Source organism: Notamacropus eugenii, chromosome 1 (assembly GCF_028372415.1).
Source record: "Notamacropus eugenii isolate mMacEug1 chromosome 1, mMacEug1.pri_v2, whole genome shotgun sequence".
Lineage (NCBI taxonomy): Eukaryota > Metazoa > Chordata > Mammalia > Diprotodontia > Macropodidae > Notamacropus > Notamacropus eugenii.
This window is the reverse complement of record NC_092872.1, coordinates 443,721,093-443,865,271: the sequence shown is the minus strand read 5'-3', so window position 1 is coordinate 443,865,271 and position 144,179 is coordinate 443,721,093. Positions and strand designations below refer to the sequence as shown.

Below are 144,179 nucleotides of genomic sequence, written 5' to 3'. Positions count from 1 at the left end.
GAAAGAATTGGAACCCAATATTCCGTAAGGCAAAGGAGTTGGGACTTCAACCAAGGATCAACTACCCAGCAAAGTTCAGCATAACATTTCAGGCAAGGAGAAAGTCATTCAACGAAATAAGGGATTTCCAGAGCTTCCTGACCAAAACACCAGAACTCAATAGACAATCTGATCTTCAAATGCAGGTGTCCAGAGAATCATAAAAAGGTAAACAGAGGGGAAAAAACAAAAACAAAAACTTGCTACTCAATTAGGGCAAACTGTTTACCTCCCTATAAGGGAAGATGATACCTGTTAATCTTGAGAACTGTGCAGCTATTATGATAAAAGGGATATATGTAGAGGGAACAGGCATAAAGTAAATGATGTCATGTCAAAAATATGATTTAAGTGTGAGAAGGGAATGTAATAGGAGGTGTGGAAAGGGGGAAGCAGAAAATGGCAAATTATATCACAGGAAGAAGTACAAAACTATAGTAGAGGGAAGGAGGGGAGGGAGATGAGCATTGTTTGAGAGGTACTCTCATCTGATTTGTTCAAAGGAGGGAACAATAATCTTAAGTAGATAATCCTAACTAGCTCTATAGGTAGTAGGAGGGGAAGGGGGAAGAAAGGGGAGGGTGGCTAAAAGGGAGGAAAGAAGCAATAAGAGTAAAGGGGAGTAAAAGGGAGGGGGGCTAAAAGAAGGAGGGGAAGGCTGCAGGAGGAGGGGGAGAAAAGTGAATACTATTGAGGAGGGGAAGGGAGACGGGAGAGCTAAAAGCACAAATGGTGGGAAAGAGGTTGGAGGGAAATACACAGATTGTAATCATAACTGTGAATGTGAATGGAATGAACTCTCCCATAAAACGGAGACGGAGAGCAGAATGGATTAAAAGCCATAATCCAACAATATGCTGCTTACATGAAACACATTTGAAACGGGGGGATACACATAGGATAAAGGTCAAAGGATGGAGCAGATTATATTGTGCTTCAGCTCATGTAAGAAAGGCAGGAGTAGCAATCCTAATCTCAGACAAAGCGAAAGCAGAAATAGATCTAATCAAAAGGGATAAGGATGGAAACTATATCCTGCTAAAAGGCACCATAGACAATGAAGCAATATCATTACTAAACATGTATGCTCCAAGTGGTATAGCATCCAGATTCTTAGAGGAGAGGTTGGGGGAGTTGAAGGAAGAAATTGATAGCAAAACTATACTAGTGGGGGACCTCAACCTCCCCCTCTCTGAACTCGATAAATCCAACCTCAAAATAAACAAGAAAGAGGTTAAGGAGGTAAATAAAACTCTGGATAAGGTAGATATGATAGATCTTTGGAGAAAATTAAATGGGAATAGAAAGGAATATACCTTTTTCTCAGCGGTACATGGAACATTTACAAAAATTGACCATGTACTAGGACATAAAAATCTCACAATCCAGTGCAGAAAGGTAGAGATAATCAATGCATCCTTTTCAGATCATAATGCATTAAAAATTACATGTAATAAAAGGCCATGGAAAGAGAAACCAAAAATCAATTGGAAACTAAATAATCTAATTCTAAAGAAGGGTTGGGTTAAAGAAGAAATCATAGAAACAATCAACAATTTCATTCAAGAGAATGACAATAGTGAGACAACATACCAAAACTTATGGGATACTGCAAAAGCAGTTATTAGGGGAAGTTTTATATCTTTGAATGCTTACATAAATGAAATAGAGAAAGAGGAGATCAATGACTTAGGCTTGCAGTTGAAAAAGCTAGAAAAAGAACAAATTGAAAATCCCCAAGTAAATACCAAATTAGAAATACTGAAAACCAAAGGAGAGATTAATAAAATTGAAATTAAGAAAACTATTGAATTAATAAATAAAACCAATAGTTGGTTTTATGAAAAAACTAATAAAATTGATAAACCCTTGGTCAATCTGATTTAAAAAAAGAAAGAAGAAAACCAAATTACTAATATTAAAAATGAAAGGGGTGAACTCACCTCCAATGAGGAGGAAATTAAAACAATAATTAGAAACTACTTTGCCCAACTTTATGCCCACAAATTCGATAATCTAAATGAGATGGATGAATATTTTAAAAAATACAAATTGCCCAGATTAACAGAAGAGGAAGTTGAATACTTAAACAACCCCATCTCAGAAAAAGAAATTGAACAAGCCATCAATGAACTCCCTAGGAAAAAATCTCCAGGGCCAGATGGATTCACAAGTGAATTCTATCAAACATTTAAAGAACAGTGAATTCCAATACTACATACACTATTTTTGAAAATTGGGGAAGAAGGAGTCCTCCCAAATTCTTTCTATGATGCAAATATGGTTTTGATACCCAAACCAGGAAGAGACAAAACAGAGAAAGAAAATTATAGACCAATTTCCCTAATGAATATAGATGCAAAAATTTTAAATAAGATTTTAGCAAAACGAATACAGCATCTTATCACGAGATTAATACATTATGATCAGGTAGGATTCATACCAGGACTACAGGGCTGGTTCAATATTAGGAAAACTATTAGCATTATCAATCTCATCAACAACAAAGCTAACAAAAACCACATGATTATCTCAATAGATGCAGAAAAAGCTTTTGACAAAATACAACATCCATTCCTACTAAAAACATTGGAGAACGTAGGAATAAAGGGAACTTTCCATAAAATAATAAGCAGTATCTATCTAAAACCTTCAGCAAGCATTATATGCAATGGGGATAAGCTAGATGCATTCCCAATAAGATCAGGGGTGAAACAAGGTTGTCCATTATCACCACTATTATTCAATATGGTACTAGAAATGTTAGCTGTAGCAATTAGACAAGATAAAGATATTCAAGGAATAAAACAGTGGGGCAAAGCTCCTTCTTATATCTCTTTTTTGGGAAGGGAGGGGGCATGCTTAATCTTCATAAATTTATTACATTTATTTTCAATTTTTTGTTGTTCTTTTCACTTACATTGTTTTAATCATTGTGCATGCTGTTTTTTTGGTTCTCCATGTTTCACTTTTTAGCATTTCATTTCAATAGATCATATGGGAGTGGGAGCCAAGATGTCTTAAGTGGCCACAAGAAGTTCAGTGTGCAACCTTCTTCTTAAATGGGTTATTGTTTATCCTTCATTCTCAAAGAGGACTATGACATCAGGAAGATGATGCCATGACTTGCAAGTGAGTTGGATTTACTGGGCAAAGTCACCAGCCTCACTCCTCCAGAGTCATCTAGACTCAGTGGGAAGATGTAGATCAGGATGACTGGAGATGCCCCATCCCCTGAATACAGTGGGAGACCTTGGTCTTTTTAAATTAAAGTCTTTCCTAGGTCTCAATTTGATTGAGTCAAAGTCTATGATTAAGACTAGGTAAGAAATTAGGCTAAGAATGGCATCTTTTACCTAGTAATAAAAAGATCAATATAGGAAGAGAAGACCCTCAGAATTTCTAGCCAAAACAGAAACAATTCAATTGCTATTTACACTCACTCTGAACCATGGGGCAGGGTGGGGGGAGAAAATGACCAAGTGAGGCTTGGCCTAGATGTATTGTTGGAAATCAATGAGAGCTAGAGTGATTTAGGTTTAAGGCATGGTCCTTAAGAAAAAAATGTAGCCCATAAACCCCAAGGTCCCTTGAGAGATTTTAGTGATCAAAAATTTACATTCCTTTGGGCAGAGCACCTTCAGGTAAGGATATGACATCCTATGTGGATAGAGGGAGATGAAGGAAGGAAGGAAGGAAGGAAGGAAGGAAGGAAGGAAGGAAGGAAGGAAGGAAGGAAGGAAGGATGGAAGGAAGGAAGGAAGGAAGGAAGGAAGGAAGGAAGGAAGGAAGGAAGGAAGGAAGGAAGGAAGGAAGGAAGGAAGGGAGAGAAGAATCTGCATTCCTCAACTGGAACTGGCCAGTTAGGTCCCCAGTGGGGCAGCTCCTACTACTCACAGGTTATTGTTTGTCCTTCATTCTTGAAGATGACCATGACATCAGGAAGGTAATGCCATGACTTGCAAGTGAATTGGATTTAAGTGAAGGAGGACTGTGCAAAGTTACCAGCCTCACTCTCTCCTCTGGATCTGTGTGGGCCCAGTGGGAAGACACAGATTAGGACAAATGGGAATGCTCTCTACATCAAGGCTTTGCTTTATGTTCTCTAGGAATTGGGATTTCAGTTTTCACCTAGGCAGCCCACTGCTTTGGTATAGCTGTGATTGTTAGAAAGTACTATATTATATTAATTCAGAATCTACTTCCTTTCAACATCTACCCATTTATCCTAGTTTTACCTTGTGTGGGTCATACAAAAGAAGTCCAATCCCCCTTCACCATAACAGTTTGAAAAGAGTTGTTTTGCTCTCCCACTTCAATATTCTCTTATAGGAGCTGAATATCCCTGATCCTTAACTCTTCAAGTAGAATTATCTTCCATGCCCTTAGTACTTAATTAGATTCATTTAAACTGAAATACATCACAGTGTGCTGAAAATTAATGAGCAAGTGAGGTCACCATTGTAAACCACTCCATGTTGTATGATTCACACACCTCTCAAATTAATCCATATAACACATATAATAATTCACTGTCATGTAAATTAAGGGAGGGTGCTGATGTTGATCTACATATTAAATAATAACACATGAATTTCTTATTTGAGATTAGAAATACATGTAAATAAAAAGCTTTATATTTTCTTTCCACACTACAAACAACAAATCGTCTTTTGTAGCACTCCCTCCTTAGAAATAAGTTTTATTTTTATTGCTGCTACTATAGAAACTGTCCTCTTGTGTTTTGTTCACTTCATTTCCTATCAATTCATACAAATCTTCCTAGGTTTTTATGAAACTATCCCTTCCATCATTTCTTACAGCACATAAGTATTCTGCTACATTTACATGCTGTGTCTTGTTCAGTCATTCTCCAATTGATAATCATTCCCACAGTTTCAAATTCTTTGCTACCACAGAAAGAAATGTTACAAATATTTTTGTATATATGGATGCTTTTTTTCTTTTCTTTGTTGTATAGACACAGTAATAACTCTAAGTCAAAAGATATAAACAGTTCATTGTTTTTTATATAAATCCAATCCAGAAGGGTTGGATTAGTTCATAGCTCCACTAAAAGTAAATCAGTATATGTTTTCAAATTCTATCTAGCATTTGTCATTTTCCTTTTTATGATTTCAGTCAATTTAATCAATGTGAGGTAGTACTTCAGACTTGTTTTTATGTAAATTTCTCTAATTATTAGTGATTTAGAGCATTGTTTCATGTAGCTATTGATAGTTGTTATTTCTTCCTCTGAAAAATTCCTTTTCATGTCCTTTGAACATTTATCATTTGGGTAATGGTTCTTATTCTTTGAAATATGATCCACTTGCCTAAACTTTTAAGAACTGAGACTTTATCTGAGAAACTTACTGCAATTTACACTCCTCTGCCATTTTCTTGCTTTTCTTCTAATTTTAGCTGCATTGGTTTAGTTTGTACAAAATCTTTTTAATTTTTCAGATTCAAAATTATCCATTTTTGCCAAGCCTAGAGGCCTGTATTGGGCTACCCGAGTCTTTCCTACCTCACCTCCGAGGTCTTCGGCTGGCCACGCCAGATGCACGTATGAGAGAAAGGACGTTCCAGAGTCGAACAGGGGTTGAGCTTTATTACAGGGTCCAGGTTACAAGTGCAGGGAGAGGTCTTCCTTAGGAAGAAGAGGGGGAGATTTCCTAAGGAGGCTAAGCTTAAGGGATTGGAAGTAGAAGTACAAGTGGGGAGAGAGGGGGAGGGGAGAGAGGAAAGAAAAGAAGCAGAGCCCTACTGTCCTCTTTGGTTCCACACGTGCTAAGAGAGCTTTCCAGCTTCCTCAATCCTACTTAATCTTCAGCCACACAGTTTGCATCTCAATACCGTGCTGTTAGGTAACTAGGTGTGCTCCAATCCGGGACGACCTCGAGGGCAGGGAGACTCCACCCATCACGTATCTCCAGGGGAGAGGCGGAAATATCCGAGCTAGCCGAGCTAGCTCAGTCTGACCTTCTCGAACCCCCACTGTTCATGGAGGGCCTCGTAAGACTCTAAGATTTAGAAGTCCCACTTTTACCCGCCCGAGACCGTCCACACGGAATTGAGCTTCCAATCCCAACATATCCCCTTCTTTGTTATGCGCGGAGCGCACCTGGCTCTGGAGCAAACAGTGGCTGGAGGCTGAGTGGATTAGGAAGGCCTTTAGCATATGAGTACCTTACAACAAGACTTCATTCACACAGAAATCTGCAGCTAGCACAACTGACAAAGGGAGGCATCAAATAAAACAAAGATGAAACTAAATGGCTGAGTTACAACAGGGGAAGTGCAATCAACTAATCCCAAAGCATATTTTAAGAGGAGCAGCTGGTGTAGGCGCCTTACATCACCACTCCCTTAATCTTGCAAATGGATCTCAACGGCCAAGCCTGAATGGCCAAGTCTGTGGTATTCAGGTGAAAAGTTGGTCACCTCCTCCCCACCCAAGTGTCCTGGGTTTGTGATATCAAAGTCCTCATTCAGCTGGCGAAAAAAGGATGCCTAGATTGAAGCTGTTAGCAGCAGTGTCTGCGGTTGTGATGAGGGCTGCTTCCTCTCTGGGCAGCAAGGTTAAAGCTGTCAGCAGCAGGCTCAGGTGGTGTATGATCCTTCTCCGGGGTCTCTGGGCTCTCCGGGGTCTCTGCCTCCTGCGTCTCCGCCATCTCCGACCTCGGTTCCCACCTACGGATCCTTCTAATGGGAATCCACGCATCACCTTTTCCTGTGGAGACACAAACATACCCTGGACCCCATATTAGTATCTTATACGGACCTTTCCATTTCCCTGAGGCCATATCCTTTACCATGGCCCATGTGTCTTTATATCCAGCCTGGGTATTACTTTCCTTGCGGGGTTGTCTTGGAAAAGTCACAAAATGTCTCATAGCTGGAGTAGTATGTGAGTTTCTTGAGATATGCAAAAAATTGTGTGTATACACAGCTGTATCAAGCTCTGATTGTGTTAGGCGACCTTTTCCCCTTCTTTGTTTAGCGAGGATCGCCTTCAAGGTGAGATTGGCCCTTTCCACTATGGCCTGGCCTTGTGGATTGTAGGGGATTCCTGTAACATGTCGAATCCCTAGATCGCGGAGGAAGTGTGTAAGGGTTTGAGAAGTATAGGCAGGGCCATTATCTGTCTTTATTTCTAAAGGTAAGCCTGAAACAGAAAAACAGTGCCAAAGATGTTGAATTACTTTAGCACTTGATTCACCTGGCTGTAAAGTCACCATAAGGAATCCGGACCATGTGTCAACTGTCACATGTATGCACTGGCCCTTAAGATGGGTGACATCCATTTGCCAAATTTCATTGGGTGCCAAGCCACGAGGATTGACACCCTGGTCTAGAGATGGGTGGAATGGGATACATTGGAGACAGCTCTTAACAATTTTTCTGGCCTGTTCCTGAGTTATCCCATATAATTTGCAGAGGGCTTCTGTGGCTAGGTGGAACCTATCATGAGCCTTTTGGGCCCTTTCTTGTGGTTCCACAGTGTGCCCTACCAGGTATAGTGAATTGTCTGCTATTTGATTTCCTTCAAAAATTGGTCCTGTGCCATTTGTATGTGAGCACACATGTAAAACATAAAAAGGGTGTGTTCTGTTATTAATGGTGGTCAATAGCTGCTCACACTGTGAAAAAATATTGGACCGATAATCTACAATAGAGTCCTCAATCCGTGAAATTAATAAAGATGCATACTGACTATCAGTGATAATATTAATGGGTATGTCACTATATATTTGGAGAGCTTGGATTATAGCTTCCAATTCGTTCTGTTGAGTAGAGGTGTAGGGTGTGTTAACTATATATATCTCTTGGGAGGCCGAATTATAAATAGATGCCTTGTGATGTTTCGTGGCATCTGTAAAAATGTTAGGCCCTTCTACTGGGTTTGGTGAGTACCTTTTCACTGGTGCTGGGGCCCACTGTAATAATTCTTTGAATAGGAAAGTCGAATTTGGTTTCATCTGGGCCCAGTGGAGTATAGTGGCCCAAGAAACATGATTCTGAGCTAACTCTTCTACATCCTTAGTGGTGAGTGTAGCATAAAGAATTGGCTGTTTTTGGTATATGTGGGTGGCTCTTCTTACTGCCTCTAGTGCTAACCGTCCTAGAAATTCCCACTTGTTTAGTAAACTGCTTCCTGTTTTACTTAAATATACCCACTCTAGGGGCTTCTCTTTTTGGTGTATGACGGCATAGGGAGGTGTGGTGGAGATAATAGATACCTCCAGATCTCCTCCTGGATCCCACCGAAATGTGGTGGACTCTAAAAATTGTTTTTTTATTGCCTCTATGGCCTTGGCTGCTTCAGGAGTCAATGTTCGTGGGGAGTTTAAAGCAGAGTCCCCTGTCAATAGTGAATATAAAGGTTGCATGAGAGGTAAAGGTATAGGCACCTTTGATCTTATCCATTGGATAGCTCCTACTAGTTTCTGAGCATCATTGAGTGTTTGGATCTTTATATCCCATTTTGTGGGTTCCGGCCGAATGATGGTGCCCTGTATCTGATATCCCAAATATTTGTAATTGGGTCCTCTCTGTATCTTTTCAGGAGCAATAACTAATCCTTGTCCTAAAAGGTTCTTTTCTACTGCTTGGAAACACTTCTCCAGTTCCTTGAGCTGAGGTGCAGCTATAAGGATGTCATCCATATAATGGATGATTTTGCATTGGTATTGCTGTCTGGGGCTTTCTAAGGCTTGATTAACATACCACTGGCAGATGGTGGGGCTGCAACTCATACCTTGGGGCAATACCTTCCACTGATACCTCTTTGCAGGTCCTTCGTTATTGGGGTGAGGTATTGTAAAAGCAAACCGAGGACAATCTACTTTGTTTAAAGGAATGGAAAAAAAACAATCCTGAATATCAATGATTATAAGTGACCAACCCTCCGGGATGGCATTAGGAGAAGGGAGACCTGGTTGCAGGGCTCCCATAGGCATGAGAGACTGATTTACCTTCCTTAGATCTGTAAGGAACCTGAATTTCCCGGATTTTTTCTTTATAACAAACACAGGAGCATTCCAGGGTGACTTTGATGGTTCTATATTTCCTTTTTCTAATTGCTCCTTAACCAATAGTTGTAGTGCCTGGAGTTTTTCTGGAGTCAGGGGCCATTGCTCCACCCAAATCGGGGTGTCTGACTTCCAATTCAAGGGTGGGGACTCCAGTGCAACTGCAATGGCCCTTACTAAAAATTTGATAGCTTCATCCCGAGGCGGCTCATAATGTCCCTGCCCCAGATGTTAAAACTAAGTCCTGGAATCACCAACGGCCATACGGTCCCTTGGCGATCCTCTGCCTCCCACTTTACTGGGTGCATTGTCTCTAAGGTATTTTGGCACCCTCCTATTCCCCACACTGGTCTTTGGCTTTCTTTGAGCTTCCAGTGCCGGGGTACTGAGCAACCGCTAAGGCAGGTCCTATCCGCTCCAGTATGGAGCGTGCTATAAGGAGGCACAGAGGGAAGACACGGTACATTCTCCCCTGCCTCGCCTTTCCCATCCGCTAGATGGAGCTCTAAACCTATTTTTTCTTTACGCTCCTTAACTTTCTGCTCGCCTTTCTGCTCGCCAAGGTCCTCCCCTCCCCTCTCTCCGCTTCCACTCTTATTCCAATCCCGCCCTGGCCTCTCCGGCCCTTCCTTACAAAATTCTTGGAGGTCGTTTAACTCTATTGTGACCCCCGCCTCCTTGCCTTCCCTGTGAAGTGTCTCAGCCAAGACCTCCTGTTCCTCTGGCTTTATTACTGGCAATTGATTCCTCATCCCTGCCCTTTTCCCAGGGGTTTGGGAAGCTTCTCTCCACTTTCTCTCCTTCCGAATCTAGGATTCGGGACTCGCTTCTTTCACAGCCCCTTCCGGGTGTACCCCAAAAGCACCCAGGATTATCTACGCTCCCAATCCCTGTTGGGGCGCCAACTGCCAAGCCTAGAGGCCTGTATTGGGCTACCCGAGTCTTTCTTACCTCACCTCCGAGGTCTTCGGTTGGCCGAACCAGATAAACGTATGAGAGAAAGGACGTTCCAGAGTCGAACAGGGGTTGAGCTTTATTACAGGGTTTCGGTTACAAGTGCAGGGGAGTCTTCCTTAGGAGGAAGAGGGGGAGATTTCCTAAGGAGGCTAAGCTTAAGGGATTGGAAGTAGAAGTACAAGCAGGGAGAGAGGGGGAGGGGAGAGAGGAAAGAAAAGAAGCAGAGCCCTACTGTCCTCTTTGGTTCCACACGTGCTAAGAGAGCTTTCCGGCTTCCTCAATCCTACTTAATCTTCAGCCACACAGTTTGCATCTCAATACCGTGCTGTTAGGTAACTAGGTGTGCTCCAATCCGGGACGACCTCGAGGGCAGGGAGACTCCACCCATCACGTATCTCTAGGGGAGAGGTGGAAATACCCGAGCTAGCCGAGCTAGCTCATTCTGACCTTCTTGAACCCCCACTGTTCATGGAGGGCCTCGTAAGACTCTAAGATTTAGAAGTCCCACTTTTACCCCCCCGAGACCGTCCACACGGAATTGAGCTTCCAATCCCAACACATTTTATTCCCTGTGAACCTTTCTATTTCTTATTTAGTATTGAACTCTTCCCCTATCCATAAAACTGACAAGGAATTTCTTCCAGGTTCCACTAATATACTTATATCACTCCTTAGGTCTAATTCAGAGGATGCAGGCAGTTGGTTCAGTGGATATAGTACTGAGCCTGGGGACAAGAAGATCTGAGTCCAAATCTAACCTCAGACACGTATTAGCTGTATGATCCTGGACAAGTCACTTAACCTCAGTTTTCCTTAATCCATTGGAGAAGGGAATGGCAAAAAAAACTCCAGTGTCACTGTAAAACACACACACACACACACACACACACACACACACACACACACACACACAACATGGCCATTATTGGCATGTTATGGTCCATTCAGTAAAGAAGAGTCAGATATGGTTGAACAACAAGACAAAAAGTTCTAATTCATGAACCCATTTTGAATTTAGACCTATTTTATACCTTCATTTATTTATTCCTAATTCTGAATTTATACATACCAAGGTATGTGGTGTAAAAATTTGGTTCATGCCTAGATTCTGCCAGAAAGAAGTTCAGGAAGTGAATAGGATTTTAGACAAGCAAGATATGATAAATGTCTAAAGAGAACTGAATGGAAATAGAAAGGAATACACCTTTTTCTCACAGTGCATGGTATCTTGACAAAGACTGACCACGTATTAGGGCACAAAAATTTCATAGCTAAAAACAGAAATGTTAAGTGCTTCCATTATAGACCACAATTCAATTAAAAAATATATATTTAATGAAGTACCATGAAAAAAACTAATTGGAGACTAAACCACCTAATCTTAAAAAATATATAGGTTAAAGAACAATTAATAGAAATAATCAGTAATTTCATGGAATAAAATGACAGTAATGAAACAATATATCACAAGCTATGGAATATAGCAAAAGCAATAATCAGAGAAAAATTTGTATCTGTAGCTGCTTATGTCAATAAAAAAAAGAGAAAGAGCAGATCAATGAACTGGATATGCAACTTAAAAAAACTAGAAAAAGAACTCCAATTAAATACTAAATTGGAAATTCTAAAAACTAAAGGTGAAATAAGTGAAATTGAGTATAAAAGAACATTGAATTAATAAATAAAACTAGGAGTAGATATTATGAAAAAACCAATAAATAAAAAATCAATAGATAAACTGTTGGTTAATATGATTTTTAAAAGAGAATAAAATCATATTACTAGTTTCAAAAATGAAAAGGGTGAATATATCACTAAAAATGAAATCAAAGCAATTATAGGGAGTTAACTTGCCAAATTATATGTCAATAAATTTAACAACTTAAGTGAAACGGAAGAATATTTATTAGCAGAAGAGGAAATAGAATAGGTAAATAGATCTATTTTACAAAACTAAAGAAACTCAATAGGCTATAATTGAGTTTGTTAAGAAAAAAACACCAGAACTAAATGGATTTCCAAGTGAATTCTTTTTTAAAGACTTTATTTATTTATTTTTAGATTATGACATTCATTTCCACAAAATTTTGAGTTCCAATTTTTCTCCCCATCTCTCCCCTCCCCTCACCCCATAACACCTTGCATTCTGATCACCTCTTCCCTCAATGTGCCCTCTCTTCTATCACACCCCTCTCTTCCCTTATCCCTATCTATTCTCTTTTCTTGTAGGGCAAGATGGATTTCTATACCTCATTACCTGTATTTCTTATTGCCCAATTATATAAAATAACAATGCTCAATATTCATTTCTAATACTTTGAATTCCAACTTCTCTCCCTTCCTCCCTCCCCACCCATCCCCACTGAGAAGGCAAGCAATTCAATACAGGCTATATATGTATCATTTTGCAAAAGACTTCCATAATAGTCATGTTGCATAAGACTAACTATGTTGCCCTCCATCCTACCCTGTCCCCTCTTTATTCTATCCTCTCATTTGATCTTGTCCCTTCCCAAAAGTGTTTACTTCTAGTTACTCCCTTCCCCCATTTGCCCTCCCTTCTATCATTCCCCCCAACCCACTTGTCCCCATTTCCCTTACTTTCCTGTAGTGTAAGATAGATTTTCATACCAAATTTAGTGAGCATGTTATTCTCTCCTTAAGCCATATGTGAAGAGAGTAAGTTTCACTTTTCCCCTCTCACCTCCTCCCTTTTCTCCTCTATTGAAAAAGATTTTTCTTATCTCTTTTATGAGTGATAATTTGCCCTATTCCATTTCTCTCTTTCTCCTCCCAATATATTCCTTTCACTCCTTAATTTTATTTTCTTATAGATATCATCCCTTCTGATTCAACTCAGCCTGTGGTCTCTCTATGTACATATATGTGTGTGTGCATGTATAATCCTCCACCTATCCAAATACTGAGAAAAGTCTCAAGAGTTATAAATATTATCTTTCCATGTAGGAATGTAAACAGCTCAACTTTAGAAAGTCCTTTATGATTTCTCTTTCCTGTTTACCTTTTCATGCTTCTCTTGATTCTTGTGTTTGAAAGTCAGATTTTCTATTCAGTTTTGGTATTTTCATCAAGAATTCTTGAAAGCCCGCTATATCCCTGAATGACCATTTTTTCTCTTGAAGTATTATACTCAGTTTTGCTGGTTAGGTGATTCTTAGTTTTAATCCTCGTTCCTTTGACTTCTGGAATATCCTATTCCAAGCCCTTTGATCCCTTAATGTAGAAGCTGCCAGATCCTGTGTTGATTGTATTTCCACAATATTCTGATTCTAGGTGCTTGAAATATTTTCTCCTTGACCTGGGAACTCTGAAATTTGGCCACAATATTCTTAGGAGTTTCTCTTTTTGGGTCTCTAAGATGATGTCTAGACTCCTTTTTTGATCATGGCTTTCAGGTAGTCCCAAAATTTTTAAATTGTCTCTCCTGGATCTATTTTCCAGGTCAACTGTTTTTCCAATGAGATATTTCACATTATCTTCTTTTTTTCATTCTTTTGGTTTTGTTTTATAATTTCTTGGTTTATCATATAATCATTAGCTTCCCTCAGCTCCACTCTCATTTTTAAAGAACAATTTTCTTCAATGAGCTTTTGAATCTCCTTTTCCAATTGGCTGATTCTACTTTTTAAAGCGTTCTTCTCCTCATTGACTTTTTAGACCTCTTTTGCCAATTGAGTTAGCCTATTTTTAAAGGTATTATTTTCTTTAGCATTTTTTGGGTCTCCTTTAGCAAGCTGTTGACTCACTTTTCAAGCTCTTCCATGGCCTCAGCCCAATACATATTCATTTTGGAGGTACTGGATGAAGAAGCCTTGACTTCCTCTGACAGTATGCATTGTTCTTCCTCATCTGAAAGGATGAAAGGAAATAGCTGTTCACTAAGAAAGTAACCTTCTATGGTCTTATTTTTTTTCCCCTTTTTTGGGCATTTCCCCAGTCAGTTACTTGACTTCTAAATCTTTTGTCAAGAGAAGGGTCCTAGTGCTCCTCCTCACCCCAGGATCATGCTCAAGGCTGAGATTCAGATCAGCTGTTCATTTCACCTAGGGTCTTTAAGCTGAGCCACTCCCACAATGGAAGCTGCTGCCCTACTTGGCCACTGCCACATAGTGCTGCCACCCCTGCTGCCACTGCTGCCTGGGGCCCATGCTGGGGGTAACCCTGCTCCCCTGTCACCCAAATGGGAAAGCCCTCTCACTGACCTTTGAAGCTTTCTTTGGCACTTGTGGGTTGAGGCATCTGAGAGCCTCCCTGCTGGAGATTCTGCCCCAGAGGCCTATTCCAGTCCTGTTCCTCCTGGTGCCATGCGGCCAGGACTGGGCTCTGCTCTGCTCAAATTCCTGTGGGATAGACCTTTCCTGTCAGCCTTCCAGGTTACCTTTGGCTGGAAATCTCTTTCACTCTGTTGTTCTGTGGCTTCTGCTGCTCTAGAATTTGTTGAGAGTCATTTTTTACATTTTTTACATTACATTATATTTTATGGGTTGTAAGGGAAGAGCTATACTATGTGTGTCTTTCTACTCCACCATTTTGGCTCCACCCCTACAAATGAATTCTGTCAAACATTTCAAGACCAACTAATTCCAATAATGAATAAATTATTTGGATCTGAAATTAATAGAAAATTTGACATAAAATATCCAAGATAAACATAAGGTAAACATCAAAGACTACTCAGTAAGGACAGACTGTTTACTTTTAAAATGAGGAAATATAAACTATATATCTAAGATTGTAAGTAATAACTGAGTAGTTCAGAAGAAAGATTAGGGTAAAGCAGAGTAGAGTGTGATGTGATTCTAAAAAGTAATACTGTCTAGGAAAAGTTAAAAAGAGCAATTATCTTATACAAATGCAGTGTGAGAGGAAAAAGTGACACAGAATTATTAGATGAGGAGAAAGGCTGGTAGTTCTTGAACACAACTCTCATTGAGGATGGGTTAAAGATGGAACAATACATGCATACATACATACATTATATATGTCTATATGTATATGTATATATCTACATATCTGTCTAGTCTTCTAAATTCAGAAAGAAACAAAAGATTAAAGGGCTAGGGAAAGGGGAGAAGATAAGGGAGGAATTTTTAGAGGGAATCCTCATATCAAATCTGGATAAGTCTTCTAAATTTATAGAGAAATAAGAGGGTGAGGGAAGAGGATAAGGGGGTATAAGAGGGTGCCTAGATTAATGGGAATGGGATAAAGAGGAAAAACATTTGGAAGGCTATAAAAAGTCTTCTACACTGAAATAGAAACAAAAAGGTAAGGGAAAGGGGGCAGAGGATAAGGAGGAGGTCTTTGGAGAGGGGTAGGTTAAGTAATAGGAGGGCAAGGTAGTGGGTAGAAATAAAGTAGAAGAGTCAGGAGCGATAAGAAATAAAAGAAAAACACAAACAAAATAAAGAGTAGCAGTATTTATTAGGGGAAAAAGCAGGGATAGTAATCACGATCTCAGACAAATTTCAAAGTAAAATAGATTTAATCAAAAGAGAAGAATAGGGCAACAATAGGGCAACTACACTATATATCAGTCAAATTAGTCAATATTGTTTAAAACTATTTAAAATAGCTAGACACTATAAGGTTGTAATATTGCTATGGTGGAGGAAAGGATGAGTTGGTAGATTTAGAAAAATATGGAAAGACCTGGACTTATGAAGGAAAACATTATCCACCCTCAGAGAAACTGAGGACAAACAAGTATAGTATGGTCTTACATAGTTGCATATAAACATATATGTTTATGTATGATTATGATTATAGATATCTAAGTATACAAGATATATAAGTACATATGCATGTTTATGTGTAAATGTGTGTGTATATCCATGCTTAATTGTAGCCTTCTTTGGGAATGGGGAAGGAAGGGGGTAAAAAGAACAGAGTAAAAAGTTGAAAGCTGAGAACAAAAGAAAACTTAGAAGGAGATAAAGAAAAAAATGAATAGTTCTGAACACAATGTGTAGTATTTGTTACATAGACTTTCTTGAAATGGAAATTTATTGCTGTACATATTCAATCTCTTCTTATGTTCTGCTTTGCACATAGCAATGCTTTTTCTCTTTTTCTGTATTTTAGTTTTAGTTTTTAAGTTTATAATATATTTCTTTTTATTTTCTTATTGTGTATTTAATTAGTTGATTGTATTGCTTCACAATGTATCAAATTACTGATAATTCTAGATTCTTGATCATTTGAACTATCAGTCTTCAGAAGTGGCTGTCTAGATGAATGATAAGAAATGGATCTTATAATGATTTTAGAGGACACCTAGTTCAACCATCTAATTTTCATAGGTAAAAAGACTCATGAGGAAAAGATTAGGTGAAGGAAATTCCCTAAGTAACTAGAAAATGTAAGGCATGTAGTTGGGGTTAAGTGTCAGCTTAAAGGGACATTGATACATTTAGAGTAGTATGAAATGTGGGGAGCTAAGAAGGCTAAAGACCAAGCCTATAAAAGCATGGGGAGAGTAAAACAGGAAATTTAATCTGGGGAAAATCAGATAGACATATTGTAATATGGAAATAGAATCAAGTTTGTTCTGTTTGGTCTAACGCAATAAAGATAGTCTTAATTTGATATATTTATTAATCAATGTAATAGGAAATTGAAATAAAAGCTATATTAACCATAAGTACTGCTTTGTACAACTTGTATGTAAGAGGAAGCTTAAAAATTGCTTGGAGAATGAAAGGGATATGGGGCCTTTTGCTAGAATGGACATCTAATCCAACCCAATGTGAAGCAATATCCCCCTTATCCCCAATATCCCCACCAATATCACAAATAGCCATTGAACTTCTTTTTTAAAACATACACTAACCCTTGAGGAGATACCTCATCCCACTCTTAGACACTTGGATTTCTATGAAAATCCTCTTTACCTTGAGAAAGCTTGAGGTACAGTCCAGTTCTAACTCTAGCTTGGTTTGTGACATTTTTCAGTTTCCTCATCTGCAACGTGGGAATAAAAATGCTAAAGGTACTTAACTAACAGAATTGTTGGAAGAATCAAATATGATCATTCACATAAAGCACCCTTTAAGTGTGAGCTATTAAAAAGAAAAATAAATAAATATGAGATGTTATTATTATTCTTCCACCAAAACATTTCTCTGATGCCTCATTATGATCCTGGGTTTTCAAAGGCACACAAGAACAGAAGATCTGAGAAATGTCACCAGAAGAGAAAGTTAAGTCCAGAATTATGTGTAGGTTAACTGAAGACCAGGCTAGTTCGTGTCAGATGGGCTCATGGTCAGATGATTGCCACAATGTGATAAATGTGAACTACTAGTAGAAGTTCATGAAGACCATGTACTAAGAATATAGGGATGAACTGTTCTTCCTCAGTAGAAGGATAAAATACATAGCAAATATTAGATTCTTTATGCATTAAAGTTTCTTTATCTCTAAAAAAAATAAAGCTCTCTCCCCTATCCCTCCCACCTAGTTGCCTAAAATGTATGTATTTGTTTCCTATAATGGATAAAGTGGCCAAAGCAGAGTTGACTGCATGTTTACTGGAAAATCTTTCTCAGAGTTCTCTGGAGAGCACCTTTCACTTCCTGGTTCCTTAGGCTATAGATGATAGGGTTCAGCATAGGGGTAACCACTGTATAGAAGACTGCCACCTGCCGATCCCGGTCCAAAGTGTAGCTACTTACTGGTTGGAAGTAGAGCCGGATAACAGTCCCATAGAATAATGTCACCACCACAATGTGAGAACCACACGTGGAGACAGCCTTCCGTAAGCCTGAAGTTGAACGTAGACCAAGCACAGTGACAGCAATGCACACATAGGAGACCAGAATAAAGACAAATGGGGAGAGGGTTGCTGTGACTCCTTCTGTTAAAAGCACTAGCTCATTAATGAAAGGGCGTGAGCAGGAGAGTTGCATTAGGGGAGGGAGATCACAGAAGAAGTGCAATATGCGATTGCTGCAAAAATGAAGTCTTGAGACAAGGATGGTTTGTAAAAGGGAATTCAAGAACGTGAGAAGCCAAAACACCAGGACTATACAAATACACAATTTTTGGGTCATGATGGCCCCATAACGCAAAGGATTACAAATAGCCATGTAGCGATCATAGGCCATAGCTGCTAATAGGTAGCCTTCCATGTTACCCACAGCTACAAAGAAAAAGATCTGAGTCATACACTGAGTGAAAGAGATAGTCTTGCTCCTGGAGAAGGTATGAATCAGCAACTGGGGAACAGTGATGGTGGTAAAGCAGATGTCAGTGGTGGAGAGTTGACTCAACAGGAAGTACATGGGAGTCTTGAGCTTGGGGTCTATCCAGGTTACAGTAATAATCAAGGAATTCCCCACTATAGTAATTAAGTACATGGTGAAGATGACCCCAAAGATGACTGGCTGTATGTCCAACCGGCTAGTCAAACCCAAGAAAACAAACTCAGTCACTAAAGTGTAATTATGGGCCTCCATCAGAGATAAGAACATTGACATTTACCTGAAAGAAGAAGAAGGAGGTAAGATGCCATATGAGACCCTGAGAGAATAATAAGAGAAAACTCTTTGCTTTATACATATCTCAAGATCCAACAGAAGTGACTGTAAGGCCTTTGAAAATTGACCTCTTTGGTGTTTTTATATGGTCAACAATGATGTAGACTTGAGGCCAAATACAAAACTCAAGGAAAATATTGACACCATATTATAAAATCATGAAACATTGCCTTGAGGGTAGAAGGATTTTGCCTCTGAGACAGAAGCAGATATTGCAGTATGCAGGGTACTCTTGGAATCAGAAAATGTTGATTTACAGTTTGAGTCTGTTACTTCTTGCCTGTGTGATTTTGAAAAAAATATTTTTTAATAAAAATATTTTTATAAAATAAGTCAGTTCTCTGGGTCTCAGTTTCCTTCTTTGTAAAATTAAGATATTGAACTAAATGATCTCTAAAGCTCCTTCTTGCTTTAAATCCTATGATTTCATCTCTGGAAGAAAGCAGAGTTCTGTGAAAAGAGCATTGAACTTGCATTCTGAAGACTAGGGGTCAAATATTGGCTTATCATTTTACTAACTGTATGGTCATAAACAAGTAATTTCCCCTCTATGAGATTTGCATTCTTCATCTCTGTCATGAGGTTAACAATACATCCTTTCCTTACTCTAGAGAGAACTCACGAGGTAATGCAAGCTATTTTTATTCTATCCAAAGGTTCTGTTCCTGGTTCTGGAGCCTACTAGCTATTTTTCCCTGGGTAAATCATATAACTTCTCTGATACTTGTTTGCCTCATCTGTGAAATGGGAGATAGAATCGTTTCACTATCTTCATCTCAACAATGGTGTAGGGAAAGCATTTTGCAAAGATTAAAATGCTAGCAAAAAGTTAGTTAGTATTATCTATATCTCTCCTCATTTTTAGCCATTAATCATAATGTTCTTCAGTAATAGTATTCCTATGGCACAAATCCTGTACTGCAATAGAGATGTTTGAGTGGCAGGAGAGTATTCCACAAGGAAGAAAAAACAAGGATCCTACTTCGTTCTACTAGGGGCCAATCTCTTCCATGCACTTTGGCCCTGAAAGCTAAAGAGTGTCTGCCCCAGGGCCTAAGGCTGACTGAAATGATTGCTTTATCTAATTAGGTTCCCCTGTTTTTATTCATAGTCAATCATAGTGCTTCCCCCAACTTCTCTAGAATAAGACATAAAATCCCTAAGCTGGAAGGGACTTCAGAGATCATGTAGCTGGACTCCAATCTAAGTAAGCATCTGATTTACAAGAGCATTAAGAAACAATAATTAGGTGCTGCATGAAGTTCTCCAATAATGGGTAACCCACTTCCCACTGAGGTAGACACTAACTTTGGGATAGTTGTGCTTCCTGGCACTGGATTAAAATGTGATTCCCTTGAATTTCTACCATTGGTCCTAATTCTGCCTTCTGAGATTAAGCAGAACAAGTTTACATCCGCATGTCAAATTGAAGACATTGATCATGTTTGCTTGAAGTCTTTTCTTTTCCAAACTGAACTTTCCTTCAAAATAATATGGTTGGTAATCCCCTCATTACCCCCAAATTCTCCTCTAACAGACTCCAACATATCAATAGCCATGTTAAAATATGGTGCTTAAACTGAAGATAACCACCAAAATGTGGTCTAAACAAGAGGACTATCACTGCAACTCTAGTGGGCAGGGATTTTCTAACATATCTTAAGATCATTTAAGGTGCACCTCAGAGTGGGCACAAGGAATCAATACCTCTGGTTTATTTCTTCTTTCAGACCCTCACCTCATACTGAATATGTTCTCCATTCCCTTAAAAATCTCCATAACCATCTCAGCCTTCCCCAGTTCCCTCCCCTTGGTCTAATTCCCCAGTCACAAAGCTTCTACAAAACTCTACTGTCCAGTATTCACTCACTCCTCTGTTTACGAAGAGAACTGTGATGTGATAAGCAGCATGGCATAGGAGATAGAGAGCTGTTCTCCAAGCCAGGAAAACCTAGGTTAAAGCTCTACCTTTGACACATACTGCCTACATGTAAGTCACTTAAACTTGCAGTGCTTCAGGCAACTCTCTAACTCCTTAAGCTGTAGAGAAGGTGGCAATTTGAATTAGAGGGAATCTGTCCATTACAGAGTTCCCTGTATTAATGAAATCATATGTCTAGTCCCTATCCCTTAACTATAATATTACATATTAATTATTATATTAACATTCTTTTAATCAATATTTAATATAACATTACATAGCATGGATATAAAGTAATAACATGAAATTAGTGTTATATAACATATTATTGATATTATATCAATGTTTATATAATTATATAAAGGACACTGGATTTGGAATTGGATGGCCTGAGTTCAAATCCTAGTTCCACCCTGTTTACTAAGTTATATGACCTTGGGAAAGTCATTTCTTCTAGGACTCTTAGCAGTAAAATGGAGTTAATAATCTTTGTCCTCTCTTTTCAAAGAATTGTTGAAATGCATCAAAAATGATAATATACAGGTGGTTCCAAAAGTCTTGGTGCAGTTTTGAGCTAATAAAACTTTCATCTGAGTTATTAAAGCTCAAAACTGCATTTTTGGGACAGCCTGTGTAATTAGCATGTATATATGTGCATATGTACATGTGTGTGTATATTATATATATAATGGTTCAAAACTACACTAAGATCCTTGGGGCACTCCATATATTAAAACATTCTATAATAGTAAACATATATACCTACTCTACAATTGCTTATCTCCCATTAGAGTGATTTGGTTCCCTTTCCTTTAATTAACTATTCTGCTTGCTCCTCTGTACTCTTTAGTCTTATCTCTCCACTTAGCTCTGACCACAGAGATATTTCATATAGCATAGGTAATGGGAGCTTTCTTTCTTATACATACACCCAATTACCAGTAAATTCATAGCCTACAAATACTTCATTGAGATGTAACTCAACAATTCCACAATACCACTATTACTAGCAAGTCATTATGGTTTACTAAAGAGTCATTGAAATATAGAGGATCTCAAAGATCACTCATTCTAAATCATACTTGAAAGAACATACCCTCTCCAGCATCTGTGACATCCAACTTCTTTCTTGAAGAATTCTCATGATAAGGAACCTATTACCTGTTGAGGTAAGATTGGACAAGCTACCCTCTATTACCTTTACTTGAGCATAACGTGAAGAAGGGATAGAATGTAATTTTCATAGCTATCTTCTACTCTCCCTTGGCTTCCTGTACCTGGCCCCATCCACCATCCAAGATTCTCATTTCCTAGTTGTCTAATCCTCCAGATCATACCAGCTTTCCCTCATTCCCTACCACTGGTGTAACTTTTCTTGGTAGGATATCATATACCCAGGAATATTGGTGGTGGTGTTTGGGTTCACACCACTGTTCCATAATTTCTGATATGAGGTACTAAGGGACCATGTGGATGAGATAATGATTTTCCTCCCTTGGTGTCAACTCAGAGATGGATACAAAATATATCACTCTTTACTCTCCCCCTCCCATAATTATAACATGTCTACAATTCAAACTGGCAAGGGAACCAGGTGTGATGTACTGTTAAGCACAGCTGGGGTCATTTTGGGGTGGCTGATCCATTGAACAGAAGGCATAGAAGCAGTTTGAAGTGAGAGAGAGAGAGAGAACATTAAATTTACTAGAAAGGACTTGAATCTCATCTTGTCCAACCCACTTTGTGTATAGATAAAGATAATGATTCTCAGAGAAGCTATGTGACTTGTCAAAAAGAATAAGTGCTTGCCATTAGTGATAAGTAATGGTGCCAGGAGTTGATCTCAGATCTTATGACTCAAACTACAGTGTTTCTTCCCCCATTAAACAATGAACTGGAAGACAAAACTATGGAGGAATGAATAGATTTTTTTTTGCATGGCTGCAGAGGGGCAAACCAGGAGAACCAGGAGTGAATCATTGGGCATGAATGTGGGGATCAGGTCTGAGTTCCAGTGAAACAGTTTTTAGTACAAAATAAGGAAGATATTAGAACTACTCAGCAATGGAATGTGCTGCAACTGTGTGAGAGTCCTCTGAACTGGTCAGTGCCAAACTATAAACAGTTCCTGCTGTCAGAAGTTCCTTTCCAACTGTTAAAATTCCTCACTACTATAAATTCATCAAAGTTCACATTGAAAACATTCCTATTTTTAGCCAGTATCACATTGGGGAGATATTAGGTACAGATATTTATTGCTTACAGTGAATAGCAAGAAAATTTATGTCCTTTATTGAAAGAAGTTTGAAAGAAGAATGCATATGCAAAGAACTCTATAGGCAAACACACAAACAAATATGAGCACATATAAACAGGCACATAAGAGAAAGGGGAACAGAAATATCAATTAAGCTGAAATTGAAGCTCACTCTATCATATTAAAGATACTACCAGATTTTTCCAAATGTAATGTTAGATGAGGAAGAGAAAGAGGACCATTCCTGAAAGCCTTGTTGTCACTGCCCAAATCTTAAATAAAAAATTTTTATTACTTTGAGGCTGACTTTGAACAGAATCCATGATGCTAGATACTTACAGATAGATCATGTTGTCCAACATCATTTTCCAGGCAGGACTGTCCTCTTAAACAGAATATTTCCTTGTGTGGGGGTGGGGGCAGAAAGAGTAGGAATTTGGATGTTGCAAAATTGGTGGAGGGAGGGGGGAGTCCACTGTATTCAGGAGATCTTTATTCTACTCCTGAAGGAGCCACTTTAGATAACTTAACCTCAATTTCATCATATGTAAAACAGGAGGTAGGATGGAGTTTGAAACTAAATGGAGTTGAGGCTCCCTTCCACTTCTGAAATGCTATGGTCTGTGTCCAAAAATGCAATGTTCTAAGATTTCTTCTAACTTCTAACTTCTTTCTGGCATAAACTTTCTATATTCTATATACTTTATTTTCCACTATCTCTTCCTGATCTGGCACTCTATGTGCTATATTCTAATATTATCAGTTCTAAGTCATCTTTCTACTTTGCCATTCCTTCTTAATGTTCTAGCATTCTCTCTTCTAAAGTTCCTTTCATATCTCTATTACAATATATTATGTTGTGTCAAAAATTCCTCTCATTTCTAACGTTCTGATTTTCACAAGGTACCCGCTCCCAGCCTCCTAGTATCTCAAAAATTCAGGTTATGCCATTTCCCTCAGACTTATACATAATCAATCCTTTGATTCCTGCACATAGAGCAGGCAGAAAAATAGGAAGAAGAAGAAGACATGCAGAAAAGCATATTGAAATTCTTCTCACAAACCCTGCTTCTGAACGTTGTAAGTGAGGAAATGATCCCAATGTCTTTACCCTTGTCCAGTTCAGATTCTGCTTAGCAATGCCAAAATCCACCACACAGCACAGAAAATTCTCCCTGTGGGGAAGAGAGGAAGGATAAGCTCATTACTTCAGGCCCCCACAGAACCCAGGTCTGAGTTCTGGATATTTCTTCCCCATCCCCTTTTGTAACTACAAGGGCTTTGGTGTCACTCCTACTCTGATTCCCCATCTAGTGATATCAGCTCCCATCTCTATTGATCTTCTCCTGGGACCTGAGATTTTCAACAATTCTCTTGGAGAATTTTGTTCAGAATCAGATGAGAAAAATTATTCTTAGAGTTATAGAGAATCTCCATAACTCCCATCCACCCTCATCCAATTTAAGGGGAGAAGTGGGAATTGAAGGTAACTTAGTGCCTTTAGAAACATGTTTATCTCCCCTTATCCCTAGGGACAAAGCAGAGAGTAGAAGAGGAAGAGAGAGTCATGAACAAGAATTTCTAACTCTTTATATGAACACTGGATATAGAGCCTGAGAATATGCAAAGATTAATTAATCTTTCTTAAGCACATTTCCTCACATCTTCCCTTGAGGTTGATAATGTAAATATTCTCAACATTTTATAAATCAGGGAATATGCTCTTAATCTTAATGATATTAATGATTTTAAGTCCATTTTTTAAGTTCACTCAACTCATACATAGCAAAACTGGCACTTAAACTGTTTTCTTAGGTCCAAGTCCAATGTTCTTACCACTGTAACATATGAGGATCAGAATGGATATTACATTCACACAAAATATCACTCAGCCATCAGAATACATATCCTTTAATGAGAGTGTCCATTAACTTGGAACATTACTCCCTTCCCATAGAGATGATTAAAGATAACATGATGGATTCCACCAAGGATTCCAGAAAGACATGTGCCTCTTGCTCAACTAAAATGGGGCTTGCAGAGGATATTTTAAGAGAGAAGTCAAAATTTTTCATGTTATGCTCCAAAATGATATGACCAAGCTCAGGGAGGATACTAAGGACTTACAGCCTGGAAAAATAAGAAACAAATACTGGTTTTTTCACAATGCCAACCCCCAAAAAAATAAATTAAGAATTTAATGAGCATCTTTGACTGTGATCATAGTGAAGAAATTTGTTGTTCTATCATTTCAGTCATGTCCAACTTGTTGTAACTCCATTTGGGAGGTTTTCTTGGCAAAGATACTTTAGTGATTTGCAATTTGTTTCTCCAGTTCATTTCACAGATGAGGAAACCAAGGCAAACAGGGGTAAGTGACTTACCTAGGGTCACATAGCTAGTAAATGTCTGAGGGCAGATTTGAACTCATGAAGATGAATTTTTGTGATTCTAAGTCCAGTGCTCTAGCCATTGCACTATGTAGCTGTCCATGAAGTGAAGAAATACTTCCTGGGTATCACCAGATGCCAGTGTTCCTCTGCTCCATCATCACAGTATGAAGATAACATTAGAATAACAAACTCTGCACCAGTGGAGCATAAGCACTGATAGAATCTACAAAACTGAAAAGCATTCAAGGATGGGAAAAACTGTGAACTATATGCCTATTACCTGAGGCTCAGTCAAGTTTAATGTGGAGTATAGCATTGCTAGAAAGGTGGTCATGAGGTGATGATATTTTTTCAGTTACAACAACTCATGAAACTGTCTGCAAAGAAATGAATGACAATAAACTATGTTATTGGAAGGAATAACTATACTGTATGAATAACAGTTCCTTCAGAGTATTGAAGTGTAGTTGTTTATGTGCTGCACGTAGGGTATTGTTAACAAAAAATATTATGGCCAGAGCAATTCATGAAACTGTTAAAATGTGAATGTGTTGGAAATCTGAATCAAAATAGAAAATTCCCACACCAATAATATCAGAGTTGCATTTTTTTAAAAAAATATTTTAACAATGTTACAATTCATTGTAATGGGAAAATGTATATTATCTGATTTTTTTTGTTTACAATTCACTTCAATTTAAAAATTTATGCTTTAGAATTAAACAAAAGTGACATTAATATAACTATACTATCAATAGAACACAAGGACTTATAAACTAGTCAAAGAAAAAATGTAATTCAGAAAATGCAGTCTCAGAGACTCTTGGAGTTCAAAAAGATTTCAGAGGGCATCTTGTCAAGCTCTTACATGAAGCAGGAATTCCTTCCTGAAAAGCCCTAACAAGTGACCATTCAACTTCAAGAATATTTCCACAGGTAGGGAGTTCAATTTTTAGATAACTTGGATTTTTCAGAAGTTTTCCCTTCTACTGAGTGAAAAATCTGCTTCAGTCTTGTCAGCACCATGGCCAGAGACAGCAGTAAAGCAGAGAGCTGGTGAGCTGAATCAGCACAACACTAAGGAATATCAAACCAATAGTAGCAATGTATCACCCTTATGGGAATGAAAGAACAATAGTAGTGGGGAATTTAAGAAGAAGAAGATGTTGGGGCGGAGCCAAGATGGCAGAGTAGAAAGACACACATAGGCTAGCTCCGAACCCACAGCCCATAAAATATCTGTAAAAAAGAACTCCCAACAAATTCTGGAGCAGCAGAAGCCACAGAACAATGGAGCGTAAGAGATTTCTGTTCCAGAGAGCCCTGAAAACCTCTCACAAAAGGTCCCTCATGCTGCGGACCCGGAGCTGAGCCCAACCCTGTCTTGGCCACGCGGCACCAAGAGGAGCGAATCCAAGCAGGCTTCAGGGATGGAATCTCCAGCAGCCGTGCGGGTCCCTCCACCCACGGGCCCCAAAGGTTGGTGAGAGGGTCTTCTCAGATTGCTGAGAGGGGAGTGGGGTGCCCCCATAACTCAGGCCCCCTCGGGAGGCAGCAGCAGAGGCGGGAGCAGACCAGGGTTCCCCAAGCAGGCAGGAGCCCAGATCCATTGTTGAAGGTCTCTGCATAAACCCCCTGAGGGAACTGAGCCAGTGAGGTGGCCCTGCCCCCACCTGAGCACCTGTACTTGATCTCACACTGAATAGCAGCCCCGCCCCCGCCAAAGCCCTGAGGCTGGGAAGCAGCATTTGAATCTCAGACCCCAAACACTGGCTGGGAGGATCAGGAGGTGAGGTGGGTGTGAGGAAAATATTCAGAGGTCAAGTCACTGGCTGGGAAAATGCCCAGAAAAGGGAAAAAAAATAAGACTATAGAAGGTTACTTTCCTGGTGAACAGGTATTTCCTCCCTTCCTTCCTGATGAGGAAGAACAATGCTTACCATCAGGGAAAGACACAGAAGTCAAGGCTTCTGTATCCCAGCCTACTCGATGGGCTCAGGCCATGGAAGAGCTCAAAAAAGATTTTGAAAATCAAGTTAGAGAGGTGGAGGAAAAACTGGGAAGAGCAATAAAAGACCTGCAAGCAAAGTATGAACAGCAGATCATCACCCTGCTAAAGGAGACCCAAAAAAATGCTGAAGAAAATAACATCCTGAAAAATAGGCTAACTCAATTGGCAAAGGAGGTTCAAGAAGCCAATGAGGAGAAGAATGCTTTCAAAAGCAGAATTAGCCAAATGGAAAAGGAGATTCAAAAGCTCACTGAACAAAATAGTTCTTTCAAAATTAGAATGGAACAGATGGAGGCTAATGACTTGAAGAGAAACCAAGAAATCACAAAACAAAACCAAAAGAATGAAAAAATGGAAGGTAATGTGAAATATCTCATTGGAAAAACAACTGACCTGGAAAATAGGTCCAGGAGAGACAAATTAAAATTTATGGGCCTACCTGAAAGCCATGATCAAAAAAAGAGCCTAGACATCATCTTTCATGAAATTATCAAGGAAAACTGACCTGAGATTCTAGAACCAGAGGGCAAAATAAGTATTCAAGGAATCCACAGATCACCACCTGAAAGAGCTCCAAATAGAGAAACTCCTAGGAACATTGTGGCCAAATTCCAGAGTTCCCAGGTCAAGGAGAAAAAATTGCAATCAGCTAGAAAGAAACAATTCAAGTATTGTGGAAATATAATCAGGATAACACAAGATCTAGCAGCTTCTACATTAAGGGAAGGAAGGGCGTGGAATATCATATTCCAGAAGTCAAAGGAACTAGGACTAAAACCAAGAATCACCTACCCAGCAAAACTGAGTATAATGCTTCAGGGGAAAAATTGGTCTTTCAATGAAATAGAGGACTTTCAAGCATTCTTGATGAAAAGACCAGAGCTGAAAAGAAAATTTGACTTTCAAACACAAGAATGAAGAGAAGCATGAAAAGGTAAACAGCAAAGAGAAGTCATAAGGGACTTACTAAAGTTGAACTGTTTACATTCCTACATGGAAAGACAATATTTGTAACTCTTGAAACTTTTCAGTATCTGGGTACTGGGTGGGACTACACACACACACATGCACACACAGAGAGACAGAGAGACAGAGCACAGGGTGAATTGAAGAGGATGGGATCATATCTTTAAAAAATGAAATCAAGCAGTGAGAGAGAAATATATTGGGAGGAGAAAGGGAGAAATGGAATGGGGCAAATTATCTCTCATAAAAGAGGCAAGCAAAAGACTTATTAGTGGAGGGATAAAGAGGGGAGGTGAGAGAAAAACATGAAGCTTACTCTCATCACATTGCACTAAAGGAAGGAATAAAATGCACACTCATTTTGGTATGAAAACTGATCTTACAATACAGGAAAGTCGGGGATAAGGGGATAAGCAGGGTGGGGGGGATGATGGAAGGGAGGGCATGGGGAGCAGGGAGCAATTTGAGGTCAACACTCATGGGGAGGGACAGGATCAAAAGAGAGAATAGAAGTAATGGGGGACAGGATAGGATGGAGGGAAATATAGTTAGTCTTATACAACACGACCATTATGGAAGTCATTTGCAAAACTACACAGATTTGGCCTATATTGAATTGCTTGCCTTCCAAAGGGAAGGGGTGGGGAGGGAGGGAGGAAAAGAAGTTGGAACTCAAAGTTTTAGGAACAACTGTTGAGTACTGTTCTTGCCACTAGGAAATAAGAAATACAGGTAAAGGGGTATAGAAAGTTATCTGGCCCTACAGGACAAAAGAGAAGATGGAGACAAGGGCAGAGAGGGATGATAGAAGAGAGAGCAGATTGGTGATGGGGCAATTAGAATGCTCGGTGTTTTGGGGTGGGGGGAGGGGACAAAAGGGGAGAAAATTTGTAACCCAAAATTTTGTGAAAATGAATGTTAAAAGTTAAATAAATAAATAAAAAGAAGAAGAAGATGTTTAAGTCAATAGTACTAAATAAGAAGTTATTTTGGACCAACTAGACATTTGTATTTCGAGGGGGAGATCAACTCTGTGAAGGGCATTCCTAGTCAAGATTCCTGGGAATTTTCCATGACTTAGATATTTCACTTTGTTTTCTCACAACACACCAATCCCCGGGAAAGTGACCAGGGGAAGCACGTGTGTGCACATGTGTCTATTTTTTTTCCAAACTCACATATATTTTCTCTACTGCAGCCACCCTCCCACATTGGATAAGCATTGGCTTTTGTTGAGTCTGTGATAAAAATTCTCCTGAGATAACGTAAAGGCATCACTGATAACATAATTATCTAAGGCTCTACCCTCAACAGCTTTAGGGTAGTTGCAAGAGACCAAACACAAAACCTGTAACTTATAGCCATTGATCCTAGTCCTACCCTCTCAGGTTAAGAATAGCAAGATGTAAAGTGAAGAAATCCATAAAAAATAAAAAATCACATAAAAAGAATTTCATAAAAACCAACCATTAGCTTTTTAAATCTTGTTTTTAAATCTGAAAAAAATACATTTTTCCTAGGGTAGATAGAAATTAGTTTTATTTCTTAATAACTAAACTACTCCCACCAAGTTCACAGTTTATGAAAGTAGAGCAGAAAGACCTGTGGAAGTGATAATGGATTGGGGCTCAAGGGTAGTGAGAAAAACTGTGAAGGTCACAGTCAACAAAGTTGCTTACCTCCCAGAGATTATTCCACACACAAGAGCTCTAAGACTGCTGCAGGTGTATGATGGATAAAGAGAGGGGGACCTAGGTTCAGCTCAAAGCATTGATCTCCTTCTTTAGTGAAGACTTATCCCTTATATAGAAACCAGCAGTGAAAGTAGTGATTTCCATCTCTCACCTCAGAGATCTCCAGTGAGAAGGATCACTGGGGCAATTAGTATAACTGGTGCCAATCACTGGATAGGAAGGTGGAAAATGTATTGTCAAAAGAAAAGAGAGCACAAGTGCTGATATGAATTCAAAAAGATACGGTGGGAGACACTAGGAGATCAGGAGGCAAACTGTCAAAAATCCTAGGGGAGAGGGGTAATTTAGATTTCTTTACCATTACCTTACTGATGATAGATAATATCATATTTGAGTGATCTGAGATCTCTACAGTGCCTGAGACCCTTTGCATAGAGAATAACATGATGGAAAATAGGCAAAACTGCAGAAAGTCTTAAATAATCTAGAACCATTCTGATCCTGGGTATGCTTGAAAGAGCTAGAGAGTTTCTAAGAGCCAAGAAGCATGTTTTCCCTGCAAACTTCATTCTGAAAGAGATGTAACATTTTTTCTGATCAGAAACAACATTGTTAGACTGGAATAGCAGTGTGCAACTGAGGACAAGGGTAAGCAGAACTGTGATTTTCCGCTGATCATTTCCACTGAGGATCAAGAAGGAGCCAAGCAGAGATGAAGCATGGAGGGAAACAAGCTCCTTCAAGATGTTACCTGAAAACCTGGACTGAATAGATTCCTGAAAAGATTGTGTGATGACTGTCTTTGATAGATTTAGTTCTTCTCAGCAATGCAAGGATACAAGACAACTCTAAAAGACTCATGATGGAAATGCCATCCAGAGAAAGAATTCTGCTGATAGAAGCATACATACTATCTGCTCTCTTATTCCTTTATTGTTTTGTTTCTTCTTTCTTGTGGTTCCTCCCATTAGTTCCAATTTTTCTTTACAACATGACTATTGTGAAAATATATTTAATATAAATGAATAAGTAGATCCTGTATCAGATTGCACATCGTCTTGGGGAGGGGGTAGGAGAAGTAGGGAGAAAATTTGAAACTCAATCTTATGGAAATGGATGTTGAAAACTAAAAATAAATAAATAAAAGAATGAATTTAAAAAGAAGTAAATGAGCTTTTACTTAATTTTTTTTAAAGTATGCTAACAGAAGAGGACAGTTTAGTGGATTTGTTGATTACTCAGGTGAAGAAGTCAGTTTTAATGGTGGGAGCAGTTAATAAGCAACAACAGGAAAGAATGCTTTCTGGTCCAGAGGTTTCTCTGGAAAATGCCTTGAATCCCATGGAACTGAGGACTACAAAACAGGATAATAGGTATAGTCATGATTGGGAATAAAAAAAGGTGATAAAGGAATCCTATTACTAATCCCACCCCTAACCCATATTATGTCCAGGATAGAGTCTTTTAGTATGGGAGAGTTAGAGAATGGGTTGATTTTTAATATTAAAGAACTCAAACAGCTGCAAAAAATAGTCATGTTGAACAGTCAGTGACATCTTAGAACAATGATTAAGGGGGAAGTGGTCTAATAGGAGTGATTAAGAACATGTTATTTGCAGAACTCTTTCAACTGATAGAACTTAAGAATTATTAACTTTTTTTAAAAAATCAGTTGAATCAATTGGAGGCCCAATATGGAGATTGTCTTTTAGTCCTTTTTAAGAGGAGAAAATGGGACATTCTGCACACATGGTCCCATAAAGATGATTCCATGTATAACCATTTTCATAATGAAGCCCAGTGAGGTTGGAGGCAAAATTGGGTGGAGTTTAGATGAACGTGATTATACATGCCTGTAATTGTTGCTACTGGAAAAGATTGAAACTAGTGGATTGTTTGAGCTCAGGAGTTCTGAGCTTCAGTAGAGTTAAAGTTAATTAACTTCAATAGACTTCAATTAACTTCAGTAGTGTTAAAGTCAATTAAAGTCTGCACAGTCTGGCACTAATATACTGAGTTTCCCAGGCTTGGATGCCCACCAGACTTTCTAAGGAGGGGTGAAAAAGGTCAGAAAAACAGAACAGATTAAAGCTTCCATACCAATCCATCAGTCTTAATAAACATTTATTAACCACCTATTATATGCCAGGCCCTGTGCTAATACTGTGAATACAAAGATAGAAATTAATCATCTCACTGGGGAAGATAATACATAAAAAGAAGCTGAAAACCAGGGGAAGGGGGAAGGGAAAGGAGAAGGTTTCTGGCATGGAGAGTATGATGAAGTCTTGAGTTCTTCCTGTTTACCTTTCAGTCTCTCAAGTCAAAAGTAAGGAAGAGGTCCAAAGGCCAGCGAATACTGAGGAGATATATGGAGAATATTGAATTTCAGAATTGATATGATATTTCAGGAAGATAAGTTGTTGGATACTATGACAAAGTTCAAGTGAACAGCCACATGAGAAATGATGAAGTGGCTAGGCTTGTTTTGGGTTTTGTAGTTTGGTATTCCCTTTACTTAGCATAGACTATAGCACATAGCATACTCAATAAATCTCTCACCTGCTGCTTCAAGAAACTGTAGCAGATGTAGTAGCCACAGTGGCCAGCAAACCTTTCTCAGCAGATGGACTGAAGCAAGGTCAAGAGTAACCACCAAGCCTCTAACCTATTGGTGAGTTAGAGGGATATCTATCCCAAGCATGTGAAGATTTCCCAGGCACAATGGGTAGATAAGAAAATTTTGTTCCAGTGGTAATAAAGGCAGCTGGAGTAGGCATTGTGGAGTACTTGGAGCTTGGTCAGACATTGAAAATGCCAAAGTCATCCACTTCACTTGAGTCATCACCAGTCATCTTGATTTTCATCTTGCCCCTGGACTTCAATGAGTCTGGAAGAGAGAGTGAGTCTGAAGACTTTTATAACTTTGCCTCACTTGAATCCAATTCACGCACAAGGGAAGACACCCTGTGAAGTCACTGGTCCTCTTCAAAAACAAAGAATGAATGATAACACCACCAACAAAAACTTGGTAAATACTTTCAGATTGATAAAAGTGGATATAAACATCCAAAATATGATTTGGGGTTGACTACATATACTGCTTACTGAAAATATTTACCCTAAAAATAGGGTAAAACTGCAAAGAAATAGGGTAAAACTGTCTCTAGCAGACAGTTCCTCACAATCATTATTGTTGCCACCATCCAAAGGACTTTTCCACCTTATACTAACTTCAGGGCTCCAATTTTGTTCTTTGCTCCTTCTCAGGGTCTTCTCTCCTGTCCTAAAACATGAAGCCCCTTCTATTGCCTCTCCACTTACACCAGTGAAATCATGGAGATGATGAAGGCTATCTGAAGGCCCTTTTTCTGGGCATTGTCTCCACCAACAAAGCATTATCACCATCCTAAGGGTCCCCTCAGTCATAGAAAAACACAGAACCTTTCCCATCTATGGCTCCCACATGATGACCCTGTTTTATGAGAGCATCATCTATATCTATTTCCAATTTCTGTTCAGATACACAATCAAGGACAAGGTAGTGATGGTCATCTATACTGAGACTATTTCTATGCTTCATCCTTTCATGTACAGTGTGAAGAATAATGATCTGAAGCAAGAACTGTGATGGCTCCTAGGCAGGATGAAGTCCTAGATCTCATTAGATTATTCCTTCCATTCTTAGAGAATTCTTTGTTTCCTCTCAAACCTAATGTTTTTTTGGATGTTACTCTTCAAAGTTAAATGCCAAAGATTGACATTATCAGTGCATGCATATCTTGACTAAGCATGTTCATTGAACATGCTAAGTCTCACATGCAGCAGGCAGACCAGAGGGTTTGTAATCCCATGTCATATGGTCTTTAGTTGTTGGCCCTGGTAGAGCCACTTTTTGACTCTAATGTTATTCCTTTTCTCCAATCTATGTCTCACTTTCTTTTCCCTTTTTCTACCAGAACTGATGCTTTTCATTCCTTCTAAGCTTTTATAAAAATTACTGTTCCTTTTATCAAACTGAAGCTTCCCTGAGCAGGGACCATGTCTCCTCCTAAAAACAAGAATTCCCCTTGGGTGAAGGCTAAGAGAGGTATCATTGTGTGGTGAAAAGAACAATCAATTGAGATCCAAAGATCATATGATCATGGAATTTTAAGTTGAAGGAATCTTAGAGGTTATCTGATCGAACAATCTCAATTTACATATATTAAAACTGAGACCTATAGGAGTAAATTGACTTGCCCAGAGCCACATAGGAGCAAGTGAGAAAGATGGAATTTGAACTTAGGACTTCTGACTTCAAAGCCCTCACTCTATACTTCACCATAGCTGTGTTTAAACCCCACTTGGGTTACTTAACTACCTGTGTGATCCTAATTTTTCTGGGACTCAGTCCCTTGATTTATTAAATGAGGAGGTTGGACTCTGTGATCCCAAGTGTTCTGATTCAAATTGATAAACAGCCTTTGTATAGGGATCATTGGCTATCTTCCTCTGTATTTTCCATCAAGACCATTGAACTAGATACTGTAAACAACAGCTAGTTAAGACAGTTATCACTTCCACATCACAACTTTCCCCATCATGGCTTCAATATAATGAGGGCCAGCAGAAGAAATTAAATGAGAATTTGGAGGGAGTTTTGTGGAAGCCACCAACAACATGAAAAGGCCAACAGACAACACAAAAAAGTTCAGAAACACATAAATGCATTAAATATATGTATAGTATTATATAATATTATATTTTATCCTTTAATGTCACAACAATTCAGACTTCTTATCTGGTATGAAGGGAAATCCAAAAATTTTTACATGGATTTTCCAGACCATAGAAAATTATTTAATCCGCATAATGTGGAAGAGATCATTGTACATGTGGCCCATCAGCTCCTAACTCTGCCCATTCTATTCCTTTTTGGATTAGAACCCAAGTCCTCTCTTAACCATGAGACTTTTTCTGTTCCTTTTTAACTATGTACTTTGTATTTACTTTGCAGATACTTATCTGAGGAAATATTGTGTGCCCTTATCTCATATAATGTAAGCTCCTTGAGGCCAAGAATGGTTTCATTTTTTTTTTCTTTTGTATTCTTAGCACCAAGCTCAATGTCTGGCACATACTAGGTGCTTGCTAAATGTTTGTTGTCTGAATAATTGCATCTATCTCTCCGATTTTCCCCCTAAACCCAGCCCATCTCTGACTCCTCTTTAGCATTTTCATTGGTGAATTTTATACCCATGGTGTCCCTTCTTCCACCATATACTCTAGCCATCCATTTATGTCTCTTGAAGAATAACAGAGGAGCACTTGAGTTTACAGGCTGATACAAACTAAACCAGTACAACCCCCTTTTCACCAGGTAAACAGAAGGATCTGCAAAGTAGGTTCCGGTAGCTTCTATTCACATGGAGACTGATAACTTTCTTCTAAGTCTTTGAATGAGTATCATATGGAAGAAGAATTAAATTGGCCCTGCTTGTTTACAATGGGCAGATCTAGGAGCAATTGGGGGAGGGAAGTTCCAGAGAAGCAGATTTAGGTTCAAAGTGAGTAAAAATTAGTAATTGGAGTTGCTCAAAAGTAAAATGGAATTCCTCCAGAGATAGTGGTTTCCATATCATTGGAGATCTTCAGCTGAATCCTGGTGTGATAACTCTCAATGATGCTGTAGAGAGGATTCTTGCACAACTCAGAGTTGGACTAGAAGGCCTTTAAGCTCCCCTCCAAGTCAAATTCTGCGAAGGAGAGGAATCCCTTCTTCTAGATGGTCCTAACCCTGGGTCCTCTCCCTTTCCCATTCTCTATAGCAAAGCATCATCACATCATTTGCTTAAATAGCTACTCATAGTACCCCATCTCCTCTTTGCGGGGTAATAATCAATTCAATAAATGTTTATTAAGTCCCTTCCTTGCAGCTTCTTCTTGGCCCTTCTAAGCAGCTGGATGGAGAAGTGAATAGATTCAGGAGTCAGACAGACCTGAATTTTAATCTAGACTCAGACAATTACTAGCTATGTGACTCTGGGGTAGTCATGTCACCTCTCCCTGCATCAGTTTCCTCAAGAGTAAAATAGGAATAATACCTCCCAGGATTATTTTAAGGAGCAAATGAAATATTTACAAAGTGTTTATTTAGTACAGTGTCTGTCACATAATAGGTGTTTAATAAATGCTTGTTCTCTTCTGCCCTTCCTTTCTATATACTAGTCATTGTAAATTAAAAAATAAGTTAAAAATGAAATCAGTCTTGGTCTCAAGAAACTTACATTCTGTTATAAAATATACAGAGTTTGACCCCAGCTGATAATTCATCATCCATTTCTTAGGCAATACCCCGTACAAGGTCCATAAATTTCCAAAATTTTCACATAGAACACACTGTCTCTTAGAACAGGGTTATCAATTATAGCCAGGCTCCCAGTCAAACCACCAAAAACCCACTATGCTCAAAATGTGACTGAAACACAGCATGTTTGCAAAGATCAGTGATAAGAAACAATGACCAAAAAATCATAAAACTAAACAAAAAATTATATTCTATTTCTTATCAGTTCTAGAATTTCAAGGAATAAAATTTAACAAATTAGGCACTTTTGTAATTATTCTATGGGACAATATATTACCTGGTAGCCCTGTATTTATATTATGTTGTGTTTCTGAGGTCAGACAAAAGAAGAAAAGATGCAAATAGCAGAGAAGCATGTGTCGGGGGGGAGAGGATTGGGAGGAGAGGAAACAAGAACGTAGTATAGTGTTGAGTTGGGTAGGGAGAAACCAAAAGTGAAAAGCCCTGAAGGCAGTCTATGGGGACTAATAATTTACCCAAAGACCAAATACTGAATATATGCATGAATACGTGTATGGATAGGATGAAGCCACATTTGGATGTTATATCTTAGAAAGGATATTAAAAAGGTGGAGAGTTTCCAGAGTAGGGCACAGAGGATGGGGAAGGGCCTTAAGGCCAAACTGTGTGAGAGTCTAGAACTGAGGGTGTGGGGGTGTTTAGCCTGGAAAAGAGAAGGCTTAGGGGAGAACATGAAAGCTATCATTAAATATGTGAAGGCATATTAGACTTGTTCTCCTTGGCTCATAAGACTAAAGTAAGAATAAAAGGGAGGGAAGTGGCCAAGAGACAAGCATAGGCTTGGTTTAGAGAAAAGTTCCATAACAATCAGAGCTGTCCAAAAGTGGAATGGATTATCGCAGTGTCCATGCGTTTCCCCCTCATTGCAAGTGTTCAGACAGAAGCCAGATGACTGCTTGTAAGGTCTGCTAGGGAAGAAGATTCCTGTTCAGGCATGAGTTAGAATAGATGGCCTCGGAAGTCCTTGATGACTCTGGGGACAAGTCAAGAGTAAACGTTTGGGCAAAAAGATGAATCCTATATGCCCCAGGCCTGGTACCAACATTAGCCCCCAGTGCCAGACTGGACTGCATTTAGCCTCCCACACCTCAGGGGCTTTAGTGCTGACCTTCACCATGCTAGCTAAGTGGTGTTGCTCGGTTAGCCCTTGGCAACATCTTTTGTGTTTGTCAGCCCTTCCTCTCCTTAGTAACTATTCTCTTCCCCAGAAAGAGTTGTCCAAGAGGTCTTCTCTTCATCTCCAAGTCATTTGATTTACCTGGGCCTCAGTTTCCTCAGATACAAAATGGAAGGGTGGGACTAGATGGTGTCAGAGGTCCCTTGAAGCTCTAGATCTAAAATCCTGTAATGAACATAGGATTTCAGAAGTGAAAGAGAGTTAGACATCACCCAGTCCAGCCCTTTAATTTGCTAATGATGAAACTGATACCAAAGAGGATGCAAGAGAAATGTCTTCAAATCGCACAGCAAATTAAGGGCAGAGCCAGGTATTGGAACTCAAGCAGACCAGGTAAAACAGTGTGATAAATTCTTACATTTACATAGTGTTTTAATTTATAAACTTCATCTCATTTGATCTTCACAGCAACCCTGTAAGGTGAGTAGTTTAAGAAGTATTTTACAAAGGAGAAACCAAGACTTAGAAAAAGGAAATGACTTGATTAAAGTCACATTAAGAAGGAACAAAGGGCTAGAATCCAGCTGGGATATATGCACCTAGGGTGGCCATTCTATTTCCCAGGATAAGATGGGTCTGCATGGTGTAAAACAATGGTTATTGAGAAGAATCTCTCCAGCATTGAGGACTTTGTGGAAGCTTCAGGGAAATAGATGAGCAGAGAGACTGGCTCAGTGGGTTCCCAATTAGCCACTTGTTCAGGAGAAGTCAAACTTTCACCCAATGGGTTCAATTAGTTGGGTGACAGAGATCTACCTCCCAAGTGATTCATTAGTGTCAGAGTCAGAGAAACAGACATCTCCAGAGTGACCTCTCCAGGGCCTTGTTAGCTAGGCCACACTGGGGACCTCACCATGAAGAGAAAACTTTCTTGATACCATTTCACACTAGGAGTGGTTCAATTTCCCCAATAGGCCATCTCCTTTCATCCTGACTCCTTCTCCGAGCTTGGAGACAGAAACATTTCTTCTGAGAGAACAGATAGAAGAGAACAGTCATTCACTTCCCTCATGGAGACCACACTTTCCCTCCTCCCAATTAAGTGACTTATGCTTTGCCCCACCCACTCTGATCTTCATTGTAAAGACCAGGTCCTTTCATTCCCTGCCAAAGAAACAGAAAAGGCTGAGATCATAATGTCTTGGCAAGAGCCATAAACTCAGAGTTAGAGACCTGAGTTCAATTACTAACTTAGGCAAGTCCTTTCCATTCACTGGACTTCAGTTTCCTCAATTAGAAAACAGAAAGATTAGTTAAATAATCTCTAAGATGTTATGCAAATCTGACAATCTGCATTCCAACATCTTTCCATTTCAAATCTCCTATGTACATGGTTCCTTTCAGCTCTGAGATTATATAATTCCGCAATTTATTGTGTCTCTAGAGCTTAATCTAAGGCTAGTTTTAGAAGCCAAGGATACCTAAGATGAAAGGAACTTCAGAGGTCATCTACACCAACTTGCAACTAAACCAGAATACCCTTCTCCCTGAATAGGAGCATCCAGCTTCTCTTCTGCAGATTTCAGAGACAGTAACTGGTTCCACTTTGGACCAACTTTAAATGTTAGGAAATCTGCATTCAATTAAACTCAAGTCTGTGTCTCTGGAACTTCCATTTAGTTATTCATTCCTACCTGATGAAAGGTACTTGGCAAATTCTTAACATTTTTTCAAGACTCTATCATGTCAGAATTAGGCCTATTGTCCACCACTCACCTCCCCAGAGATGAGCCAGGCTTCAGTGCCTTAGACTACCTCTTTTCTAGGTAGCATCTGTGTAGTGGGATGAATGATAGTCAAAGGGCCAGAGACTCAAATACTGCCAGGGTGACTCAGAGCAAGCCATTTAACTTCTCTTCACCTTAATTTCCTTACCTTTAAAATCAGATAATACTTGTGCTTCCTATATCATAAATTGTTGTGAGAAAAGTGCTTTTGAGCAATTATTTATTATTAATCCTTGTTTCACGTCTTCCAAACTGTGAAACCTTTGCAGACCTCAACTTCCCAAACTAGAAAATGGGGAGGACAATTCTCTGCTTTGCGTAGCTCATCCATAGTGTTTAAGGACCAAATGAGATAACATGTGAAATTCTCTTGAAAACTCATTACTCTACATTGAATATTGAATATTCTACATTGAAAATTGAATCTGAAAACTACATTATTCAAAGGATTTTTAATATTTCACCTGCACTAACACACAAACACACACATACACACACACACACACACACGTGCGCACAAATTTCATAATTCTTCTCCGGGAGAAAAACATCTAATAAATTTCTTAACAACAAGATATTAGTGACATTGAGAAAATCACTTAACTCTCTTGGTCTCAGTTTCTTTATCTGTAAAATGGTTCTAACTTATACTACTTAGAAAATTTTAAAGAGGAAAGTGATTTGTAAAATGAAAAGTGCTATCAAAATATTGTTGTTGTTGTTATCAATAAGATCCCTTAAGAAAACCTAGAAAGGGAAGAGCTTAGTGAAATGGCATAAAGACAAAAATCAATGCAGTTAAAAACAAAAAGGAAACAGGTAAATTGGGAGGGAGATCTTTGTAGTAAACTTCTCTAAGAAAGGTCTAATTTCCATGATATATAAAGAAACTGATTGAAGTTTATAAGAATAAGAGTCATTTCCCAAGTAACAAATCGTCAAAGGACATCAAAAAAGTCACTTTCTAAGGAAGAAATCCAAGCTATGAATAGCCATATTAAAAAAAATGATCCACATCACTAATACTTAGAGAAATACAAATAAAAGCAAGTTCTGCACTAGTTATCAGAGTAAAGTTGACCAAAAAAAGAAATGATAAATGTTGAAGGGATTGTGGGGAAACAGGCTTATTAATGCACTATCAGTGGAGCTATGCAAATGGTTCAGCCATTCTAGATAACAATTTGGAATTGCACTCCAAATGTCACTAAACAATATATACTCTTTGAATTACCCTTGCCAGGCATAAATTGCAAAAAGATAAAGGCAAAAATTAAAGGATCATATGTATGAAAATATTTATTGCTGCACTTATTTTGTAACATGGAACTAGAAACAAAGGGGTTATTCATTCATCAATTAGGAAATAGCTAAGCCAATTATGGCATATGAAAGTAACAGAATACTGCCATGTTGTAAGAAATAATGAAACATTTTCAGAGAAACATGGGAAAACTTGTATGAACTCTTCCCTCCAAAAATTTTAAAATAAAGACTTAAATCGAATGCCAGAATGGTAGAACCAACAAAAAGTTGGACTGAGCCATTTTTCCAGCCCAACACAATTTAAGATGGCACTAGGAAAGGTCTGTGACTTTGGGGTGGCAGTAGACTTGGAGCACAGTGCAAGCTTCCAAAACACTAGTGTCAGGCCTTAAAGGCAGCTGTGATAGTGGCAGCAGCAGCTTTGAGAGCTATTGGCCCACGGAAGGTAAGGGTGGAGTCAGATAACTGGTCAGAACAAAATTATAGGGGGTCAACCTTTTGCAAGCACTAGGTGCAGGACTTTATTTCATTGCCTAGAGACAGTTCTATATCGCAGCTCCAGGGTGAAAAGGAGTACCAGCACTTGAAGTTCTAGGAGTGTAAGGGCCTTGTTCATAATTCAAAGATAGAAAATAGTGCTTGCAGTCATTCACAGGGGAACCAGGGCCATGGACTTAGTTCCAAGGGAAAAAGCAGCAAGATCACTTCCTGGACAAAGATCAGAGCACAGTTCAGGAAAGCAGTGGCTACATCTTTCCTTGGACCACTTTAAAAGCACCAAAAACTTATGGAAAACCAGAACTAGCTCTGAAAACAGCAGCACAAAAAACCTGGAGTTTAGAACAGTGTTTCCTCTACTCCAGGAGCACAGCACAACTTTAACATAAAGTTCCAAATCAAGAAATATGGTGGAAAAATGAGCAAATAACAACAACAACAGAAGAACTTGAACATAAAAAGCTACCATGGTGACAGGGAAGATCATGACACAAATGGTTGGTTGTTGTCCTTCATCTTCAAAGAGGACCAAAATGACATCACCATGATAAAGGGAAATTTTAGTGTGGCCGACTGTGGCTGATTAGACCAATAAGAGCTCGAATGCTGTACCACCAGTTGGGCACAGGTACTGCATTTGAATATTTGGGGTGGATATCCCAAATTTACACATCCTGCATTTACTTTGTGCTGTCTCAATTCTGCACCCTTTCTGATGTGGGCAAGCCATGCTGAGCAGTCCTGTGACAGTGTCTCTCATGTTGCAGTCAAATCCAAAGTTCTGGAGAGAGACCTTGAGAGTGTCCTTGTATCACTTCTTCTGGCCACCATGTGATCACCTACCCCATGCAAGTTCTCCATAAAATAGTCTTTTCAGCAAGCATACATTTTGCATTTGAACAACATGACCAGCCCATCGGAGTTGCGCTCTCTGAAGCATAATTTGAATACTTGGCAGTTCAACTCGAGCAAGGACTTCAGTGTCTGGTACCTTATCCTGCCAGGTGACCCTCAGAATCTTTCTAAGACAGTTCAAATGGAAGTGATTCAGTTTCCTGACATGGTACTGGTAGACTGCCCATGTTTCACAAGCATATAACAATGAGATCAGCACAACAGCTCTGTAGACCTTCAGTTTGGTAGTCAGTCTAACACCTCTTCTCTCTCAAACTTTTCTTCAGAGCCTCCCAAACAATGAGCTAGCTCTGGCAATGTGTGCATCAACCTCATTGTCAATGTGTACATCCCTCAAAAGTACACTACCAAGGTAAGTGAACTTATTCACAGCATTCAAAACTTCTCCATTTGTTGTAACTGATGGTTCCACGTATGGATGGTGTGATATTGGCTGATGGAGCACCTGTGTTTTCTTGGTGTTAATTATTAGGCCAAAATAGACACAGGCAGCAGACAATTGATCCATACTTTGTTGCATCTCAGCTGCAGAGGCTTCATTGGGTGCACAATTATCTGCAAACAGAAAATCATGCACCAACACTCCCTCCATTTTGGTCTTGGCTTCTAGACTTTTCAAATTGAAGAACTTACCATCAGTACGTAGTTGACCTTGATACCAGGTTCATTCTCATTGAAAGCATTTGTCAACATGGCTGAAATCATCGTGCTAAAAAGCATGGGAATAAGCACATAGCCCTGTTTCACTCCATTGGTGACTGACAAGGCACAAAAGCCTTGTCCATTATCCAGAACCCAGGCAAACATACCATCATAAAACTGACATACAATATTGATGAACTTCTCTGGGCAACCAAATTTTGACATAATTTTCCATAAGCCTTCATGACTAACAGTGTCAAAGACCTTGGTCAGATCTCCAAATGTTGTGTACAGACCTCTGTTGTGCTCCTGGTATTTCTCCTGGAGTTGTTGGGCAGCAAACACCATATCGACTGTTCCTCAGCCCTCTCTGAAGCCACACTGTCTCTCAGATATATGGCCATCTTTCAGGTGATAGATCAGCCTATTAAAGAGGACTATAGCAAGAATTTTGCCAGCAATGACTTACAGAGAGATCCCCCTGTGATTGTTGCAGGACAATCTATTCCTTTTTCCTTTATAGAGATGGATACTAGAGGCATCCTTGAACTCCTGGGGGATAACCTCCTCTTGCCATATAACCTGGAAAATTTCAGCCAGCTTTTTTATGGGCAATTGTTCCCCTATTTTGTAAATCTCAGCTGGAATAGAATTAGCACCAGGTGCTTTGCCACATGAAAGGAGTCTAATGGTCCTCAAAACCTCTTCTTCTGTTGGAAGTTCAGCTAAGGAGGAATTGACTTCAACCTGAGGTCAACAGTCAATGGCCTCAGCATTGATTGATGATGGTCTATTGAGAACACTATGGAAGTGTTCAGCCCACCTCTTTAGGATCATGTCTTTATCACTAATCAATGTGGTTCCATCAGCACTGAGTAGTTGTGATACAACACAGGTTTTTGATCCATAAATATCTTTCAGGGAATCATAAAAGTGCTTTGGATTGTTACTATCAGCATAAAACTGAATTTCATCTGCCTTTTTACTGAGCCAGGAATCCTGCATCTCTCTAAGCTTTGCTTATACTTTGCTTTTGATGGAATTAAATGCTGCCTTCTTAGAGGTAAATCCTGTGGAGTTCTTGTTTTCATTTAGGAGCTTCTGAATTTCCCCATCATTTTCATCAAACCAGTCTTTGTGTTTGTGAGTGTTCTGACCCAGATGAGCAAATGCAGTGCTGTACACCAGATCTCTGAAAGCTGCCCACTCCTTTTCTGTTGTCAACTGTTGCCAACTGTGTGTTGCCTCAACTTTCCCTCCAAGTTAGCAACAAATCGTTATGCTCAGAGAAGAGCTCTAATTTGTTGACATTAATTCTTCTGGTAGTCATTTTGCCTTGAGGATGATGCTTTTAATGAATGTGAATGTTTAGCTTGGAAAGGATAAGTCTATGATCAGTCCAGCACTCTGCACCGCACATTACCTTTGTCACTCTCACATCTTGTCCATCTCTTCTCCTTACAATTGCGTAGTCTATCAGATGCCAATGCTTGCTGCTAGGGTTCATCCATAAAGTTTTATTGCATTTAGGTAAACAGAAGACAGTGTTGGTAATGAGAAGGTAATGCAGTAATTCAATAATTCAATCCAGCAGATCCAGTTGACCTGAAATAAGAATGACACAAATACAGAAGAAGACAATTGTGTCAAAACTCAGAGGAGGAAAAACATTGTGAACTGGACACAACCCCAACAGGAATTCCTGTAAAAGTTCAAATCTTTTTTTAAATCAGATAAGGAAGGTAGAGGAAAATTGGGAAAATAAATGGGAATGATGGCAAGAAAATCATGAAAAGAGAGTCACCAATTTAGTAAAAGACACATAAAAAAATTCAAGAAAAAATACCTTAAAAAACAGAATTGGACAAATTGCAAAAAGAGGCACAGAAATCCACAGAAGAGAAGAACACCTTGAAAAGCAGAATTGGCCAAATTGAAAAGGAGATACAAAAGTTCACTGGAGAAAAGGACTCCTTAAAAAGTAGAATTGGCTGAGTGAAAAAGAGGTAACAAAATCTCACTGAAGAAAATAATTTCTTTTTTTATTTTGTTTTTATCCAAATATATTCATTTATTTTTTTCAGTTTTTAACAATCACTTCCATAAGTTCCAAATTTTCTCTCCCTCCTTCCCCAAGATGGCATGCAATCTTATATGGGATCTACACATGCATTGCTATTAAACACATTTTTACATTAGTCATGTTGCATAGAAGAATTAAAATGAATGGGAGAAACCAGGACAAAAACAAAACAGAACAAAGGAGAAAATAGTCTACTTCATTCCATGTTCCAATTCCATAGTTCTTTTCCTGAATGTGGATGGCATTTTACATCATGAATCCTGAAGTTCACTTGTTCATCATAAGGAAATAATTTCTTAAGCATTACAACTGAGCAAGTGGAATCTAATGATGCAATGAGATATCAAGAAACAATCAAAGTCTAATGAATGAAAATGGAAGAAAATATGAAAAATCTCATTGTAAAAACAACTGAACTGGAAAATAGGTGGAGGAAAGACAATTTATTGAACTACCTGAAAGTTATAATAAAAAAGAGCATAGATGTAATATCTTAAGAAATTATCATAGAAAACTTCTCTGATATGTAGATAAGTAGATAAGTAGAAATTGAAAAAATCCACCAATCTCTTGCTGAAAAAGATATCAAAATGAAAATCAAAACTCTCAGGAATATTATAGCAAAATTCCAGAGCTCCAATTTGGAACTATAGCCAAAGTGCTATAAAATTGCATACTCTTTGATTCAGTAATACCACTACTTGGTCTGTATCCCAAAGAAATCATAAGAATGGGTAAAGGACCCACATGTACAAAAATATTTATAGCAGTTCTTTTTGTGGTGGCAAAGAACGGGAAATTGAGGGGATGTCCATCAATTGGGGAATGGTTGAACAAATTGTGGTATGTGAGTGTAATGGAATACTATTGTATTGTAAGAAATGATGACTAGGTGGATTTCAAAAGAAAAAACCTAGAAAGATTGAAATGAACTGATTCTGAGCAAAGTAAATGCAACCAGGAGAACATTGTGCACAATAACAGCAACACTGTGTGATGATCAACTATGATCGTCTCAGCAATGCAATGATCCAAGACAATTCCAAAAGATTCATGATGCTAAATGCTGTCCACATCTGGAGAAAGAACTATGGAGTCTGAATACAGATTTAAGCATACTATTTTAACTTTTCTGTTTTTTCCTTTCTCGTGGTTTTCCCATTTTGCTCTGATTCTTCTTTCACAACATGACTAATCTAGAAATGTTTAATATGTTCATCCATGCGTAACCTATGTCAGACTGTTTGCTTTTTTGGAAAGGGGGAGGGAAGGAAGGAAGAAAAATTTGGAACTCAAAATCTTACAAAAATTAATGTTGAAAACTATCTTTACATCTAATTGGAAAAAATAAAATTCTATTAGATGCAAAAAGAAATAGGAAATTCCAGAGATCCCATATCAAGAAGATAATATTGCAAGCAGATGAAATGAAACCATTTAGGATCATACAAGATTTAAGAGCTTCCACATTAAAGAAGTAGAAGGCTTAGAATATGATATTCTGGAAGTCAAAGGAGTTAAGATTACAACTAAGAATAAACTACTCAACAAAACTAAGCATAATTTTTAGGAGGGAAATGAACATTTAGTGAAAAAGAGAACTTTCAAGCATTCCTAATGAAAAGATGAGAGTTAAATAGAAAATTTGACATTCAAACACAAGACTCAAGAGAAGCATAAAAAATAAATGCAAAAGAGAAATCATAAGGAACTCAATAATGTTAAACTGTTTGCATTCCTATATGGGAAGATGATACATGTAACTCCTAAGAACTGTATCATTATTAGGACAATTAAATATAGACAGAGGGGACATGAATGATTATGTTGGGATGACATGAAAAAAATTAAGGGAGGAAATTATCTTATATAAAAGAGGCACACGGGAAGGAAATTTCACAGTTGAGACAGAAAGGGAGGAGCAGTGGAGGGCAATGCTTGAAACTTATTCTCATTGGAATTGGCTCAAAGAGGGAATAACATACACACTCAGCTGGGTAGAGAAATCTATTTTACCCAGCAGGGAAGTAGGAGGGGAAAGGGATAAGAGCAGGAAGGGCATATTAAGGGAGACAGTGTCAGATGTAAAATAGACTTTTGAGAAATGACAGAATGAGAGAGAGAGAGAGAGAGAGAGAGAGAGAAGGATAAACAGGATAAAATAGATGGAGGGAAATATACAAATAGTAATTACAACTATGGCAGGGAGGCAACTAGAGGGTGCAGTGGAAAGTGTCAGGCTTGAAGTGAAGAAGGTGAGTCTTCTTGAATTCAAATCTCACCTCAGACACTTGCTAGCCATGTGACCCTGGGTAAGTCACTTGACCCTGTTTGCCTCAGTTTCTTCCTCTGTAAAATGAACTTAAGAAGAAAATGACAAACCACTTCAGTATCTTTCCCAAGAAAACCCCAAATGGGGTCATAAAAGTCAGACATGACTGAAACAGCTAAACAACAACAAATCATAACTAGAGGAGCTAGGTGATGCAGTGGATAGAATGCCAGACCCAGAATCAAGAAGACCTGAGGGGCGGCAATCATGAACTCAGACAAAGCAAAAGCAAAAATAAATATAATTAAAAGAGATAAGCATGGAAATTGTATTTTGCTAAAAAGTGTGATAACAATGAAATAATATCGATATGAAACATAGATGCACCAAATGGCATAGCATCCAAATTCTTAAAGGAAAAGTTAAATGGGTCACAGTAGTAAATAGACTATAAAACTATCCTAGTGGGGGATGTCAACATTCCCATCTCAGAACCAGATAGATCTAACCATAAAATAAATAAGAAAGAAGCTAAGGATAAGAATAGAAGATTAGAAAAGTTTGATATGATAGACCAGAAGTGGGGAACCTGCAAGTATGGCCCTTTGACTGAATACAAACTACTCAGAACAAATCCCCTCATCTAAAGGATTTGTTCTATAAAAGTTGGACTCAGTCAAAAGACCACACCCGAACCACACCCAAAGATCTAGAGGTCCACATGGGGCTTCAAGGCCACAGGTTCCCTACTCTGTATAGACCATTGGAGAAAATTGAAGGGAAGATGGCACCTTCAAAAAAATTAACCATGTGACAAAGATATAAGAGAAGCAGAAAACTGGGAAACAATATTCACAACCAGTATCTCTGATATAGGCTTCATTTCTAAATATATAGAAAATTCAGTCAAATTTATAAGAATACAAGTCATTCCTCAATTGATAAATGGTCAAACGATATGAACAGGCAGCTTTCAGATGAAGAAATTAAAGCTGTTTATAGTCATAAGAAAAAATGCTCTAAATTCCTATTGGCTAGAGAAATGCAAATCCAAACAACTCAGAGGCACCACATCACATCCATCAGATTGGTTAACAAAACAGGAAAAATGATAAATGCTGAAGAAGATGTGGACAAATTGGAACACTAATGCACTGTTGGTGGAGTTGTGAACTGATCCAACTATTTTGGACAGCAGTTTGGAACTAGGCATAAAGGACTATAAAACTGCATACCCTTTGACTCAGCAATAGCACTTCTAGATCTGTTTCCCCAAAAGATTATAAAAGCAGGAAAAGGAATAACATGTACAAAGATATTTAGAGTAGCTGTTTTTGTTGTGACCAAGAATTAGAAATTGAGAAGATGCCCATCAGTTGGGGAATGGCTGAACAAGTTATGGTATATGAATGTAACAGAATACTATTTTTCCATAAGAAATGATGAACACATAGACTTCAGAAAAACCTGGGAAAATTTACATGAACTGATGCTGAGTGAAATGAACAGAACCAGAGGAATATTTTACACAGTAACAGCAACACTGTGCAATGGCTAACTTTTACAGGCTTATCTCTGCTTAGTAATGCCAGGATCTAAGACAACACCAGAGGACTCATGATGCAAAATGCTATCAACATCCAGAAAAAAACAATGGAGTCTAAATGCAGACCAAAGAATATTAATTGCTCTCTCTCTCTCTCTCTCTCTCTCTCTCTCTCTCTCTCTCTCTCTCTCTCCATTCTTTTTTTTATTTCACACTGTCTTGGGATGGGGGGACAAATGGGGAGAAAATCTGGAATTCAGAATCTTATGGAAGTGAATGGTGAAAACTAAAATTAAACATTTTTTAAAGTTAACCATGTATTAGGGCATAAAAACCTCACAAACAAATGCAGGAAAGCAGAAATATTACACACATCCCTTTTAGACCATAATGTTATAAAAATTATATTTAATAAAGGACTTCTGATGAAAAATTTATCCACCTTCAGTGAAAGAACTGATGGAATTTGAATGAAAATTGAAATATAACTTCATTTTATTTTTCTTATTTTTTTTCTTTTTGGCAACATGGCTAACATGGAAATATGATTTGCATGATTTCACATTTTTTACATTCAACAATGAATGTGAGAAGGGAAGAGAGGAAGGAAATTCAGGAACTCAAACATTTAAAAATGAATGTTAAGAATAAATAACGAATTTTTAAAAGATCATTTTTATTACCCTCATCTGAGGACTCAGGACCTCTTGGGAAGTCTATGGCCAGGAAAGAGGGGGTATGTCAGGGAAGTACAGGTCATTTGTTCCCTCTGCCCATCCATGGCAAATATCACCAACACACAGTCCCCCAGAAAAGCACAATGCAAACACACTAGGCTAGACCTGAATGTCATGAAGAGATACTGTCTCCCCCATTTTCTCTAGCAACCCCACCCCCCACATCTGAGGCCAATGGATCTGGACCCTGAGTTCATGGAAGAATCCCTCCCTAGGTGAAAAAAGTTCTCTTAGTGACTTATTTAGAGAGGACAGAGGAAATCAGTGCCCTGAATTAGAATCTGGGGGTTCCAGAAAGCCAGTCAATATTTAGGAATGTCTATCAGAAACCAAAGCTCTAGAGGACTAACCGAGAAATTCAACACTCTGGAATGCTACCTAAGAGTGCAGTGCTCCAGAACATTTGGGACAACTAGGAACCCAACACTCTGGAACATGAAACCAAGAACCCAAATTCCGGATCACAAAGCAGGAAACACAGATAGCCTTCTGGAAAACCAGCGCTCCTCTCACAACTCAGTAGATGGCCTCTTTACCTTCTGCTTGTACAATTGATCTGGATCACCCACACAGAATGAGACATAGGGATATGTTTTGACATTGAGTCAAACCAGTCTCTGCAACATGGTTGTCTTAACAATGTTGAAGCCAGTCTCATCACCAAATGTGCTTGACTTCCAGTACTCAGGAGAATATATGGGGTTCCCCAAGAGTCCCTTGAGGGAGTAGGAAGACCTAATCTCCACCATGCTCTCCCCAAAGATATAATTGGGCAGAGATTTCTCCATAAGTAAGCCTGGGTAGAACTCCAAGATGTCAATGTCTCCATACAGCTCTTCCAACTCTACTGAATTCTGTTTCTCTCCTGCAAAGAGGAAAGGAGGAAATGAATCAGACCAGCCCTTCCTCCTACCCTGGAAATAAATAGGTAAATGCCCAGGATAATACTAGGTAGCAACCTTCCCTATTCATCCTTTGAAACAGTGTGATACATCAGAAAGAGCAACAGACTTGGGATCAGACAACTTAGTGAAGTTGTAAATAGAGTGTCAGACCTGGAGTTAAAATTCTGAATTCAAATTCTACCTCAGATTTAGGAATCTGAGAAAGTCACTTAACAACTCTCAGCCTGTTTCCTCATCTGTGTAATGAGAATAATCATAGTACTTACCTCACAGAATTGTTTCAGGGATCAACTGAGATGATCATTATAAAGCATTTTGTAAACCTTAAAGTGCTAAATAAGTGTAAAATACTATCATCATTGTCATCATATTACTATTGTCACTTCTGGGCCATGTGATAATATTGGACAGGACACTTAATATGGAGGCACCATGCCATAATAGCTACAGCATAGGCTTTGGAGTCAGAAAGACCTGGGTTCACATTCTGCTTTAGACATTCACTAACTGTGACTCCGGACAAGTCATTTAACATCTGTGTCTTAGTTCCCTCATCTGTAAAGTAAGAGGATTGGACTCAATGCCATCTAAGGACCCCTCCAGCTCCAAACCTATGATTCTATGAGCCTATGATCCATGTATGAAACTCAAATTCTTTTTTTGGAAAATAGAAAAAAATCAGCACTTCCTTTAACACAAGAATATTAGATAGGCCCAAATGGGGCATGGGATTTGGGGGGGAAACACACTATAGACAACAGATAACACCAACAAAGAAATGCTTGTTTTCAGGAAAGATTAAAATGAACGTTATATAGGAAGTTCTTGAAATCTATCATCTAACAAATGTATCAAAAGTTAGAAATTAAATCTCTACAAATGAATTTGATTTTAAAGCTACAGCAAAGAGAACTGGAGCTAATCAGGAGCTAAGGAGATAAAGGAGAAAGGATAAAGAAAAGGATGACAAGGACAGTAGCCATCTGTGGTTCATGATACCCCAGTTTATTCAAGGGCCAACAGAGTTGAATTGGACTCAGAGTCCACACTGGTCAGCTCCAATACTAGACCATGCATTAAATGATAAAATATGAGTGTACAAAATGCTTACATTATTAAACATATAAGCTGCTTTGGATTCCCAAGGCAATGGCTCAAGGAGAGGACAAGAGCTAAAAACTAAATATGTCAACACAAGTGAAATGTAACATGGCTAATTAGAAATCTTTTAAAAACTGTTCTACATCCCAATGAGGCTCGAATGCTAATCTCCCACATAAGCTTCAGAATTCTATTCTGGTCATTCTACAGGGTTCACTTATGATTCTCTTGTGCTTATCATGGTTTTCTTCAAATAGGAATAGATTATCACTCCTATTCTCAATTCATGTTAGTACTTTTAGTTCCTCTTGGGAGAGGAGCCCTAGATTATAGCCCAAAACAGATATCTCCCAGAAGTAGCCAGGGTAATGATGATGGGTCACTGAAGATGAGAGTGAGGAGCCTACCCTGAGGAGCATCCAGGCTTTTTTAGCAATTAATCTGGCATACAAGCGGAACAGGGAAAGCCAGGTACCCTGAGCTTCAGGAGTCCTAGTAGCAGTTACCTGTAGCCCCCATGCTATACAAATGGAGCAGATTATTGATGCTAGTAGTAGCAATAGTAGAAGTAGTTGCAGCAGCAGCAGCAGAAGCAGTAGTAGTAGAAGAAGAAGAAAAAGAAGATGAAGAAGAAGTAGTAATAGTAACATACCCCTCCCAAAGTCTTTCTTTTGAGGCTTCATTGTATTTGAAGGTGACCTGGGGACTCAAAGGTCAAGCCCCTAAGATACAATTATTTGTAGGTCCTAAAACAAGTTGAAAAGGCTTCGATTATGTTCCCAGGAATAAGACCATCCAAATAAACAAATTATATATATATATTTTTTAATAAGATAATCCATCTATTGTCCAAAAACCAGCCCACCTAAGTACAGGTGATCAAAATTTTGCCATAGAAGCTCAGGAAGACCATTTACTATATACCGCTAGCCCCTCTCCATATTCCTCCCAAACAAGGAAGGATCATTGAAGTATTACTATTATTAGTATTATTACTGTTATAATTCAGCCTTATTCCCACAGTCTCCTTCTCCCTCAATTTATTCTAATGCCCAGCCCACAACATGAGGTCCCTTTCCTCCCAAACAAGAGCCATGGAGCCAGAGGCTGGGGGAAGCCAGGGTGGGTGCCACTGACCTGTGAGCTCCTCGAAAGAGGTGTAGGGTTTCAAGCCAAACCATTTACGGTATTCACTGAAGGACTGCATCCTCAGTTTCTGCGACTCCTTAATGGTGCTCACAGTCATAGCTAACAAATTTTGGTTGATGTTCCTTACCCCACCAATCTGGGAAGGAAGAGGCACAGCTGTGCCACCACCAGAGAGAAGGAGCCATCTCCAAACTTAAAAAAAAACAATGATATATAATTTTGGTTCATTAAAATTAAGGGTTAGTGAGTAAGATACTCAATTGTATTTTGGGTACTTATTCCTATGTGTAGGAGTGCTTATAAGTTCTAAAACTGGAAGGAACCATAGGGATCATCTAGTCTGATTTTGGCAGGTAAGTGGCACAGTAGACAGAGTGCTGGACCTAAAGTCAAGAAGATTCCTCTTCCTGAATTCCAATCCAGGCTCAGATACTTACTACTTGAGTGACCCTGGGCAAGTCACTTAACCTTGTTTGCCTCAATTCCTCGTCTGTAAAATGAGCTGGAGCAAACTGCTCTACTATCTATGCCAAGGAAACACCAAATGGGGTCATGAAAAGTCAGAAATGACTGAAAAAACTGAACAACCAGAACAGCAGTGGTCTGACTTCCTCCTCTCCTTTCTACGTATCGAGAAACTGAAACCCAGAAAGGTTAAGGAATTTGTCTAATATCAGCTGAAAATGGTAGTGCTAGGATGTGAAAACCTGAATCTTTTGACTCTGGTTCCAGACTCTTTTGCCATGTCACATTGTCTATAAGAAATAAATTCATCAGTTAAAAAGTTTCAGTAGTTTTCCTACAGAAAACTATTTTTCCCTATTCTTTTTAAAGCAGAGGTGAATGGGAGAGCATCTTCTTTTTAAGTTACCTGTGCTTTTGGAGAACTTTGCTATTGGGACTACAAAGCCAGAAGCCAGAAACCATAATCTACATTCACCTGGTGGCAGCATATTAATTGCAGGGTAAAGAGCCAGGAACCAATAAACACCATGAGACTAGAGTTGAAAAGTCAAGCCTTTCAGAAGATACGGATTTTGATCTGTAAGGGACATAAACGGTCATTTTACAGATGACTAAACGGAGCCTCAGGGGGAAGTGGTTTGCCCAGAATCATACAAGTAATAAGTGGTAAGGTTGGAAATTGAATCTAGGTAATAATAATATCAATAATATAATAAATAGCAGGCATTTATGTAGTACCTTAAGGTTTACAAAAACATTTTACATATATGATCTCATTTGATCCACATAACTCTGGGAGGTTAGGTGCTATCATGATCCCATTTTACAGTTGGGAAAACTGAGGCAAAGAGAAGATAAGTGACTTGCCTAGGGTTACACAGCTAGTCAATATCTGAGGCCATATTTGAACTCAAGTTTTCCTGATTCCCAAGCCCAGCAATCTATCCACTGCATTATCAAATCCATTATACATTCTCTTCTAGTAATGTTGTAATTTGGAGAATTTCTGAGGAAAAATAGTAGAATTTCTATTTGGACCAATATACCTCTTGGGCCTGAAGTATACAAAACACTTCACACCCAAGAGGTATGTTGGTCCAAATATAAATTCTACTATTTTCCTCAGAAACAGAAAAAGATAACGTATATTATCTCCAATTCTCTCATAGGATTGTTACAAAAAAATAAACTGGTAAACCTTTGAGTCATTAAAATCTGGTCTATTATTACTTCACTTAACCTTCAACTTTGTTATTCTTGCCTTTTTCACAATGATGGAACTGAGGTTCAGAGGGAAGCCCAAGGACTCTAACCCAAGTTTTATAGGATGATAGTATTTAAGAGTTAGAAGGTATTTAAGAGGTCACCTCACCCAAAGGTCTTCCTTTCTAAGACAAGACTCTGGGCCCCCTGAGAGTGACCTGCCCAAGGACACATCAGTAGTAAGCTGGGATTTGACTCATGGCCTCTCACACCAAATTCAGCACCTTTTCTACACTACCATTTTCAGGGTATATCTACATGTTTTCATTTGTTTTCACAGGATTTCATTTTAGGAGTATCTCGCTTATTTGAAACAATAGCATGATACCATTGTACTACAGACTAATGAGTATCATGGTTGGTGGCATTATAATCCCTACAGAGCAATCCTCTCTGTCCTCCTTCCCATGTACCTTATTTTTTTTTTTGTGCTAGATCTGTAACTGTATTGGTATAAAGAACTCCCAGTGGGAAAATTCCCTCTGCCAATGCAGATCAGCCTGTGCTGTAGATTCTGAATTTTCTGACTTCTAGGTATTACATCTGTGGTTGGCATCTGCTGCCACCTGGTGGTTGAGGCTGGCAGCACCTGGTTGAGGGTTTTACATAACAGCTAGTTTTCCCCACACTTAGTAAATCAACCAAACAACAATAATTACATGGATCATCTATATAGTACTTTGAGGTTTGCAATCCATTTTAGCTGCACAGCAGTTCTGTGACATAAGTGCTGTGAATCACCTCCACTTACAGAGGGGAAAGCCGAAGCTGATCCCGACTAAGTAACTTGCCTAGGATCACACAGTTAGAAGAATCTGAGTGGGATTTGAACTAGGGGCTTCTTGATTCCAAATCCAGAACTTTGTCCCTGAACTACCCAGCTTCCACTAACAAGTTTTAGTAGAGTAGTGAATAGATTGCTAGACTCCTCTTACCACCGGAGTGACCTCAGTAAGTCACATAACAGCTCTCAGGCTCAATTTTCTCATCAGTAAAATTAGAGTGATAAATATCACCCACCTAACAAGGCTATTGCAAGGGTCAAATGAGACAATATGAGTAACTTTAAAATGTTATGTGATTGAGAAATGTTATTATTATCATTATTACAAGTACAAAAAGTGAGATAATTCCTACTCCTGAGGTGCTAACTGAATAAATGACTGCTTTCTCAATCACCTGAAAAAAGTTCAAAAAAAAATGAGTTTCCTTGTTGCAACAACTGGCACTTATATCCTGAACTGTAGCTTGTTGTGACAGGACCAGACTTCAAAGCCAAGTCCTCTGAACCCCCTGCCAATGCTTTTTCCATTGCTGCCTCATTTGGGGTATAGCAGAGTTGGGGCAGGAGAATGGGAATGTGGAGGGTCAAGGAAGAGGCTTTATATAATAACTAATATTTACATAGCATTTTAAGGTTTTTCTAAGCACTTATTTAATTCTCATAATAATAACCCTATGAGGTAGGTGCTATTATGATCCCCATTTTGCAAATGAGGAAAGTGAGGCAGACAGAGATTAAGTGACTTGTCCAGGGTCACACAACCAGTAAATATCTGAGGCCAGTTTTGAGCTCAGGTCGTCCTGACCCCAGGTCTAGTCATCTAGCTACTCCACCTCCTACCTAGAAGGGAGCTCCACACAAAATGTCAGAAAACAGAACCTAGAATGTCAGCTTTAGGGATCTAGGTAAGTGAGATCTAGTTGCTTGCCAAAGATCACATAGTTAGTGCTTGGTATATAGCCAAAACTCCTCCTCAAGTCTAGTGCCTTTTGTTTCATCATGTGCCCCAATACTCCCCAATTTGCTCCCAAATGCAGGCTTTGGGGAGAGGAGTCTAAGATATTGCCTTGAGGAATCTGGACTTAGGGACAGATCTTCCCCTCACCTATGAGGATGAGTCTGGTCGTTTGAAAGAGCTGCTCATCATTCCAGGTGGGGTGCTCAGTTCTCAAGATGTCACAGACACGATTATGTTCCCTAAGCCAGATTGTAGCATACATCATGAGGCCTGGGAGCAGCCCAAACACCTCTTGGCCCACAGCCATCTGGTTAGCTTCAGGAACATTGGCAGGGTACTTCATGGAAACTTGAGTCTCAGCCACTGATGGTGGATACATCTCCCCATCCACCATCTAAAACAGGATCAGAGGACTTCATCACCCATGGAAGGTCAGAGCTCATCTCCTCTAGCATCCTACCCAGAACAGGAATCTCAGGAGCAATGCTGACAAATGGCCTTCCAGCCCTCTCCAGTGGCAGGAAATTCACTGTCTTGTAAGGCAGCCAGTCCTATTGCTGAACAAGTTCTGATGATTAAGAAACTTTATGCAGTGCTCAAATCTGTTAACTATTTAAATGCCTGTCCCATGTGACAGACTGGCTGGCCTTGAAGAGATTTGAAGTCAGTTATAATATAGCCTCTTCACCCACCAGGCCACCCTGCCCCTGTTCCTGCCCCTGAACCCACTCTTCATTCTGCATAGTGGACTCTCAGGGGTAATGCTTCATGTAGTATGGAGAGGGGAAGGGGACCACAAGATCATCAGCCATCTCCACCTCCCAACTGAATGCATCTTACCCAAGATACACCCAAAGGAATGGAAGCCCTTTGTGCCTTGGCAGACTGATCCCACCCCTACCCTATGCCAAACCTTCTGCACCTCCTTCTGGCCATTCTAGGGCAAGCAAGTGCTCAGACTTTACTTCTCAGAACCCTAAGACTACCTGAAACTTGAGCTTCCCATCCTTAAAGAGGCAGAGTTGGTGCTGGCACTCCAGGTTGTCTCCATAAATATGGTCGGGGTCCACCTGAGGAGACAAGAGGACTCACTTAATTCATTTAACTTCTCCCTAAATTAGGACTTTGGAGGGAGGTAAGAACAAAATATAGACACTGGGGCCAAGGCAAGGTATAGAGTAGAAGACCCCATGGAGATTCTTCTAACCTGAGAGATCTGATAGAAAGTAAATCATGTGAGGGAAAGTACCAGGTAGTTTGGCTTGAGTTTTTGGTATTGTACCTACAGTACCTAATGTGCCTGGCACATTACTAAATGCTTTTTGATTGATTGGAGTGATTGAAATTCTTGGATCCATGAGATTGTACATGGGCAAGCACGCACCCACAAAGGCATGCATCCACATAAACATGAACACAAGCATGCACACATGCACCTGAACACATGCGGACATGGGCAAATACACATAGTGTACACACGTATGCATGTAGTACACTCATATGAACACATGCACACACACATACACAGAAATAGAATTTGGGGAGGATGAAGTCACTTGTTTGTATTTAGAACCATTAGCCTCATCATCATTGCCAAGACACATTTCTATAAAACTTCGAAGTCTACAAAGTGCCCTTTCTACAACTGCCTGAAGTAAATAAGCACTTTGTAAGGATAATTAGCCCATATCATGGATAAAGCAACTCCTCAGACAGAAGAAGTGATTTCCCTAGGGTCATATAACTTAGAGAACTGAATCTGGAGTCAGAGTCTGTTACTTCCCACCTGTGTGGCCTGGAACAAGTGATTTGCCCTCTCTAATCCTCAATTTCCCTGTTCGTAAAATAAAAAAACTAATAACTCTTCCAACTCTAAATATTATGATGACACGTCAGAGCCACAACTCAAAAACAGGTTGCAGCATCATAGATTGATTTGAAAGGAACCTAAAAGCTCTCCTAGTTTTAACTACTTTATTTTGCACACAGGGAAACTGAGGATTGGAGAGGGGAACTTAGGTCACTTCGATAGAAAGAAGAAGAGCCAGGACTCAGCCCTGGGATTTCTGACTCCAAATTCCACACTTTTCTGACGGCATCACGCTGTCTTCTTAACTTTCAACTCCAAAGATCATTCCCATTCCAAAAAGGACCTTGATGATAAAGTTCACTCCCTTCATTTTTCAACTAAAGAAACTCAGGCCCCAAGAAGAGAAAGCACTGCTCAAGATGACAAAGTCAGACCCTTTGACTAACAACATAGAGCTGTTTACACTAATTACTGCTATTTTTAATAAGAGATTTAAAAAAAGGAAAAAGGTCTATTTGTACATAAATACTTACAGCAGGTCTTTATGTGGTGGCTAAGAATGGGAAATCCAGAGGATGCCTATTAATGGGGGAATGACTGAACAGGCTGCAGTATATGAGAATTATGGAATATTATTATGCTTTAAGAAATGACAAGCAGGCTGATTTCTGAAATACCTGGAAAGACTTACATGAACTAATGCAGAATGAAGTGAGCAGAACCAGTATACTTTGATCCCCATTTGACCCCCTATAAACTGTGGTGTGGTGGAAAGAACTCTGGATTTGGGGGCAAAGCACCTGAGTCTGGACTCAGGCGGGGCTAGTTCTTGGCCATGTGACCTTGAGAAAGTCACTTAAGTTCAGTTTCTTCATATATATATAAATAAATATAGGAATTGGACTAGATGACCACTGAGGTTCTGTCCAACTCTAAATTCTATGACTCAATAGTGGCCTCCAGGTTGTTATCATTACCACCACCCCTAAGCCAAGGAATTACCTTTGACCCCCATGGGGGTGGGACAATCTTCAGGTACAGGAGCTAGTACCCAAGTATAGAAGCTCAAATTGGAATGGGACTCGCAGCTGGTGTAGAAAGTTCTGAGTTGTAGGTAGGTGGGCTGGAAATCAGGTTTGCTTGAACTTTAGAAGAGGGATAGGACAATCACTTGGGCATATAGGCCTTCAGGATACTGACCTCAGGGGTTCTCCATAGGAGAAAGAGACAGGACCCTTGTGATCAGAGCACAACCAGTGGGAAGGGGAAGGGGGACAGAGACAACCCTTGACCTCAAGAAGCTGCAAAGGCTGATAAGGTAGACAGGCCCTCCCCTCTGGGAAGAACACTGCCCCAGTCTGAAAGGGAAGATAGGGGACGTAAGGTCAATGGAACCACAAGGTTCCAGCCTAGCGGGTAAAGGCTTTATCTGACATCAAACTACCTCCAGTATTCATGTCTACTGAGCCTTATCACATGCTGCAAATAATTCTAACTTAGTGAAGCAGAACATCTTGGTTTGATACTCCACAGATTAACTGGAACCCAAGGTCCAGACACACCTCAAATTTGTAGTTCCTTTTGAAGCTGCTGCCCCCTTCATCAGTATAGTCACTCCAGACCCAGTACATACCCACTGGCCTCCCTGGATTAGATGGAGTTGACAGTCCATTGGGGTCGAGAATTCAGACATTCTGGCTCTATTTTCTGGTAGTCTATGTCTTAAGGCTCCTTCCAGTTTTAACATTCTAGTTTCTTCAGCTTTAGCTTTCTAATTTCTAACATTGTTTTTTCTAAGGTACCTTTCCAATTAAATACTATGATCCATATGCTAACACTCTATGTTGGAAGCTCCCTTCCAGATTCTTTTAGGTATGAGGAGTAGATACTCATGGATACTCATTGATGGAGATCCCTCCAAGGTGTGATAGGGGTTGGAGCAGAGACATACCTGTAAGCATAAGCCTCATGAGAATATCTCGTAAGAAGGTAGAGTTGACAATATCCCAGATCCAGAGACCATGGGCCAGGATGTAATGGTAGAAGGAAGGGCTGGGGAGCAAGGCTTCCTGGATTCTAGCCCATTGCTCCGCTGGTGTGGGAGAGGGTAGGAGGTAGAAATCTCCCTCCCCAGGTTCCAAGGGATGTGGAGATGCAAGAGTGCAAGAAGGATAGGGAGTCAAGGAAGGAAGGGTAGGTGAGGTAAGGATGATAAAGAATGGGGGCAAAGGAAGCAAAACTCACAGGTGGTGCAGTTGGGACCATAGTAGCCAGTTCATGTACGATCACACTGGTAGTGGTCTAGGCCAAAGCGCACACAGACATCTTTATGTTGACATGGGAAGTAGCAACAGGGGTTCACTGTGGGGAGATAGAATACATAATTGTAAAAAAAAAAAAAGTCTCTAAGTACTCCATAAAAGAGTCCCCAAACACTCACCAGTGACCAACACCCAGAAGACTCAAAGTGCCCATGTTCTCTCCACTGACAAGTGCCACAGTGGCACTCACCCCTCCCTAACACATGTACATAGGATCATGTCAATTAGAGCTGAGACCTTGTCCACTTTTTGTAAATAAAAAAACCCTAAGGCCCAGAGAAGTTACATAATTTCCCAAGTGTCACAAAAATAATTAGCAGCAGGGTCTAACTTTAAACTCAGGTCCTCTGTTTCCAAATCCATTACACCAGATTTCCCTCTGACCTCCTCCCATTAAGTGCTGGACTTCTCTGAGAGGAATCTTTCAGGGCCCCAACCTTCCTTCTTCTCACCTCGTAAATCATTCTGATGCCACCTGATTGCCATGTACCTCCCCACACACACATATGTTTGCACATCCAAACTATCTGAAAAGGATCCTGGTGGAACCAATCCTGAATAAGACCATTAATGCTTTCATCTAAGTTTTTGTGACATTAGTGTTTTATGGATCTGTTACCTGCCTGACCAATCTTTTTTATTTTTCTTTACAGGATCCTTACACCCTTATATATAAAGATATGTCAATTCCTTACTTATGACTTTATCCAAGGGTTCTCTCATGGACCCCTATTCTTTCTCTATCCATCTTCTCTTGGTGATCATATCTGCTTCCATGGCAACAACTTGTCTTTATGCAAACGACTTTCACGTCTACATGTCAAAATCTCCTTTTTCTCTTGAGTGAGAAAGTCTGGTTGCAGTTTTGCATCTCCAACTCCCTGTTGGACAGTTCCAGCTTGTTGCCCCATAGACATCTCCAATTCAACATGTTGAAGAACAGTGCAGACCTCATCAAGATGACTGCCTGAATGGAGGCATGTGATTCCCACATGATCAATCCCACAGAAAGCTAGAAATACCATACCAGAAAACAAAAAATGTAGGAGGGCATGTGGGAAAATTTGGATACTAATGTACTGTTGATGAGTTGTGAACTGATCCAACAATTCTGGGGAACAATTAGGAACAATGCCTAAAATTGTGCCTACCCTTTTACCCTACAATACCTCTATTGGATCTGTATCCCAAAGAGCGTCAAAAAAAAAAGTGGGGGGAGGACCTATACGTACAAAAATATTTATAGCAGATGTTTTTGTGGTTATAGAGAAATGGAAATTGGGAGTGATCTTGGACAAATTACTTCACCTCTAGGCTTCAGTTTCTTCATCCATAAAAATTAAAGGATTAAACTACATTTGCCTAAGATCATAGCTCATTACCTGAGATCACTGCTCTAGTACTGGAAAGAACCTTATTGGACATTTCACCTAAATTCCTTATTTTACATTTTAGGGAACTGAGACCCAAAGAGCTATGAAATTATTTGGCTAAGGTCATAAAACAACTTAGCAGGAGAGTTGGACTTATCATTAGACTTAGACTTCCTTCCTATTATGGCAGGCTTGGGCAGATATTACATTACAGTGATCACATCTGACCCATAAAGGATAGAGATAGCCTGAAGTGTGGTTTGGGTAAGGAAATACTGGGGGATTAAGTATGAATCCACTGACTTCTGGTTAATGGTGGCAGAAGAGATTAGCTCACTGCTGTACTCTAGCAAAGAGGTGAAAAGAATATAAGATTAAATAATTACCAATAAATTTTTTTAAAACTGTAGTAAATGCTTTAATCCAATCAGAACCCTGTGGGCATTGGGAAAGAGGTCCTGACCGGAAAAAAAAAGGCAGTGAAAGTGAAGATAAGCCAAAAGCCTTCAGCACAGACTGAAGATGCTCCCAGTGACTGCTGAAGCCTGCAGCATTCTGTCCTTTGGCTAGGGATGACTTGGAGTGTACATATGAGGAAGCTCTAGGGTGGTAGGAAGCATTCTAATACTAAACAACTGTCAGACCAGGACACCCCAAGAATGCTGGGAGTTCACAGTCCTGTGACCTGAGATGTTCCAAAGAGCCCTGAAGATCTCAGTGCTCTGAACTTAGTTGATCTAGGATGGGATTACATGAAACCTACCAGGTCTCTGAATGCATAGGAATCCAAGTCAGAACCAAGCAGGATTCCACTACTCCATCTAAGAGTGAAGATTGAGGCAGAACATGGACCCAATACAAAGTCTTACATTAGAAACTGAAGCTGCAGACAAGAGTAAACAAAAGAAGATACTGAATGCTATGATGAGATAGTATGGATTCTGAGATTGTTGCGTTCATCCTTTGTTGTCAAAGAAGACCATGCCATTAGAGAAATGATGACATGACTTGCACTTGACTTTGTTTTGAGGGAGGGAAAGAGGGCTGTACAAGGTCACCAGTCTCATATTCTCCTTGTAAGCCATCTGGATCCAGTAACCAGATATTCATCGGGATGACTGGAGATGGTCCAGGATGCAATGGGAGACTTGGGCTCCTTAGGTCAAGGCCTATTCAGGTATTCACTTGGGGTGAGGTAACACCCATTCAGTGAATAGGCCTGTTTAAGAAGTAGTCAGGGGATGGCCCCTTTAATGAGTCAAAGGAAAAATAACTAAATCAGTTTGAGAGGGAAACAGCAGCAGTTACTATTAATAATCACTCTTAAGCCAAGAGCATCCAGAAAACAGCCATTAAGTGAAGCTTGGGCAGGGGCCTAGTGTTGTCCATTCTATGGGCTTCAGAGTACAGTAGGTTTAAGGTTTCGGGAAAGACAAGGCAAGGCAAGGTAAGGAAAGGCAAGGCAAGGCAAGGTAAGGAAAGGCAAGCAAAGCAAAGGAAAGGAAGAAATCTAGCCAGTAAACCCCAAATTAACTGGGCATCCTCAGAACTTCCTAATTTACCATCCTGTGAATAGGAGAAGGAAAGAGAGGGGGAGACAAACAGGAGAGGAGGAGCTGAGTTACCCAGCTAGCTGGGTCCCCATTCAGGCAGCTGGATTCTGAGATGGTCAAAAAACAAATCTACAAGGAGAGAGTATTTCTACCACAACTACAAACAAAGTCACAGTGTATGGGGGGGAGGAGGCATGTCTTAGCCTCAAGGACTTAAAAAATACCTGAAAGAATTGAAGTAGCAAAAAATATGAAATTACAAATGAAATACGAGTCCTGGGGGAAAGAAATAGAAAAAATAAAAAGCTTAAAAGAGAAGATAGAAAGCCTCGCCAAAATAAGAAAGTCTTTAAATATTACAATAGATCTAACAGAAATAATATAAATAACAAGAAATATGTTTTTAATAAATTTGTTATAGTTTTAATAAAATTTTCACAAAACAAGAAGAAATACAAAGCATCTGAAAATTTTAGTGCAGTTTTAGGCTATTAATGTTTAATATGTGACCATGTCACAGCTATTAATGCATTAAACTACACTCATATTTTTAAAGTTATTTTTAATATTGTTAAGCTAATAGTTTTAAGGGATGAAAACAATGTGTGACCCCATTGTCATTATAGCTTAAAACTTCACTAAAATTTTTGGGACACCCTATATAAGAACAAAATGCAAATATTGAAAAAACATAAAGAAAATGTTAGGCATTTACTATCAAAAATAACAGATCTAGTAAATAGGTCAAAGAAGGATGATTAAAGAATCATCTGACTCCTTGAAGATCATGATTTTAAAAAAATAAAATCTGTACACTTTATTTCAAGAAATTATACATGAAAACTGATAAAAATCAACTAGACTGAAGTACAAAGTGAAAATAGAATCTACTTGCCATCTCTTTAAATTAGCCTCAAAATGATAATAATACTAAAAAATGTTATAACCAAAACTTAGAGCTTCCAGGTTAAATTTTAAAATACTGCTGGAAGCCATAAAGAAGGTGTTCAAGTACCAAGGAACTACAGTCAGGGACATATAACACGTGGCAGCTCTTACCTTAAAGAAGAAATCTTGACCTGTTCCATAAGGGTTTACAATCAAGAATAACTTCACGTGAAAAACAGAATCTAGTTCTAAAAAGAGGAAAATAGATTTTTGGTTTTCGTTTTTAAAGTCAATTTCAAGCATACCAAAGGAAAAGACCAGATATGAGTAGAAACTTTGTAATGCAAATGAGTAAGTCAAAAGTTACTTTGAAAAGTAATTTTATTTAGGAGAGGATTCTGGGAAGATGGCAGAATAGGTCAGAAAATTCCAAGCTCTCAAGATTTTCCCCCACAAAAGAGTTCAAATAGAACCTTAGGGCAAACAAAGTGTGCGTGGAAATAAGTAAGAATAGGGCACAACCAGGGTCTTCCTGGTTCAATTTGAGAAGATCAGAAGAAAAATCCCAGGAAGAGGTTTGATCTCTATGAAGAGTAAAAACCTCCAGGCTAGGTTGTTTTAACAACAAGCTGCAAGCAGCTTAAACAACACGTGGCAACCTGAGGTTAGTTGGTTTGAGAGGCTACATCAGCCCCTGCTACAGGAACATTTACCCCCAGATAATGAGGGGAGTTGGGCATTTAAGCCCAGGAAGATGAAAGAACCTCTGTTGACAAGGAGCGGCAGAGGAGAGAAGAAACCAGCACACACCAGGTGAGTGCAGAAGCACTGGGGCAGAAAGCTTCTGACTGCAGGCACTTGGAGCAGGTTGGAGGTTTGGTTTTGGCTAAACCAGAGCTAAAGGTGATTACAAAAATTAAGGTATTATCACAAAAACATGCAAAGGCAAAGGAGAAAGAATCCAACCATAGAAAGCTGTTAAGGGAACAGAGATGACTGGGGATCATCTTCAGCAGAGGATATTGAAGCAAAGAAACCTCCAAAGAGTAATGCCAAATGATCACCTGCCCAAAAAAGAATTTATAGAAGATCTTAAAAAATACTTTAAAATCAAATGACAGAGATGGAGGAAAGCTCAAAAAAATAAGAATAATCCAAGAAAAACAAGAAAGTTATGAAAGGAAAGTCAATCAATTAGAAAAGGAGATCCAGAATCTTAAGGAAGAAAATGGCACCTTGAAAATTAGAATTGGGCAAAGTTAAGTCAGAGAAATTATAAGAGATCAAGAAATAATTAAACAAAATATGAATAGTGAAAAAATAGAAGAGAAAGTGAAACATAAGAAAAACAGCAAATTTGGAAAATAGATCTAGAAAAGAAACAATAAAAATAATCAGACTAACTGAAAGTTATGATCAAAAAAAGAATCTTGATACAATAATACAAGAAATATTGTCCAGAAGCATTAGAACAAGGAGGGAGGGGAGTAGAAATAGAAAAATATCCATCAATCACCACTTAAAAGAGATTCCATGAGGAAAACTTGTAGGAATATCATAGTCAAACTCTGAAACCTCTTCTCAAAGACAAAATATTGAAAGTGTCAAGATTAAAATAATTTAAATATAATGATGCCACAATTAGAATTACACAAGACCTGTCAGCAGAGACATTAAAGGACTGCAGGTCTTAAAGAGCAAAAGAATTGTATCCTGCAAGGTTAAGTATTATCCTGAAAGAAAAAAAAAAAATGGACATTTGATAAACTCTCAGACTTTCAAGACATTGTTAAAAAAAAAAAATCCTGAACTTAATATAAGATTCAACATACAAGAACCAAGAGAAATACAAGGTACATATCACAAACTGGTTATAAGGGATTCATAATGACAAACTGTTTACTTTTTATATATGTAAAATATATGTCTAAGGTTCATATTAATAATTGGGTAGCTCATAAGAAAGATTGGGGTAAACCTGAGTATGATATGAATTTAAAAAATAAAACCATTTAGGAACAGCTAAAAAAAGTAATTATTTTATACAAATCAGGTGCAAGAGGAAGAATTGATACAGAGGAATTAGATGGGGGAGGAAGGCTGGTAAGTACTGGCAACCTACTTTCATCAGAATGGGTTTAAGAGGGAACAATACGTATATTTAGAAGAATACAATGGTCTTCTAAATTCAGAAGAAATAAAAGGGTAGAGGCATAGACAGAAAGTGAAGGGACAAGGGAGGGATCTTTAGAGGGGAAAACGACGGAATAGGTAAAAGGGGGGTATGGAAAGATATTTAGATTTATGGGAATGGGAGGATGGGGGAGGGATCCTTGGAGGGAGGGAGGCAAGTAGTAGGAGGGCAAGGTAGTGAGTGGAAGTAAAGTAGAGGAGGCAGGAGAGATAGGAAACAAAAGATATGCACAAACACAAAAACAGACATCAGGAGTAGAATGTGTTTAGGAAAGTAGATGTCTGTATATGTTTGTATATATGCTTAAGTATATGTATATATTCATAGCTAGAGAGAAACATATCTAAACTTTATTGCAGCCTTCTGGGGGGTGGGGAAGGAGAAAAAAGAACAAAGTAAAAAAGTGCACAGAAGAAAACAAAAGAAAACTCACAAGGAAGCAAAGAAAAGGTGGACAATTCTCAACATAATATGTATTACTTATCATACATCCAGGCTTTCTCGAAATGAAAATTTATTGTTACATATTTTGAATCTTCTCTTACATTCTGTTATACACACAACGTGCTTTTTTTTCTTTTTTACTTTGTATTTAAGCTTATGATATGTTTTTGTTTCTTTTCTCTATTCTGTATTTGTGTTCTGGCCCTTGAGTCTAAAATAATTTTTTTTTAAATAAATTTATTTGAGCAGTCTGAAAGAGCTAAATAATGATGACGTTCTTACATTACAATCAGGAGAGAAGAAATGGGTGTCACTTTGGAACCCTAAAGTCTCTAAGTTTAACTCACAGAAGTGAGTTAAACACAGAGGGCCTAGGGATGACTTTGTTCTGTTTTGATGATCTTAGGAGAAGAAAGAAAAGGCAGGGGAAAGAAATATGTTTGGAAGGAAGGTGGAAGAAGGGGGTGGAACTTAATATTTTCATGATCAAGGTGTTTGAGAAGAAAAGCACAAAAAGATGGAAAAGAGGATATGAGGAGGGAGCTTCACATGAAGACCATTTTTATCTGGACTATACACAGGAAGGTTGGACACACACAGTGTTTGGTGGGAAAATATATTAAACTCAACAAGGAGATAGGCAGGGACAGGGACAGAAAAGATGAAATCTTACAAGGAAGATTGTATACAAGAAAGAATACTCATCAACTGCTCGGGGTCAGGGCCTGAGCCCCCTGGATCCCCCTGACCCACGGGCCTCTAATCTGTGGGCCCTGAAGGAAGGAGACCGGAGACAAGATGATCCAAGCAACAACCCTTTATTCAGCTGAGGGTTAGGGTTTATAAAGGCTATATCCACCAATCACATACATGCTGAGCTCATCCCATTACTTCACCATCTCATGACTATTCCACATCCTTACACCCACAGTAAGGAAGGAAGCTTATCTTGTTCCTGCAGCTAGTTCCTGGGTTCCCAGGCTCACTTGTAACTTTACTGTACAGAGCACCAGTATCTGCAGGAACATCAGGTTCCAGGGTCACACAGAGCTTCTGCCAGGGTGTGCATCAGCACCGTTCCCACGGGAACAGGCTTTGCCTCTGACTTGCACCCCCTGGGACCCTTTGGGCCTCTTACAATCAACAAAACAAAGCTCAATTTCAAAGTATGGATAATTAAGGGAAAATTAAATTTTTTTTAAAAGAATAAAAACTAGTGATTGGTATCTAGGCAAAGAAAAGAGGAGAGGGGCAAGAGCATTAAAGAAAATCACTCCAGTTATAGATCAGTACTGCTGCTCGCACCCCTTTTTTCACCACCTTCTTTATAAAGGATATAAGGATCAAGAAAAGGAAAATATAAGAGTATTTGATATAGGGAAAAACACAATTAACAATCATAACTGAGAATGTGAATGGCATGAACTCACCCACAGGAAAAAAAAGACAGCAGTATAGATTACAAAGCAGAAATTAATGGTATGTAGCTTAGAAGAAACACAATCGAAGTATGAAGATTCATCCAGATATAAAATAAGGGATTGTAAGAGAATTAATCATGCTTCAAGTGACCTCAAAAAATAAGGGAGAGCATTCATAATCCCAGAGAAGGGAACTGTAAAAATAGACATGGTTAAAAGAGACAGAGAAAGCACATCATGCTTGAAGGCATTACAAACAATAAAATCCTACCAGAACTTAATATATTTAAAGATATTTGTGCCAAAGGCTTAGCATCTTCATATTTAAGAGGAAAAATGAATCAAAGTATGGGAAGAAATAGACAACAAAACTATAATAGTTGAAATGTTAACATACCCTTTTTCAAGACTAGACAATTAAAAATATAAATAATAAGGAAGTTAAAGATAGGACTAGAACAGCAATTTTAAAAAACAGGAAGGAATATACATATTTCTGAGGTGTCTATGATATCTTTACAAAAATTGACCATGTAGTGGAGCATAAAATCTTCACAAACAAGTGAAAAAAAGTAAAAATATTAAACATATCCTTTACTGACCCCAACACAATAAAACCATAATTAATAAAAGACTCTTGAAGAAAATATTAAAACTAAAATGGAGAATAATTTAGTGTTAAAGAATTTGTGGGTCAAAAACAAATTATGCAAACCATTGAGAATTTCTTCAAAGAACACTACCAAAATGAGGCTACATATCAAAACTTTTAGGACACACCCAAAACAGTCATTAGGGAAAATTTTATATATCTAAAAACTTTCATTAACAAAAGAAAAAGAATAGAGTAATGAATTAGGCATGCAACTAAAAACAACTAAAAAATGAATATTTTTAAAAACTAAATACTGAAATAAAAGTTCTGAAAATCAAAAAGAAGACTAATGTAACTGGAGAAAAAGAATCACTGAATTGTTAGACAAAACAAAGAGCTATCCAAAATAATAATAAAATAGATAAACCATTACCAAGTCTGATTTTTTTTGAGAGAAAATAAATTTAATTACAAGTGACAAAAATAAAAAAGTAGAATTCCCAAAAAAAGGAAAAGGAAAGGAACTGTTTGCCCTAAATGCCAACAAAATTGAAAAGAAACAAAAAAGACTAATATTTATACAAGCATAAATCTTCCATTTATTTTCAGTTTATCTTTCATTTGAGGCATTTGTTTTCTCTCCTTTTTGCCTCCTCCCAAATTTAAAAGAAAGAAAAACAAAACACTTGTAATAAATATGCATAATCAAGCAAAACAAATTCTCGCATTGCTCAGGTCCATGTTGCATTCTACTTCTTAAATTCATCACCTTTCTATCAGGAGGGTGGCTTAGTTCATTGTGAGAATTCTGGAATCATGGTTGATCATTGAGTTCATCAGGGTTCTTAAATGTTTTAAAGTTGTTTAACTTTACGATTTAGCTGTTATTATACAAATTGTTCTCCTGATTCCACCTGCATCAATTCATACAACTCTTTCCAGATTTCTCTGAAACTATACTGTTTTTTAGTTTTATGGCTGTGGGAAGTAAGAAAGTTTTGTTTTCCATATTCCTATGTGATCTAGCATGGACAGGTTAGAGGTCAGAAACTAATGCTCAGGCCCAAGATGCTGTGTGAGGAAGGGTCTATCAGAGAGGAGAACATGGAGTCACACGACCAGGGGACAGTATCACAGGAGATCCTAAGTTCAGAAAACAGTATAAGAAGCCCTATATTTCTGCGCATGTTGTAGTCATCCTGTAACCTTACTGGGGAGGCAAAGATTAATAAAGGCTTTCCTGATTTCACAACAGGTATTGATCTTTGCTTAAGGTGAGCATGTTTCTCACTATTGGAGGCTTGTTAGAGGGGCTCACTTCTAACAATGGCACAATAGATTACATTCATATGGTCTACCATATTCATATCATCTACCATAATATTCATACACTATAATTTGTTCAGCCATTCCCCAATTGTTTCCAGTTCTTTGCCATTATTTAAAAAACATCTGCCACAAACATTTTTGCACATGTGAGTCACCTTTCTTTTCATTTCTTTAGGGGTATTTGACCTAGCAGAGGTGTCAGTGAATAAAACGCCCAAATTAACAAATAAGAAAGGGAGAGATTAAATAATCTAATCACAGGGAATGAAATTGAACAAGACATAAATTAATTCCCAAAGGAAAAAAATCCAGGGCCAAATGAAATTACAAGCAGATTCTATCAAAAATTCATGTATTTTAATGTCATATAAATTATTTGCAAAATTGGGAAAAGATCCTACCAAATTCCTTCAGCTATACAGCTATGACCTTGAAGAGTATACAAGGGAGAGACAAAGAACAAAAAGAAAACTATAAACTGATATCCCTAATCAATGTAGATGCAAAAAATAGTGAATGAAATCATGACAGAGGTTACAGCAACATGCTAAGAAGATAAATACACTATTATCAGGCTGAATATATACTAGGAATGGAGGCTTAGTTCAATATTAGGAAAATTGTAAATGTACTAGACCATATTGATAACAAAAATTTTTAAAATATATTTATATAAATAAAAACATAAAAATCTTTTCATGAAGTGCAACAATAATTTCTGATTTAAATAAAACACTAGGAATAAAAGAAACTTTTCTTAATATAGTGAATAGTATCTAAAACTATGAGCCGCCATTTTTTGTAATAGAAAAACACTAGTGATATTTCCAATAAGATTGGGATAAAGCAAAGATATTCATTTTCACCACTATCATGCTAACTAAAAATAAAACAATAAAAAAAATCTGAGGGAATAAACATAGACAAAGAGGAAAACAAAATTATCAGTTTTTGCAAGTTATATAGTGGTCTACTTAGAGAACTCTAGAGAATCAGCTAAAAATTATTAAAACAATAACTAACTTTAGGAAAATAATGCAAAAAATAAACCCATATCATCAGCTTTTCTGTATATGAAGGTAATACCTTCTCCAGAAGGGGTAGGCGTGACCTAGAGATCCACATACACTTCTGGGATTTGGAGTTTTCATTCATTTCCTAACACAAGAAGATATGACTTCAGAATGGGAATGGAACTGAAAAAAGAACCCTCAAAAGGAGAAGAGAAAACAGCAGAAGAAAGAGGGGGTGGGTGCCTCCCAATAGCCCTAGGATGCAAAAGATCTACAGAGGCCTTAGAAAATGCAGAGACAAGCTAAAGATAGGAGAGCTTGTGTGGCAGTTTAAAACAGTCCGAAAGGCCATTTTCCCTCTTCTGATGCCACAAGGAAAGGAAGGTAAGATAAAGGTTGGCGATCAAAGAGGTATAGACTGTTCTAATCAATGGTATACAATCACAAAGTAAACTCTTCTTTTTCCCATCCCTTAGACTGAGTGTCATTGTCACCTACTTCTAAGTTTGTTCCATTATTGTAGTGTTACAGAACTAGTTTACAACTCTTAAACTCCTGTGGGTTATGCAAGCATATGTATTTCCATGTATACATTATTTCACAGCCAGAAGGCACAGAGACTACTCTGGGAGCCCTGGTACAGGGCTTATATGCAATCCCCAAGCTATTGTTAAGAGAGTTTCCTCTCTTTAACCAGTAGCGCAATAATGAAGCATTCATGTTTCATCACTCCTGAAGACCAGAATTCATACAAACCTGGGCTTTTCAGTGTGCCTTTATCAGACTATGAGATAACCCTGTGGTTTTGCTGTGTAACTCCAATATCTGACTCACTAAAAACAGTGGATCCTCAGGCTCCTTAGAAACACTTAATGTTATAAGGTCTTAGACTTAAAAAGGATCTTAGAGATCTCTGAATCCAATCAAGTCTCTTCCCACTCTAATCCATCCTCCACTCAACTATCAAAGTGATTTTATTAAAGAGTAGGTCTAATCACATCGCCGCCCTCCAGGGTCAAATATAAAGTCCTCTCTTTGGTATTTAAAGTATCTTACAGTCTGACACTTTCCTACCTTTCCAGACTTCTTATACTTTACTACCTTCAATGAACTCTGAGATCCAGTTAACACTTGTCAGCTTGACATTACTCACAGATGACATTCCATTTCTTCATGCCTGGAATGCTCTCCCTCCTCATCTCTAATTCTCAACTTAGCTGGCTTCCTTTATAACTCAGATCAAATCCTACCTTCTGCAGGAAACCATTCCTTGTCCTCTAGCAGTTTATGTAGAACCAGGCCCTAGAGGACATGTTACATCACCTACAAAACCCAGCAAGAAGGCATAGAAAGAGAAATTCCATTCAAAATAACTATTTGATATATACAATATATTTGAGAATCTACCTGCCGAGGTGTGAGGCCAAGCAAAGTAGGATCTTTTGCTGTTTTTGTTTTAGTATAATCAAGAAGTATAATGCCTCTGAATAATGTGGTTGAGAAGGATCTTTCCTTTCATTGTTGGGCCTGAGAAGATTTGTGGGAAGGTCCACACGTTTTGTTAATGAGGAACTGGTTCTCAAGAGATGTAAAGCATTCTTCTTCTAAAAAGTGTATAAAGATTTTGAGGTGTGGTTTTATTTTGGGGCTTACTAACTGGTATTCTTTGTTTGGTCAGAGGAGGACCCTGGGAAACCACTAAGGAACTCCCCCCTTCTCACCTACCCCTCTTGGAAAACCCAGATGTTGGTGCTTCCCTCTCTGGTAACTGTGGTCAGAGAGTTGGACATCTCTGTTGATTTGTGATTTATGTATTGATTATGGTCAGACAGAGGAAGCCATGTCTGTTGATCTTTGATTTCTCTGTATTTTCTGACTCCCCTGAACCAGGTGAATGATATATGTGGCTGATTAAAGGAACGATATACGTACTTGATTAACGCAATTGCTAACCCCTCAAAAGCTGCCTTTCCTTTTAAGAATGCAGATCTAAGAACTGGTGATAGCATGCGCCACCCCGTGTATGTCAGGATGCTTACTCGTACACAAGGCAAACACAGGAACAATATGAATATAACTACAAAACATTCTTTGCAAAAATCTGTTGGGGGTGTAAACTCAGTTTCATGTGGACAGTCTCGGGCAGGTAAAGGTGAGAGCTTCTAAACCTTAGAGTTCTCATGAGGCCCCCCAGGAAACAGCAGGGAATTGAGGAGTGAGATCTCGTGTATTTCCGCCTCTTCCCGTGAGAACGTGATGGGAGAGAGCATCCCCGCCCTCGAGACTGGCCCAGATCTGGGCACACCTATTGTTATCTAACAGGCACGGTATTCAGGTGCAAACTGTGCAGCAGGAGAGCTTGAGTAGGGTCAGGAAAGCCCGAAGGCACTTTTAGAGCTGAGGGGCCCTTACAGGACAGAAGGCCCCTTTTCCTCTCTTCGCTCTTCCCTCCCCCCTCTCTCCCCACTTCCACTTCTGCTTTCATTCTCTTACTGTGGGATCTTTGCCTCCTTGGGAGATTTCTCTCTCTCTCCTAAGGAAGAGTTCCCCCTGCACATGTAACCAGGACCCTGAATAAAGCCTAACCCTTGTTCGACTCCGGAAAGTCTCTTCTCTCATACGTTTATCCGGTTTGGCCAGCCGAAGACCTGCGATATAGGTAAGGTAAGACTCGGGTAGCCCTCAGGCCTCTAGGCCTGGCAAAAATCAATAGACAATAATTAGGTATTAATTGTTCTGGGTTGAGATGTGCCTATATGATAAAAATGACAATATTATCCAGATCAATTTACTTTTTCAGTCCTTATCTATCAAACACATACTTTATGGAACTAGGGAAAATAATAATAAAATTCACATGGAGGAACAAAAAGTCAAGAATCTCAAGGGAAGTAAAACTAAATGTGAAGAAAGGCAGCCTAGGATGATATCACAAACTCTACCACAATACAGAAAAAAGTAGAATTTTTTAGTACTGGTTGAGAAACAGGAAAGTCATTAGTTAGGGAAACATACAGAAGAAAACAAACAGTAGCATAGTGGTTGATAAACTGAAAGACCACAACTATCAGAATAAAGACTGTATCTGACAAATATTTTAAGAAAATTGAAAGAAGTTTAGCAAACATTATGTTTAGACCAGCATCTCATTCCATAAACCACATAAAAGCTTTAAATGGATACATAACCTAGGTATAAAATGTCACATCATAAATAAGTTAGAATAATGTAGAAGGAGATCACTTTTTGCACTTATGGAAAGAAAATTGTTGACTCAAAGGAAAGAGAGAATAGCTGCACGTGTATAGCCCATATTGAATTGCTTGCCTTCTCATTGGGGATGGGTGGGGAAGGTGGAAGGAAGAGAAGTTGGAACTCAAAGTTTTAGGAATGAATGTTGAGAAATGTTTTTGCATGCAGCTGGGAAATAAGAAATACAAGTAATGGGGTATAGAAATCTATCTTGCCCTACAAGAAAAGAGAGAAGATGGGGATAAGGGAAGGGAGAGGTATGATAGAAGGGATAGCAGATTGAGGGAAGGGGTAATCAGAATGCATGGTATCTTGCGGTGGAGGAAGGGGAGAGACAGGGAGAAAATTTGGAACTCAAAATCTTGTGGAAATGAATGTTGAAAACTAAAAATAAACAAATTTAATTTTTAAAAAAAGAGTAAGTTTTATCTGAGATTTTTGGCTATCACTTAAGAGAAATATGAAATTGTGCTTGTCAATAAATAGAATATATTGAAGTTGTGTCTTTGAACCAACAGCAATAGATTCAAAGATTTCATTTTTGCCTTAGGGATTAATAAGCAATGTAGATATTTGTTAGTCTGAAGACTTATAATAGCCAATATGGTCTGGTGTTTTCAGTTAATTTTCCTGTATTCCCCATGTTCACTGAAACTCCAGAATGTGACTACTTTTAATTAATAAATGAAGCCCTCTGTGGTAGCAAGAAGACAAGGAGTGATCAGCTAGTCATTTCCACTATGAACAGTCTCCCACTACATGATAGAATATAAGGAGAGGAGAGGAGAAGAGAGGAGAGGAGAAGAGAGGAGAGGAGAGGAGAGGAGAGGAGAGGAGAGGAGAGGAGAGGAGACAGTAAAACCCAAGTCAACTGGGCATCTTTTGGTCACCCAAATTTACCTTCCTTTGGAGAGGAGAAGAAAGGGGAAGGGAAGGCAGACAGGAGAGGAGGAGTTGAGTTACCCAGCTAACTGGGTCCCCATTCAACCAGCTGTGTCTGCTCATAGGATTGTGTTCCTCCTTTGTTGGCAAAGAAGACCATGCCATCAGAGAAATGATGACCTGACTTGCACTTGACTTTCTTTTGAGTAAGGGAGGGCTGTGCAGGTCACCAACCTCACTTCTCCAGAGCCATTTGAATCCAGTAACCAGATATTGATCAGGATGACTGGAGATGACCCAGGATGCACTGAGTCCTGTCCTGTCCTGTCCTGTCCTCTGCCAAATAAAATTATTGAGGAAATAAAACTTCTACTAAAGTAGAAAATAAAAAAGCAGGTAAAGAATTAGCTGTGAAGAAATCTTCAAAGAACTTCAGAGGACAGGGGTTCATAACCTTTTGGGGTATCATGGACCCCTTTGACAGTGTGGTGAAGCCTATTGATGCCTTCTCAGAATAATATTTTTAAAGGCACAAAATAAAATATATGACAACCAAGAAAATCAAAAGCTAGTGAAAATAAAGATGTAATTGTTTTCCCAACCAAGTTACCAGACTAGCCACATGGGTCCATGGACCCCAGATTAAGAAGCCCTGTATTAGAAGGTAACTGTTCCTTCTTTTTATTTCCCTGGGTAGCTGTTGTTGTATTCATCCTTTGTTTTTGAAGAGGACCATGACATCAGAGAAATGATGACATGACTTTCACTTGACCTTGTTTTGAGTGAGGGAAAGCTGTGCAAAGTCACCAGCCTCACATTCTCCTGAGTCATCTAAATCCAGTGACCAGAGATTCATCAGGATGACTGAAGATGGCCCAGGATGCAATGGGAGACCTTGGCTTTTTAGGCTAAGGCCTTTCCAGGTGCTCACTTAGAGGAGGTAATGCCCTTCTCTTTTTAAAGAGTAGTCAGGGTAGCAGGAGTAGACTCAAGGAACAAAGGGAACAGCAGCAGCAGCTCTGGCAGACCAGAAATGCTAGGAGGCTGGTATCTTAAGGATGGATTGCTCATTAATTAGCTCTATCACTCAAAGGAACAGAATGAATGAAGTGTAGGCAGAAGGAAAAAGAGTCTCTAAATCACCACCCAGAGTGGCAGATGCTCCCACTATGAGAGGCATACAGGAAGAGGCTGACTGGAGAAACAACTGATTCACTTCTCCTATTATATTCACTTCAGGAAATAAAGTCGTTGAGTAGAAATGCTTATTAAACAGTGAATTGAATAGAATGGTGGGGAATTGCCAACTATATTTAACTACTTAAGATTTTCCCCTACCTCCCTTCTTTTCCTTCTTCCTCTCCCTCTCTTCCTCTTTCTTTTCCCAGTCCTTCTTCTCCCTCCACCTCTCTCTCCAAACAACAGTAGTGACAAGTTATTGTTCCTACTATCATTCAGTTGTGTCTGACTCTTCATGACCCCATTAGGGGTTTTCTTGGCAAAGACACTGGAGTGGTTTGTCATTCCTTTCTATAGCTCATTTTACTGATGAAGAAACAGGAGGAAAACAGAGTTAAGTGGCTTGCCCAGGATCACAGAGCTAGTGATTGTCTGAGACCATATTTGAACGTGAATCTTCCTAAGCCCAGGCCTGGTGCTTCTATCCTTAGCACCACCTAGCTGCCCATTTGGCAAGTTAGGGAGGTCTTACCAGAATTTCTATTACTCTCAGAAGTGTATACCCTCAGAAGATAACATACCCTCTAATCAGTCAAGTCAGGCCTATGGATCCTTTAAAATAGTGTTTAGAGTATGAGGACTCAGAAAGTTCAACTTTGCTCTTCTAGGGATGAGCCTCATACCTAGTGTATAGTTTCAGTGGCTCACAGTTTCATCTTCTTCCTGTGCTTATCTGTTACATTCTTCTACTTGCCAACCCCATGACAGTGGTTTCAATTCCTGTCTGCTACCTCAGAATCTCTTCCTTCCTGATTTCCTTCTTGGGTTATTTCTTCCATCCTGAAGAGTAACTCTTTATCATCTCTAACAAGTCAGAGTACGTGGAGAGGTTCCTTGGACACCCTGGACTTTTCCTTCATGAGTGAAATCAGTTTACACTTAGTACACAGCTGGGTGGCAAAAGCCTCAGGTAGGCCTAATCCTTATACATCCGTATCAAGTTCCCCTTGACTTTCCTGGCTGTTGGCATAAAAGGGTTAGGGCTAGGTTTCTCAAGTAGATTTTAACACTTTGTGCCTTCTCCTGAAAACTTTAGTAACCATTAGACTTATAAACTCCCAGGGTGGGGATCCCTGGGAGCAGGAGCAGCAGCAGAAAGTGACAAGGACCAGTGGGTACAATAACATTTAGACTTCCAACTTGCAACAGTCCAGGCCATGGGGCTCTTAGCCCTAACTTCTTTGTCAATATCCTGCCTCTACCTTCTCTATCTATAATAAACGAATTTACAATTCTCTTGAGACTGACTCTGAGTATATGGCAGATGAACGACCATGATGGAGTTTGGAGGATAGCTAGCCATATCCCAGAGGCCATCACCACAAGAGAAAACATGAAGCCCTCTATGGTAGCAAGAAGACAAGGAGTGATCAGCTAGTCATTTCCACTATGAACAGTCTCCCACTATGTGATAGAGTATAAGGTTCTCTGACCTTAGCTATTCTCCATTATATACACACCAAAAGGATCATCCACTCCATTTTTCCCTGGGAAGGAATCCTCCCAGGGCACAAGACCTCCCTCTATGTGCCATTCCAAAATCTCACAATATCTCAACCAGGAAGTACAGGCAACATAGTCAAAAGGAGCAATGAAATTGTGACTAGAAGAGCTGGGTTCGAATCTTGATTCTGATACTTATGAGTCTGCTTTGTGATTATGAGAAAGTCACATACATAGTCTCTCTGATTATCTACCTCATCTACAAAATTAGAAGATGACTGTGTACTCTCTAACTCACAGAGTTGTGATGAAAGTAAACCTTAAAACGCCTAGAAAATATATAAATATTGTCTTCCTGCTATCTCATCTATATCTGGGTACAGTGATGTCACAAAAGAATGGATTGGTAATGGTAGGATTTCAGGTAGCTGGGAGGGGAAAATTGTAGATAGAGAAAGGTACTAAATTTTAGGTCATCTAACTTATCAGATGGATATTCTCTAGGCCCTAAGGGAAAGCCTGGTGCTGCCTGCTCAGATAAGCCTGGACCTGTAGCTACCTGGACCCAGGGCTGCCCCAGCCAGTTGGCCCTGGGAAGAAGGAGGGGTAGAAGGACCATTGTCCCTTGGGTTTAGGAAAGTACAGGGTGAGGAGACCTCAGTGTTCTATTCCAGAGAGTGGAACAGAACAAGAATAGATGTGGGATTCTTTTGGGTTTAGAAACTGTAGAACTTTCTGGGCATGGGAGAACTGAAAACATTTCCCCTCACAAGGCATCTCTGTCTTCTGAAGTGTGACTCCAGGGAGGGTTTTTGCTGTTAAAGCATTAGCTTTGTTTTCCTTCTCTTCCCATCATTTCAGCCTATTCAGGTACCCTATTCACTTAAGCTCAGTCCCCTGAACTGTATGGCAAGACCCAGACTATCCTACCCTAGGGATAGGGTCACATTCCTCACCCTCACAGAAACTTGGTCTGCCAGAACTCCAACTAGAACCTTCCTTCTCACCAACTAGAACCTCCACCTCAACCCCAGACCTAGGCTAATATTGACAGGGAGCAAGGGAGGACTTGAGCTAATTGGAGAAATGCTTCCCATCCTCACAACTTTATTCTAACAACCCTCTGGCAGAGAGAGTCCTTTCCCAATGCCCCATAGCCCCAAATTGAGACACTACTGCTATCTTTCTCCCCAAATGTATCTTATACTTAGGGTGTATGTGTTTCATATATACTTATATATATGTGTTGTCTCCTCGTATAAAATAGAAACTCCTAGAGGGCAAGAACTGTTTCTTTTTGTCTTGTATTCCCAGCATCAAGCACAGTGTCTAGACCAGAGGTGTCAAACTCACATGTGTCTGAACCAAATTAAAAAGTAATTGGGATAAATTTAACAAAATAAAAATAGAATGCAATATAGATATGTTAATTTGTGGTTTTCTAAGTCAATATGGGACCTGCAGGGATCTGTTTCTATGTGAGTTGATACCACTGACCTAGACCAAAGAGGTGCTTAAAACCACAGTCTGATTGTTTGAATGGATGACCTAACCCTATTCCCTTCCACTCCAATGAAAAAGGCTGCTCTTAAAGGAATCTCAGCTTCTTAAACAGCTGGAATTTAGGCTTCAGAGTTAGAATGAACCATAAAGACCATCTAGTCCACCCCCTTCATTTTATAGATGAAGAAATTAAGACCCAGAGATATTAAGGGATTTGGACAAAGACGATAAACAGGTAGTTAATAGCAGAGTCAGGATCTGAACCCACATCCTCTGACAAGATGACCACTAATCTGAGTTCTGTTGGACAGCCCTACTTCTCTACCCATTCCCTGCAGCTCAAAGGAAGAGGGAATGAGCTCTGATCTAGGACTTCTTCAGAACTTTGAGAAGTCTTAAAATAGAAAGCAGAAGCCGCATTAGTCATGTTGCGAAAGAATAATCTAAACAAAACGGAAAAACTGTGAGAAATAAAAGAGAGAGAGAGAAAACTGCTTCAATGTGCGTTCAGACTCCATAGCTCCTTCTCTGGATGTAGATAGTATTTTCCATCATGAGCCTTTTGTAATTGTTTCAGATTATTGAATTGCTAGAAGAACTAAATCTATCAAAGTTTAACCCATTGTTTTTACCTTAACTCTTTTTTTATCAGACTACTCTCAACCCCCTTAAAACCCCTAGGATCCCAGACTCCTCCTTTCTCCTGCCTGGTTCTGGCAATAACTATGTCCCCCAAATTGGCAGAATCTTAAGACAGTAAGTGACCTTTTAGATTCTTAAATACAAACCCCCATCCCTCCTCTGCTTTGCAAAAAGGAAAACTAAAGCCCAGAAAGGGGAAGGGACTAGAAAAGGGAAGGCCCCAAAAGGCACTTGCTTAAGGCTTTTTGTTCAATGGGTGGCATAGGTGGAACTAATAAGACCCTAAGTCTCAGACTGGAAGTAGTATAGAATAATGGAAACACCATTGAATTCATGCAAAAGCCACATCTCAGCTCAGATGATTACTTACCTGTGTGACGTGGAGTACATCACTACCTCTCTCTGTTTTAGTTTGCTTGAAAGTCCCTTCCAAGTCTAATAATTTATGTTTGGTACAATGTAAAAAGCATTGGATTCAGAGTCAGAAGACATGGCTTAGAATCTTGCCTTCCTTAACTAGTTATCTAGGATACCTAGAACAGGCTTTATATTTCTGTGCTTCTCTTTCCTTAGACAAAGAAATGGGGGGGGGGGTGGAGAGGGGATGCTAGATTATCTCTAGAATAGAGGTTCTTAACCTGAAGTGCTTGAACTTATTTCTGTTTTAAAAAGCATTTTTATAACTGCATCTAAATAGAATTCTTTTCCTTTGTAATTCTATGCATTTTATTTCATGCCGTTGTAGATCTTCTGGGTTTCATAGGTGAAACCCATATTGCTGAATGAAGGGAAATCCATGACACAAACAAGGTCAAGAACCCCTGAATGAAATTCTTGTTAAACTTTAAAAATCCATATGATCCTATGATTCAGTGATTCCTGATCCAGGGGTCTTCTTTCCCCTATATCAGAGGAGGTTCCTTTACTTTGAGATCCTAGGGGTTTGAATACACTGCATGTCCAAGTGCTTGCCCTTCCATTGGAGAAATCTGCTTCCTCCCTAGAAAAAATCCCCTCCACACAAAAGCTCTAAGACTGCTGCAGATGGGTGATTGATGAAGAGAGGGGATCTAGGTTCAGCATGTCAAAAAACTAGTATTCTCCTTTAGTGAAGACACTTCTCCTTTACATTACAGACACCAACAATGTGAGGAAGTGATTCCATCTCTCACTTCAGAGATCTCTGGTAAGAAGGATCACTGGAGAAATTAGTATAACTTGTCCCAGTTACTGGATAGGAAGGTAGAAAATGTATTGGCGAGGGAAAAGGTAGCACAAGTGCCAATCTGAATTGAAAAAGACACAGTGGGAGACACTAAGAGATCAGGAAGTAGACTGGCAAAAGTCATGGGGGAAGGGGTAATTAAGATTTCTTTAACATTAACTTACTGATAATAGACAGTATCAGCCTTGAGTGATCTAAGTAAGAGTAGGTAGATCTTCACAGTTCCTGAGCCCTTTCACATAGAGAACAAGACAATGGGACTTAGGCAAAAGTACAGAAAGTTTAAAATTCTCTAGAATCATTCTGACCCTTGACATGCCTGAAAAAGCTAGACAGTAAAGAGCCAAGAATTATGTTTGCTCTGCATATTTTATTCTGAAAGAGCTGGAATACTTGTCTGAGCAGGAATAATACTGTGCGGGACTGGAATAGCAAGATCCAACTGAGAACAAGGATAAGCAGAACTATGTAGCCTGCTGATCAGACTGAAGATCAGGATAAAGCATGGAGGGAGAGCAAATTCAGACTTTGGTCCTTCAAGATGTTACCAGAAAACCTGGATTACATGGATTCCTGAAAAGATAGAAGCTAAAAAGATGTACGGTGAGTGTGACAACTTTAGTCCCCTGAGTTCTTTCACTTGTGGAAGATGGTGCAAATCATCCAATAAAGTATTGCAGATTAAGATGAGGACCGAAGAAGTAAAGTGATAGATCAGTGGAATGGATGAGGTATACAATACACAGTAACAAATGACCATAATGAACTAGTGCTTGATAAGTCTAAAGACCCAAGCTTTGGGGACAAGAAATCACTATTTGACAAAAACTGCTGGGAAAACTGGAAAACAGTATGGCAGTAATTAGGTATAGACCAATATCTTATACCACATACCAAGATAAGGTCAGAATGAGTGCAAGATTTAGACCTAAAGGGTAATACCATAAACAGATTAGGAGAGCAAGGAATAGTTTACCTGTCAGATCTATGGAGAAGAGAAGAATTTATGATGAAACAAGAGATAGATAGCATATTATAAGATGTAAAATGGAGAATTTTGATTATAGTAAATTTAAAATCAGTGTAACTAAGATTAGAAGAAAAACCAAAAACTGTGAAAAAAATTTTAAGCTTCTCTGACAAAAGTCTCATTTTTCAAACATATAGGGAACTGAGTCAAATTTAAAAAAAATAAAAGCCATTCCCAGTTGAATAGTAGTCAAAGGATATGAACAAGCAGCTTTCAGAAGAAGAAATCAAGGCTATCAATAGTCACATGAAAAATGCTCTAAACTAACAACTGATTAGGGAAATGCAAATTAAAACAAATACTACCTCAGACCTATCAATCTGGCTAACATGAAAGAAAAGGGAAATGACAAATGCTGAAGGGGATGTGGAAAAATTGAGACTCTAATGCATTGGTTAGAGTTGTGAACTGATCCAACTATTCTGGAGAGCAATTTGGAACTATGCCTGAAGGGCTATAAAGCTATATAACCTTTTATCCAGTAATACCACTACTAGGTTTCTATCCCAAAAAGGTTGTTTTTATTTAAAAAAGGAAAAAAAGATCTATCTATACAAAAATATTTATAAAAGCTATTCTTGTGGTGGCAAAAATTGAAAACTGATGGAATATCCAAGAACTAAGGAAAGACTAAACAAGTTGTGATACATGATTACAATGAAGTAATATTGTGTGATAAGAAATGACAAGTAGGGTGGTTTAAGAAAAAACCTGAGTAGATTTACATGAACTGATGCAATGTGAAGTGAGCAGATCCAGGAGATCTGTACACAACAACAACAATATTGTAAGAATGATCAACGATGAATGACTTAATTTAGCTACTCTAATCAAGAGAGTAATCCAAGATAATTCCAAAGGACATGTGATGAAAAATGCTGTGTACCTCCAGAGAGAGAGAACTGATAAACTCTGAATACAGATTGAAGGATACTTTTTTATTTTATTTTTGTTTTATTTTGTTTGTGCTTTCTTTTTCATCATGGCTAACATGGAGAGATGTTTTGCATGACTTCACATGTACAATCTAAATAAAATTGCTTGCCTCCTCACAGAGTGGAGAGAGAGAGAATTTTGAACTAAAAACTTTAAAATTGATGTTAAAACTTATTTTTGCATGTATTTGGGGAAAATAATTTTTTAAAGATGAGAATAGAAGTCTACTTCTTGTTTTGCTGATTTGACTATTTTGTATCTTTAAAAATAATGCTTCATTTCCTTTAGATTGATGCCACAAAAATGTCCAAGTTTGCAAGTAGTACTACAGACTTCTTTATTTGGAAGTGTCTATACTCCACCCCCTCTCCCAAAAGGAATCCCCACCCTACAAAATACCCAGTAAGTGATCATCTAAGCTCAACCTGAAGACCTCTAATGAAGCCTATTCCACTTTTGGCTATATAAAATGTTAGGAAACTTTTCCTTACATCAATCTTAAATTTTGCTCTTTGTTCATTTCTACCTGTTGCTCCTAGTCTTGTCTTTTAGAGTCGAATATAGCAAGTCTACTATGTTTTCCACCTAACAGTTGCCATCCAATAATTAAAGACAACTATAATGTCTTCTGTGACTCTTTTCTTCTTGAAACAGTCCCAATTCTTTCCTCCATTCCTCCCATAGATCCAAATGGATTTGATATATTGGTTGCCCTTCTCTGGATACTTTTTACTTGTTAGTGCCCTTAGACTATAGTTCTTAAAACTAAAGATGATATTTTGTGTGGTCTGATTAGTATGAAGTATAGAGGCCATCACTTCCTTATTCCTAGAAACTAGAAACCTAGAAGCTTGAATTCCTAGAAACCTATCTGAATGCAGCCCAAAATAACTTTAGTTTGAGGAACTGCCACATGACTCTTGTTGGTTCACACTGAACTCAGTCCACAAAAGCCTAAAATCTTTTTCATACTATTATCTAATCATATCTTCTGCCTCTCCTGTTTATAAAGTTGATTTTTTTTTAAGGCAAACATAACATTTTTTAAATTTAATTCTACTAAATTGCATTTTACTAAATTCAGCTCAGGACTCTAGGCTCTCTAAGATTTTTTTTAATTCTCTCATCTGATATGTTGACTAACCTTTCCAAATTTATGTCATCTGCAAATATGATGAACATCTTATCTAATGTTTTCATCCAAATCATAGATAAAAATGGGAAGCAACGTAAGGCCAAGCACAGATTCCTGGAACTTTCCCTGGAGATCTCCTGCCAGATTGACATAGAATCCAGCCAGTCAGCCAATTCTGAATCTATTTAATTGTCTCATTATCTAGTCCATATTTATCCACCTTTGCTACCATAAGAATGTAAGATACTCCAGTGTTTTGCTATGGTCTCACTAAACTACATTTACAATTTTCCCTTGATCTACGTTTTTAGTAACTTGGCACACAGAGGAATAAGGTTAATCTGGCATGACCAACCTATTATTGATAAAGCCAGGCTGACTCTTTGGAATCACCATTTCATTTCTTAGATACTCGCTAACAGTGTCTTTAAAGATCTGCTGTAGTAATCAAAGTTCAGCTTGTCTACATATGAGCTCAGCATAAGGTTACATGTTGTGCTCTCTGACCACATCCTTGATTATTATCTTTGTATTTTTGAAGTTTGAGGTTTGTCCTCTTCTTTTTCATTAAGTTGTTTGCTAATTTTTTTAATTGGGTTTATTGGCCTTGACATACACAGCTCTAGGTTTTATTAATCACTAATTATTTTCTTATTGGCAATCATATTGACCTCAGGTAGTATCTTGGTTATTATTTCTCTTTTCCACTTTCCTGTTGGCTTTTTGCTTTGTCCCTGGCCTAAATTCCATTAAGTAGAGATGTAACTTTGTGAGTTCCCTTCTCTTTTCCTAATGATCTAGGAGTGCTACACCTGAATCTGCCTCAGGCTATTGGACTAGCATTTATTAAGCACCCAATATAAATATGTGAAAGGTCTTGTGATAGGTTAAAAAAAAATAGACCCTACCCTCAAGAAATTTACCTTCTACTGCAATACTGCATTGACTACATTTCATAATTTTGATATGTAGTATTTATACTATTATTTTCTTTGACATGACCTATAATTATTTTTATAATTTCCTTTTCAGCCAAGCACTATTTAATTTTTGGTTTTCATATGGGTTTATACATTCTTCTCATATTACTTACTATTAATCAAATTATCATATGTAAATGTAGTGTACAAAATCTCTACATTTCTTTCTTTACACATATCTTCTGAGTGATCCAAAATATAATGAAATTTTCTATACATTCTTTGTGTGTTTAAAAATATGTATACTCTCTACCTTCCCAATATGTTCTTTGTATCTATTAGTTCTGATTCATTTAATATTCTGTTCATCTTTCTATCTTTTTGCTGACTTTATCATACTTTAACAATAGTAGCAAAATCTCCCACTATAATTGATTTTTAACCATTTCTTACTTCAAAAGTATAAGCTTTTGAAATTATAGGTTTTATTGCAAGATATTTAGGGTCACGTATATTTCAAATCGATATTTGTTATTTGAAGAGAACATTTTTGCACAGTATCATTTCTTTGTTTTTCTCCTTAAATGTTTTCTTGTTTATACAGAATCACTGAATTTCAGATGTCATTGAGTTGACCCATGTCTAAAAATGCCAGGCCTAGAGGCCTGAGGGCTACCTGAGTCTTCCCTTACCTCTATCGGAGGTCTTCGGTTGGCCAAACCGGATGCTCGTATGAGAGAAAGGACGTTCCAGAGTCGAACAAGGGTTGAGCTTTATTTCAGGGTCTAGTTACAAGTGCAGGAGAATTCTTCCTTAGGAGGGAGCGAAGAATCTCCCAAGGAGGCAAAGATCTTACAATAAGAGATTGGAAGTAGAAGTATAAGCGGGGAGAGAGGGGGAGGGGAGAGAGGAGAGAGGAAAAGCGGAGCCTTGTTGTCCCGACACGTGGCCCCTCCTCCCCAGAGAACTTTCAGGCTTTCCTGATCCTACTTAAACTCTCCAGCAGCATAGTTTGCATCTGAATACCGTGCTGTTAGATAACAATAGTGTGCCCAGATCCAGGACAGTCTCGAGGGGGATGCTCCTCCCATCACGTTTCTCACGGGAAGAGGCGGAAATACACGAGATTGTTCGGTCTCACTCCTCGATTCCCTGGTGTTTATGGGGGGCCTCATGAGAACTCTAAGATTTAGAAGTTCCCACCTTTACCCGCCCGAGACTGTCCACCTGGAATTGAGCTTCCATCCCCAGCATCAAAAGATTTCCTTATACAACATTTTCAACAAAAGTCCTCTAGCTTTAGTTTGAATATATTCAACAATGGGGAACTCACTACTTCCTTGAGTAAGCTAGGTGGTTCAGTGAATAGAGTATCAGGCCTGGAGTCAGGAATACTCATCTTCCGAAATTCAAATGTGGTCTCAGACATTTACTAGCTGTGTGATGGAGGGTTGGGGGAGGGGTGGGGCTGATAAGACTAAAGAAGGAACAAAAGGGAGGGAAGTGGCCAAGAGGCAAGCTTAGGCTTGGTTTAGAGAAAAGTTCCATAACCATCAGTGTTGTCCAAAAGTGGAATGGAGTGTTGCGGTGTCCGTGGGTTTCCCTCTCATTGGAAGTGTTCAGACAGAAGCCAGATGACTGCTTGTAAGGTCTGCTAGGGAAGAAGATTCCTGTTCAAGCATGGTTTAGAATAGATGGCATCGGAAGACCCTGCTGATTCTGGGGACAAGTCAAGAGCAAATGTTTGGGCAAAAAGATGACTCCTATATGCCCCAGGCCTGGTCCCAACTTTAGCCCCCAGTGCCAGACTGGGCTGCCCTTAGACTCACACACATGGGCTGCTCTGGCTCTAGTGCTGACCTTCACCATGCTAGCTACCTAAGTGGTGCATTTCTTGTAGAGTCTAAAGAGAGAAAGCAAGAATGAGGATGATGCTGTGTTAGCCCTGGGCAACATCCTTTATCTTGTCAGCCCCTCTCTCTGCTTGGTACCTACCTGTAATGATAATGGGATTTATGTTAATGAAAGATCTTCCTGGTCCGTTAACAGGCCCCAGGTGAAGTCCATTAAGGGAAGCTTGATTAGAGGAGACTTGTTTTGTAGGAAGGCCCACACCTTTTGTTGTTATTAAGGCACTGGGTCACTAGGGTCGGGATGCCCTCTGAGGTGAGGTTTTGCTTTGGGGATTTACTCTTTGGAAGAATGTGCATGTGACATGACCAGATGAGACTCATTAGTTATTAAGGAGCCTCCCCCCAACCCATTCCAGATGTTGGTGCTTCTCTCCCTGGTAACTATGTTTGTATGTAATGGTCAGACAGCTAGATCTGTCTGCTGATCTGTGATGTATGTATTGCTTATGGTCAGACAGTTAGAAGCCCTGTCTGTTGGTTTTTATTTCTCTGCTGGTATACATGATTAAAGTAAATTGTTGACCCCTCAAAAGTTGCTTTCCTTTTAGAAAAATAGATCGAAGAACCTGTGCATCAGGCTCTTCTATGTATGCTAGGGGGCTTGCTCCTACACCACCCCTTTCCCCAAGAGCTAGACCTCCTCTTAACCTTCTCTTCTCCCAAGCCTACCCACCCTAAGTGTTGAACTTTGGCTTGCTCTCCATCACCTTCTTCCAGTTCTTGGAAGGCCAATCAGTTATCTGATCAGCTTATTCACACAGAGGTATCAATAATCATTATAGCTACGTTCCACAGAATTCACATGGGAGTAGGAGGCAGTGCCTTATCTCAAAGAAGTGAAACACTAATGATGGGATTTCAGACACAAAGTCACCCTCATACCCTTTAAATATCACCATTAATCAAGTACATATAGTTCCAGTGGAGACAAGATATGCACAACGAAAATTTCTCCATATACTCAAAAGGCCAGTTTTTACTTCAGGCATCTGAACTAAGGGAGACAATAACTTTAGGAGCACATTAGATAGAATAGTACAGTGGATAGGGCACTTGGATTCAGGATGACCTATTTTCAAACGACACCTGTGCTACTGCTTGTGTGGCCTTAGGAAAGTCATTTAACCTCCCTGGGCCTCAGTTTCCTCAGCTATAAAATGAAGGGGTTGGACTAGATGGTGTCAGAGGTCCCTTGAAGCTCTAGATCTTAAATCCCATGATGAACATAGGATATCAGAAGTGGAAGGGAGGGGGGCAGAGCCAAGATGGCGGAGTAGAAAGACGCACATACACATAGCTCCAAACCCACAACCCATAGAAGTGGAAGGGACCTTAGATATCACCTAGCCCCACCTTTTAATTATATAATGATGAAACTGACACCAAATAGAATGCCAGAAAAATGACTTCAAATTACCCAGCAAATTAAGCGCAGAGCAAGGTACTAGAAGTGGACAAGATGAAACAGTGTGATAATAGAAGACTATTAACATAGTGTTTTAATTTACCAAAAAATAATCTATAAACATTCTCATTTGATCCTCACAACAATCCTGTGAGGTGAGTATTCAAAGCATTATTTTACAAGGAAGAAACCAAGGGAAGCGACTTGGCTAATGTACACAGATTAGGAATAGAGCCAAGGGCCAGAACCTAGATGGGCTATACACACCAATAAAAGCCTAGGGTGACAGTTCTATTTCTCAGTATGAGATGGGTCTGCATGATGTAAAATAATGTGTTATTGAGAAGAGTCACTCTAGCACTGGAGATTTTGTGGCAGCTTCAAGAAAATGAATCAGTAAAAAGGTTGGTTTAGTGGTTTTCCAATTAACCACTTGTTCAGAAATTAAACTTTCACCCAATGAATTCAACTAGTTGAGTGATAGAGATCCCTAACTTAGCCCGCAAGTTGAGGGATTGGTGTCAGAGTTAGAGAAATAGGCATCTCCAGAGTGACCTCTCCAGGGCCTTGTTAGCTAGGCCACACTGGAGACCTCACCATGAAGAGAAAGCTTTCTTGATACCATTTCACACTGAGAGCCATCCAATTTTCCCAGGGGGGCCATTTCCTTTCATTATGATTCCCTCTCCAGGCTTAGAGACAGAAAAGTTACCTCTGAGAGACCAGAGAGAAGAGACCAGTCATTCACATCCCTTATGGAGGCTTCACTTTCCCCCCTCCTATCTAGTGGCTTATACCCACTCTGATCTTCAATATAAAGGCCAGGTTCCCTCCCCTCACCCCTGCCAACAAAAAGGCTGAGACCATAATGTCTTGGCAAGAGCCATAAATTCAGTCAGAGACCTGTGTTCAAGTAGTGATTTAGATGAGTCCTTTCCATCCACTAGACTTCAGTTTCCTCAACTACAAAACACAAAGATTAATAAAATAATCTCTAAGGTCCCATTAAAATCTGACAATCTAAATTCCAAGGCCCTTTCCATTTCTAACCTCTTATGTGCAAAGTTCCTTTCAACTCTGAAATTATATAATTCTACAACTTTCTGTGTCTCTAGAGCCTAATATGAGGTTAAACTTAGAAGTCAAAAATCTCTAAAGTGAAAGGAACTTCAGAGGTCATCTAGACCAACTTGTACCTAAACCAGAATACCCTTCTCCCTGAATAGGAGCATCAAACTTCTCCTTGGCAGACTTCACAGATGGGAACTGGTTTCATGTTGGGCCAATTTTAAATGTTAGAAACTCTTCATTCAATTAAACTCAAGTATCTCTCTGCAACTTCTATCCATGGTTATTCATTCCTACCAAGCTGATGATTCTTACCAATTTTTCATGACCCTATCATGCCAGAACTGGGCCTATTGTCCATCATCTTCCTCCCCAGAGATGAGCCAGGCTTCAGTGCCCTGGGCTACGTCCTTCCTGGGCAGCAACTATATGGTGGGAAGAATGATGTTAGAGTGGTCAGAAAGATACATATATTGCCTGGGTGGCTCTGAGCAAGCCCTTTAATTTCTCTAACCCTCACCTCAATTAATTCACCTGTAAAATCAGATAATTATTGTACATTCTACCTCACAAGTTGTTGTGAGAAAAATGCTTTTGAGATATCATTTATTATTAATACCTATTTTGCATCTTCCTAACTGTGACACCTTTATGGACCTCAACTTCCCAATCTAGAAAATGAGGGTGACAATTCTCTGCTCTGTGTATTTCATCTATAGGGTTGTTGTAAGGACCAAATGAGATAACATATGTGAAATTGTTTTCAAAACTCATGCATTATTCAAGATATCGTCAGTGTTCTACCTATACACACACACACACACACACACACACACACACACATTCTATCTTTCCTTTCCATAAGGAAAACATCTAATAAATACCTTCTCACCAAGGTATTAGTGACTTTGAGACAATCACCTAACTCTCTTGGCCTCAGTTTCCTTATCCATAAAATGATACTAATAATGCTTGTGCTACCTGCTTTATAGAGTTTTGTGAGGAAATTGCTTTGGAAAATGAAAATCACTATAAAGATATTGTTATTGCTGTCACTGTCATTAAGACCTCTTATGAAAACCTAGAAAGGGAAGGGCTTAGTGAGAAGGCATAAATACAAAAATCAATGAAGCTAAAAATGAAAAGGAAATAGGTAACTGGGGGTGGGGGGGAGGATCTTTGTAGCAATATTCTGTAGTAAAGGTCTCCTTTCCAAGACATATAAAGAAACTAATTCAAGTTTATAAGAATAAGAATCATCGCCCAACTAACAAATGGGCCAAGGGCATTGAATAGACAGCTATCTAAGGAAGAAATCCAAACTATGAATAGCTATCTTTTAAAAAATTATCCATATCAATAATAATTAGGGGAATGTAAATCAAAGAAAGTCTGAGGTCCTATCCCAATCATCAGGTGGTAAAGTTGACCAAAAGAAAAGGAAAATGATAAATATTGAAGAGGCTGTGTGAAAACAGGCTCATTAATGCACTATTAGTGGAACTATACAATTGGTACAGTAATTCTAGAAAGCAGTTTGGAATTACACCCAAAAAGTCACTAAATAGTACATACTCTTTGAAATACCCCTACCAAGCATAAATTGCAAAAAGATCAAAGGAAAAAAGAAAGGATCATATGTATGAAAATACTTATAGCTGCACCCATTTTGTAGCAGGGAACTGGAAACAAAGCGTGTACTCATTCATCAATTAGGAAATAGTTACACCAGTTATGCCATATGAAAGTAACAAAATGCCATAGTGTTATAAGAAATATTGAAGCCATTTCAGAGAAAGCTGGGAAGACCTGTATGAACTGATGCAGAGTGAAGTGAGTGGAAAGAGAACAATTATAAAATAACAAATAAGTTTGAAAAGCTTAAAAAATTTTGATCAATGTAATGACCAACCACAATTTCAAAGGACGGATGATAAATCAGTTCTATCCACCTCCTGACATAGAGAGTCAGGGTATAGACTAAATGAATTCAGGGTATAGACTAAAACATTTTTTTAGATATACCCAATGTGCAGATTTGTTTTGCTTGACAGTGTATTGGTTATAGCAGCTTTTTCTTTCTTTCTCTTTCTTTCTTTCTTTCTTTTTCTTTCTTTCTTCCTTCCTTCCTTTTTTCCTTCCTTTTTAGTGGAGGAAAAGTGAGAAAGAGAGAGAAAAAAATAGATCTCTTATAATTAAAAAAATAAAACTTAATTTAAAAAAAATAGCTAGGAAAAGGAATTGAGCCATAATGGTGTTTAAAGTACTATGATCAACATGGGTAAATCAGAAAGGTTTAGAGGCAAAATACCATTCACCTATACATTATAAAGAAAAGTGACAGAAAGAAAATAGTCCAGGGCAAGGCACATGGTGATATGTCTATACCAGTTTCTAGGGTCAAAAAGGCACTGGAGAAGCTGCAGTTCCAATTTAACAGGAGACAAGCAGGGAGCAACTTTGGAAAGATCATTTTATTAGCCTCAGCTGAGGACCCAGGACCTCTTGGGAAATCCAGGGAAGAGGGGGTACTGTCAGGGAAGTTCAGGTCAGCAATTCCCTCTGTCCATCCATGGTAACTATCACCAACAATCCTCCAGAAATTCACAATGCAAACACACTAGGCTGGACCTGAGGGCCATAAAGAGATCCCACTTTGCCCACTTTCTCCAGCAACTCCAACCCACATCTGAGGCCAGTGGCATTTCCTTGGGCCCTTAATTCATTGAAGAGACCTTCCCTAGGTGAGCAAAGTTCTCTTAGTGACTCATTTGGAGAGGACAGAGGAAATCAGTGCTTTAGAGAAACAAATTAGGATTTGGGGGTTCCAGAAAGCCAGTCAATATTCAGGAATGTCTATCAGAACCAAAGCTCTAGAGGACTAACCAAGAAATCCAACACTCTGGAATGCTACCTAAGAGTGCAGTGCTCCAGAACATTTGGGACAACTAAGGACTCAACACTCTGGAACATGGAACCAAGAACCCAAATTCTGGATCACAAAGCAGGAACCACAGATAGCCTTCTGGAATGCCAGTGCTCTTCTCACAGCTCAGTAGATGGCCTCTTCACCTTCTGCTTGTCCACTTGGTCTGGGTCAGGCACACGGAATGAGACATAGGGACATGTTTTGACATTGAGACAAACCAGTTTCTGCAACGTGGCTGTCTTGACAATGTTAAAGCCAATCTCACCACCAAATGTGCTTGGCTTCCAGTACTCAGGAGAACATATGGGGTTCCCCAAGAGCCCCTTGAGGGAGAAGGGAGCCCCAATCTCCACCATACTCTCTCCAAAGATAGAATTTGGCAGAGATTTCTCTATAAGTAAGCCTGGGTAGAACTCCAAGGCATCAATGTCTCCATACAGCTCTTCCAGCTCTGCTGAATTCTGCTTCTCTCCTGTAAAGAGAGAAGAGGAACACAAATCAGATCAGTTACTCCGCTATCCTGGCAATAAAAAGGTACATGCCCAGGGTAATGCTGGGAAGTAACCTTCACTGTTCACCCTTAGAGACATGTTTTTGGTGCATCAGAAAGAACAGAGACTTGGGATCAGACAATTTGGTGGAGTAGCGAGCAGAGGATCAGACATAGAGTCAAAATCCTAAATTCTACCTCAGATGCAGAGGAGCTGTAGGAATCTAAGAAAGTCCCTTAACCACTTAACCACTCTCAATCTGTTTAAAGAGAATAATCTGTGTAAAGAGAATAATCATAACACTAGCCTCACAGAGTTGTTTCAGGGATCAAGCAAGATGATAATTATAAAGCACTCTGAAAACTTTAAAGTGCTATATAAGTCTAAAATATTATCATCATCTCAGATTTGTCACTTCTGAGCCATGTAATATTGGGCAGGACACTCAATATAGAGGCAGTATGCCATAGTGGCCACAACTTGGGCTTTGGAGTCAGAAAGATCTGGCTTCAGACATTCACTAACTGTGACTGGATAAGTCATTTAACCTCTACGTGTCTTAGTTTCCTTATCTATAAAATAAGAGGGTTGGACTTAATGCCATCTAAGGACCCCTCCAGCTCTAAACCTATGTTTCTATGAGCCTGTGATCTGTATAGGAGATTTACTTTCTTCTTCTGAAAAGTAAGGACAACACCAGCCCTTCCTTTAACACAAGAGCATTAGGCTAAGCCCAAGTGGGCCATGGGATTTTGGGTGGGAAAGCTCAGCATGGGCAACAGATACCATGAACTAAGAAATGCTTCTTTTGAAGAAAGATTAAAATTAATAATACACAGGAAGTTTTTCAAATCTATCATTTAACAAATGTATCAATAGTTAGAAACTGAATCTCTACAAATGAATTTGACTCTAAATCTACTACAGATAATTAGAGCTAGCCAGGTGCTAAGGGAGACAAAAAAGAAAGTATAGAGAAAAGGATGCCAAGGACAGTAATTATCTGTGTTACGTGCTAGGACCAATAAAGTTGAATTGGACTCAGAGCCCAATTCACTGGCCCACTCTAATATCAAGTCATTCGTTAAATGACTCTATAAGAATATACAAAATGCTTAAATCTTCAAGCCTCCAAACTACTCTGAGTCCCCAGGGACATGAGTTGATTTCAATGAGAAGACAAGAGCTATAAGTGAGGGTTATAATAAGTAAAGGGATACGAAAGTTCTTGGAAAAATATAAAGCATCATATAAGTGTACATCCTGCCCTCTGTGGAGCTGAGATGTCATTCCTGAGGATCATGTAGAAATTTAGAAGAAGCAATGTCTAACACATCACTGGGTTAATGCCCTATCATTGACTGCTGATACAGAACTCCATGGATATACTAAAAAATGGATGAACTGCCCATCTGAAGGAAGCACAACTTGGAGCTGTCTAGAGACGCAGGCAGGAGGTCCCTGGGATAGGCCCTCCTCCTTTTTGTATCTTATTTCCTTAGGTACAGAGCCTTGTAAGAACTCCAAAGACTTGGAGACCCACAGCCACAGTAGCAGAGGTGGTGTATCCTACCCAGTTTCTGATAACAAGAGAAAGTGCCTACTTGGAGCAATTCAACTGTAACCAGGAGAAAGAGCCAAAGCTTGGGTAGCATCAGGGCAGGAATCAGCATCAGAGATCACAAAGATCAAGCTCAACTGACTGATATGAATATGTCAACATGAGTAAAATGTAACAAGGCTAACTGGCCTAGCAAAAACTATCCTAGATCCCAATGGGGCTTCAATATTAGCCTCCAACAAGAGTTTCTGAATTCTGTTCTGGCCATTTTGCAGAGTTTACTTATGATTCTCTTGTATTTATCACGGCTTTCTTCAGGTAGGAATAAATTACCTCTCCTATTGCCAATTACTGTTTATACTTTCAGTAGCTCTTACTTCTGTTCCCCCTTTTGTGGAAAAGAACCTGAGGAAATAGCCCAGAACATATATGGCTCAAAAGCAGCCAGGGTGAATGTGATAAGACACTGAATACTAGAGAGGGGAACCCAATATTCTGAGCAGCAACCAGGTTTCTCTACTAATGAATCTGGCATGCAAGCAGATGGCTAAATTACAGAACAGGGAAAGCCAGGTACCCTGAGCTTCTGTGAGCCCTAGTAGCAGTTGCCTGTAGCCTCTATGCTATACAAATGGAATAGATTACTAATGCTGGTAGTAATGAGAGTGGTGGTAGTAGTGGTGGTGGTGGTGGTGGTGGTGATAGTAGTGGTGGTGGTGGTGCTGGTGGTAATAGTAGTGGTGGTGGTAGTGCTGGTGGTGGTAGTAGTGGTGGTGCTGGTTCTGGTGGTGGTACGCCACCCTAAAGTTGTGGTATACCTCCCTAAAGTCTTCTTTTTGAGGCTTTGCTGTGTTTGAAGATGACCCTAGGGACTCAAAGTCCATGCCCCTAAGACATAAGTACTTATAGGTCCTTCAACAAGTTGAAAAAGCTTCAGTTATGTTCCAAGTAACAGACCAGCCATCCACTGTCCAAGGACCAGTCTATCTAAATGCAGATGATCAAAATTTTGCCACAGAAACTCAAAAAGACCATTTACCACATATTAAAGGTAAAAAGGCTAGCACCTCTCCTAACCCTCCCAAACAAGAAAGTATCCTCTATTCTCAGTAGTATTGTTGTTAAATTTCAGCCTTATTCCCACAGCCTCCTTTTCCTTCCATCTATTCCAATATCCAGCCTACAACGTGAGGTCCCTCTCTTCCCAGACAAGAACCATGGGGTCAGAGGCTGGGGGAAGCCAGGGTGGGTGCCACCGACCTGTGAGGTCCTCGAAGGAGGTGTAAGGTTTCAAGCCAAACCGTTTGCGGTATTCATTGAAGGACTGTATTCTCAGCTCCCTTGATTCCTTAATGGTGCTCACAGCCACATGTAACACATGGTGGTTGATGTTTCTGACCCCACCAATCTGGGGGAAAAGAGGCATAGTTATACTGTAGTCAGAGAGTAGGAGTCATGTCCAAGTTAAAAAAATAATCTATGATCTATGATTTTGGTTCATTAAAATTAAGACTTGGTAAGTAAGGTACAATGGTAGCTATTTATTCCTACACATAAGAGTACTCATAAGATCTAAAACTGAAAGGAATCTTAGGGATGATCTAGTCTGGTTTTGACGGCTAGGTAGCAGTGCCAGGCCTGGAATCAGGAAGACTGGAGTTCAAATCAGGCTTCAGACACTTACTAGCTGTGTGACCCTTGGCAAATAACTTAACCCTGTTTGCTTCAGTTCCTCATCTGTAAAATAATCTAGAGAAGGAAATGGCAAATCCCTCCAGTGTCTTTGCCAAAAAAAACCCAAATGGAATCACCGAGAGTCAGACATGATTGAAATGACTGAACAACAACAGTCTGACTTCCTTCTCCCCTTTCTACACATGGGAAACTGAAATTCAGAAAGGTTAAGGGACTTGCCCAAACCAGCAGAAAATAGTAGAGTTAGGATTTGAAAACCTGAGTTTTCTGACTCCACTTCCAAACTCTTTTTCTATTTCACACTGTCTATAAGGAATAAATTTATAAGGTGAAAAGTGCCAGTGGTTCTCCTACAGCAAACTAATTTTCCCTATTTTTTAAAAGCATACATGAATGGGAAAGCATGCCCTTTTTTCAGTTATCCATACTTATAGGGAGCCTAGCTATTGGGACTACAAAGGCAGAAGGCAGAAGCCCCTGCCCACATCCACCTGATGGTGGCTTTTTAAACACAAGCAAAACAGCCAGGAGCCAATAAAGGCAGCTAGGTGGAGCTGTGGCCTGGAATCAGGAAGACCTGAGTTTAAATCTGGCTCAGACAATGAGGTGTGTAACCCTGGGCAAGTCATTTCACCCTGCTTGTCTGTTTCCTCATCTGTAAAACGAGCTGGAGAAGGAACGGCAAAGCACTCCAGTATCATTGCCAAGAAAACTCCAAATGGGGTCATGGAAAGTCAGACATGACTGAACAACAACAATTAATACCATAGGACTGGACCTAAAAATCCAGGCCTGTCACAAGATCATGTGTTTAGATCTGGAAAGGACCTAAAAGGTCATCTAATTTAGCGCTGTCATTTTTACAGATGAGTAAACTGAGGTTCACAGGGAGGTAGCTCAGCCAGAATCACACAAGCAATAAGTGGTGAGACTGGGGTTTGAATTCAAGTAGCAATAATAATACTTGGCATCTATATAGTATCTTAGAGCCTGCAGAAATGCCTTACAAATATGATCTCATTTGATCCTCTCTACAACTCTTGGAGGTAGGTGCTATTATGACCCCTATTTTACAGTTGGGGAAACTGAGGCAGAGAAGTTGAGTGACTTTCCCAGGGTCACACAACTAGTCACTGTCTGAGTCTAGTCTTCCTGACTCCATGTCTGGCAATCTATTCACTGAACCACCAAATCTACCATATAGTCCACTCTAGTATTGCAACAATTTTTTAATGTTGTAATTTGGGGAATTTGGGGGGGGGGGGAAATAGTCAAATTTGGATCAACATACTGCTTGAGGCCAAATGTATACAAAACATTTCCATGTATGTTATCTCTACTTCTCTCACAGGATTATTACTTCACTTAACCTTCAACTTTGTTATTCTTGCCTTTTTCACAATGATGGAACTGAGGTTCAGAGGGAAGCCCAAGGACTCTAACCCAAGTTTTATAGGATGATAGTATTTAAGAGTTAGAAGGTATTTAAGAGGTCACCTCACCCAAAGGTCTTCCTTTCTAAGACAAGACTCTGGGCCCCTGAGAGTGACCTGCCCAAGGACACGTCAGTAGTAAGCTGGGATTTGACTCATGTCCTCTCACGCCAAATTCAGCACCTTTTCTACACTACCATTTTCAGGGTATATCTACATGTTTTCATTTGTTTTCACAGGATTTCATTTTAGGAGTATCTCGCTTATTTGAAACAATAGCATGATACCATTGTACTACAGACTAATGAGTATCATGGTTGGTGGCATTATAATCCCTACAGAGCAATCCTCTCTGTCCTCCTTCCCATGTACCTTATTTTTTTTTTTTTGTGCTAGATCTGTAACTGTATTGGTATAAAGAACTCCCAGTGGGAAAATTCCCTCTGCCAATGCAGATCAGCACCTATGCAACATCTATTGCCTGGAAACACTGAGAGATTCAGTGCCTTGCCCAGGGTCATAGAGCCAGTGGGCTTCAGGTAAGGGACTTGAACCCAGGTGTACCACACTCCAAAAGTAAGCTGCTCAGTCACCACACCACAGCTGCCTGTCCAGTGGGAACCGTAAAGGGATTCTGAATTTCCTGGCTTCTAGGTATTACATTTGGGGTTGGTATCTGCTGCCACCTGGTGCTTAAGCCTGGTAGCACCTGGTTTAGGGTTTACATATCAGCTAGCTAGTAAATCAATTAACCACCAATAATTATAGCTAGCATCTATACAGTGCTTTATGATATGCAAAGTGCTTTACATATGTTAACTCATTTTAGACACACAACAACTCTGTGAGGTAAGAACTATATATCACTCCACTTTAGAGAGGAAACAGGCTGATCCAGGTTAAGTGACTTACCCAGCATGACATAGGTAGCCACATTCTGAGGCAGGGTTTGAACTCATGCCTTCCCAACTCTGAATCCAACATTTTATCCACTGCACAACTCTAGCTATCACTAAGAAGCTTTAGCAGAATAGTGAACAGATTCATGTACTTGGGATCAGGAAGACCTGAATTTGATTCCTGCCTCAGACACTTACTTCAGCAAATCACTTAAACAGTCTCTTAGCCTGTTTCCTCATCTGTAAAACGGGCCATAAATTTGCTTTATCCAAATCTTCAGGACCCCATTTGGGGTTTCCTTAGTAAAGATGTTGGAGTAGTCTGCCATTTCCTTCACCGACTCATTTTACAGATGAGGAAACTGAGGTAAACAAGGTTAAGTGATTTGCCCAGGGTCCTACCGCTAGTACATGTCTGAAGTCAGATTTAAACTCATGAAAGTGAGTCTTCCTCACTGTAGTCCTGGTACTCTATCCACTATACCATTTAAGTGATACTCTGAGTGATAAATAACACCCACCTAACAAAGCTGTTGTGAGGATCAAATGAGACAACATGGTTCAAGTGTTCTGCACTTAGAGTTCTTAGAAGTTTATATAATTGAGAGGTATAATTATAATTATGTTATAATAATTATATATTATACAATATAATAATAATTATAGTGTACTACAATATGCTTGGCACTATGCACTGGGAATATAAGTACAAAGAATGAAAGAATTCCTACTCCAGAGGAGCCAACAGAATAACTTATTTCCCAGTCAACTATGTTTTTAAAAAAAAGTCAAAAACATCAGTTTCCCTATTGAAACAACTGGCACTTGTATTCTGAACCGTACCTTCTTGTGACAGGGCCAGGATTCAAAGCCAAGTCTTCTGAACCTCCTGCCATTGCTTTTTCCATTTCTGCCTCATTTGCGGTATAGCAAAGTTGGGGCAGAAAAATGAGAATGGGGAGTCAAGGCCATCCTGGGACCTACCTGGCCTGCCCTTTGTCGGGAGAAGGATTCCACCAGGGCTTCCACACCGTAATCCAAAAGCATAGAGGTATTGAACACAAACTGCTTATAGCTGTATTCCTGTTGTCCCACCACAAAGGAGTCAGGCATGAGAGGGTGCCAGTGGTAGAGATGGTTAAACTCCACGGAGATGTGGTTTTGATACTGAAACTGGACTCCAAAGAGCATTTCTGGGTCAAACTTCAACTTCAAGAAGTAACCACTGAGGTGTTGCACATAGTCCTCAATGACGATTTTGATGGTCTCCCCTAGAGGGATTGATCAGGATGGAAGGGTCAAAGGGGAGGAAGACCACAGGCTGTAGCTCATTCCTCCCTTTCTTGAACTGAGCTAAATCATGCAAGGGGCAGTATCCAGAGAGGCAGAGCAATGTTATGCACAGAGTACTAGATTTGAGGAGTCAGACAACGTGAGCTCATGTTCTTGGTCTACTACTTACTAGGACCCAGGATAAATTTCTTGACAGTTGGGCCTCAATGTTCTTTCTGTAAAATGAGAGGGTACGACAAGGTGATCTCTCAAAATCCCAATTCTATAATCCTATTCGGGGACTCCAGGCCCTCCTGACCCCTCAAATTCCCTAAAAGCCTCAAAAGCCAGGTTCTTAAAGGTCTCAGGCAGCATCAAACAAAGGGAAACCAACCCCCAGTCTCAGAGAAGGCAAAGTACTGTTTAGCTGATAAGGAAGTTGAGATGAAATGATACCCTTGGTCATACAGGTAGAATCAAAGAATGTCACAGCTGTATCGCTAATGTTCAGATTTTGAAAATGGGGTCATTGAGATCCATAGAGGTTATGGGATTAGCCCAAGGTGATGCAGGAAATAAGTGGTATAGATGTATATTTGTTACATGGACTTTGTTTTTCTTATTTTTAATTTTTCAGTCATGAAGCAGAAAGGTTAATGGAGAAAAAGGAAATATTTGTTAATTGAAAAACAAAATACAATTTAGAAATAAGTATCATAAGATTCAAATCTAGGTCCCCTGACTCCGAAATCTAGCATTCTTTCCATGACACTACACTACCTACTTAATACCTATTCACTCTTTCAGTCAAACACAGAAGAAACTCTTAGAGCCCCAGAATGGGTGCTGAGTCTTAATCACAGGTTTCTCTTTAACCAGTTTGTTGAGTGACCTTTAGCCAGTAATTTGATGTCACTGATCTCTAGGTGCTCCTAGCAATGAAATTCGATTGACTACTCTGACACATAAAGACCCTAGCTGAAGGGAGTAAAAGATAGAAAGCAGGTGTGGTAGATGGACATGGATACAGAACCACGAGAGATCACTCAACGCTTGCTCGTTCATTTATCTTGCATCTTTTCCTCTCCTGGATTTTTCCTGACCATCCTCTAAATTATCCCTGCTGAATCATACTGATTCTAGTTGAGACAAGTCACCACCCTATAACCTTCCCCTAGAGAAGCCTATCTGTTCAAAAGGACAGGAACTGGTGAGTCAGAGGGAAAAGGGGGGAAAGAGGGTCACCAGAGTAAAGGCAGGGAGGGACCCTTCAGACAGACTGAGCAGGAAATGATTTGACATTTAGGCAACAGCGGCCCCCAACCCCAGGAAACCCCAGCCCCTGAATCATCCCTGACTCCCTGCTCTAAACCACAAGAAGCAAGCAGGTAGGAAACATTCAAAAAAGCAAGAAACTCAGTTAAGGTGCTCTTGAATGGAGGGCTTCACACACAGTTTGCTACACAGCTTGGGAGAGAGGATAGAATTCCTCAACAGGGTCCTACTCTCTCCTGGCAGGGGTGGTTTGTGATGACACAGAAGTCTCTCCCAGCTAGAGTGGTAGATTTTGAAGTGGTATAAATTTTGAAGAGCTTATGAAATTTGAGTATAAAAACTTCATACTCAACAGCTGTGATAGATAACTTAAGGTTAATTAGTACCCAATGGGATTTTTTTTCTCATTTTCATCTGCAAAGAATTTATTTCAAACATCCAACATGTTAGTTTACATATCAACGGCAATCGAAGCTTCACAAATTTTAATGAACAAACTTGTAATTTTACTCTTCAATCATAAAATAAGTTAATATAATACTTTTGCTACTAAATGTGGGTACCAGCCACTGGGAAGATTGTGAATGTATAAAGCATAATGTATAAAGTATTTGTCCTTTATGTCTTTGCTGTCTGATTTATGACTGTGTCCACCTTCCATGTACTCTGTGCATATCTTATATGTATCCAGTTCTTTTCATGTTATCTCCCCCTTAGATTGTGAGTTCCTTGAGGGATCATATTTTTGTCATTCTCTCTGCTCCCCTTGGCACAATGCCTGGCACATAGTTGGCATTTGATAAATGTTTATGACCAGCTAACTTGTAATTAAAGGTTATGAGAATCTACATGTATTCAGCTAATGCAATCACTAAGGAAGATTATTAGCTCAATAAATGTACTAACTAGTTAAAAGAGAGAAAGCTAGAGTAAAGGATTTAATTCACTTCCTTATCTAGAGTGAGCTGGACTCCCCCAGAGAAAGAATGTAGTGGTAGCCAGGAGCAACCCTGATCGATAACTTCCAACATGAAGCAACTAGGATCCTAAGCCCTTTCACACTACGTCCCCTGGCCTAACCTCTGAGAGGCAGGCCTGGCTAACGCAGGAAAGTAGGGGAAAGGAAGAGGCTTTATATAATAACTAGTATTTACATAGCATTTTAAGGTTTTTCTAAGCATTCTACAAATACTTTCTCATTTAATTCTCATAATAATAACCCTGTGAGGTAGGTGCTATTATGATCCCCATTTTGCAGATGAGAAAAGTGAGGCAGACAGAGATTAAGTGACTTGTCCAGGGTCACACAACCAGTAAATATCTGAGGCCAGTTTTGAGCTCAGGTCGTCCTGACCCCAGGTCTAGTCATCTAGCTACTCCACCTCCTACCTAGAAGGAACCTCCATACAAAATGTCAGAAAACAGAACCTAGAATGTCAGCTTTAGGGATCTAGGTAAGTGAGATCTAGTTGCTTGCCAAAGATCACATAGTTAGTGCTTGGTATATAGCCAAAACTCCTCCTCAAGTCTAGTGCCTTTTGTTTCATCATGTGCCCCAATACTCCCCAATTTGCTCCCAAATGCAGGCTTTGGGGAGAGGAGTCTAAGATATTTGCCTTGAGGAATCTGGACTTAGGGACAGATCTTCCCCTCACCTATGAGGATGAGTCTGGTCGTTTGAAAGAGCTGCTCATCATTCCAGGTGGGGTGCTCAGTTCTCAAGATGTCACAGACACGATTATGTTCCCTAAGCCAGATTGTAGCATACATCATGAGGCCTGGGAGCAGCCCAAACACCTCTTGGCCCACAGCCATCTGGTTAGCTTCAGGAACATTGGCAGGGTACTTCATGGAAACTTGAGTCTCAGCCACTGATGGTGGATACATCTCCCCATCCACCATCTAAAACAGGATCAGAGGACTTCATCACCCATGGAAGGTCAGAGCTCATCTCCTCTAGCATCCTACCCAGAACAGGAATCTCAGGAGCAATGCTGACAAATGGCCTTCCAGCCCTCTCCAGTGGCAGGAAATTCACTGTCTTGTAAGGCAGCCAGTCCTATTGCTGAACAAGTTCTGATGATTAAGAAACTTTATGCAGTGCTCAAATCTGTTAACTATTTAAATGCCTGTCCCATGTGACAGACTGGCTGGCCTTGAAGAGATTTGAAGTCAGTTATAATATAGCCTCTTCACCCACCAGGCCACCCTGCCCCTGTTCCTGCCCCTGAACCCACTCTTCATTCTGCATAGTGGACTCTCAGGGGTAATGCTTCATGTAGTATGGAGAGGGGAAGGGGACCACAAGATCATCAGCCATCTCCACCACCCAACTGAATGCATCTTACCCAAGATACACCCAAAGGAATGGAAGCCCTTTGTGCCTTGGCAGACTGATCCCACCCCTACCCTATGCCAAACCTTCTGCACCTCCTTCTGGCCATTCTAGGGCAAGCAAGTGCTCAGACTTTACTTCTCAGAACCCCAAGACTACCTGAAACTTGAGCTTCCCATCCTTAAAGAGGCGGAGTTGGTGCTGGCGCTCCAAGTTGTCTCCATAAATGTGGCCAAGGTCCACCTGAGGAGACCAGAGAGGGGACTCAATTAACTTGACCAGGTTTTTCCTGCTCATAAATTAGGACTTTGGAGGAAGGTGAGGGCAAAATCTAGACACTAAGGCCAAGGCAAGGGATAGAGTAGATGACCCCATGAAGAGTCTTCCAAGCTGAAGAGTCTGCAGAACCCCAGATGCAACAGGTACAAAAGGCCAAGCAACCTAAGCTCAGCAAGTAAACCACCAGACCCAGAGCCTCTGGCACAACAGTCCAGCCACCAGCCCCGGAGTCCCCTGCACACAAAGCCAGGGACCAGATCCTGACCCCAGCACAAGAAGCTTAGGACAGTGCCTCCTCTATCCCAGAAGCAGAGGTCAACTTTAAAAGTCATGAAATAGGCTAGGAAATGAGAAAATAAAAAAGCCCTGACTATAGAAAACTACTAGGGCAACAGAGAAAATCAATACACAAACTCTGAAGAAGAACAATAATGTCCAAACACTCACATGCAAAGCCTCAAAGAGAAATATGAATTGATCTCAAACCCCAAAAGTCCACCTAGAAGAGCTCAAAAGTCTTTTAAAAATTAAATAAGAGACGTTGAAAAAAACTGGGAAAAGAAATGAGAGAGTAATGAAAGAAAATCATGAAAAAAAGTCAACAACTTGGAAAAAGAAAACAATTCCTTAAAAAGCAGAATTGGCCAAATGGAAATAAAGGTACAAAAATCAACTGAAGAAAAGAATTCCTTAAAGACAGAATTGGCCAAATGGAAAAGGAAGTACAAAAGCTCTGTGAAGAAAATAATTCCTTAAAAATTAGAATTGGACAAGTGGAAGCCAATGACTATGAGATATCAAGAATTAATCAAACAAAATTAAAAGTATAAAAAAAAGAAGAAAATGTAAAATACCTCATTGGAAAAACAACTGCCTTGGAAAATAGATCCAGAAGAGATAATTTAGGAATATCAAACTATCTGAAAGTCATGATCAAAAAAAAAAAGAGCCAAGATAGCATCTTTCAAGAAATTATCAAGGAGGGGCATCTAGGTGGCACAATGAATAGAGCACCAGCCCTGGAGTCAGGAGGACCTGAGTTCAAATCCCTCCTGAGACACTTGACACTTATTGGTTATGTGACCTTGGGCAAGTCATTTAACCCCAATTGCCTTTCTTCCCCCTCTAAAAAAAAAAAAAAAAGCAAACAAAGAAATTATCAAGGAAAACTGCTCCAATATCCTAGAACCAGAGGGTAAAATAACATTGGAAGAGATCCAAAAATGAAAATTCCCAGGAATATTATAGCCAAATTCCAGAACTCTCAGGACAAAGAGAAAATACTGCTAGTAGCCAGAAAGAAACAATTCAAATATCAAGGAGTCACAGTCAGGATTACATAGAACTTAGCAGCTTCCTCATTAAAGGAGTGGAGGGCTTGAAATATGATATTCCAGAAGGCAAAGGAGCTAGGACTACAACCAAAAATCAAACACTCAGAAAATTGAGCATAATCTTTCAGGAGAAAAATGGACATTCATTGACATAGCAGACTTTCAAACTTGCCTGAAGAAAAGACCAGAACTGAATTTGACTTTCAAATATAAGACTCAAGAGAAACATAGAAAGGTAAACAGAAAAGAAAAAAAAACATATTATTCAATAAGGTTAAACTGTTACATCCCTACAAAGGAAGATCAGATCATGTTTGTTAACTCTTAAGAGCTATATCTCTCTTAGGGCTGTTAGAAGGTGTATACCTTGAGGGTGCAGATATAAGTTCACTTTGATAGGATGACAGAGGAAGTAAGCTGCCTGAGAACAGGATAGTTTGGTTTGGGATTTTGGTTTTATAGCTCTCGTGCCTCATGTGAGTGGCACATGATAGATGACTGCTAAATGCTTATTGACTAGAATTCTTGAATGCAAAAGAGTGCTTATGCACTCAGTATACACATGAACATACTTACTCATGGATACATGCATGCACACATATAAACTTACACATGTGTACACACACAGACAGAAAAGTAGAGCTTGGGAAGGGTAAAGTCTCTTGTTTGTATTTAGAACCTTTAGCCTCATTATCATTACCAAGTCACATTTCTATAAAACTTCAGTCTTTCTGTCACCACCCGAGGTTAGTAGGCACTTTGTTAGTATTATTAGCCCAATTCAGAGATGAAGCAATGCCTCAGACACGATGAAGTGACTTCCCTAGGGTCATAAAACTTAGAGTACAGAATCTGTTATTTTCCACTGGTGTGACCTTGGACAAGTGACTTGCCCTTCTCCCATAGTCAATTTATTCATTTGTAAAACAAAAACCTAAGAACTGTCCCAACTCTAAAGATTATGATATGATGTGTCAGAGCAACTCAGACACAGACTGCAGGGTCATAGATTTAGATTTGAAAGGAATCTCAAAGTTCATCTAGTCTTAACTCCAACATTTTGCAGACAGGGAAACGGAGGCCTTGAGAGGGGAGTTTAGGAAGGAAGTTTCGGTAGGAAGGAGCGAAGTCAGTATTCAACCCTGGGTTTTCTGCCTCCATATTCCACACTTTCCACCATACCACAGTATATCCCTGTTTTCTAACTCTAAAGATCTCTCACACTCCAAAAGCGACCTTGATGATCAAGTCTATCCCCCTTGTTTTCCAGATAAGGAAACGGAAGCCCCAAGAAGCGAAATCACTTGTTCAACATGACAGTCAGATCCCTTGACTAAAAATGTAGAGCTCTTTACATGAAATAATGCTATATTTAATACATATAAAAAGTTGCAAGGAGGGTATCCTCCTAGGGGAAGCACTGGAATGGGGGTTAATAAGAAGAAAACCTAGGAGGGCTCTCACCCCATGGCCCAGGGCTTTGGTGAAGCCAGGACCCATCTTGCCAGATGTCTTGAAGAACTGATGGGTGAAGTGCTGAGCAAAGAAGGCAAACAGAAGATTGGTGCCAAGAGGATCCGGCACAAACTCCTTACGCATCAGGAAGCGTTGGGCCAGCAACTCTGGGTCTGGCAACTGTTTCTTCCCTGTGAGGAAAGGAGCCAGGGTGGGGCAGGTGAGGAGGTACCCATAATCCAGCCAACCAAAGGACATTGCCTGTTCTTCTCTATCCCCTCAATAGCTTTAGGGCTCACCAACATCCTCACCCACCCCCAACTCAATTAGGTCTCATGGGGTTAATGAACCAAAAAAAGGCAAATGACCCAACCCTAGAAAGTGGGGTTACATTCTCTTCTCTACACTACCTCAACTGTGTTATCTTGAGGAAATTGCTGAATAGCTAGGTCTCATTTTCCTCATTTGTGATAGGATAATAATTTCCACCTTGCCAACTCCATAGGGCTGTTCTGAGACTCAACTGAAGGAGTCACAAAATCTCAGAGTTGGACAGTCCCTCAGTGGTCCTCTAGTCCAAGTAGCTCCTGAGCATTCTCTATAGCATCCTCAATGAGCGATGACTCAGGTTATACTTATAGATTATCAGTGAAGGGAGAGCACTCTACTTCTTGATGCATGACGCATTTCACTTTTGACCAATTCTGAGTGTTAGAGAGTTTTTTATTATGCTGAATTGAAATATACATCTCTGCTATGGCAACCTGTCTCCTCCTCCTTCCACTTTACCCTTTGCTACTAGTTTTGTCCTGACCAAGTAAAAATCCAATCTCCCTTTCACATGATATCCCTTCAAATACTTGAAGAACTATATCCTGTCCTTTCTAAATCTTCTCTTTTCCAGGTTAAATATTCCAAGTTTCTTCAACTGATCCTCAGACATCATGGTCTCACCACTCTGTTTGTTCTTCTTGGAAACTCTGCCAGACTACCAATGTCCCCTTAATATGCAGGACCCAGAACTCAACAAAGACGGAGTTTGACCAAGGTGGAAGACATCAAAACAACTATCTACCTCCCTTTAGACACCACTTCCCTATAAATTGTGGTGTGGTGGAAAGAACTCTGGATTGGGGGGCAAAGCACCTGAGTCTGGACTCAGATAGGGCTAATTCTTGGCCATGTGACCTTGAGAAAGTCACTTAAGTTCAATTTCTTCACATATATAAATAAATATAGGAATTGGACTGAATGACCACTGAGGTTCTATCCAGCTCTAAATCCTATGACACAACAAGTGGCCTCCAGATTGTTATCATTACCACCACCCCTAAGCCAAGGAATTACCTTTGACCCCCATGGGGGTGGGACAATCTTCAGGTACAGGAGCTAGTACTCGAGTATAGAAGCTCAAATTGGAATGGGACTCCCAGCTGATGTAGCCATGTTCTGAGTTGTAGGTAGGTGGGCTGGGAATCAGGTTTGCTCGAACTTTGGGAGGAAAGGGACAGAACAATCACTTGGGCATATAAACCTTCAGATCACTACCCTCAGAAGTTCTCCACAGGAGAAAGACACAGGACCCTTGTGGTCAGAGCACAACCAGTGGGAAGGGGAAAGGGGACAGAGATAATCCTTGACCTCAGGAAGCTGCCCAGGCTTCCTGGAGGACAACAGGCCCTCTCCTCCAGGAAGAACACTGCCCCAGTCTGAAGAGGAAGTAGAGGACATAATGTCAAGGAAACCCCAAGGTTCCAGCTTAGCTGGTAAAGGCTCTATCTGACATCAAACTTCCTCCAGTATTCAAGTCTGCCGAGCCTTATCAGATCATGTGAATTCCTCTAACTTAGTGAAGGAGGACATCTTGGTTTGATGTTCCACAGATTAACTGGAACCCAAAGTTCAGACCTACCCCCCAAATTCATAGCTTCCTTTGAAGCTGCTGGCCTTGCACCAATATAGTCACTCCAAACCCACTACTTACCCACTGGCCTCCTTGGGTTAGAGGGAGTGTTGACAGTCCATTGGAGTAGAGAATTCAAACACTCTGGCTCTATTTTCTGGTAGTCTATATCTTAAGGCCCCTTCCAGTTTTAATATTCTAATTTCTCCACCTTTAACTTTCTAATTTCCAACACTGTCTCTTCTAAGGTACCTTTCTGATTAAATACTATGATATACATCCTAACACTCCATGTTCAAAATTCCCTTCCACATCCTTTTAGGTATGAGGAATGGATGCTCATGGATGGAGATCCCTCCAAGGTGTGATAGGGGTTGGAACAGAGGCATACCTGTAAGCACAAGCTTCATGAGAACATCTCGTAAGAAGGTAGAGTTGACAATATCCCAGATCCAGCGACCATGGGTCAGGATGTAATGGTAGAAGGAAGGGCTGGGGCGCAAGGTTTCCCGGATTCTAGTCCATAGCTCCGCTGGTGTGGGAGAGGGTAGGAGGCAGAAATCTCATCAGACACCCTCCTCCCCAGGCTCTGAGGGGTACGGAGATGCAGGATGCAGGAAGGATAGGGAGTCAAGGAAGGAAGGGGAGGTGAGGTAAGGATGATAAAGGATAGGAGTAAAGGAAGAAATACTCACGGGTCGTGCAGTTGGGACCATAGTAGCCAGTTCGTGTGCAATCACACTGGTAGCGGTCTAGGCCAAAGCGCACACAGATACCTTTATGTTGACATGGGAAGTAGCAGCAGGGGTTCACTGAGGGGAGATAAAATATATAATTGTAAAAAAAAAAAAAAGCATCTCTGAGTATTCTATAAAAGATCCCCCAAACACTCACCAGTGACCAACCCCCAGAAGACTCAAAGTGCCCAGGGAGTGTGTCTCCCATGTTCTCTCCCCTGACAAGTGCCACAGTGGCACTCACCCCTCCCTAATACACATACATAGGATCATGTGAATTGGAACTGAGAGGGGATATAAATGGCACCTTGTCCACTTGTCTTTTTATAAATAAAAAAACCTGAGGCCCAGAAAAGTTATTTTTCCAGTGACACAAAAATAATTAGCAGGGTCTGACTTCAAACCCAGGTCCTCTGTCTCCAAATTCATTGCACCAGATTTCCCACTGCCCTCCCCCCCACTCAGTGCTGGACCTCTCTGAGAGGAATCTGCCAGGGCCCCAGCCTTCCTTCTTCCCACTTCATAAACCATCCTGATACCACCTGCTTCCCACCTACTTCCCCCTACCACATATTCAGGCATCTAAACTATCTGAAAAGGAACCTGAATAAGACTACTACTAATGTTTTCCTCTCAGACATTGATGTTTTGTGGGTCTCTTCTTATCTGCCTGAATAATCGTTTTTATTTTCCTTTACAGATCTTAACCCACATCACACCCCTATCCAAGAACTGTGTCATGGGCCCTCCTATTTTTTCTCTATCCATCTTGTCTTGGTGATCATATTGGCTTCTATGGCAACAACTTATCTTTATGCAAAAGACGCTCATATCTATACATCCAACCCTCCTTTTTCTCTTGAGGGAAACAGTCTAGTTGAAGTTTTGCATCTCCAGCTTCCGGTTGGATGGGTCTGGATGGGGGTCCCATAAGTATATCAAATTCAACGTGTTGAAGATCAACATTAGAACCAGTCAAGATGACTGCCTGAATGAAGGAAGCCTGGTTCCCATATAACCATTTCCAAAAAAAACTAAAAAACATCACGTAAGACCAAATAATGACCAAGAAATCTAATAATAAACTATAGTGAATGACATTTTACCCAAAACTACCCAAAGAATCAACCAAATAAGCCGATAGTCAATAGAAAAGGGGGCTGCAAGAAAAGCCAACATCAGTGCAGATAAACAAGACAGTAACCTACCAACGTGACCACAGACTGTCCAGAGAGTATGTGTGTGTATGTGTGTTTGTGTGTGTGTGTACCCTTCAAGGTTCTGTATCCAGAGGCAACAAAGAGACTCCCATGAGAACGCCCTCTGTGGGGTGGAGGGATGGAAAAAAAAAACACCAAAAAGGAATTTGGAAACAAACAGGAGTGGCAGTGACCCGTCCAGCCATGGCAGTAGGGCTCAGACCAGAATGCCTCAATACCAAGAATTCCAAGCTCCCTAGTTCTCTGACCTTAGATACCAGAAAGGGCCCTGAAAATCCAGTAATCTGAATCTCAAAAGTCCAGGGGGACCTAAATCCAGAATAGAGGGCTGGGCCAGGAGTCATAAAGACTTGAGTTCAAGTCTGGCCCTAAACCTTACTAGCTGTGTGACCTTGGCAAGTCACTTAACCTCTGCCTCAGTTTCTTCAACTATCAAATGGAGATAATAATAATAACACTTATCTCCTAGGATTGTTATGAGGATCAAATGTGATAATATTTGTAAAACAGTTAACACAGTGCCTAGTACATAGAATGTCATACATAAATGCGTGCTGCTAAAATTGTTGTTATTATTATTAATATTATTATCAGAGCTGACCTAAGACAAGATCAATATCAAGCAGGGTTGACCATTCCATTTAAAAGAGTAGCAGGAGATGGTTCCTGGACCTGGCACAAAGCCCCAGTTCAGATTTTGAGGGTAGGGATAAGAGCTAAAAACAAGAAGATATAGACTACTATAAAGAATTATTTTAGATCCAGAGATTCCAAAAATCCAACCAGGGGAAAGGTAAAGAGAGCAATAAGCATTTATTAAGAACCTGTTATATGGAGGATGAAGGAACAGGTCAAAGGTGGGTAAAAAGAGGGGTTAGATTTATAAGAATGGGAGGATAAGGGAAGGATCCTTGGAGGCAAGATAGGTTAAGTAATAGGAGGGAAAGGTAGCAGGCAGAAGTGAAGTAGAGGAGCCAGGAGGGATAGGAAATAAAAGAAACACACAAACACAAAACAAAGAGCAGGAGTAGAATTTGTTGGGGCAAGTATATGTTTATATGTGCATGTGTATGTGTATGTATATGTGTATGTATATGTGCATGTGTAGATATCTATCTCTACAAATAAATATATCCATGCTGAATTACAGCCTGGGGGTGGCAGGAGGCTAGGGGGAAAAAGAACAAAGTAAAAAGTGCACAGTAGAGGACAAAAGAAAACATATAAGGAAGAAAGTAAAGATGGATAAAGTGTTTATTACATAGGCTTTCTTGAAATGGAAATATATTGCTATATATTTTGAATCCTCTCTTACAATTCTACTGTGCACATGACATGCTTTTTTTTCTTTTCTTATTTTGTATTTAAATTTATAATATTTCCTTTTCTTCTCTTATTGTGCATTAAAGTTTTAGAAAAATAAAATTTTAAAAACAATGTTTTTATTTTTAATAGAACCTATTATGTGCCAGGCATTATGCTAAATGTTTGACAAACAAAACCTCATTTGATCCTCACAAGAACCCTGTGAGGTAGGTGCTTACTACCTGTGTGACCTTGACAAGTCACTTTTACACCTGAGGAAACTGAATCAGACAGTGGTTAAGTGACTTGCCCAGGGTATCACAGCTAGTAAGTGTCAGAAGCTGTATTTAAATTCAAGTTTTCCTGACTAGCACTCTTTCCAATGTACCAGCTAGCTGAAAGAGAATGTAACTCCAAAGCCACTGCACGAAGAGACCAAAAAGAAAAAATGGATTTTCTTCAAGGGTAACACGAATACCTAGAAGAAATAAAACAAGAGAAAAAAAATGAAACAAAAGATTTTTATTTGGAGCAAAGAATATAGCTTAAAATAAATAAATAGCTTGGTTCCAAATATAACAGAAAGTGGTAAACTTTAGTTTTGCACTATGTAAAGTACTCCCTGAAAATTAGAATTAACCAAACAGAAATCAGTGACAGAAATGTTACATCAAAATCAAGACTGAATAAAGAAAAGAAAATGTAAGATATTTGGTATGAAAAACAAGTGAAACAGAAAAAGATCAAGGAGAGATAATCTAAGAACCACTGGACTCCCCCCAAATCATGACTTAAAAACAAACAAACCGTGAGCAATATATTTCAAGAAATTATAAATGAAAAAATTGCCAGATCTCTTAGAATCGAGAGCAAAGTAAAAGCAGAAAGAATTGACATCTTGAAAAGAAACTCCAAAATGAAAACACCCAGGAATATTTCGGCCAAAATCCACAACTTCCATGTCAAAGAAAAAATACTGTAAGCAGACAGAAAGAGTTCCAATACCAAGGAACCATAGTCAGAATAATATAAGACCTGACAGCTTCCAGTACAAATGAGAAGAGATCTTGGGATGCAATATTCCAAAAGGTAAAAATAAGGGTTTACAGGAAAGATTAACTTACCTTGCAAAGCTGAATATAACCCTTCTTCCCACCCCTTCCATCACTACCAAAATAAAAGATGAGAGGACTTTCAAACATCTCCAATGGAAAATCCAGAGCTGAATAGGAACTTTGAAATGAAAACTAAGACTCAAGAGAAATCTTGAAAAATAAATTTATTTAAGGAATTAGAAGGAACTATATGATGATGGAGAATTAACATTCTAAAACAAAGAGAAAAAGCAAGTGTCCCTTTGGAACGTTAATATGTTCAAGTACTTTGAAGAAGAATTCTATACTGAGGGTTTCAAATGGGAAACAAAAGAGAAAATAAAAGAAATATATAAAAGAGGAAGAATGGGGTGGAAGTTACCATTTCTCAAGGGTATGTATAAAGTCTACAGAGGAAAGAGTAAGGAGAACAGATGTCAGATAAACTTCATTCTTATCTGAACTAGACAAAGAGGGGTTGAACACACACACACACACACACACACACACACACACACTGGTGCAGAAATGCATCAAACTCAATAGATGGACAGGCAAGAATAGAGAGGGGGGAATTAAGAGGAAGGATAATAACAGGGAGGGAACCGTCATAAGTAAATCAAACTGCCTGATCATGAAGGAAAGATGAAAAAGAAAAGAAGAAAGGCAAAAAAAAATTGGAAACTGAGTGCCCATCATTCAAGAAATTGCTAAACAAACTGTGGAGTGTTAATGAAATATAATACTGCTATGTCATAAGAAATAGCAAAAGGGAATTCTGGGAAGTATGAACTGGTACAGAGTGAAGTGAGCAGAACCTGGAGGAAAATGTTTACAATAGCAACATTGTAAAGAAAAGCAACTTCAGAATACCTAAGGATTCTGATTAAAACAATGACCAACCACATTAGCGGACAATCTATGATGAAGAAGGTTACTCACCTCCTAAAAGAGAACAGTAATGAATTGTAGGTGCAATAGGAAACATACATTTTTGGACATGCCACTGTGTAAATTTGTTTTTGCTTGGTTATACTTATTTGCAACAAGTTGTTTTGTTTTTCTTTTTAATTAGGGTAGTAACGGCGATGCCAAAAAGAAAAAAGAGAAAAAGAGAAGATCCATTGAAACATTTTAAAAGTATTCAGAGGAATTCAGAAGGAAGCACAGACAAACAGGACTGTTTTGAAAGTAAAGGGTTGAATTGATTACATACTTTTTAAATAAGCAAATAGAAAACAGAAATTCACAATTTCATACACAATCCTCTCTTTGTGTTCTATTTTGTATATGGAGATGTTCACATATTTTTTATATAAAAAAAAAGATGACAATGTCATTATCTTTTTCCTAAAGCCACCCTTTCTCCTATTTCTGTTGAAGGTAATATCACCTTTCCAATCACCCAGAGTCAAAGTCTAAAAGGCATCCTTCACTCCTTACTCTCACTTACTCTCCCTATTCAATCAGTTGCAAAGACCCATCAATTCTAACTCCAGATCATCTTACAAAACATGCCCTTCTCTTGATTCATATCACATCCACCTTCATTTCAGGCCCTCTTCACCACTCACATAGCCTATTACAGTAATCTTCTCCTAATAGGTCTCCCTAAACCTAGCCTCTGTCCCTCTCCAATCCATCTTCTTCTCAAACTGCCAAATTGATTCTGCAAAAGCCTGGATCTGACCACATCACTCCTTAGCTCAAGAAGCTCTAGTGATTTTAAGATAAAATACAAATTTCTTAGATTGACAATTGAAGTCTTTCATAATTTGGCTCCAAGGTTATTACACATTAGTCTCTTTCACAAACTCTATATTCTAACCAAATTACCCTTCTCACTTTTCCTAGTAATAAAATGCCATCTCTCATTTCTGTGCTTTTGAACAGACTAACCTTCATGACTGGAATTAGGTCCTACACCTTTTGGAACCCTAGCTTCCTTCAAGGACTAATTCACAGGCTTTTCTTCAAGAGACCTTTCCCAATTACCTTGGTTGTTAGTCTCCTCCTCCCACCCTAATCACCTTTATTGAGTGTGTATATAGCTTATATTTCTTATACATGAACATGCTGTATTCCCCTAATATAGTAGTCTTTGACCCTTTGGGGATCTGGTGAAACCTATGGACCTCTTCTCAAAATGCTTTTAACTGAATAAAATACAATATATTTAATTATTACAAGGGATACCAATTATATTGAAATACAGCTATAAAATCACTATCAACTTATAGCAAAATAAATTCTCATCTGTATGCCTTTTGTTGGCCACCATAAAGGCATGTGTAACATTTTTACTTGAAATTAAATAAGGTTTTGTGAGATAAAATTCTAAAAAGAAATATTTATCAAAATATTTTAAAAAGGAGTTCAGAGACTGCAGGTGAAAAAACCCTGTCCCCATAGAATGACAGTGCTTTTAGGGACACAGGGATTGTCTTGCTTTTGAATTGATATTCCCCAGTCCCTAATACAGTACCTGGAACATAACAAGTCCTAAATAAATGCCTATTCATACATCAATAATATCTGTTAGAGCTGAAGTGCTCTAAGGTTTATAAAGTACATTTCACAAAACATTCCAGAAAGGAAGCTGGAGAAATAATATCAATTCTGTTATAAATGAGGAAAATTGAGCTCATCAAGTTCACAGTTGCATAGCTAATAAGTGAAAGAAAGTCAAGTGAGGACAAGAAGCATTTATTAAGTGCCTATTATATGCTAGGCAGTGTGCTAAGCACTGAAGATACAAAGAAAGAGAAAATGCCCCCATGGAGCCTCCAGTCTGACGGAGGAAACAGCATGCAAACAACTATGTACAGACAAGACAGACACAGGATAAATTGGAGATATTCTTAAGGAGGAATGAGAAAGGTTTTTTGCAGAAAGTGGAGCCCTCTCTAGGACATTAGCTGAGACTTGATAGATGCCAGGGAAATCAAGAGGCAGATGCCAAGAGGGAGAGCATTCCAGACATGGGGAGCAACAGCCAGTAAAAATGCCTAGAGTTCAGGAGATGGTGTGTCTTGTATAAGGAATAGCAAGGAAGTTGGTTTCAAAGGATCACAGGGTACATGGTGATGGGATGTTATAAGAAGATGGGGAAGGATGGGATGGAGTCAAGATGATGGAGTAGAAACAGAGACCTGCTAGAGCTCTCCCCACCAAACTCCTCAAAAAAACCTGTAAAACATGACCCTAAACAAATTCTAGAGCAGCAGAAGCCACAAAATGACAGACAAATTTCCAGCCCAAGATAACCTGGAAAGTCAACAGGGAAGGTCTATCACACCAAGTTGGGAGTAGAGCACAGTTAGGTGTGGGCCACACCATCATGGACAAAGTCAGGACAGGCCTTAAGGGACTGAATCACTGGTGGAGGCTGCAGTTTCCAGACTTCTCAACCCATAAACACCAGACAGCTTCAAAGGTCAGTGGGAAGGGTCTCTCACTCAGGTGAGAAAGGAGCGTGATCTGGCCTGTCCCAGGCTCAGCCTCCACCCTAGGGTGGCAGCAGCCACTGCTGAAGTAAAGTGCTTCCAGAGCCCCTCACTTAACAAAGAGCTCAAAAGTCAAGTAATTGGCTGGGAAAATGAGTAAACAGGGGCAAAAGAAACAGACTATAGATTCTTACTTTCTCAGAGAAGTGATTGTCATTGGTGATGAGGAAGATCAAAATATTTAATCAGAAGAAGACAACAAAGTCAAAACTCCTGCATCCAAAGCCTCCAAGAAAAATAAGAATTGGTCTCAGGCCATGGAAAAGCTCAAAAAAGATTTTGAAAATCAATTAAGGTAAGTAAAGGAAAAACTGAGAAGAGAAATGAGAGTGATGCAGGAAAATCATAAAAAACAAGTCAACGGCTTGCTAAAGGAAACTCAAAAAATGCTGAAGAAAATAGCACCTTTTAAAGTTAGACTAACCCAAATGGCAAAAGAGGTCCAAAAACTACCTGAAGAAAATAATTCTTTAGAAATTAGAAGGGAGAAAATGGAAACTAATGACTTTATGAGAAATCAAGAAATCATAAAACAAAATAAAAAATAAAAAATAGAAGACAATGTGAAGTATCTCATTGGAAAAACAACTGACTTGGACAATAGATCCTGGAGAGATAATTTTAAAATTATTGTACTACTTGAAAGCCATGATCATAAAGAGAGCTTAGATATAATCTTTCAAAAAATTATTAGGAAAACTGCCCTGATATTCTAGAACCAGAGGGTAAAATAGAAATTGAAAGAATCCACTGATCACCTCCTGAAAGAGATCCCAAAAGGGAAATTCCTAGGAATATTGTAGCCAAATTCCAGATTTCCCAGGTCAAGGAGAAAATATTATAAGCAACCAGAAAGAAACAATTTAAATATTGTGGAAACACAATCAGGATAACACAAGATTTAGCAGCTTCTACACTCAGGGATGGGAGGACTTGGAATATGATATTCCAAAGGTCAAAGGAGATACGAATAAAACCAAGAATCACCTACCCAGCAGAACTGGGTATAATACTTCTGGGAAATAAAATAGAACTTCAATGAAATAGAGGACTTCCAAGCATTCTTGTTGAAAGGACTAGAGTTGAATAGACAATTTGACTTTCAAATACAAGAAACAAGAGAAGCATGAAAAGGTAAACAGGAAAGAAATACCATAAGGGACTTACTAAAGTTGAACTGTTTACATTCCTACATGAAAAAATTTGTAACTCATGAGACCTTTCTCAGTAATAGGATAGTTGAAGGGAATATACATATATACATATATATACAGAGAGAGACAGAGGGCACAAGGTGAGCTGAATACGACAGGATGATACCTAAAAAAGAAAATTAAGCATTGAGAGGAATGTACTAGGAATTAGAGAAAGGTAGAGGTAGAATGTAATAAATCATCTCACATAAAAGAAGCAAGAAAAAGCTTTTACAATGGAAGGGAAGAAGGGAAAGGTGCGAGGGAATAAGTAAGCCTTCCTTTCATCAGATTTGGCTTCAAGAGAGAATAACATACATACTCAATTGGTATGGAAGTTTATCTTACCCTACAGGAAAGTAGGGGGGAAGGGGATATGAGAGGAGGAATAATAGAAGGAACGGCAGATTGGGGGAAGGAATAATCAGAAGCAAATACTTTGGTAGAGGGACACATCAAAGGAGATAATAGAATGGAAGGCAGGAGAAGAAACAGGGAAATACAGTTAGTCTTTTACAATATGGCTGTTATGGAAATGTTTTGCATGACTACACATGTATAACCTATATCAAATTGCTTGACTTCTCAATGAGGGTGGGTGGGGAGGGGAAAGGGGGAGAATGTGGAACTCAAAGCTTTAAAAATGAATGTTAAAAATTGTTTTTACCTGCAACTAGGAAATAAGATATATAGGTAATGGAATATAGAAATCTATCTTGCCCTACAGGAAAATAGAAGGGAAGGGGATAAGACAGGGGGAGGGGTGATAGAAGGGAGGGCAGAGTGAAAAAAAGGGTAATCAAAATATATGCTGTCCTAGGGTAAGGGGGAAGAGGGGGGAGATAGGGAGAAAATTTGCGATTCAAAATTATGTAGAAGTGAATGTTGAAAACTGAATAATAATTTTTTTTTAAAGATGGGAAAGGTAGGAAATCAAATTTGAAGTTGGGTCTCCTGACTACAAATCCACTACACTGTTCTGAGGAAGACTGGGTCCAATTCCTGGCTCTGCCACATGCTAGCTATGTGACTTGCATTAAGTCATTTTGCTGATTTCTTGAACATTATAACGAGAATCATTATAATTAAATTGTATTATATTGATTATATTATTATATTATATAGATTATATTTGTTATAATATATTTATTATAATTATAATAACTGTTCTACCTACTTTATAGTAGTATTATGAGGCTCTAATGAAAAAAAGATACAAAAGTAACACAGAAAAGTAAGCTGCACCAACAGCGATGGAATCTAGAAGGCAGGGACTGATGAAAGAAATATGATCTCTCACCCCAAAGAAATCCTTGCCGAAACCCTTGCCCATCTCAGCTAAGACCGTCAGAACTGTCTTCAGTCTGCGATCTGCTCAGAAAGGAGAACTGCTGCAGCTCGATTTAGGGTCTGAGGCCCTGGGTTTGAAGCCTATGGAACCTCAGGCCAGTCTCTTTGAGCCTCAAGGCCTTCCTGTGTGAATGGCCTCAATAATATGTAATGTTCCTTCCAACTCTAAGTCAATGATTCTATGGCAGGAGGCACCGAAATTCAAATGATAAAAATTGGCACACTCTCTACCTTCAAAGAGCTCACATTCTACTATTGAGGGGGTCAGCTAGGTGGTACAGTGGGGAAGACGGATGACTTTGGAGTCAGGCAGACTTGAGTTCAAATTCTGTCTCAGACACTGTGATCCTGGGCAAGTATTTGACTTCTCTCAGCCTCAGCTTCTTATTTGTATAATAGAGATAATAACAGCACCTACCTCACAAGGTTGTTGTGGGGACCAAAGGAGAGGACATATCTACAAGCCTTTGTCAATCGTAAAATACTCAGCACAGGAGAGACAAAGACAAAAGTAAAATGGTCCCTGCTCTCACAGAGGTCATATTCAAATGGAGAAGAATATATGTGTGTATATATATGTGTAGATACATATGTATGTGTATATACACATATGTATATATACATACATACACATATGCATATATTATATATAATATATACATTTATATAAATCTATACATATGTGTGTTAATATGCATACAAAAATATATACAAAGTAGTATACAAGCATACATACAAAATATACAGGGTAACCAGAGAGGAAATTGTATAAGCAATTGGGACTACCAGGAAAATCCTCCTGAAATAGGTGGTGCTGGAGCTGGGTGTTGGAAGCAATTAGAGTATCCAAAAGATAGAGGTGAAGGAAGTTCTTCCAGAGGAGAAGAATGAGAAAAGACAATGGAAATGCAAAGACACAGGAGATGGCCATGGGATATCTTATATGACAAAAAAGACTTGAAACTAAAAAGGATGGGGGAGGGTGAAGACTGCCTAAGATGTGAGGATTACATTACTGGGAGAAAAGGAGGGGGCAGAGAAGGAAGAAGACCTTTGCTTGGGATGGATGGGATGATGATAACTGCTCATTGATAAGCGGATTAAGAGTTGCTCCTGCTTTCTCTGTCACGGAGAATGAACTTGTCACTGGAAATATAGAACAAAGATGACTAAGAGGAAGTTGATACCCAAGAGAAATAAAGAGTTATAGAGCACCTTGCTATCCTTAAGGAATTCAAATCATGTGATCCAGATGAACAATATCCTCTGGTCCTAAAAGAATTGACAGATGCAATGGCAGAGACACTCTCCATGATAAAAGAAAGGTCTTGGGATGTGGGAAAGGTACCATAAGACTGGAAAAGGGCAAATATCCCAATTAAAAAAAAAGTCAAGCATTTATTAGGAAAAAGAACAGAGTCTGCAAACTATAGTCCAGGAAGCTTGACCTCAATTCCTGGAAAAACTCTAGAATGGGCCATTCAAATGATGGTTGGCAAATACCTAGAAAAGGGAGCCAGCACGTCTGGGCTAGGAATAGATATGTCACAAGAACTGCTTTCCTTCTTTGACAATATTACTAACTAGTAGATAAAGGAGATATTCTGGATATAGTTTAGCAAGACTTTGGCAAAGTTTTTGATTAAGTTCCCATACCATTCTTGTGAAGAAGATAGAAGGGGGCAGGGAGGGAAAGAATCAGCATCTATTAAGTGCTTACTTAGTGCCACTGCACAAAGTGCTATTCAAATACCTCATTTAATCCTCACAACAACCCTGGGAAGTAGGTGGTGTTATGATCCCCATTTTACAGTTGAGGAAACTGAGGTATATAGGGGTTGTGACATGCCCAGTGTCACAAAACTACTAAGTGACTGAGGCTGAACTTGAACTCAGGTCTTCCTGATTTCACACCCAGAGTTCATCCACTGTGCCACCTAGCTACCTTAGGATGGAAAGATATGAATTAAAAAATAATAAATCCTGATGGATTCAGAATTGGTAGAATGGCCAGGATCAAAGCATTAATTGTTAATGGTTCAATGTCAATGTGGAAGGAGGTCTCCAGTGGAGGGCTTTCTGTTCTTGGCACTATGATGCTTAACATTTTTATCAATGATTTGATAAAGGCATGGATATTATGCTCATCAAATATGCAGATGACACAAAACTGAGATGGACAGCTAACACAATGAATGACAGAATCAGAATCCAAAAAAGACAATAACAGGCTAGTATATTCAACTTCACACAATAAGATGAAATTCAGTAGTGATAAATATAAAGTCCTGAACCTAGGTACAAAAAAATCCACTTTGCAATTAGAAGATGTAGAGAGGCATCAGAATAATAATAATTATTATTATTCTGAAAAAAGATCTGAGGGATTAGGAGACAGCAGATTCAATATAAGGCAGCATTATGATAGGGCAGCCTAAAATGATAATTGGATCTTGAACTAGATTAAGGGGGCATAGCTTCCAGAAGTAGTGAGGTGATAGTCGCACTTCAGCAGATAGTCTGCTTTCAGCAGACCTCATCTTTTTTATATTGTGGTTCTGGGCACCAGAGTCTAAGAAGACCATTGATAAGCCAGAAAGTGTCCAGAGAAGGGCATCCAGGACAGTGAAAGACCTTGAGTCCATGTTATATGCACATTGGCTGAAGAACTGAGAATAGGGAATATGATAGGTGTCTTTACAGGTTTTGAGGGCTGTCCTATGGAGGAGACACGAGACTTCTTCTGGGATGAACTGAAGAAACATTGCAACAGGGAAGGGAAAAGTGTCCCACCCCACCCTCCAAAAAAAGACAAGGAAGTGAAATCTGAAGACAGTTAGCTAGTGATAGTGAAGGGTCTCAAGATCATACCATATGAGAATTGGTTTAAGGAATTTGAAGTGCTCAGTCCAAAGATGACAATACTTAATAATTTGATAGTTGTGTTCAAGTATTTGGAGGACTGTCATGTGGTTCTTGGCCCCAAAGAGCAGAACTAGGAGCAGCAGACGGAAGTTGCTGGGGCTTGATATAAGGAAATACTTCCTAAAGAGGAGAACTGTCCCAAAATAGAATGGGCTGCCTTGGGAGGTAATGAATTGGGTCTCCCCAAGTTTTCAAGAGAAAGGCAGAAAGGACTTTTTCTGTCTAGCTGCTGTTTGGGTGAAAAAGATAGAGAAGAAGCTTCAGACCCTCCCCATTTGAGACTGACCTGTGGTCCATCAATACTAGCTTCTGATCTTTGCCTTTTGGTGTTTGATCTTTCCTATTTTAGGGGAAAGGTGATGGCTGTTGATGTCATGAGCTTCAGATAAGTCAGAAGAGGGACCACCAAAATTCCAGGAGCTAGACTCCACACAGACACTTGCTCTAAGTCAGACAGTGAAAGACCAAATCACAAGGCTTTGACCGGTCCAGTACAGCAGGAGTAGAATTGCAGATTCATCTACTCATTAGCCATGCCGCATTGGGCAGTGAACTTGGGGGACGGAGAGAGTGGACACTATGTAGAAACTGAGTCATGCATTAGCCTATTCTCCCCAAGTATTGAGGCATTAGAGGGGAGTGTGGCCACAGGTGTGAACACAGAAGAAGGGAAGGACCAGTGACTATTTGTTGGAGACACGGAAGAGGGCATTATTCTCCAGGGACAGGAGGATCACAGTGGCTTCTGAGGTTTCTTTCCAATTCTGCCATTCTCTGAACCCACTGCAGTATTCACTCTGGCCCTGGCCTCTGCAGGTCCCTGCCTAAGGTTTCCTTCACGTACCATTCCCTAGTCTCCCAAAGAAAACTACTTCCTCCACTGCTTCTCAAGGCCTCACTTGCAAGTGCCAGGAAACAACTGATAAGAGGGTACCCTGCTGCCTTTGGGGAAAGTCACTTCCTGCTGAGTCAGACTCAGACCCACTGAGCAGGAGAAGGCAACGTTTGATGAGATGGGGCAGTAGCCAAGAGGTATGGGGCAGAGTTGATAGAATAGAGGCAGTAGTCTGAGGCTGAGAGGGCCTGGAAGGGAAGCTGCCCCAAGTCATCTCCCACTCCATCTCCCCTGCTCAGGCTCCCTATCTAGCCTCTCAAGAAATAGGAAACTGTAGTTAAGTCAGATGAAGAGTTTACAAAGCCAATGCCTAAGTTACTCTGGCTCTGGCCTCATTTTTATAATGTCCTGGGAACAACACAGGGGAAATAATCCTGAACGGGACGTGAATAAGCCCTGTCTCTGCCGCTAATTACTGAATGACGTTGGGAACTAACTTTATTTCTCAGGATCTTAGTTTCTTCATCTGTAAAATGAGAAATCTAAACTAGGTGGTTTCACAAGTCTTCCAGCTCTGACATTTTATGTCCTAAGATCCTTCATGACTCATGTTCTATAATTTTCCTTTTCTGAGACCAATTTTTCAAAGTATTTCAAACCAATTATCGATCTGATCTTCACAATACCTCCGCAAAGGAAATGAGAAAAGGTGTTATCACCCTATTTGACAGATGCTGAAACTGAGAGTCAAAAAATTGGAAGAGCTCAATTAAAGTCCAGAGTGAATCAATGAAAGAACCCTGGGTCTCCTAACCTCCCATATATTGGGAGATGAATTGGGGAATAAGTATGAAGCAACTACTATGTGCTAAGCACTGTGCTAAGGACTTTGCAAATATCTCATTTGATCCTTACCACTCCTAGAGGAAGGTACTTGTTATTATCATTCCTACTATGTAGTTGAGGAAATTGAGTCAAAGGATAAGTAACTTGTCTAGGGTCACAAAGCTAGTAAGTGTCTGAGGACACAATTGAATACATCTTTCTGATCCCAGGTTTAGCTCCCTATTCACTGTACCATCGAGTTATTCACATAGACCTTTACAAATATTATGTCATTTTATCCTTACTACAACCTTGAAAGGCAGGTACTATTGTTATCCCCATTGTGCAGATGAGAAAACTGAGATTGACAGAAGTTAAATGACTGGTCCAGGGTCTGAAGCTTGATTTCAACTCAGGTCTTCTTCCTGCCTTTTTATCCAGCACTCTCTCCACTGCATTAACTAGCTACCATTTATATTTCTCCTTTGTTGACACCATCTCACCCTCCCCAAATCTTAGGAAAAAGAGTTATGTCTAAAGGCATGTGTTCTGTCACCACTGAGGTCAGATTGTCCTTCCTCTTCTCCTCTGTCCCTGTCTCTATCTTAATCTGTCTCCTCCCCCAGTCACAGACCTCTCTCTTCCACCCACCCATTCCTAAATAAGTATTACATCACTCAAAATAACACTCATTTCCCACCCTTTTCCACCCCTCCTCTCAGACCTTCCCTCCTGCCAGTTGTCACCCAAGCCTGCCACATCTGGAATTAAAGCTTTCTTTCATTGAAAGCAGGTGGGGAGATGACAGTCCCCTCCAACCCACCAGCAGCAGGAATAGTCATATGGCCAGAATACAGTGAGAAAAAAAGAGAAGGCACGCATGACAAGGCTCTGGCTTCTAGGAAGTCACTCTATTTTGACCCCCTCCCACCTCCTAAAGCCCTAGCTGGGCACACCCAGTCCCAGCTGGCGCCACATTCTCACTGGATTGGCAGGGGTCAGGGAGGAAGGTGCAGGAGGAGAGGAAAGAAAGAGGCCAAGAAAACAAAACAAAAACCCTCGGAAATTTTCAAGTGTGCAGTAAACCATAGGCTCTCAGAGCAAGAAAGAACTTAAAATCATTCTAACCATCCCCCTAGTTCCTAGTCCCAGAGCCCCACGAAATTCAGGAACAAACAAAACGTATGCCTACGGGATTAAGTGGGAAATTCACTAACTGTGTAGTCAGAGAAGCTGGGTTAGAAGCCTATTCAGTCACTTAAAACTGTGACCTTGGACAAATCACTTCTCCTCTGGGCCTCAGTTTCCTCATCTGTAAAATTTAAAGGATTAGACTACATTTGCCTAAGATCATTACCTAAGATCACTGCTGTAGCACTAAAAAGAACCTTATTGGATAGTTCATCTAAACTCCTCATTTTACACGTAAGGGAACTGAGACCCAAAGAACTATGAAATGATCTGTCCAAGGTCACAAAGCAACTTAGTGGTAGAACTGGACCTAGACCTTGGGACTTGAGTCTCACAACCCAGTGATCTTTCCATTATCAGCAGATTCAGACTTCTTTCCTATTATACCAGGGTTGGAAAGATATTACACTAAGGTGATTACATCTAACCCACAGGAGATGGAGAAGATAGCCTGGAGTGTGGTTTGGGTAAGGAAATACTGGGGGATTAACTATGAATCCACTGACTTCTGGTTATCGATGGCAGAGTAGACTAGCTCTCACTTCTGTACTCCAGCAAAGATGCAAAAAATGTATGACCATATAATGACCAATAAATCCAAAGAAAAACTATAGTAAATGCTTTAATCCAGCCAGAAGCCTGTGAGCATTGGGAAGGATGTCTTGACCAAAAAAAAAAGCCAGTGGAAACGAAGATAAGCCTTCAGCATAGGTTGAAGATTCTCCAAAGGACACCTGAAACCTGCAGCATTCTGTACTTTGGCTAAGGATAACTGGAGTGTTCAGATAAGAAAGTCCCAGGGTGGTAGGAAGCCCTTGACACTGAACAGCTCTCAGACCAGGACATCCCAGTGATGCTGGGAGTTCACAGTCCTGTGACCTGAGATGTTCCAAAGAACACTGAAGACCTCAGTGCTCTGAACTTAGTTGATCTAGGAAGGGACTACATGAAACTTGCCAGGACTCTGAATACATAGGAAACCAAGTCAGGACCAAACAGGATTCCACTATTTCATCTAAGAGTGCAGGTTGAGGCAGAGCCTGAACCTGATACAAAGTCTCAAATTAGGAAGTGAAACTGTAGCCATGAGTAAATAGGAAAAGATACTGAATGGTACGAGAAGATGGTATGGATCCCGAGATGGTCAAAAAACAAACCCAAAAGGAGACAATACTTCCCACAACAACTACAAGCAGAGATTCAGAGGGGCGAAATGTCTTAGCCCCAAGGACTAGAAATATATCCTGAGGAATTAAAACAAGAGAGAAAATGAAATATAAATGATGGAAGAGCCCTAGTGGAAAGAATACAAAAAGCTTAGAAGAGAAGGTAATAAAACTAACCAAAATAAGAAAGTCCTTAAATATTAAAACAGATCAAACAGAAATCACTGACAATAAAATAATATGAAATAAAGAATGTCCCAAAATTTTAGTGCAGTTTTAGGCTATTAAAGTTTAACATGTGACTATGACACAGCTACTAATACTTAAAGCTTCACTCAGATTTCTTAGTTATTATTAATATTGTTAAGCTCATAGTTTTTTAAGTGATGAAAGCTTAATATATGACCCTGTCACTGTTATTAGAGCTTAAAACTTCACTAAGACTTTTAGGATACTTTGTATGAGAAAAAATACAAATATTGAAAAAACATGAAGAAAATGGTAGGTATTTACTATCAAAAACAACAGATCTGGTAAACATGTCAAAGAAGGATGACTGAAGAATCATCTGACTTCCTAAAGATTACAATTTTTTAAAAAAAAACCTATATACTTTAGTTTAAGAAATCATAGATAAAAACATAGATAATATCTACTAGACTGAAAGTATAAAGTAAAAATAGAAAAAATCTACTGGACATCTCTTGAAATAAACCTCAAAATGATAGTACTCAGGAATGTCATAATCAAAATTGAGAGCTCCCAGGTTAAATTTAAAAATATTACAATCAGCCATAAAGAAGTTGTTCAAGTAGCAAGGAACTACAGTCAGGGTCATATAACACATGGCAGCTACTACCATAAAGAACAAAAAATCTTGAACTGTTCCATAAGGCAGAAGATAAGGACTTACAATCAAGAATAACTTACCTTGAAAAACAGAGTCTAGTCTTGAAAGGGAGAAATAGACTCTTGGTAAATTTTAAGCATCCCAAAGGAAAATATCAGACATGAACAGAAACTTTGAACTACAAATAAGTCAAGAGGCATTTTGAAAAGTAAATTTATTTGAGCAACTGGAAGGAGCTAAATAATGATGGAGTTCTTACATTATAACAGAGAGAGAAGAAACAAGTGTCATTTTGGAACCCTAATGTCTCCAAGGATCACAGAAGGGAGTTAAACACAGAGAGCCTAGGGATAGTTTTGTTCTGTTTTGATGATCTTGGGAGAAGAAAGAAAAGGCAGGGGAAAGGAATACATTTGGAAGAAAGGTGAAAGGAGGGAGTAGAACTTAATATTTTTCATTATCAAGATGCTTGAGAAGAAAAATACAAAAATATGGAAAGGGAGTAAAAGGAAAGAGCTTTACTTGAACACCCTTCTTATCTGAACTATATACAGGAAGGCTGAACATACACACCATTTGATGGAAAAATATATTAAACTCAACAAGGAGAAAGGCAGGGACAGGAAAGCAGGAAAGGAAATCTTAAAAGTAAGATTATACTGAAGAAGGAATAGTCACAAGCAAAACAAACTTCAGTTTCAAAGTATGGATTATTAAGGGAGAACTAAAATTTAAAAAATAGAGTAAGAATAAGTGATTGGTATCTGGGCAAGGGGAAGAGAAGAGGTCAGGAGAGCTGAAGAAAATCACACCAATTATAGATCATTACTGTTCCTCACACTCCTTTTTCACCACCTTTTTTATAAAAGGTATACGGAAAAAGAAAGGGAAATTTAGAAGAGTATATGATGCAGGGAAATACATAATTAACAGTCATAACTGGGAATGTGAATGGTCAGAACTCACCCATAGAAAATAAGGTAACAATGAATTACAAAACATAACTCACAAGCATGTTGTTTAGGAGAATGATACTTGAAACAAAGATTCACATAGCTATAAAATGAAGGACTGAATTTATTATGCTTCAAGGGACTTCAAAAAATCAGGGGGGAGCATTCATAATCTCAGACGGGAACTACAAATATAGACATGGTTAAAAGAGAAAAACAGAGAAACCATATCATGCTTAAAGGCACCATAAAAAATAAAATTATATCAGAACTTAATATATGTATAGATATATACACAAAATGGCTTAGTATTTCTATATTAAGGGGGAAATGAATCAAATTATTCAGAGAAATAGGCAGCAAAATCATAATAGTTGGGGATCTTAACATACCTTTTTCAGGCCTAGACTATTGACAAAAATATAAAAAAATGAAAAGATAAAGACCCAAACAGAACTTAAGAGTAGTTATATCACAGATTTCTTGCAATTCTAAAAAAAATAGAAAGGAACATACATATTTCTCAAATGTTCATGACACCTTTAGAAATACTGACCTATGTGCTAGGGCATGAAATCTTCACAAACAAATGCAGAAAAGCAAAGATACTAAATATATCCCTTACTGACCACAACACAACAGAAAAAGCATAATCAATAAAGGACCTTTGAAGGAAGGATTTAAACTAAAATGGAGAACAATTTAATGCTAAAGAATTGCTGGGTCAAAAACAAATCATGCAAACCACTGAGAATTTCTTCAGATAACATTACAAAAATGAGGCTACACATCAAAATTTTGCAACTCATCCACAATAGTCCTTAGGTGAAATTTTATTTAAAAACTTTCACTAATGAAAGAGAAAGAATAGATTAATGAACTAAGCATGCAACTAAACAAGAAATAGAAAAGGAATGTTTCTTAAAAAAAACTAAACACCAAAATAAAAATTCTGAAAATCAAAGAAGAATGAAACTAAAGACAAAAGAGCCATAGAACTGATAGATAAAACAAGGAGATATTAAAAATAATAATTAAAAAGGATAAACTATTAGCCAATTTGATTTTTTAAGCCTAATTTCAAGTAACAAAAATGAAAAAGTAGAATTACCAAAAAAGGAAAAGGAAAGGAACTATTCACCATATATACCAACAAAACTCACAACAGACAAAACAAACATATTTATACCAGCATAAAACTCCCAATTTTTTTCATTTAATCTTTCAATTAAGAGGCGTTTATTTTCTCTCTTTTCTACCCTCACCCCAATTTAAAAGAAAAACAAAACTCTTGGAATAAATATGCAAAACAAGCAAAACAAATTCTCACACTATCCATGCCTATGTTATATTCTCTACCTTAAATCCGTAGGTTCTCTGTCAGGAGGGATAATCTAGTTTATTATCAGTACTCTGGAATTATGGTTAGTCATTGTACTGATCAAAGTTCCACAATCCTTTAAAGTTGTTTGGCTTTACAATACTGTTACTGTTACATAAATTGTTCTCTTGGTTTCATTCACTTCTGCATCAGTTCATACAAGACTTCCCAGATTTTTCTAAAATGATCCCACTCATGAGTTTTATGACACAATAGATCACATTTGCATCATCTACAATTACATTCACATATTATAATTTGTTCAGACATTCCACAATTGTTTCCAGTGCTTTGCCATTATGAAAAGATCCATCCTAAATATTTTTGCACATGAATCCTTTCTCTTTTATATCTTTGGAGGCATTGGGCCTAGAAAATGTGTCAGTGGATAAAATCAACAGACAAGAAATGGAAAAATTAAATAGCCTAATCACAGGAAATTAAATTGAACAAGACATAAATGAATTCCCCAAGGACAAAACCCAGGACCAAATTCATTTATAAATGGATTCTAACAAAGACTCAAAGAACAATGAATTTTAATTTCATGTAAACTATTTGCAAAAGTAGGAAAAGAAAAGAACCTACCAAATTTCTTCTATTACATAACTTTGGCCCTAGTAACTAAATCAGGGAGAGACAAAGTAAAAACTGAAAACTACGTAGAGATCAATATCCCTGATCAATATAAAGGTAAAAATACTGAATAAAATATTTAAAAAGAGACTATATCAACATATTAAGAAGATAAATACACTATTACTATTATACTAGGAATAAAGGCTTAATTCAATATTAGGAAACCTATAAATATAATATGCCATATTAATGACAAAATAATAAAAATCATATAATTATACAAATGCATTAAAAGCTTTCGATAAAGGAAGAAACATAAGGAACTGATTCAAATATATAAGATCAAGAGCCATTCCCCAATAGGCATTAAATGGTCAAAGAAAATCAAATAGGCAGGTCTCAAGGGAAGAAACCCATGCATCAAAAACCATATGAAAAATGCTCCAAATCAATAATTATAAGAAAAATTCAAATTAGAACAACTCTGAGATTCTCCTTCACAACCACTAGATTAGCAAAACTGACCTAAAAAGGAAAATCATAATTGTTGGAGGAGTTGTGGAAGAACAGATACACTAATACACAATTGGTGAAGCTATGAATTCAACTGATTCAGTCATTCTGGAAAGTAATTTGAACCTAAAAGTCACTGAACGGTGCAGACTCTTTATTAGCCTACCACTACCAAGCATAATCAGCAAACAGAAAAAAGAAAGTAGGAAAAGATATGTACAAAATTATTTATAGCAGCACTTTTTGTTGTAGCAAAGAACTGGAAAGGAAGGAGGTACTGCTCATCAGTTGGGAATGACTGAAGGAATTACAAGTGATGTAGTGATATAGCACTGGGCCTGGATTCATCTTCCTGAGCTCAAACCTGGCCTCAGACACTTACTAGCTGTGTGACCTTGGACAAGTCACTTAACCCTATTTGCCTCATTTTCCTCATCTGTAAAATGATCTGGAGAAGGAAATGGCAAGCCACTCCAATGTCTTTGCCAAGAAAACTCCAAAAGGGTCATGAAGAGTTGAACAAGACTGAAAAACACCGAACAACAATGAATAAGCATATAAATGTCATGGAATAATATTACATCATAAAAAATGACCAAAGGGATGGATTCAGAGAAAATTAGGAATACTTATATGAATTGATGCTGAGCAAAATGAGAAAATCCAGAACGAGTGATAAAATGACTACAATACAGTAAAGAAAAACAACTTGGGAAGACTTAAGAATTGACCGATACAATGAGCAGCACTTCTTTGAAAGACCATTGACAAACCAGCCCACCTACCTATTAAGGGAGAGGTAATTGACTCAGGATGCTGAATGGGACATACATTTTTGTTCATAGAGAACCATAGAGTTTCACTTGACTATACTTCTTTGTTACAAGGAAGAGTTTGTTTTTAATTGTTGGGGAAGGAATAGGAGCTCAGAAAAGAGAGCCAGAGAGGAGAAAGAATAGCAATAATATGGATGGAAAAAAAAGAAAGAAATGAAAAAAGAAAAGAAAAAGAAGAGAAAAGAAAAGAAACCAGTCACTGGGCAGTTTTAAAATATATTTAATAGAAGGAAGTTCAGTGAAGAGGCAAACAAGAAAGACAACTTTGAAATTAATATTTTATTCACTTAAACAAATAAGTTGTATGTAATAGAGTCTCAGGTTCATATAGAACCCTCTTCTGTTCTTCTCTGAAGATAGAAATGTTCATGTTTGTTGGTGTATATCAAGTTTAGAATAACAAAAATAAAAATAATTAAAAAGGAAAAAAGTGATTCAGTCACCTAGGGACTTTAAGTGTTAATAACTTGATAAAATGACTTCATCATCTGTAAAATGGGGAAGAGGGAATACATGATTTCTAAGCGTTCTTCTACTTTTAAAATGTTACGTTCTAAAGTACCTTCCAGTAATGTTCTCAAGTTTCTTCCAGCTTTTAAATTTTACTCTCTGTATTCTGGCATTTTTGTTTTAACATCTTGTTTATAATCCATATCCCACGATCTTTTCCAGCTCTGACACTGCAAGGTCTCTTTCAGCTATAATAGCCTACAGTCTACTGTGGGGAGAGAGAGGGGCAGCAAAGAGAAATGCTGGGTAGACAGAATGGGAAGCAGCAGATACCACAATCAACCCAGACAGACTTTCCATTCAAGGTAAGGCAAAGAGGTAAAATGGAACAAATTCTGCTTCTAAAGTCAGAGGTCTTAGGATAAAAGCCTACTTCTGATGACTATTACCTGTACGACCTTGGGCATGTTACCTAACCTCCTGGGCCTCAGTTTCCCCCTCCAGTAAATGAAGGCATTGGACTGGAGAGCCTTTGAGGTTCCTTCCAGCTCTCTTGATCTATGATCCGGGGAAGTGAGGGAGAGAAAAGAGCAGGGTCAAGAGTCCAAGTCCTACCCTCCCCCACAAGATACACATGAAAAAATCATGCAAATAATTTTGCTTAATCTTCCAACTACACAATGGGCATTGTTTGGTATGAGCTAGGGGGTCATAGAAGAAAGGAAAACTCAGAGCCAATGAGGGAAGTAGGACTTGGGAGGAGCTCCCATAAGTTTCAGCTTTATCGATTAGACCCACCCATGAGCAGGCTTGGCCATTCTCAGGGCTAGAATCCAGGAGTCCAGCTGAACACCAGCTTCTTTTTTCTCTCCCCAGGAGAAAGGCCCTGGACCAGTGCTGCTATACTTTACCCAAAGCCGTCTACTTAAGAATTTGCTATCTTTCAGACACTGCCTGCTCAGAGCCCACCTTTTCCCACACCAAGAGTCCCAGAGTCAAAGAACAATAATAAAGATAACTCCCATTTCTCGAGCATATTCTTCATAACATGTAAGGGAGGCAGGACAAGGATTATTGATCCCCATTTTATGGAGGAGAACAAAGTTGAGTAACATTATGATGTTTTCTACAATGTACTTCTTGCAGCCATTTTCTTCCCCATTTTACAGAGAAGACTAAGGTTCAAAGAGATGAAGGGATGAGGTGATCCAGACAGTGAGTGGTAGAGCTTGGACCCTGAGTCAAGGTACTCTCCTTTACCATGGAAACTATGAACTGACCAAATGCTGGAAGGAGCACTGGGCTGGGGAGTCAAGAGATTGGGGTTCTACTCATGACTGTGTCGGTAATTAGATAGGCAACCTTGGGCAAGTCAGCTCCTTTATCTGAGCCTTAGTTTCCCCATTTGTAAAGTTAGGGTGTCATACTGGATAGTCTGCAAAAATTTGTGTCAGTTGTAACATTCCAGGATTCCATGACAGCAGGCCTTAGAGGACCAAGCCCTGGTATTATATTCTAGACTAAGTATCTCCTACTATAACTGTTGAGTTCTGCTCCATGGAATCCAGCCACTGGTTTATCAGAAGGCTCACAGGTCCTTGATACCCACCCACATTGTCCCAGCTTTCCAGTGTCCCCAGAAAGTCCAAGATTGCAACAGAGAGACTGCTTCTTCCCCACCCCAACCTGGCCCAATTACTCTACCTTCTCTCTTTCTCTACTCATAGTCCCCATCTCCTATTCACTTTTTCCTCTTCATTGTTTTCCCCTCCTGGTCTCCTCTCTTTTCCACTCCTCCTCCCCTTTGTTCTCCCTTCCCCCTCTTTCTTTTTTCTTATTTTTTGCAATAAACATCATTTAAAGGTCTCTTAGTCACAAGGTACAAGGCTAAAGAGCTGTGAAATCTACCGTAGTAGAAGGGCTCAAGGGACACATTTCCCCCAATTCCTTTCCCTACCCCCCCACCACCACCTCCTATTCTCTCCAAAAGCTGTCTACCAGGCAGCAGTAATCTGTGCCTGGGGTAGGCACTGCTAGATATTAGCATGAGGATGAAGCCAAGACAGCTGTGAGGGGCTCCCTTGAGACCTAGCTTATCCCATATGGTCTGGCTTTGACTTTCCCCTTGCTCTTCTCAGTTTTTCCCAGAGAATCTAACTTAGGGGAAGGGGAGTCCCCAGGATCTCTGCACACCCTGAATGGTGGAAATGACCTAAGAAGGACATATTGTCCATTTTCCTGTCTTCAAGAAGAATCCACACATCCTTGTTATCCTGAACAAATAAATATAGAAGACCCCCAGGCTGGCTCCATGGTCCCAAGCCTGAAACTCAACTCTAACAAGTTTTCATTTTGGATTTTTTCTTGGGATGAGGGTGGAATTGGGCAATGGCCACCCTTCACCACCAGCCTAGAAGGGAAAGATGCTCTTCTCATGGTTAATGGCTTTTAGAGAAAGTGGGGGAGGGCCCAGGGCTCCTCAACATACCATCCCCCACGTAGGAAGGACTTCCTCCTATCTAACCTAAAGGCCTCATACTGTCGATGAAAGCCTATTTTTTTCTTTCTTCATTTGGACTTGACAACACCTGTTGGAGTAAAAGCTAAGACCAGGACTCAGAAACCACTTTCTCAATGTCTGAATCTGGTTAACTTACTTCCCAGGGCCAACTCTCCTGTATTAAATTTGGGAATTGGATTCAACAACCTATAGATTCCATGCCAGCACTAACGCTCTTTGTTCCAAGGTTGACAAAAGCTTTGGCATTCTGTGTTCTAAGGTCCTTCCCAAGTTCTAACATTTGAATTTCACTTCACTTCCACTCTGCCATCCCTTGGTTCAAGATCCCATCTTGCTCTAACAAATATCATTCTAAGAAAAAAGCCTGTGATTAGTCTCTATTTTCAGTTCACACCATATTAGCGTTCCTTCAAGCTTTCCTATCTAACCTCCCCTCCCATCCCTGGGGTACCAAAAAACTCTCTCTGAGCTCAAACTATGTAGCTGAACATGGACTTGTTGGGTTCGAGTCTCCTCAAGTTAGATGTGTGTAACTTAGCTCACGGAGAGGAGAGGCCTCTGTGGTGCATAAAGAAGGAGTCTTTGGCTAAGGTGGGGAGAGGCTTGGATTTGCTTTTCCACAGTCTACTAAGAATAATATTTAGAGAAGTTTGCTGAAGTCCTGTTCCAAAGATATTGAAATAGCATAAACAGAGATTTCAGGGGGGTGGAGGGGGAGGGGGGAAGTTGTGTGCAAGGCGTAGTGGGGAGAGGACTGTCTAACTTACCTAATCCCTCCAACTGGCCAGGCTATTCAGACAAAGCGTGTAATCATCAACAAACAACCTACAGCTGTTCAGTGTACCCTGTCTCCAAATAAGTAGAGCACCACTTGGATGGGAATGAACAGAGGGGGAAGGGGGCCTACGAGGAACCCTAATCTTGTCTCCTTCCTTCCCCCCATATGAGAACTGGAATGAGAAAAGCCTGGGGGACAGTGAAATCTGGATACAATACAGGACAGCCTGCATACAGTCTGTAAGTAGGGGGCCTTGGGATAGGTAGGACTGGCAGTCATCCCACATTCCTTCCCCTTGGGCAACAGCCCAAGAAACACCTGGACTTTGCCTGAGTCTCTCCCCACCCAGATAGGTTCTGTCCATAGCAACCCAAAATAATAATAAGGTCAGGGGGCTTCTCCACCCCTCCCCCCACACATACACCCTCCATACACAAGCATGCCAACTGTGGCCTTTTCCCAGTTCCTGGCCCCACGGGGACGAGGGTAGAAAGGTTTAGAGCTCAGGGGGTCTCCAGAATCCCACCCTGGCCCAATCTTCCTCTCTTCTCTTCTCCCCTACACCATTCCCCTAAAAAAGCAGAAGCTTTTCCAAAAAAGGGAACCCCACCTGACCCCAATCCAAGAATTTTAATACCTCTTCTATGGGCAGATACGGCAATTCTAAGCATTACCTCCCTCACTTAAAATATGAGGGCCGTCCCACCATGAGCAAATACAATATTATCTCACTGCCCTAAAAGCCCTAAGGGTTTGCTTTTCTCTGAGTAAACAAATTCATTCTGTCACAATATCTAGTCTTCACAAAGTGAAAGTTGGACTACAGTGGCACAGGAATCATGGCACAATGCTGGCCTTAGAGTCAGAAGGACTTGGGTTTGAATCCTGACTGCCATTGACTAGCTTGAGACACTTCCCACTTTGGGATTCTGTTTTCTCCTCACTAATATGAAGAGCTGAAGTAGAGAAGCTGAGCTAACAAGCATTTATAAAGCACCTATGTGCCTGGAGCTGTGCTAAAGAAATGCTAGGGAAAGGCAGAGGGAGAGCATTCTGCCTCAGTTGGATGGCGAAGGGTCCAATGTGGACTAAGGCCTCCTTGGCAAGCAGTGCAGAGAGGTCTTCAGGCTCCTAGCCCTGCAACGTGGCTTTCATTCTCTTTGGGAAAACAAGACTCCCACATATGAAAAATTAACTCTGTCTCCTCCTCTTCAACTCCTCTGCCTCCACCTGGAGCCCAGGCCCTCATCGCCTGATGTGGTCATTTGTTCTCCCTTCCAGTTGCTTAGAGCGGCCTTCAAGGCCTCCCCTAATCTGACTCCTCTTTTCTTTCCATTCTTACTTATCATCCTCTCCCTTCCACATACTCCACATTCTAGCCAAGCTTAGCTAAGCAGCTCCACAAACACACCATTTGGTTTTCTGCCTCCATGCTATGGTTCCCCCTGCTCTCCCTCACCAGAATGTTCTTTCCCTCCCCTCTGTCTATGCCAATCCATCCACCAATTCATAGAATAGTGAATGCTACAGCCAGAAGCAATATGAGAACACACGCTAGTCTGCACTACATAATGAAACCTAGAACACTGGCCCCTGAGAGGACCTTAGAGATCACTTCATCTAACCCCCTCATTTTGAGGATGAAGAAACTGAAGCCTCCTAAGGGGCCATAGGACACAGTCACTCTCCCAGTTGAAGTTCCTAGTGGAAAGGCATCAACAAAGCATTTATTAAGTGCTTACTACAAGCCAGGCACTTTGCTAGGTACTGGAGATACAAAGACAAAAAAAAAAATCACAGCCCCTCCCCTCAAAGAACTTAGGTTCTACAGAGGGAAACAATATGCATTTACCTAAATAAATACAAAGTAATGGGGGATAGTGGGAACTAGCATCTGGGGACAGGGGCTCAGGAAAGGAAGCATGAAGAAGCTGATACTTGAGTTGAGCTATGAAGGGAATCAGGGATTCCAAGAGTTGGAGAAAAGAGACTGTATTCCAGGCATGAAGGAACAGCCTATACAAAGGCCCAGAGATGGGAGATGGCATGTTAGGCTGGTATGGCTGGAACACAGAATGCATGATGGAGATTAATACATAATAACCCTGGAAAGGTCAGCCAGACCAGATTTGGAGGCTAAGCAGAAGAGTTCATATTTTATTCTCAGGGCAATAGAGAGTCACCAGAGCTTTCTGAGTCAGAAAATATAGTGGATGGATTATTGAGGGGAAAGACTAGAGGCAAGGAAAACAATTAGAAGGCTGTTTTGAAGTGACTGGGCCTAAAATAAGATAATTATGGAGTGGGTGATAAAGAGGAGATATAGGAGTTTGGGGTTTTGGCAGTGGGGGGAGAAAAAGGGGTGGTTGGGGGTTTTTTTGTTGTTTTGAAGGCAGAACTGATCAAAACTTGACTGATAGAATCTGGGGAGAGAGCAAAGAGTTGAATATGACTCATCACTTGGTACAGGAAAAAAGAAAGGTAAAGCCTGAATAAAGATGTGTTCATGAAAGCACAGAAGTGAAGAAACTTGAATTCTAATCTTTAATTTGTTGTGCAGCCCTGGGCAATTCATCGACCCACTCTGGACCACCTCCAAAAGCTGGGGAATGATGGCATGGAGTGAAAGGGCTCCACATACTGCAGGGGTGCCCAACACCTCTGTCTCAAGGCAGTAGAGGGTGGGTTGAATCACTGAATGTGTGATGTTAGAGCCATAAGGATCTTAGAGCAGAAGACAAAGTACTTCCCCCAATTTCCCCATGCATGGTATAAAATTCTTTATATTCCCCATATATGTATAAAATGAGAATAAAAATAGTTGCTCTCTGATGTCTAAAATTCCTTCCAACTCTAAGTTCTCTGATCCTGTGATTTCCTGGAATCTGATTTGGGGAGACTAGCTATAAGGCCCCCAGACCCAGAGCTGCTTCATCTAACACTGAAGGGAAGGAAATTCTGAGCCTCTCTTTTTCCCCATCATCCTCAGGGTGATGAAATCCCAATTCAGGTCCCTCAGTAAAGGCAAGAAAGCAGCAGGAAGTGAGCTGGGGGGAAAGGGGGAGAGTCTCTGGGTCCAGTGGTTTTGACAGAGTCAGTGGGATGGCTCATAGTATTTCAAATCTCAATGGGGCCTTGAAACATACTTGTAGGACCACTGGCAAGTCACAAACTCTCAGACTCAGTTTCCTCCTCTGTACAATGGGGACAATAATACTTATATTAACTACCTCACAGAATTGTTGCAAGGGCTCCCTTCCTTTTAATTGAAGAATTCTTATTTTCTCATTCTGAATTTGACTTCCAATCCACAATATGGACCTTATTGGTCCAAACCTCAGTTTCCTCATCTGTAAAATGAGGGAGTAGGACTGAATGAGCTCTTTGTGGTCTCTAGGATTCCTCCCAGGTTTAAATATTTGCTCTTGTAATCTGATGAACACAATATATTAGAGCCAGAACAGATTTTACAGATCATCCAAACCAATCCCATTACAATGAGGGAAAATGAGGCCCAGAGAGATGAAATTTGTCCAAAATTCATAGACCAAGTAAGTGGCAGAGCTGGGGTTCAAACCCAGGTTATCCAACTCTCACATGGCTCTTTCCACAAAATGCCATATGCTATCTTTTCAAAAATAAAAGGACCCCTAGGTATGAACCAGGAATGCTCATGGATCTAAGGTCATACCTGAAGTCAGGAAGACCCAAGTTCAAATCCCACCTCAGACACTTCCTAGCTTTGTGATCCTGAGCAAGTCACTTAATCTCTGTTTGCCTCAGATTCCTAATCTGGAAAATGAGGATAACAACCTTATAAGGTTGTTAAGAGAATGTTATAATATTTGTAAAGGACTTTACAAACCTTAAAGTGCTATACAAATATTATTATGTCATGAGAGGAAGCAAAATGTCCTATAGGCCCTCAGAAGTAAGAGCCCCAGATGTGTATGTACCAGCATCTGGAAAACTGCATGGGTCCACCTGATTTCACAGAGAAGGGAATCAAATCCAACCCAAATGCAACCAAGAACCAGTAACACACTAGGAAGGCAATCAATTCACTAAATAATTTTGGATGGGGGGAGAGCAGACAGAGGAGTCTATGAGAATGAGGAGGGACAGGCTAAGGAATGGCAGGTCAGAGGCTAAGAGATCAGTAGTCTCCCTCATTTCCATGAGAGAGTGGGGGCACTAGGGTAACACCACTCTCTTCCTCCTTCTGCCTATCTCCCATCTCTCTGGAACCCACATCTTCTTTGGTAACAGGAAACAGTCCCATCAGTGGACGGTGCTGGCAAATGGAAGGGACAGAGGTAGTTCTGTGGTGGAATAGTGGGGAGGAGGAAAGGGAGAAAGGGAGGAGAGAGAAAGAGAGAGAAGGGGTGGAAAGTGAAGTGAGAGGAAGTTTCTTCTAACTGAGCCACTGCCCCTCAAACTAGCCTCCCTGGGAAACAGGGTGAGTTAGCCCAACTCAGGCACAGCCAATCCCCCTTAGGCACTGCCTCCCTCAAACCCAGGAGAGCTTTCTTTCTCCCCTAGACATTAGGATATAGAGCATTAAACCTGGAAGGGACCTTAGAACATAGAACATTAGATCTGAAAGGTCTTAAAACATAAAATTATGGAAATTCGAACACAGAATGTTAGAGCTGGAAAATTCCTTATAAAACAGAACTTTGAAACAGAGAACACAGAATATTGAAACTAAACTCTAAAGAACTTTTAGTTCAACTTCCTCGTTTTACACATGAGGAAACTGAGGCCTAGAGAGAAGTGACTTTACAGCTGAAGATTACTCTCCAAAGGATGGAGGAAGGGGGAAGGTGGGGATGGGCACAATGGTTCAACAGGGCAAATCCACAGCAGACTTCCTTTCCCTGACCCCAGAGGGGACCACTAGAAGAACCCTTCCTTCCTCCCTGACCCAAATGGAGACCCTCCTGTCCCCTTCCTCGACTTCCCAGTGGCATCCAAGGGGCAGACCTCCCCACCCTCAGGTTCCCGGCAGGAGCCCTACCTGCAGCAGGGGTCCCTGGAGCAGGAGACACAGTTGGCAGCATTAGCAACAGATAGAGTGAGAGATGTGGCCCTGGGGAGGAAGGAGATGAGAAAGGTCAGGATGCGGAGAAGAGGACGAAGTGCGGAATAGACATAAAGGAAAGGAGATCAATAGGAGGTGAAGCAGCAAACGAGAACGCGAGACTGGCGGGAATGAAATTGGGAAAGGGAAAGAAGACCACAGAAGGAGGCGAGATGACATGAGCGGGGCGGGAATAAGAGACGAGTGGGAGAGAGAATAGGAAGGACAGAAGAGGGAGAAGAGTAAAAGGAGAAAGGGGAGGGCAGGGACACAAGGGAGGCGACAGAGGAGCTGGCAGCACCAGGCTGCTCTGACCGAACTCACAGCTCATGGTGGGCAGAGCGAGCCTAAGAGAGTCTCCAAGCTGGCGGGCTGCCGGCGTCCGTCCGCGCGGTACCAGGACCTGGCCAGTGCGGGCTCCGGCCCCTCGCAGCCCTGGGCAGCCCTCCTCGGCTCCTCCCAGTTGTTTCTCCTCGCATAAACCTCCAGCCAGCCCCGCCCTCTCGAACCAGCAAGGGGAGAGGGTGGGGTGACTGGGGCCCCAGGGGGTCCTGGAGTCGTCCGGGAATCTGGAGCAGTTTCCTGGACTTTTAGAATCGTAGACTCACCAAAAATGAAAGGGACCGGCACCTGCAAACTCCCACTGAGAGCCCTCTATAAAATCCCTGACTAGATATTGCTTGGATTCTTCCAGGAGCCGGTGCTTCACCACCTGGGAAGGCGAGAAGCTCTTTCGTGGTTAATTTCACTTTAAACTACTTGTGTCTGCTAAGCAGAACTCTGCCTCCCCGTATCCCTCACACGCCACTCTTCCCTCTTCCACGTCCAGGTGATGTGGTTTTTGGAATCTTTCCATCGCCTGCTTTGCACGAACTATCTATTGTTCCTCAAACAGGATCATGGAATTGTAAGATTTAGAACTGGAAGGGACCATAGAGACAATCAAAGCCACCATGACCCACTTTCTTTCTGGAGAAGGAATCTAAGGTTTAAGAAGGGAAGTGACTTACCCAAGGTCTTCCAACTAGTAAATAGCAAAGTCAGGATGGAAACACAGATCCTCTGATTCCAAACTGACAAAATAGGCATGATTACTTCTCATTTCTGTCTCTGACCCATTCTCCTGACCCAGTGCCCTCAGTTCCAAGCTAGAGAATAGTGAAAAGGGCACAGAGTTTAAGGTAAACAAAAAGAAACCTTAAGTTTTAATCCCAGCTCTATTACTTACTATCAGTGTGACTTTGAGGAAGTCACCCTTTATGGGTCTCTGTTTCATCATCTGGAAAATAAGTGGTTTAAGGCTGTATGATCTCTTCCTGCTCCAAATTCTGTAGGAACAAAGGCCTCCCGTAGTTCTGTAGTCTAGGACTCCTTTTAAGCCAACCTGCTTACAGATCTTCTCTTTGCTCTTCCAATCCTAGCCAAACAGTGGGGAATATTGCCACAAGAAAAGGATGAGCCACCTAGCCTTCTGTCCCCACCCAGGCAACTCCCAAGGTTCTTCCTTAAAAGCCAGTAGCTCTAGGGCCTGGCACAGATTTGGGAGATGAGATAGGAGAAGGAGGAGGAGGAGGAATGGGAGACCACAAGGCACTCACCCACCCTTCTGGAGAAAACAGTGACTGCCTTTCCCTCCCATTCAACCCAGAATAAAGTTCCTCTCTCAGAGATACTACCTAGAGGAAGGTAAGGGGAATGTCACTTCAGGAAATGAATCACTTTATGAGGAGGGGGGTAGTGTTTTGGTTGAGGGATGTAGTACGCTCTCCTATGGAAAGGAGACTTTGAACATCCTATTGTATACTTCCTTTTCCTTCCTTCTCATAAGGAGCTGGTGCTACCACAGAAGCTTTAAAGAATGGTACAGGATAAACTTGTTGCTTCCTGGCCTCATCTGTGCCTAAAAGTTTAACAATTATCCCTAGGTTTAATAATTAGCTTAGAAGCTACCCCTGCTCCTTCCCAAAAAGTAACATGATGTAATCTACAGAGAATGAGATTAAAAATCTTGAGACCTGGATTCTTCTGGTCCAGACTTTGCTGCTAAGTAGTTGTATCATGTTGGTTAAGTCCTTTCTCTAGATCTATTTCGTTATCAGACACATAAGGCAGTTGGATCACTAAAGTACTTTCTACTTTTAACACAGAATGTCATAACCACTTCCAAGCACATCCTCACCATGCAGATTTGTATACCCCAGTCATCATCTTCATCTTCTTCCCCACTCTCAAAATCAGTCTTTGTCCCTGGGTTCCCTGTCCTTATCCTACCCAGAGGCAGGCCCTTATCCCATCTCCACACTGTGCTGCCTCCCTCTCTCCCCTTCTCCTTCCCCTTTAGACTTTTAAACTCTTCAAGAGAAGCAATGTTCTCACTTGCCAACACTGAGCAAAGTAAGCACTTAAGATATGCTTCACCTATAGGTGTTCAGAGATCTCTTCCAGCTCTGACACAATGTACTTGGTTCCCCTTCAGTGCTAACATTCTGTGTTCCACAGGCTAACGTTCTAAGGTTAATGTTCTAAGGTCCTTTTCAGCTTGGATATACTTTAATAGTTGAGAGGCAACATGACATAGTATGAAGAGTTTGGAATCTAAAGTCAGGAGACTGAGACTTGAATCTCACTTTAAATATTAATTCTCTGTGTGATCACAGATCATCAATCTCTTACTCTCCCCACCTCTATTTCTCCATCTGTAAAATGGGGATAATAATGTTCACACCACCTACTTTGTAAAGTTATTATGAGGAAAGTGCTTTGCAAACTTTAAAGTGCCTTCCAGAAGTCCCTTCCAGAAGATTTCATATTCTATGTCATGCAAACGTAAGTTATTATTATATTCTAAGTTTTATTCCAGAAGTTTTCACATTCTATGTAATATAAATGTGATTAATTATTATATTTTAAGGCCCCTTCCAGAAGATTTCATATTTTATGGATTATAAATGGGAGTTATTAGTATATTGCAAGGCTACTTCAAGAAGTTTTCATATTCTATATTCTAAAAACTTTTCCATCTCTAATGATCCTAATCTAAATCATTAGATCTCATGGAACCTCAGAATCTTGCCACACTCCTCAATGAGATTGGCCTAGCAGTCCAAAGGAGATGAATGCATAGTTTCCAGTTTATGAATGACCTTGGATAGGCAAGCCCACAAAGAAACAAGATCAGTTGTTAAGAAACACAAAGGAAAGCATGGCCAAGAAAGAAAAACAATACCAAGAACTGACGAACTACAACTGAAAAATAGATAAATTATTACGCAGAAAATAAGCCAAGATCTTCAGAGGGGCATAGGAGATGGAGGGGTTGTTATTGATTGCTACAGTGAGTCTATGCTTCTGAAAGTTGAAAGAACAGTTTTTTTTTCTTAAAGCTAAGAAATCAGTACAATTCTGTGGTCTCACCTCATACATGGCAAATTGATAAAGAAGACAAAAGAAGGGAATAGTCAATGTTGGAGGGTCTGTAGGAAGATAGACACACTAATACATTGTTGATGGGGCAATGAATTAATCCAGCCATTTTGAAAATCCTTTTGGAAAGAAAATATGGAAATTAAGTAATTAAAAGCTCCATCTTCTATGACCCGGAGAGTCTACTTCTGGGCATACACCACAAGGAGATAACTGATAAGAAAGGACCCACATATAGGCCAAAATGTTTATAGGAATATTTTTTGTGGTAGCAAAGAACTGGAAACAATGCAGATGCCCATCAATTAGAGAAACGAAACAAATTATGGTATGTGAACATAATGGAATAATAATGTGCTATAAGAAATGATGAGTGTAATAAATACATAGAAGCATGGAAACATTTACATGAACTGATGCAGAGTGAAATAAAGAGAGCCAAGAGAACAACATACACAATAACTACAATGATGAAAATGCAATGGACAATAAATAAAAGTGAATATTATCATGTTACAAAGAAGGGATGTGAAAAGACACTCACCCCTACTCCTTTGCAGAGGTGAGAGGTCCTCAAGTCTAGTTAGATAGATAGGTAGATGATACATGGATTTTGTTAATATATTGATCAGTTTTGCTTATTATATTTGCTCTTCTTCGTCCTTTCCTTTTTTCTTTTAAAAATGTGCTTTCTAATATGGAATGGCTGTCTGGGAAGAAAGGGAGGAAAGGAGGGATGCATGGGAAAATGTAGTCTATATGAAAGCAAATTCTATCAACAAAAATTATTTTTTAAAAAATCTGCTAACCATTACCCTGCTGTCTTATAGCTCTTACCCTCTGACCCCAGGAGCTATGAAACAACAAGCAGGTCATTTTTGTCTCTATGAGCCTCAGTTTTATCATCTACAAAAGTGAAAATAAGAATAATTCTACCACCTAATTCACAGAATTGTTGTGAGGAAGTGTTTTGTAAACTTTAAAATACCATATATGCGTCTAAATTGTTATTGCTCTTCTTTTTTTCTAATTCCTAGTTCTCTTGGACATTCTGAAAACCTCATAAAGGCATCCTCCAGGCTGATCACTAGAAAATGAGTCAGGTAGCTAACTCCAAAACTTTGCCTTTGAACCTCTACTTTGCATTGATCTCACCTTTCTCTACATCATTTTCATGTTTGGGTTATCTGCTTATTTATTATTTGTTCTTCTCCCCCAGTAGACTATAAACTAATTTAGAGTTGGACCTGTGCCATGATTATCTTGGTAATCCTGATATCCTGCTGTGCTTTGCACATAGCATGCACTTTTTAAAGTGTTTCTGGAATGGAATCCATATCTAACTCCAGTTAGAGAGCTCCATAAAGGCTGGGAC

The 144,179-nt window shown here is 39.6% G+C and overlaps 3 protein-coding genes across 4 annotated transcripts; all 3 read right to left on the bottom strand.

Annotated features, from left to right (window-relative positions):
* Positions 1 to 17,584: 17,584 nt before the first annotated feature.
* LOC140518215 (olfactory receptor 1L1-like) lies at positions 17,585 to 18,535 on the bottom strand. The gene has a single exon (XM_072630155.1). The coding sequence runs from the start codon at positions 18,533 to 18,535 to the stop codon at positions 17,585 to 17,587; it is 951 nt and encodes a 316-aa protein (XP_072486256.1).
* Positions 18,536 to 48,989: 30,454 nt separating this feature from the next.
* LOC140519111 (prostaglandin G/H synthase 1-like) lies at positions 48,990 to 67,064 on the bottom strand. 2 transcript variants are annotated; one of them, XM_072631838.1, is made up of 6 exons: positions 66,952 to 67,064; positions 63,812 to 63,888; positions 59,750 to 59,866; positions 56,682 to 56,765; positions 55,843 to 56,089; positions 52,107 to 52,417 (listed from the first exon to the last, which is right to left on the bottom strand). In XM_072631838.1, exons 3-6 carry the CDS (start codon positions 59,768 to 59,770, stop codon positions 52,122 to 52,124), a joined length of 648 nt encoding a protein of 215 aa, XP_072487939.1. In that variant the 5' UTR covers positions 59,771 to 59,866; positions 63,812 to 63,888; positions 66,952 to 67,064; the 3' UTR covers positions 52,107 to 52,121. The 2 variants fall into 2 exon arrangements, with proteins under 2 accessions (XP_072487940.1, XP_072487939.1); XM_072631839.1 differs by lacking the exons at positions 52,107 to 52,417; positions 66,952 to 67,064 and adding an exon at positions 48,990 to 49,935 and having other exon boundaries at positions 63,812 to 63,984.
* Positions 67,065 to 91,684: 24,620 nt separating this feature from the next.
* Positions 91,685 to 139,974, bottom strand: PTGS1 (prostaglandin-endoperoxide synthase 1). The gene is made up of 11 exons (XM_072631837.1): positions 139,706 to 139,974; positions 139,319 to 139,390; positions 108,786 to 108,902; positions 108,482 to 108,622; positions 107,535 to 107,678; positions 106,197 to 106,378; positions 103,279 to 103,362; positions 102,440 to 102,686; positions 99,222 to 99,508; positions 95,471 to 95,618; positions 91,685 to 92,630 (listed from the first exon to the last, which is right to left on the bottom strand). Exons 1-11 carry the CDS (start codon positions 139,710 to 139,712, stop codon positions 92,275 to 92,277), a joined length of 1,785 nt encoding a protein of 594 aa, XP_072487938.1. The 5' UTR covers positions 139,713 to 139,974; the 3' UTR covers positions 91,685 to 92,274.
* Between the last annotated feature and the right edge of the window lie 4,205 nt (positions 139,975 to 144,179).

Bases quoted from the DNA above. Each gene is read 5' to 3' on its own strand.
- LOC140518215 (XM_072630155.1), bottom strand. From the start codon at position 18,535: ATGTCAATGTTCTTATCTCTGATGGAGGCCCATAATTACACTTTAGTG.
- LOC140519111 (XM_072631838.1), bottom strand. From the start codon at position 59,770: ATGGTCCCAACTGCACCACCT. The intron at 56,766-59,749 runs GTGAGTTTTGCT...TTGTCTCCTCAG, and splicing joins TGGTCCCAACTGCACCACCT to GTGGACCCCGACCATATTTA. The intron at 56,090-56,681 runs GTAGTCTTAGGG...ATCCTGTTTTAG, and splicing joins ATGGGAAGCTCAAGTTTCAG to ATGGTGGATGGGGAGATGTA.
- PTGS1 (XM_072631837.1), bottom strand. The intron at 108,623-108,785 runs GTGAGTATTTCT...CTCCCACACCAG, and splicing joins TGGTCCCAACTGCACGACCC to CGGAGCTATGGACTAGAATC. The intron at 103,363-106,196 runs GTGAGAGCCCTC...TGGTCTCCTCAG, and splicing joins CCAAAGCCCTGGGCCATGGG to GTGGACCTTGGCCACATTTA.